This window comes from Trachemys scripta, chromosome 7, assembly GCF_013100865.1.
Source record: "Trachemys scripta elegans isolate TJP31775 chromosome 7, CAS_Tse_1.0, whole genome shotgun sequence".
Classification (NCBI taxonomy): Eukaryota; Metazoa; Chordata; order Testudines; family Emydidae; genus Trachemys; species Trachemys scripta.
In genome coordinates, this window is record NC_048304.1 from 112,359,143 (window position 1) to 112,503,321 (window position 144,179).

The 144,179-nt window shown below is 41.0% G+C and overlaps 2 protein-coding genes across 3 annotated transcripts; one reads left to right on the forward strand and one right to left on the reverse strand.

Annotated features, from left to right (window-relative positions):
• Positions 1-6,209: 6,209 nt before the first annotated feature.
• On the forward strand, positions 6,210-97,887 carry SHTN1 (shootin 1). The gene is made up of 17 exons (XM_034777327.1): positions 6,210-6,377; positions 22,139-22,191; positions 31,630-31,690; positions 36,387-36,481; positions 38,538-38,706; positions 41,396-41,493; positions 42,468-42,549; positions 46,166-46,260; positions 62,419-62,565; positions 64,393-64,546; positions 72,144-72,246; positions 75,238-75,320; positions 78,073-78,182; positions 83,919-83,972; positions 88,225-88,351; positions 89,120-89,303; positions 97,394-97,887. The coding sequence occupies exons 1-17, from the start codon at positions 6,320-6,322 to the stop codon at positions 97,614-97,616; spliced, it is 1,896 nt and encodes a 631-aa protein (XP_034633218.1). The 5' UTR covers positions 6,210-6,319; the 3' UTR covers positions 97,617-97,887.
• Positions 97,888-101,096: 3,209 nt separating this feature from the next.
• On the reverse strand, positions 101,097-135,306 carry ENO4 (enolase 4). 2 transcript variants are annotated; one of them, XM_034777478.1, is made up of 13 exons: positions 135,090-135,306; positions 129,889-130,017; positions 125,662-125,852; positions 122,462-122,607; positions 120,002-120,171; positions 119,590-119,736; positions 117,612-117,677; positions 110,687-110,854; positions 108,534-108,659; positions 105,496-105,691; positions 104,073-104,140; positions 103,389-103,506; positions 101,097-101,571 (listed from the first exon to the last, which is right to left on the reverse strand). In XM_034777478.1, exons 1-13 carry the CDS (start codon positions 135,249-135,251, stop codon positions 101,360-101,362), a joined length of 1,899 nt encoding a protein of 632 aa, XP_034633369.1. In that variant the 5' UTR covers positions 135,252-135,306; the 3' UTR covers positions 101,097-101,359. The 2 variants fall into 2 exon arrangements, with proteins under 2 accessions (XP_034633369.1, XP_034633370.1); XM_034777479.1 differs by having other exon boundaries at positions 119,590-119,721; positions 135,090-135,305.
• Positions 135,307-144,179: the final 8,873 nt, after the last annotated feature.

The window sequence follows — 144,179 nt, forward strand, 5'->3', positions numbered from 1 at the left end:
CATAGGTCCAAGTCAATAATAATAATTAGTTAATAAAGATCTAATATGGAATTATGGAAATGAAATGTTGGCCCAATTCCATAGTAACATATTAATTTTAAAAATATTTTTAATGGAGGGTTTGACTGAGTATCTTATTTCATAACATCAGGACAGAGTCTGTCTCCAGCACTGGAGGCATATAACAGCCTCTCCCCCCCCCCCCTCCCCCTCCCCCCCCCCCCCCCCCCCCCCCTCCCCCCCCCCCCCCCCCCCCCCCCCCCCCCCCCCCCCCCCCCCCCCCCCCCCCCCCCCCCCCCCCCCCCCCCCCCCCCCCCCCCCCCCCCCCCCCCCCCCNCCCCCCCCCCCCCCCCCCCCCCCCCCCCCCCCCCCCCCCCCCCCCCCCCGGGGCTGCTCTAACTTATACTGAGGACTGTCATATTAGTTTTGTGATGGTAAAAGAAAATGTAGGCTTACATTTTTAAAAGTGATTAAAAACTGATTTTGGATGCCTCAAATTTTGAGCAAGGCCTTACGAGTTGCTGAGCATCTGCAGATGCCTTTGACTTCGGACTGAAGTTGTGAGTGCTCAACATCTGAAAACCAGTCCACACATCGGTTAATAAAACCAAATAGAGGGAAGGGGACTTTGATTCTTTACAATGAGTGTGTAGTTTGGATTCAGGGATTCCAGCAGCTTGCAGTTGTTTTTTTGAAGGAAATATATATTAAATGTTTGAGAGGGAGGTTTACACTGTATTGTAAAATACGTTTGTAAAGTCTTACTCATTGATGTACATAGGGTTATTTTTAGTCTGTTGTTAGAAATTGTGAATGAAACGTTTAAATATGAGTCTATCCTTAAACAATGAAATTCCCCAAAGGAGGATTAAGGCTTGCTTGTGCAATGGGGCGAGCACGCTGGGCATTGATCCAGTGAAGCGTGTTTTTAAACTTAAGCGCCTGAGTAGTCTCATCACCTTTCAGGATTAAGCCCTCAGTGCATGTCATGGTTGGAACACAGCCTATATTTAGAATAACACATGGGTTCCTGAGGGACTTGTACTGTGCAGGTGTCATTGGGGCTGGGCAGGCAAAGTGCAATTTTGTGGAAGCTTCTGCAAAATCTGACCAGATCAGGAGGTATGAAACCCCTGACTCTTTTGCAAGGGGCGGGGAGTAAACACTGACCCCGATAGGAGCTTTGGCAGCCAACTCCATGAGCTTCCCACCCCCCACCTATGTCATTACATCACTGGAGAGAATGTGGCTATTGATTATTTTTTGTCACCAGCACCTGCATCAATGACCTCACCATATTTCCTCACTTTAACTCCTCTGCTTCCAATCTCAAGCTCCTTGTTACTCAGCTATTATCCATCAGGCCAACCATTAAACAGGTTTCTGTTTTCTTTAAAACATTAAATAATGTTTGTGTCTTTGCATCATTTGAACTATAATATCTGTGTGTGTTGAGTTTTCACAATGACTAACATGACCAAGGGGAGGCTGGCTCCCTGAGTACGTTTCAGCTCAGCCATGGTTTTGTCCTAGAATTCCTTTTAGGGTATTGCTGAGTGGCTCCGTTTTTATTAATGCAGAGCAAGGTTGGTAGTTCAGGATAAGAAGAAGCTAGGTAAACCCCAGGAATTTGTATGCTAATCTTCTAAAACAAAATACAAAGGTTTATGGCTTTTCCTATATCATTATAAACATTTCAACATAGAGCATGCAAGTAATAGATACATAAAAGGGAAGGGAAAATCTCAGGTTTACATCAGAGTTTATTGCAATCTTAGGGGGTCCAGTTCTTTGGTGATATGTTTATTTGCATTCTGTCATTCACCCACTAACTGTTGTGTACTAGGCTAAAATAGCGTATGTTCCTTGATAAATAAGGAAGGAAAAACTGAAATGCAAGCAGTGGGGAATCCTGTTTGTTGGTGGCTGTAGCTGGGTTTATTAAATTCCTCCTGTGCAGGATAGACTGTGATTTCCTATAGAGCAGGGGTCGGCAACGTTCAGCACGCAGCTCGCCAGGGTAAGCACCCTAGTGGGCCGGGCCAGTTTATTTACCTGCTGACGTGGCAGGTTCGGCCGATCGCGGCCCCCACTCGCTGCGGTTCGCCGTCCCGGGCCAATGGGGGCGGCGGGAAGCAGCGCGGGCTGAGGGATGTGCTGGCTGCGACTTCCCGCCGCCTCCATTGGCCCGGGACGGCGAACCGTGGCCAGTGGGGGCCGCGATCGGCCGAACCTGCCGCGTCAGCAGGTAAATAAACTGGCCCGGCCCGCTAGGATGCTTACCCTGGCGAACCGCGTGCCGAACGTTGCCGACCCCTGCTTATAGAGTGATAATTCCTACTCCCAGCTCAATGAGCCTGATTTTAAGCTTACTGACATTGATGCAAATCCAGAGTAATTCCATCAGTCAGTGGAGTGAGATCAGAATTGGCCCCCCTGAATTTAATGGGAGCAGTCCTGGACTCAGTGTATTTTTAGATTTTGATGATTATGTATTGAACACATAGTTCACAATTTATGTAAAATCAGACATGTTGGATCAGGCTAATCTAAAATTTGCAGTGAAGTTAGTATATTCTGTTCTGTTCACTTTATTTACAGTTTTAATAGTCAGTTGCTTATCTTTCTTGCACTCCAGTTGCAGTCATGTCCTTAGTGGGCTTGAGCATGGTGGTGATTGAATCAGCTACTCAGTCATCTTTCCTGTACTCTGCATCTCGTACAGTATCAGATGTTACCTCATTTTGTAAATGAAGGGATCAAAACAATACCTGCCTATATCACACTGGAGTTTAGAGAACTTCACATACACAAAGAACAAATATGAATGTTCAAAGGTAGAAAAAAACTCACTGCAAGTATAAGTTCATGCAGATCTTCTGCTTTCTTTCCAGAACTGGGCATTAGAATGATCAAGAATTAGCTATGAGATAGGAAGTGGAGAAATACACAGTAGATGTTTGATGTGCATGTGAACAAACTGAACATTTCACTGCAAGAGATCCTACAAGACTGGGAAGAGAGGACAAGAGAATGAAGAAGTAGGGAGGAGGAAGAAACACTGAACAGGTCTTTGTAGTTTACTCTTATGAGTTGGTTTTTCATTTGTTTCTTACTGTGGATATCTTTATCTAATTGCACCTGCTATGTTGTGAGCATATTTTGTGTAATGACATGTATGCCTTTGTAAATTATGGGTATACTTGAGGAAGGGAAAGGGAGATGCAATTGATTGGTCAATGTGAGAATAAAGTTTAAATTGCTAGCTATGTCCCTAGTTTAATAGATATTCCTGGAGTGAACACAGAGCTATAATTCACTTGAGAGGCTTTGCTGATACCATGAACCACAGGACTGCAGCTCCAGCAGTTTATGACTGGCAGTTGGTCTCTAAGAGTAAGTTCAACCTTATATTCACTCTTGGGGTGTGTGTTATGCATTGTATATACTGCATTAACTTCTGTATTTTACTTTGAAAGTTTAACACTTCAGTCAGTAAATGTTTGGTTTCTAAACTAACCAAGGTCAGTGGAAAAAGGTAGACCGGCTCAACCAACCTGCAGAAATTCGGTTATCTTAAACATTGGGTGACATGAAAATGACAGGATAAGCTGGGGTATTTTAATTACCTTAGGGCTCAATTGTACCCTTTAAGGCATGCGTCTACTTTGGGGGCAGGGCAGAAGCATGCTATCCCATGAGGAGACACTATGCTTTAGGAAAGAACAGAGATGGGCCTGAACCAAAATCCTTGATCCAAACATCCTTCCAAGTTGGGGGGAAGTTTTGAATACTAGGAGGAATGACCTGCAGCTGCTCCTCCTGGCCACCATGTGTACCAGTGATGCACCTTTCCTGCTTGTTTTACCTATCTCCTCCTACCTTGCCAAGCTTCATGGCTCAGCTTTGTGTCCTCTTCCCATCACTGTACAGGGGAAGGTGCATTGATGATAAATGGAAGTTTGTTATATGCAAATATGTAAATTAGCTCATTAAATGTATACAGAATGGCACACAGACAACTGCACTGTGGACTGGCATGGAAAGAGTTTCCTTCCTGCCCCTTTCTGGCATAAGAGTAGGCTTGGAAAGGTTAGATTTTTATAGGTAAATGTCAGTAAATGTCTATTTCACCACACACACAAACCAATGGGAAAATATTTCCAATAATAATAATTGAAATCTTCAGATAGGCAGCATTTTTCTTACTTTTCTGAGTACTTATTGGCATCAAAATCCAATTATTTAGATTTTTGTATTAAGCTTCTCACAATATATAATAGTAAAGACAGGCATGATTTGTTGATTTAAGGATATTTACTTGGTATATTTTGACATGTGATATGAAAAGTTTGTGTTTTAATGGTTATAAATAGGGCCCTACCAAATTCACGGTCCATTTTGGTCAGTTTCACGGTCATAGGATTTTAAAAGTAGTAAATTTCATGATTTCAGCTATTTAAAGCTGAAATGTCATGGTGTTGTAATTGTAGGGGTCTTGACCCAAAAAGGAACAGGGGGGGAGGCGTTGCAAGGTTACTGTGGGGTGGAGGTTGCGCTACTGCTACCCTTACTTCTGTGCTGCTGCTGGAGGCAGTGCTGCCTTCAGAGTAGGGCAGATAGAGAGCGGCGGCTGCTGGCTGGGAGCCCAGCTCTGAAGGCAGAGCCGCCGCCAGCAGCAGCACAGAAGTAGGCTTGGCATGGTATGGTATTGCCACCCTTACTTCTGCGCTGCTGCCTGCAGAGCTGGGCCCTCAGTCAGCAGCCACCACTCTTGAGCTGCCCAGCTCTGAAGGCAGCAGTGCAGAAGTATGGGTGGCATGGTATCGTATTGCCACCCTTACTTCTGTGCTGCTGCTGGCGGGGCGCTGCCTTCAGAATTGGGCGCCCAGCTCTGAGTGCAGTGCAGAAGTAATGGTGGCAATACTGTAACCCCTCCCTAAAATAACCTTGTGACCCCCCCTGTAACTCCCTTTTGGGCAGGACCCCCAATTTGAGAAACGCTGGTCTCCCCTGTGAAATCTGTATAGTATAGGGTAAAAGCACAGAAAAAAACAGATCTCCTGGGGGAGGGATGAGATTTCATGGTCTGTGATGCATTTTTCATGGCTGTGAATTTGGTAGGGCCCTAGTTATAAAGCTTTAACTTTTTGAATCTCAACATCTACTGTCACTAAATAATTGTCCATCCACCCCCATAATTTCCGACAACTGTGAAAATGTAAATGGATAAAAATAGGGAAAATGCTTAAAAATAAACAGTGATATGTGTCAATTATAGAAAATAAAAAGCAAATTCTTCTAAACGTACCTAAGAGCAAACATGTGCTTCCCATGACCGTGCTATTGTGAGCAGTAACTGCCCTGGGGCGATAATTATTAAGGGTACATTTAGATTCTTTATGACACTTGCATGTTTCTTTAATAAAAATCAAAATGCTAAAGCCTATTCTTTTATATTGCTCTTGACTTCAACTAATCTCTACCTCACATCCGCCCCAACATGTTACTTTTACACTGCCCAAGAGTACACTGAACCTGCCCGTCTCCTTCCCCCACCTGTGCCTCCCACATGCCATGTCTTCCTCCTGTACCCCCATCTGCTCTGAGTCTGTCCTAAGGCAGGACATGCTTGTGCTTAAAGCACTGGATCTGGGGGAGCTGAGTGCAGTTCCTACCTCGGCCTTAGACCCTTGAGCAACTCGCTTCACCTCTGTGCCTCAGTTCCTGGTCTGTAAAACAGGGATAATACTTCCTTTCTCCCACCCTCTGGTCTATTTGGATTGCAAACTCTTTGGGGGGCAAGGGCTGTCTCATTATATAGCCCTAGCGAGACCAGGCCTCAGGGCAGTTTCTGATGGGTGGCAGGAGCATATCCTCCCACCAGCCACCCTTGCTGGCCTCACCCCTTTGCTCCCCCCGCTCTCCTGCTTCCCTAGCCGTGCCTCCTTATTTCCCCACTGTGCTCCTTGTCTTGGGCCTCATCCCCCTGCAGCTCCCGGGGCACTGGGGGCTCAGCGCCTGGAAGGGCAGCAGCAGCCGGTGTGTACACCCCTCGCACATGCTCACTGGGCCCGCGGCGGCGCTCTGAGCATGTGCAGGAGGAGGCCGGGCCGCCAGCGCCGCTGCTCCGGGGCTGTGTCTGGCGCGCCCTCCCGCCCAGGTCCCTCCCAGGTGAGGCTGCGCTGGGCGGGGCGGGGTGAGGTGCGGAGCGGGCGGGCGCGCGCAGAGCCCCCGTCCTTCCCGCGTGCCTGGCAGTGCCGCGGCCCCAGCCTCTTTGCATCCCCCCGGCCAGCTCCGGGCGCAGCCGGCCGGCGGCATGAGCGGGTCGGAGGAGGAGAAGCAGCTGGAGCGTCTCACCAGCCTGAAAGCGCAAGGTAAGGCAGCGGCGGCCGCGGGCTGGGAGATGATCGGCTGCTGCCTTGGGCTCCGTGGCGGGGTCAGGCAGGCGATAGAACAATTGCACCAGCGGAGCCCACGTGCAGCGGGACATTTCATTTCATTTCCCTCCCCGCTCACCCCCCGCGGTTGCAAACGGGGATTGGCATTAAAGAAGCGGAGCAGGCGAGGCGGTGCCAAGTGGGGCCAGGCGCTGGAGCAGCTCCTGGCGCACTGATGTGTGACTCAGCCTCAGAAGAAGGGTGGGGAGAAAGGCACTGCTGCAAACGAATTACCCTGGGCATCAGCTTCACGTCTCAACCGTGGAGCTAATAAAGGGGCCCGTAAGGGAGCGATTTCAACCAGGGTAGTCATTGGAGGGCCTAACTTTGAGGCCTGTTTTATTCTCCTAACAATTGAGATTTTCGCTTGATCCCCATTCTCTCTCTCTCTGTCAACTCCCTGTGATGGCTTGTATAGTTCTAATAGCTAATCTCTTCCCTATTCACGGCATATAAATCACCTTTCAGCACCCACCTATTTTTGCTTGGTTGGTTGTTGTAGCTAGGTCAGCAGTTGGCATCGGAATAATAGATGTGGGCTGATTTGGGTTGATGGGATAATGAAATATTTTAAGATTGTACATAGGTTAACCTATCGCTTTCTTCCTCCCAGCAAGTGAAAAATAATCATGTACAACAAACCCAGTATCAAATGCCCAAATACATTTCCTAAAATGGACCCCAGTGAACCCCAGACATATCTTCCAAAAGAAGGCTCATTAGGCAAAATCTTTCTGTGCAGAAATGCTGTTTGTTTCTTGAGGTAAGAATCCAGCTACCCAACCATCTTCTAAGGGAAGCTAAAACCATACAGTTCCTTGCCATTTTTGAACTAACTTCCAGAGTCACTTGTCCCCCTGAGCAAGGTTAAAGTACTGAACAGATAATGACAACTAAAAGTTCATTCGCTGCATGAGAATTATAATCCACTCTTGATCTGGGTGCAAACCTCACACTGAGATCAGTGTGTGTTCTCTTCTGCCTTGAATGGCATAGAGTCCCAGGTTAAATTTAAAATGGAATTTGGCCCTTGTTACCAAATGAGTTTGATACCCCTGCTTTAGTTTCTATCCTCTGCTTTTCATAAAGGCATCCAGGGCTTCAGCTCTGTAGATGTTGAGGTCTCTTGAATGCATATTGTCACAGTTCAGAGCAACTACACCTGTATTTCCCCTCAGTCATACAACAAGGGCACTCGCTCTCAGTCTTCCAACTCCTCAGCTATTGTCCTCCAAGGTGGAGACCCACATGGCTCTCCCTGCCACCCAGGTATTTCCAGGCTTCATAGTTCCTGCCTTCACCGTTTTATTCCCAACACAGACAGGTTGCCTAAGGACACCTGCTTGCTTTCTCTTGGTTAATAGATGTAATTGCTACAGTTTTAAACTGCCACATAGCGCTTCCTAGGCAAGCCTACTTTATTTTTAAGGTAAAAAAGCATTACAGAGAAAACATTAAAAACAACAAAAGAAACTACATGCATTCTAATGAGCTTACCAGAGTCCACCCCAACCCTATGGATTCTAGCAGGAGCAGTCCTTCAAATCCCCCTCCAAGGGGATACATTGTGATTACAAATTCATCACAGTTTCAATTTAGAACAAGCTTATGGGACCTCAGTAGGCCCACTACTTCCAACCCTACCATAAGGATTGGGGCCCTCTGTGGACCAGGGATCCCGTCCCTTTGTTGAACCAGGAAGAAGGCTGTGAGCAAGTTTAAAACCAGGTTGGTTTTAAAAAAACAAAACCATTCTTTGTCTCTTGGCCCTTGGGGAACCTAGTTTGAACAAGTATGATGCAATTTTCTCTTCTCTTGAGAGGGAATGGTGTAGATCTGGTGATTGGCATGGGTGCTTACATTGTGTATGAATTTACCCCCTCTCTTCCACTCTACAGCAGAAGCTTTGATGGATCCTTAACCAAAATTCAGCTGAATTTTTTTGAGCATCAGCTCTAAGACTTCAGATAGTTTTAGAAGTGGTTTGTTTTTGTTTTTTTAATTTCCCAGTAACTAACCCAACTGCTGGATCTGCTGCTGCTTGAACTTGTATTCTAGCCTGTGAACAAGTTCAATAAGTGTTCATTCGTGATTCTTAAATGGACACATTTCTGTAATTCAGCACCAAATATACAAATTCAGATAGTTATTCAAAACAACTAGTCCTCACAGCTGTCCATCGGCACCGTCGGTTCCAAAATACCAACAATCGCTGAAATGACTACGCATTTGGAGTATTCCTCACAGGCACTTGGGGGGAAATCCTGGTCTTAGGCTATGGCTACACTGGCGCTTTACAGCGCTGCAACTTTCTCGCTCAGGGGTGTGAAAAAACTCATGCGGCAGCGCTTTGAAATTTTGAGTGTAGCCATGGCCTTACTGAACTCGGTTGGAATAGGGCCAGGATTTCACCCATGATGTCTAAGGATCTCGGGCTGGACTACCATAACACTGTTAAACATTTAATGGAGCTTATGGCACTCCAGGAAATAGGTTGTGGAAAAGATATCATGGCTCAAGTATGTGCTGCCCTAGATGCACATCTGTTCTTGAAATGAGACACTGTCACATGCAGATGAAGAGCAATATTTTATCATAAATTATATTCATTTGTCTTTAAATGTGGGAGTTTTACTATGCTACTACAAAACCTAAGAACAAAAGAAATATTGCCACGCTTATGCGAGTTTGGGATTTTCTTAAAAGGAAAAAATATTCCAATGGAAAATATTTTTAAACATTTATTCCCTTGTAGTTTACATCTGACATATTCCAGCATTTTACTAGGACATGGGCCTGTAAAGTTCTACTGACATGTCAAAGTTCTGGGAAATGCCAAAGGTGAATAACCTAAATAATAAAATTGTAAAAGAGTTCATTATAAATAAAATAAAAAAGTATTGTTAAACAGATAACTAAACTTACTTCCTTTTTATATAAAGTTTTAATCTAACACTGTCCCATTAATATTGCAGATAAGAGAAAAGGGGAAACCATTTTAGACATTTATGACTTTTCTCAGATGATCGAGATAAGCTGGCTTTAGGGACACTCAGGAACTGCAGGCAACATGTAACTAGAATAAATATTTTGAAATCTTACCAACACTTTATATAGGAGTGGGTAATGGTATTTCTTCAAACATAATGCTGCTAGCACAGGGGTCTGATTTCATTATAGGTTAGAGATACAAATTTGGTCAAAAGTCCTCTCTTCAGTTAAACAGCGGTGAATGGTGTCAGATTGCTATCTCTTGTAGGACTTCTGAAGAGTCTCCTGTGGATTTGAAAGGGTGGAAAACATTCAGCAAACCCTCCCCATTCGTGCCCCATGATAATGAGCCTCCACCAGAATGTTTTTTTTTTCCCCCAACGGCATGAAAATCTTACCAGATGTGTGAACTAACGGGATAACTAAACTGACCATCTTGGTTGGTAAAGCTGGGACACAGAGACACTGGAGCTGTTTTTATGCAAGCTATGTTTCCCTCTCACCAGCAGGGGATAGCTGGTGAATTTTTCAAGCTCTCTGTATTTCAGCTGGGATACTTGATACTGACCATTCTTTGACTTGCTCTGTTGCCGAGTACATAAAGCGTGAACGTCTTAGAGCAGTGGTTTTTAACCTTTTTGAATTTGCGGATCCCTAAAAAATTTCGAACGGAGGTGTGGATCCCTTTGGAAATCTTAGACCTAGCCTGCACACGCCCAGGTTGAAAATCACTGTTTTATGGTGGTGATAACCTTTCACAGACCCCTTAGACATAAGTCCGCAGACCCCACCTAGAAAACAACAGCCTTAGAGAAACATGATCTCAATCTAGATAACTCTCTGGATGTAGAGTGTTCTCACAAGTTTGAGCCTGTAAAGAACTTAAGTGATTTGAATAGGTATAGAAGGGTCTGGTATAAATGTAAAAACGTAGATTCATAGGGTATCTCTACACTGCAGTTAGACACCCGTGGCTGGCCCATGCCAGCTGACTCGGGCTCAGGGGCTGTTTAATTGCAGTCTAGATGTTTGGGCTTGGACTGCAGCCCAAGCTCTGGGACCTTCCCACCTTGCAGGGTCCTAGAGCCAGAGCCTGAATGTCTACACTGGAATTAGACTAGGGTAACCATATTTTAAGTGTCCAAAAAGAGGATACTCCACGAGGCCCTGGTCCTGCCCCAACTCCGCCCCTGCCCTGCCCCAACTCCGCCCCTTCTCCAAAGTCCCCGCTCCAACTCCTCCCCCTCCCTTGAACGCTTCGCCCCCCTGCTCCGTCCCCTCCCCTGCTTCCCGCGAACATTTGATTCGCAGGAAGCCTGAACCAGGCAGGCAGCAGGTAAGCTGGGGCTAGGGCTAGGGTTTGGGGGGGGGGATGCGAGGAGGCGCAGCCCATTCCGGCCCCCCCAGCCGAGCGGCTCCCTCCGGTGGCCGGCCCCGGCCAAGAGGCTCTGGTCCCAGCAGCTCCGGCCGGCTCGGCTCGGGCCCCGGTTCAGTCCGAGCAGCCCTGGCCCTGGGCGAGCGGCGGCGGCCGAGCAGCCCTGGTCCCAGCGGCTCTGGCTGGCTTGTCTCGGGCCCCGGTTCCGGCCGAGCACCCACCAGCCCTAGCGGCTCCGGCTCCGGCCCCAGCGGCTCCAGCCCAGACCCAAACCCCACGACCTCTCCCTCCCTATTTTCCTGGACATGTCCGACTTTTTGGCAATTGCCCCTGGACAGGGATTTGAGGACCAAAAAGCCGGACATGTCCGGGAAAATCCGGACGTATGGTAACCCTAATTAAACAGCGTGTTACCCTGAGCCCCGCAAGCCTGAGGGCCAGCTGTGGGTTTGTAATTGCAATGTAGACATATCCATAGATTCTAAAGCCAGAAGGGACCGTTGTGGCCATCTCGTCTGAACTGCTGTGTAACGTAGGGCTTCCCTGAATTAATTCCTATTTGAACGGGAGCATATTTTTTTAGAAAAACATCCAGTCTTGTTTTAAAAGTTGCTTGTAACGGAGAATACCCCACGATCCCTGGTCAATTGTTCCAATGGTTAATTACCCTCACTTCTTAAAAATGTGCACTTTATTTCAGGGATTTGGAGCTGTGCTCAGACTCTGCTCCAGCTCCAGGCAAAAACCTGCAGCTCCGGAGCTGCTCTGCGCTCCAGCTCCGGGCTTCGCTCCAAAGCCCTGCTTTATTTCTAGTCTGAATTTGTCTAGTTCAACTTACAACAAGATCCAATTGCTGGATCTTTGTCTGTGAGACTGAATGGTCCACTTATTAAGTTTCTGTTTCCACCTCTAGGTACTTATAGGCTGTGATTGAGTGACCCTTTAACCACTTTGTTAAACTAAATAGATTGAGCTTCCTGAGTCTTTCATTATAAGGCATGTTTTCTGATCCTTTGATCGTTCTTATATCTCTTCTCTGAACCCTCCAATTTATCAACATCCATTTTTTATTCTGGCCATCAGAACTAGACACAGTATTCCCATACGATACTCCTGAGGGAATTCTGCACCAAAAATTAAAAATAATGCACACAATATTTTAATATTCTGCAAAAGTCTGCACATTTTATTTGTCAAAAAATAAATGTGGCTCCAACATGGGAGTGAGGAGCACAAACCATTGGCTGCATTAAGGAGATCACCCTGAAGCCCCCACCTTCCCCAGTACAGGGACTCAACAGTGAGGCTGCATATAACCCTGGCACAGTGCAAGGGCTGGGCCTACTCCAGAAACACCCCGGGGCCCTGCCCCTCTGTGCCAGGTGCACCAGTGTGGGTGGGCAAACTCAGCCCAGGAGGATCGAAGTGTGGAGGGGCTTAGTGTGGGGGGATCCAGGTGTAGGGTGAAAGGTTTCTGTGCTCATTGGGAGTTCCGGGTGCAGGGGCGTTGGGACTCTGATGGGGATCCAGGTGAAGGTGTTTGGGGCTCAGCAGGGGGGATCTGGGTGTGGGGAAATAGAGCTTGGTGGGGGGTGGGTGAGAATTGGGGGGGGGGGGGGGGCCGGGGGGGGGGGGGTCCGGGGGCAGCGGGTGGGGGGTGGGGGGGGGGGGGGGGTCTAGGTGTGGGCGAATAGGGCTTGTCAGGTGAGGGTTTGATGGGCTGCTTAATAGAAGAGCCCCAGGTGTTGCTGAGGGGATGCTGCATGCCAAGCTCCCACTCCTCCTCATGATTCCCCTATCCTCTTTTCTTCTCCATCCCCCTGCCCTCACTCCCACATTCCTCTCCCCCTACCCAGTTCCACCACCCTTTCTCTCATTTGCCCAGTCTCCCTTACCCAGCCCCACCACTCACACTCACTGTTACACAGAAAACAGGAAGGCTCCCAGGACACAGAAGGGGAGCACAACTGGCACTAAGACCTAGAGGTGGTGTTCCGCTGTAGACACTCAGCGGTGGGAGTAGGGTGACCAGATGTCCCAATTTTATAGGGACAGTCCCGATATTTGGGGCTTTGTCTTATATAGATGTCTATTATCCCCCACCCTTTGTCCTGATTTTTCACACTTTCTGTCTGGTCACCCTAGGGGAGACGCGGTCTCTTTCAGGTGGGCAGCTCTGTGCTTGCAGAAATGGAGGTGGGGGGGGAGTGGCAGATAACTCCGTGTGCCCCCCCCATGCTTCGCCTCTGTTGGGGGAAGCAATCCCTCCCATCCCCAACTGCACCCATGGTTGTCCCGTCCCCCCCTTCCTTCCCCCACATCGCTTCCCTTTCATTTTCTGCAAGGAAGCACAGGAATTCTGCAGGGAGGCTATTTTCTGCGGGCACGCAGTCCCACAGAATCTCCCAGGAGTAATAGGAGTCACATCAGTGCCAAATATGGAGGTAATATGACCTTTTCTTGGATGTTCCTCTGTTGATACATCCATGGATCATATTAGCCCTCTTCTCCTCTCCTCTCTCCCCCCCCCGCCCCATACATGGAGCTCATGTTCAGATGATTATATACCATGACTCCCAAGTCTTTTTCAGAGTCATTGCTATATATGTTACCCAGGTATACCATAATTGATATTTCAGAAAATTCTCCAAAACCGCAGCTCCATTAAATGGCATTCAACGTTCCTATGAAAGCAGATAGTTGGACTACAATTTGCAGAAGAAACTGTCTATTCTAGTAATTTTAGGTACCATACCAAACTGGGTTAGCCAGTGCATCATAATAGTGCTTTATCACTTGATCAAAAGATGGGTTTGGGTTAGCTTTGGCTCCATTAGCACTACTGTTACTTTGCCATCAAAGTTAAAGGGATAACAGTGTAGGCGAACACTTAAAATACCAAGGGTTATTGCCCGCTGGATGAAAACAGCCTCAGAGTACCATTAAGTCTCTTGCTGACCTTGCAAACTGTTGTAGTTAACCTCTATCTTCACTATCTCATCTTAAATATCAGTTTATATTGCACGCTTTTCTTCATCTGTCTGATAAGTCTTAGCTAATACCATACTTGCCAATAGTATGATTCATGAAATACCAATTTACAACTGTCACTTCTCTTGTCCCAGCTGTCAGTGTGTCCGGATAGTTCTGAATATGTCCAAAAATTATCTGTTAAAAAAAATTATCCCAGGTAACTTTGAACAGAGCAGGACCATACACTTCCCAAAGAACTGACTCTGTACTAGCCCAGTGGGATTATCTTTCAGTAGTACCATAAACATATGCCACTTGCAAACTCTTAATGCAACCTGACAAATTCATTATCATCCTTGGTAGAGGACATATCTCTGAGTCTATGATACTGTATCATATCAAGGTGACGTGGCTGTTGGGCAGTTTCTTTTCCATATTGACCATTGCAAAACTTGTTATAATCATGCCCCTGCTTAAGCAGACCTTCCATGTGGTTGCCATTCACCAGTTCAAATCCTGCATGAAAGTCTTCTGTGTTTATTGTACTTTAACAAATTCTCTCATTTCAATTTCAGTCATTAATGACGTCTGGTTTTCAAGAACACGCAAAGATAAAGCTTTCTGTACAGTCTTAATGATTAGGCTTTATAATGTAATGGTGCACAATTTACTTCTCAGTGCGGAGAACTGTGAGACTGCAGGATGCTAATTTGGGCCCTGATTCTGCAAACACTTTGCACATACATACACAGGTGCTTAACTTCATTCGTACGTAAAGTTGAGTATCTGCAGGTTCTGTGCCATAGTCTGCGTGTCTGTGTTTATATACATGTAGTTTTAGATGCATGCATACATGTTTTTAGAAGCACTTGAGACTCGAGGTGATGTTAATGCTTATTTTTCTGGTGATGACTTGGCTTCTAAATTGTACTCTCATCCATAATGCGCTAATCTCATTAGATACAGTATTTCACGGTTCTCTTTACACATAGGGTTGCAGAGGATCCTCTTTAATTTGTTATTCTGACAGTTTTCTTCCCTATCTTCTATTCTGACAGGTTTGAGTAGATTTTTTTCATTATCCTTTTAAGATCAGGAGCCAGTGGTGCTGTATCTGTGCAGGAAAAGCTACTGCCTGATGCACCATCACCTCTTTTTGAGGTGAAATCTGCAGAGATATCACCACTGGAGAGAGTAACAATCAATCTCTGGTGTACTAAGAGGTGGGAAAATATCCGAGATTCATTGAGAAATGGATAGATTGGATGAAAAATCTACTCACATGTGAACCAAATATGTTTGAGGATTTTGATCATTTTATTTTGTAATGAAGCAAATTCATCGAGGAGTCAGAAGTTTCCTCGTTCTGTTCTTGGAACCCATAATTCTATAGATTGTGTGTTGATTTTTTTTTTTTTTTTTTTTTTTTGGTCGCATGTAGGGTAATCTCAGACTTTTGCAGAGGTTGGTCTATTATCTACTAGCAGACTGACCATTCTTTCTAGCTGAAGCAGCTAACCATATGGTGAGGCCCACAAACGGACAAAAAGCAGTGTGTTTCTAATCATTTTTTTGTCTACAGAAATGTCCTCTAACTGGTTGGGCTGTGTGTTGTACCCTCCTGTGGTATAAACCATAGGATAGGTCAGGACTCCAAGAAACTCCACAAGGTAAACCAGCATGGAAGCTCCCAATTAAATCTCCTCTCAGAGGACGGTTTATGGGGCCAATGGCAGAGGCCTCCCAGCCTCATGGATCCTGGAGATCTGTACAGAATGGACGATCAAGTCCTGTGGATGATTGGCATCTTTATAGTGTATTCTCTGTGTTGTTTTTTCTCCTTTCCCCTGCAAAAGTGTGACTGCTACATGAGTTTTGCTTATATTGCTGCCCACTGTGCACTTACACAAATCTACCCACCCTGCAAGAGCGCACATGGGGAGCATAACATGGTTTTTTGTGGCAGTACTAAGTGTGAATCCATTGGGCTATCTACGGCTCCAATGGGGTCCACACCTACTCACCCTTAACTGAAATCCTTTTAGGTGTTGACTCTGTGGAGTTTGGAAGAGAAGAGGGAACATAAAGTAGAGCCTCTGTTATCCTCCTTTTATGCCCTAACAGCGACTAACAGTTCTTATCTTTGCTATACTTGTTTTACTATGGTGGGGTACTATTGTTTGAGAAATGTGCTGTGGAACAGACCCAGTATGATTCTTGGATCTAATCTCCTGCTTTCCAGGCTTGCAGGAATTGCAAGCACAACACCACTACCCCCATAGGGCAGGTCTGCACATAAAACTTCTACTGCTTAAGTAATGTTGGGTAAGCGTGTGATTTATTTATTTAAAGATCATTTCTATACCAGCAAAGGTGCTAGTGTAGACACATTTATACTGGTGAGACTCAGTCTTTTGCCAATGTAGCTTATTTCATTCAGAGAACCAGTATAAGCTATATTGGCAAAAGCACTCTTGCCAGTATATGCTGGATCTGCTGCAAACCTTTTTGGGTGTAGATTAGATATTCATCTAGAGGAGCAGATGATGGACTGAGCTTTCCTTTCCTTGACAGCTTTATTTACCATCTGATTAAATGACCATTTCAACCTAGTAACTCTGATTAAGTGGAATCCTTGGTTGATTTGACATGGAAGAACACTCAGCCATATTCTGTGGAGGTCATTTGAACCTCTTTAAAATAAAAATACAAAAACGTACACGAATATAACATTGAGGTTACTTGAATGTTTCCACGCTGGGAAATGTGAAACATTAGACTTGCAAACATTTTAGCGTGTGATTTTAGTTGGAGTAGGTACTGCCACCTCTTGTTAATGTTGCCCAACACTTTCCATTGCAAGACCCTGGTTTTGGTTGCTTATTACTTTGTAAAGCCTAATTTTCCATACCTGGTATCTGCCTTAGGGTGAATTTTTGGAAAGTTTCAGCAAAAACTGTTCAGTCATTTCTCACAATGAAGTAAGGGAAAAATATGATTTGCCCATTTAAAAAAAACAACAACCCACAACAGTTTCATTTTAAAGCTGTAGTGCCTGCATGCTTTGGAACAAAAACTTGAAATTTGGCAGGGTAGGGTGGTGCAGTGAGTCTGGTTTCAGAGATGTGCTTTTCTTGCTGTCTCGCTGAAAATCCACCTGAATGTGGCCAACTAATGAGACTCCGAAAATTGCAGTTCACGCATGGTCAGTAGAGACTTGTTGGAATTGACGGGTAGAGTCACTGAAGATTTCATTGGTACTGAGTGTTCTTCATCCTGGGGCGCCAGGGACTGAGAAGAACTCTTCCTGCAATTGCTCCTTCCATTCATCCGGGACTGATGTGGTGCCAGGCACAGGAACTGAGGGAGACTTTGTCTCCTGTGCTCCTGTTGCATCCCATACTAGCACACAGGCTGAAAGGAGGAAACAGTCTGATTTGAAGTCAGAATCAGGGTTGCCAACTTTCTAATCACAAAAAACAGAACACCCTTGTCCCGCCCTCTGCCCCTCCCCTTCTCTGAGGCCCCACCCCTGCTCACTCCATCCCCCCCTCGCTCCGTTGCTCGCTCTCCCCCACCTTACTCACTCATTTTCACTGGAGTGGGGCAGGGGGTTGGGGTGCGGGAGGGGGTGAGTGCTCCAGTTGGGGGTGCAGGCTTTGGGTTGGGGCTGGGGATGAGGGGTTTGGGGTGTAGGAGGAGCCTGGGGTGTGGGGCCAAGGGCTCCAGGTTTTTGGAGGAGGCTCCAGGCTGTGGGAGAGGATACAGGCTCTGGGCTGGAGGTGTGGGCTCTTGGGTGGGGCCAGAAATGAGGGGTTCCTGGTGCGAGAGGGGAGCTCTGGGTTGGTGCAGGGGGGGCTCTGTCTCCATCTGGGGTGTGGGCTTTGGGATGGGGCCAGGGATGAGGGGCTTGGAGTGCAGGAGGGGGCTCTAGGCTGGGGCCGAGGGGTACGGAATGCGGGAGGGGGTTTTGAGCTGGGGCATAGGGTTGGGGCGTGGGAGGAGGTTCAGGGCTGGGGCAAGGGATTGGGGCACGGGGCAGAGTGCGGGCGCCAGGTGACACTTATTTTGGGTAGCTTCCCGGAAGCGTCGACATCTCCCTCTCGCTCCCTATCACAGGACTGGGAGCCAGGAACTCTTGAAAGGCTCAGATACCACAATGATGGATATAGTAGAACTTTAATAGGCTAGAATAAAATCCTGGATCTGCCACTGACTAACTGTGAAGGTTTGGGCAAATCACTTCACCATTCTGTTTCTGTTCTCCATCTATAATCTGTTCTCTGCCTGCCTATCATTAATATCTGTACAGGACTTTAAACAAAGTGCTACATAAGTATATGGTACTATTATTAATTGTCATGTGTTTACCCAGTACATTGTTGAATTATAAGAAGATGATTATCAGTCACACGTGGAATTTTAGAGTTAAGTGAATCTTGTAGACATCTGATCCTGGCTAACTTGAGTTAGGGATGCCACTGAACTTTGTTTGGTATCCAAGTGCATACAGTATGGACTTTATACGTGACACTTCAAAAACAAAAACCTGCATGAAGGCTCCACAAGAAAAAGGTTGTTGCATCTTTCATCGGATACTTGTTAAGGTTCACCCTCGTTCCACTCTAACCAAGAATCTGATTCACAGCATAGATGCACTTTTTAAAAAACTTTTGTGAAGTCACTTCTAAAGAAAGCTTGTACTGTTGAACTACTTTAGGGAAGAGGTTTATTAAGAATGCTTCACCTAAAGATTCCGTAAAAGGGGCCTATATGTGTCCTCTGGAAGCTGTCATCCATATAATGATAACAGAGATCTTAATATGAAACAAGGTTCTTCTGAGTCCATGTCAGGTGTATTCAAACAGGGAAAAGGGGTCAACTTCTTGACAATAAAAGATCCTGGCCTGACAGTTCTCGATTGATTGATTTTGTGTATGGGGCTAACAAAACAGTAAGATGGAACGCATTAGGAATTCCAGGCTTAAAACTGGTTTGTGTATCCAGTCATTTTAAGTCCTACGTACCTAGTTTGCATTATCCTTAAATATACCTAGAAACCGTTAGCATTTTCCAAACAGCTATACCTACTAAGACAACAAGAACCTTAATTTTCACATCTGTGGCTGGGGTCTACTGAGATTACAAACCTCTTCTTTCATGGGCATAAAGCAAACCCAGAAATTTCTTATAAAGAGAATATTAGCTAGTGGCAATTAATTTTTAAATTCCCTAAGAGAGAACTTAATTTTATTGCTCTGTTTTCTCTGTGTGTATATTTTTCCCATATAGTTTCCTTATCTGTCAGATCTGCAGATATCTGGTGAGTTAGCATGTGGTTTGTGGTCACGTTTTCAGCGGTTTTGTTGTGCTTTTCTCCTTGAAAGCCCTGGGTGGCTCTGTACAGACACTGTGGTTTTGGGGTAGCCATTGTTTGCAGCCAAGCAAAGGTGTGAGGGTGAGAACTTCCGTTAGGAAATGGAGGTAGATTCATTGTTCTAATAGCCCAGAGCATTCGTTTTCGCCACAGGTTCTCATCAGCTGCTCGTGTAAATGGCTAACAAAGAGTGTGTCTACATTGCAGTTGGCAGGTGTGATTGCAGTGTGTGTACGCATACCTGAACTAGCTTTGGGTGAGCTAGCTTGCTAAAAATAACAGTGTAGCCACAGTGGCACAGACTAGTTGTCGGAGTACGTAACCTGCACAGGATTGTACTTGGGTGGCTAGCCCGTGTAGCTGCCTGAACTATTGTGGCTACTAGTTTTTAATGGGTTAGCTAGATCAGTGCTAGCTTGTGTTTGTGCACACGAGCTGCAGTGGCACTCCTGCCTGCAGTGTAGACATAGCTTAAGCTACTTTTAAGGAGACCAGCATCCTTGAATTACCTTTTACAGTTGACATGGCCAATCAGCTCTTACTGATTCCAATTAGCTAATCTGCAGACACAGAGAGGCAAGATGGTCCAGTCTCTAGGGCCCTGGCCTAGAACTTGAGAGACCTGGATTCAGTTCTTTGCTCTGCCACAGACTTCCTGTGTGACCTTGGGCAAGTCTCTGTGCCTCAGTTACCCATCTGTAAAATGGGGATAATAGCATTTCCCTACCTCACTGGAATGTTATAAAGATAGAAACATTAAAAAGAATTGATAAGTGCTTAGATAAGACAGTAGTGGGGACAGAGGGTATATACATACCTTAGATAGAAAAACACTCTTGCAGACTGCCAACAAGTTTACCATCTTGGGCTTGTTTACAAGGGATAGTTGCATCAATTTAACTTAAATTGGTTTTTAAACCAGTTTAGTTAAACTGGTGCAAAAAGTGGTGTGGACACCCTTATTTTGTTTTCAAGACCATTCCTAATTGACATAGGCTACGTCTTCACTATGGGGGGTGGGTGGGGCGGGTTGATTTAAGATAGGCAAATTTAGCTATGCAAATAGCATAGCTGAATTCGATGCATCCGAGCTGATTTACCCTGCTGTGAGGACGGCAGCAAATCGATCTCCGCAGCTCTCCCGTCGATGGCGCTTATTCCTACCTGCGCTGGTAGAGTACAAGCATCGATTCGGGGATCGATTGTCGCGTCCCGACGAGAGATTGATTTCTACCCACCGATTCAGGCGGGTAGTGAAGACGTAGCCCAACGCAAACTGAAATAAATCTGGTTTAAACAGACACACACAGCCTTTTGCCCCAGATTAACTATATCAGTTTAAAAATATCACCTTAAGTTAAACCAGTGCCACTTTCTTGTAAAGACAAAAAGAAAAGATAGTGACAGATACTGAGTGGTTAAGTGGGTAAGATGGGAACAATGGCTAGAATAATCAAATACTCTGGTTGCTGTGTTTTAATGATGCGTCTCTCGAGAGTTACACCATATTTTTTTTTTAGTATTCTTTAATTTATTTCCACAAGGTGTCCACAGTACCTCAGAAGACAGATAAATTGCACACGGTCCCTGTCCTGAAGACCAAAATATGTAATGTCACATATGACACAATGAAGGGACAACAAAACTGTGGGGTGGGAATAGGTCAAAGAAGACAATGGTCATTGCATTGAGGTTAAGCAACTATTCAGCAAAGTTGTGTGCACAGCAGGTTGAGCAAACAAATGTTGTTTATAAATAGATGTATAAATCAAAGGCTTTTTACAATAAAATGGAAGCTGGAATTCCTAGTTCTCCAGTAATGTACTACCATCATGATTGGGATGGAAGGATGGTCCAGTGGTTTGAGCTCTCTCTTGAGACTCTGAAGACCAGGTTCCATGCCCACCCTCTTCACTGACTTCCTGTGTGACCCTGGGAAACTCACTAAGGGTCAGATTTTTAAAGGTATTTGTGTCCAACTCCCAATTTAAATCAATGGAAGTTAGGCTCTCCCTGACTCCATTCCCCATCTGTGAAATGTGGCTAATAGAACTTCCCTACCTCAAAGGAGTGAAGATAAATACATTAAAGATTGTGAGGTACTCAGAGATTACAGTAATGGGAGCCATAAAAGTATCTTGGATAGGATGATTCATGAGACACCAGCACTAAAACAATATCTGATCCATAATCTGTTCTAATTTGGATTTAAAACCATGAATCCCTGTCACTATGATTCTGTCTGACTCCCTGTTGGTTGAAGAAGTTGATTGATTTTTAGGACACATCTTCTTCTGCAGACACTCCACAGATTCCTGAAGTCTAAAGAGATGCTCTAGTTCAACCACACATTATTGGGTTTAAGGCAGGAGTTATTAGGTAAAATTCTCCGGCCTGTGTAACCTAGGAGGTTAGATTTCAGGGGTGGCCAACCTGAGCCTGAGAAGGAGCCAGAATTTACCAATGAACATTTCCAAAGAGCCACAGTAATATGTTAGCAGCCCCTCATGAATCCCCTCCCCCATCGCTCCCAGAGCCTCCTGCCCACCGGCAACGCCTCACCCTCCCTCCCTGCACCTCCCGATCAGCTGTTTTGTGGCATGCAGGAGGCTCTGGGGGGTGGACGGGGAGAAGCGAGGGCATGGCAGGCTCAGAGGAGGGGGCGGGAAGGGGTGGAGTGGGGCAGGGCCTGTGGCAGAGCCAGGGGTTGAGCAGTGAGCACCCCCAGGCACATTGGAAAGTTGGCGCCTGTAGCTCCAGCTCGGAGTTTGTGCCTGTACAAGGAGCCGCATATTAACTTCTGAAGAGTCGCATGTGGCTTCGGAGCCACAGGTTGGCCACCCCTGGATTAGATAACCGTGATAGCTTTAAAATGAATGAATATGAAAGTCAATGGGATTTCTGTGGATGGAGCAGCTATGGAATCAGGCCATGAGTGTACTACTAAAATATGTTAATCTTGTTTTTAATTCTTTTTTGTAGCTGTTGGTGAATATGAAGATCTTAGAGCAGCAAACAACAAAAAGAAAGAGGAGGTTTGTACTCTGCAATATGTTTCCTTAACACCTAATGTACTAGATATTGGAAGTCTTTGTTTGTCTACTGACTTCAGCTGAGTCAAAGTATATCGAGGGGAATTTTGTTGTCTGTTGTAGCAGCTGAAGGCTAACTGTACGCTAGAGGTGAAGAATAACATACAGCGATGTGTATGATTGTTGTGAGACAAACATGTGCCTCAAGGATGTAGGAAGATCTTTCTTGGCCTTATGCCTCCAATACCTGAATTGTAGATTTAAATCCCAACAATCACACAGCCAAGCCTTGTCTACATTAGAAAATTAAGTACGTTTTTAACATTGGGTGCAGCAGCACCCAGTGTAAAAGTGGTTTAAATATGAATGTAGACCAAGTAAATCGTTCAAAAGTATCTGCTTCTCCTAGGTCTGAATCTCATTTGTCAGAACAGTTTATGAAATGCATATTATTAAAAAAAAAATCTAAAAATATATTGTAAATGTAGGAATGCAATTAAAAAAAAAAAGCCTTTGAAATCAGTCACCCCTCCAGATTTTTAATTCATTTTACTGGAATTAAAGATTATAGATGAGCCTGATCCTATAGCCTTGATGAAGGTGAAACTCCCCTGGACTTCATATGGACAAGTCAGAACTGCAGGATTGGACTTCTTAAAGTAAGAAGTAAAGCAATGGAGGACTCAGAATAATTGGAAATCCCCAGGTGACTCAGGGATTTAGCCACGCTACTTCCACTGAGATCAGTTGAGGGTTCTGCGGCCTTTCAATGGAAATTGTTAGTTGCTAAATCACCTAGTTGGTTTCAAAATCTCAGCCAGTGACTCTGGGAGTGCAGCAAGTTTGCTGCTCAGGCTCTGAACGTCCTCCTCCCTAGACTTCAGATCCCTGAGCTCCAGCCCAAGCCACAGCTGTTTTTAGAGTGTTAGGGCAAGCCCCACTACCCAAAATGTGTCAGCCCGGGCCGGGAGGCTCTGTGCTTGGCCTGTGTAGACCAACCTCGCACTGGGCTAATGGGGCCTGACTAATCACTGTGGAGCCTGGAGACCACGACCCCTTACCCCTGCTACGCATGGTCCAGGTGGAAGGGACAGATAAAAGGAGGCAGCCCAGCTCAGTCTGGGCTGGCTAAGGAGGAGGGACGTGTGCTTCAAGCTTCTGCAGAGGTGCCTGTGACTCTCCAAGTGGTGGGAAATCGTGAACCTGGACTACGTGTGGATGAACAGCCGACTGCGGGGTGGGGGGACCTGATTAGTTAAAATGAAGTGGAGTGTGGTGCTGTGTTTGCCATTCAGTACATGTACCATGTAAATGAGGAAGTAGTTTTATTGTGGATATCTGCAATAAAAGAAAGTGTGGGAAGTAGCTGCGGGGGAGGCGGGGGAGTGGGGAGAGTGTGGGCAAACAGTGAAAGTTCTCAGTGGTTTGAGCATTGGCCTGCTAAACCCAGGGTTGTGAGTTCAAACCTAGAGGAGGCCATTTAAGGATCTGGGGCAAAAATCTGTCTGGGCTTTGGTCCTGCTTTGAGCAGGGGGTTGGACTAGATGATCTCCTGAGGTCCCTTCCAACCCTGATATTCTATGATTCTGTATCTGCCTTCATAGAGCTTCCAGCAGGACTGATCAACATTTTTTATCAAAGCTTTCCTCCTTCCCTTCCCCCCCAATAAAATGAAACTTTTTGCAAAAAAAATAAATATAATTATTCAGAATTGCCCCAAAAAGTAAAAATTAATTTGGTTTTTGATGACTTTTTTTGCCTAGCTCTAGTGCTGAGCATTGTGGTCCTGATTCTGCAAAACACCTAAACACATTTAACTTTATTTTAACGGGGCTGCTTATATGCTTAAAGTTATGCTTGTGCTTATGTTCTTTGCAGGATAAAGGTAAAAATGCTCCGGACTTTGCCGCATCAAGCTCTTAGCGAGAAGGGAGAAAGCAGGGTCCAGTGCAGAGGTTCTCAACCTTTTTAATAGCATGTTGGAGGAGGGGGCTCAGAAGGAGCCCACCTATGCCACAATAACTGGTTTTCTGCAGATAAAAGCCAGGGCCAGTGTTAGGGGGTAGCAAGCAGGGCAATTGCCAGGGGCCCCACATCACAGGGGTCCCTGCAAAGCTACATTGCTCAAGCTTCAGCCCCGTGTGGCGGGACTCAGGGCCCCAGGCTTCAGCCCCATGCAGTGGGGTTTTGGCTTTCTGCCTGGGCCCCAGCTAGTCTAATGCTGGCTCTGCTTGGAGGCCCTCCTGAAACCTGCTCGCTGCCCCCCAGGGGACCCCAGACCCGTGGTTGAGAACCACTGGTCCAGTGGACCGGGCATAGAACTTGAAGTCAGGAGTTCTGATTGCTGTTCTTTGCTGTGACATTCTCTCACTGTGACCTTGAGAAAGTTGCTTCACCCCTCTGCATCTCTGCCCATTTGTAGAACGGAGATAATGACAGATAACTACTTTGCTTTGAGACCTGCATGTGGAAAGCACTATATAAAAGCTAGGTAGTAGTGTATGTGCTTCTACCACAGTTTATTGGCCATTTTCCCTAAATGAAGATGTACATTTTTTGTGAATATGGAAGATGCCATGCTAGATATTTTTCTTTCTTGGAAAAAGGAAATTAGTATATTTTAGAAATTCAAGTAGAGTTCATCACACAACAAACAGCTATGTTCAAAAGTAACCTGAAAAGAAAAATGAAAACTAGATCTGTGCCCTTTGTACTTCTTTAATATAGAAAGAAGGCCTGAAAGACTTTTGTTTTGTGTTAAGGTTCTTTCCTGCTTGGTTTTATATTGGAAATTAAGGTCTTGTCTATCCTGTTTTACCCTGGAAGATTCTATGAAGAGCTAGATCATGACGTTGGAGACACCAGGGAAAACCTGATTGAGAGAGGAAGTGGTTTTAAATCAGGCTATTTAAAACACTTTTTGGCTAACATTTTAAAACTCAAGCACCCAAGTAATAGGAGAAAAGATATCTTAGTCAAAAATTCAACAATTCCCCCTCTCCCATCCTATTAAGGTGTGAGGAAGTACACAATGAGCATTGAGATCTCCAGTGAGTTATCCAGCAAAATAACACTGACATTCCTAATATTTTAAGGTAAAATCAAATAATCCGTCCCCCCACTTCTTCCTCAAAAAAATTCCTTTCCAGCCTGGTTTACACCTCTTAATGGAGTAAAAAAGGCACAGCCCTGATTATTTTCCTTTGTTGGTCACCTTTTTATTTAAAAAACAAAACCAAAATAGAATTAAAGATGTCAAGATAATTTAACAGTCAACCTAATTCCCCCTCCATAGATACTTAATATGCAGCACTGAAGCATTCAAAGTCAGGGAATGAATAAATATTTATGAATACTTGCTATAGATAATCATACAGGAACTACTTTTGTGCATCAGCATGGGCAGCTTTTTGTCACCCTGCCAGTAGAAAAGGGAACAAGACAGATACCTTTCAAGAAACAGTATATGTAATACAGTATCTCTGATACTGTTTGGTATTGTTAATTTCCCTTTCCTTGCATGGCTTTCACAGAGCAGGGATTGTTAATTTGGAGTACTTTAAATTTCAATAAAACCTTTTTTTAAAAGGGGAAACTGTATGTTTTCATTGTGTTTGCTGTATATATGCAGTTTCTTTGAGACCAAATGGCACATGGTACTGTAGTGGGAAAAGGAAAGTAATTACTTGGCTGTTTGAAAATGAATCTCCTATTAGCAACCGTCTGTCTAGAAACAAAGAAGAAGGATCCCTATGTTGATGGCATCCTTCTCTTTCTCTTTACTTTGAATGTGGCAAATGCAATGTGATTCCTTCTTGGACAATACTTAATTTTTAATTTGATATTTTCACTAAAATTGTAACATTTTAAAGTTCTTGATAAAATGACCATGTCAAGAAAAAGGAATTTTTGGCTAAGCAGTGGAAGTGGCTTAATTCACTGTACAATGACTAAGTAAACTTTGATGCATCCAGACATCTAGGATAAATAAACTCCCATGATTATTTAGATGAGTTAAAATGTATTAAGCCATTCTATCTAATACTTGGCTCGGAAAGACTGTTCTCTTGTTTTAAGTGAAAAATAAGTAGTCTTTTCTCACCTAGGGCCTGATCTTGCACCATTGCAGTTAATGGGAGCTTTGCCATTGATGTTAGTGGGTGCAGGATCAGACCCATAGCTGGATAACTGAGCCAGTTGCAAGGATCTAGGGGTGAAATTCTGGCTTCATTCAAACCAATGCAAAATTCCTACTGACATCAGTGCGGCTCAGATTTCACCCTAGGGCTCCAGACTTCCAGTGTGGTTTGCCTGGTGGGCTCATGTGTCCATGCAGCGTCTCATTTAAGTCAGTGGAGCTCGACGCGGGTGCAGGCAACCACTTAAACTCGTCACATTGCAGGATCAGAGTGTAGAATAGGCAATGACAGTTTTTGTGCTATACTGATTCACGATGCTGGTCAATTTTGAAGTCTTCCATCCCTCTCCCAACATGTCCAATACTATACTGCATGGGTAGCTTCAGTGTTCATGTATTTCCTCTTGTAAGAAGTCAGCTACATTAGAAATGATCTTTTCTTTAAAAATGGAATGCTGGCTGGCAGATTCCATGGCTACCAGCTAGGAGTACTGAAATTTTAGAAAAACAGAAGGCCTTTGACCTTCCACAGCTCTAGACTTGCAGGCAGCTAGAGGATCTGCTAATTGCTACTGAAGAATTGCTTAGTAATTTGAATTACCAGAAGGCAGAAATCTAAACTTTAGTACTAGTTAGTTGCCAAGTCTCTCGAGCATGATCCTTACATGTACCAGCTCTTGAAAAATCAAGTCCTGGAGAGAAATTAATATAAAACTAATTCAGTAAACTGAACTAAAAGGATCTAGTTCTTAAAAATATCAACGGATTTCTGTTTGCTTGCTAAGAAATTCAGATTGAGTTGTTAAGTGACAATTATAAAATAACATAATAATAATCTGTTGCATTACTTAATAAAAAACCCAAGTAAGGACACTATAAATATTACGCTACTGACATCATAAACACAGCTGTCTTAAATTCATATTTTATCACAGCAAAGAAGCCTTACCTCTGACCCATGGATGTTGGTGATTTCTTACGTACCCATTTTTGATTTTGGTATATCTAAACATTTCTCTTTTAAAGACTACTGCTAAATGGGAATTATTAGTTAATACTGACAGCAGAAGATTTGATAAAGTACTTACAATTACTGTTTCACAAGAAAGTTTTATATGTATTTTAAATCAACGACACACTTTTCAAATGAATGGTTATGCTATGTACATGTGTTCTTGCATTTGATGCCGATCAGTGTGATTATTGATGTGAACATGAAGTATATATTTTTAAAGTTTCTCTTTCAACAGGATTATTTATTGTGTTTTATATTTTGCTAACACTGGAGAAAGAATAATGGTTTTGGGAGCAACTGGCAGTTCTAGATTTGATGTCCTTAACTATTCATTTTCTTCTTTTAAATGCAAGGTTGATTGGTTTGTTTAAATTGTGATAAGCAACTGCATTGTTATCATTTATTAATATTAATTGTTTCTTGAGCTGAAAATGTTGTTTTCTGAGATGTCCATGTTTATTTTCAACTTTTATTTCTACTTTTTGTATAAGTAAAAGAAGACTCTTTTTTTTCTCATTTTAAGAAATGGGATGGACTGATCTTCATTGAACTTACTATGGAGTTTGACTAGGGGAGGGATCGGATGGAGGGTCTTCCTCTGTAGATCTGATTGCACGGTTGAAGTCAGTGTGCTCGCTGCTGCCCTCACTGAAATCAATGGCAAAACCCCCTGTCTTTGTCTTGAGACATAACAGCAGCAAATGAAATTGTGTGAGAAAATTATGACTTAGAATGGAAATTGTTTGGAAAGTTAGAAGCCAAGCCTGTAGGCCCTAAACCTGCAAACACACATGAATAACTGTGCATGTGAGTAATCACGTTGCCTTCAATCAGACTACTCGTGTGCATAAGTGTTTGCCTTAGTCATGTAATTAATCCTTATTCATGTGAGTAGTCCTAAAGAGGCTTCAGCGGGGACTGCTTGTGCAAAGACAACCCATGTGAGTAAAGATCTGGAGGACTGGGTCATTAACTTTCCTTGTTGTTACATTATCTTAAAATGTTTTACTAGGAGATTTGGAGGGTGTTTTATCTAGTGGTTAGGGCCAGGGACAGCATTGGGTTTTCTGGGTCCTATTCTTCACGGGCAGTGATTCAAGATGACCCTGGGCAGGTCACCAAGGATCCAAACCAGTGCCCATTGAACTCGCTGGAAAAACTCCCACTGATTTCATTGGGCTTCAGATCAGGCTCTTAATCTCTTTGCATATTTACAACTCCAATAATAATGCTTACCCACTTCCCTGGATGTTGTGAGGCTGAAAGCTTGTGAAGCGCTTTGAGATTCTTGGGTGAGGTGTGGTGGCTCAGTACACCACGTCATTGCTCTAATCCAGGGATCGGCAACCTTTCAGAAGTGGTGTGCCGAGTCTTCATTTAATCACTCTAATTTAAGGTTTCATGTGCCAGTCACAAATGTTAACGTTTTCAGAAGGTCTCTTTCTCTAAGTCTATAATATATAACTAAACTATTGTTTCTGAGTAGCAGCCGTGTTAGTCTGTATCCGCAAAAAGAACAGGAGTACTTGTGGCACCTTAGAGACTAACAAATTTATTAGCGCATAAGCTTTCGTGGGCTACAGCCCACTTCTTCGGAGGCATATAGAGTGGAGTAAATAAAGTTTTTAAAATGTTTAAGAAGCTTTATTTAAAATGAAATTAAAATGCAGAGTACCCCCGGACCGGTGGCCAGGACCCAGGCAGTGTGAGTGCCCCTGAAAATCAGCTTAAGTGCTGCCTTCGGCACGCATGCCATAGATTGCCTACCCCTGCTCTATAGTACCAAGCATTAGCTGGAAGTGGATCACAGAGAATCCCTTTTCAAGATAGCGGTGATCTCCAGTGGCAAGTGAAACAACAATTTTAAGTGCGTAATTTTTATATCTTATTTTGCGTTTCCCCACCTCCCTTGTGCAGGCCCCTCTCCTAGCAGTGAGGTAGGACAGAGGCTTCCTGCTGGGAAAACTGAGAGGGAGAGGAGGAAGCAACAAGACCTTCATTTAATTCCTAGTAAATGGAAACTGAGGTGTCGCTCTGCTTTCCCCTCCCTTCCTTTCTTTTTTGGGGAAAAGATTCAGTCGTTATATATAAAAAGACAGAAGGTACTGAGACAGCGCTTCATTCAGCCTTTTCCCCCTGGCTGTTTCTCCCTCTTTAGTGCTTTGGAGCTGGTTGTATCCCTCCTCCCAGCAGTTACAGTAAGAAGCTCTCAGTCCCATCCAGCTCCCTGCAAATCACTACAGCTTTCTTTCTCCATCCCCTTCCTCCCTTCCCTACACTCCTCAGCAGCAGCCGACCCTGCCGCAACAGGTGTCTGATCCTCTCCCCACTTTGCAGCTGCTCACACTCCCTTCACCTCACACGTTGAGATAGGCCAAGGGTTCTCAAACTGGGGGTTGGGACCCCTCAGGGGGTCACAAGGTTATTACATGGGGGGCCGTGAGCTGTCAGCCTCCATCCCAAACCCCGCTTTGCCTCCAGCATTTATTATGATGTTAAATATATAAAAAAGTGTTTTTAATGTATGGGGGCGGGGGTGTCACACTCAGAGACTTACTGTGTGAAAGGGGTCACCAGTACAAAAGTCTGAGAACCCCTGAGATAGGCAGTCACTTGCTCAGTGCAGCTTCTCTTCCTCATGTTTTCCATAGGATGCCCCCAAAGTGGCTTCTGCAGCTTCTGCTGAGGCCTGGCTTCCAGCTGCGGTGGAGACATCCTCTGTGGCACCCCCTTCTGCTGAAGAGCAGGTCCTGTCTGAGGGCCTGATCCAAAACCCATTGGAGTCAATGGAAAGATTCCAGTTGACTTTGACTGACTTTGGATCAGGCCCTTTGTTGCTGTGGGCCCCTCGCCTAGTTGTCTGGAAGTGGGGCCCCTAGTGGGCAAACTGAAAATAGAAACATAAATATAACGATTTTTTTTCTTTTAAAAATCAAACACTGTTTAACCTGTCATGAACTTCTGAAATGTTGAAAGTATAATCTGGAAATATAGTTACACTGTGAGGATACTGATCTGGTGGATCCCTTCCATCTCTAGTTATTGTGGTCCTATATAGCTACATGTGAGAGAATTTACTTACACTGGGCATTAGAGAGAGAAGGTGGGTGGGTAATATTTTTATTGGACCGACTTCTGTTGGTGAGAGAAATAAGCTTTTGATCTTACACAGAGCTCTTCTTCAGACCCGGGAATAAGAAGAGCTCTGTGTAAGCTCGAAAGCTTGTCTCTCTCTTCAACAGGAGTTGGTCCAATAAAAAATATTACTCATCTATCTTGTGTCTCTAATATGCTGGGATCAGGACAGCTACAAGAACACTGCCTACTTACATGAGTATGTAAGGTATGTTATGTGGAAAAAATCTCATGACGTTCTATTTTTCTGTAATGGTGTCATTGTTCCCCATAAAGTCATGTGTTTTCTATGATTTGGATGATCACTTACAGTATGTGTCATGTGAGCTATATTCATTATTTCTTGGAATTATATCTATTATATGGAGTTGTGAAAGCTGTAGAGGCAAGTTACCAATTAAGTGTTCATTTTATTCTTCTCCTTTGAAAAAGCCTTTCCATCATAAGAATGACACTGAGAACACCGACACCTCTTTTGCTCTAAAACTTTCGCAACCCCTATTTCTATACACACCCCCACAAAGACACCCCCCTCACACACCAATCCTAAACACAGTTTTGATCCCAAAAAGGGAGAGGTGCCAGAGACTTTATGTAGTGCACTATGGACTTCACCATTGCGGTTGAGTTTACACGGAAGGCACTCAGATACTGTGGTGATAGGCAGCAGTATAAACCCCCAAGATACAGATATTCTATATATATTTGTATAGAAATGTAGGACACTGTGCAAAACAGCAGTTGGCGTCTCTGATAAATATAATGTATATCTCACATGCCATTAATGTTACTTCTATTATTGTAAAATGTATGATAGAATTTACTAACATCTGGACCGGTCAATGTGACACTTCTAAAATTGCAGACTAGCTGTGTTTGTTTCAATAACAGTACACTAGTAACAAAACTGATTGAACTCGAGGTTTTTTTTGTCAGCTGTGATTTGAAACATCTTGGACAACAACTTTTAAATACAGATACTCCACAGATCTTGGGGGACTGAGGGCAAAAAGACTATTGCTTTATAGGTTCATATACATTATCTCTCCTTACCCTCTTCCCTATGGCTTTACATGAATATTGTACAGATTTTTAATTATATGACCATGTTCACAGCTTTACTTGAATTCCTGTTTTCTCTTCCCCTATACAGTGCGACAAAATTAAACAAGAGCGTGATGAGGCAGTCAAAAAACTTGAAGAGTTTCAAAAAAGTAAGTAGGCATTTGAATGGAAATGTTAATACTTAGAGTAAGAGCTCAAAAGATAGTAGCCAAATTCTGCTTTGTCTCCTCAGCTGAGTTATGCTGGAATTATACACATGTAAACTGAATAGCTATTATACCCATGTAAATTGAGTAGCTGGAGTTTTTTGGTGGGAGTCAAGCTGCTAAAAGAAAAGAAATTACCGATGTCCCTTGGTAATTTTTATAGCAAGTCATATTTTATTCTGTGAAAAATGTCAAGATCAGTTTTACACTTTTATGGTAATGGTTCTATTGACACTGTATGGTGTCTGGAAGTAACAAAGCACAGCTAATGGGAGTGTAAGTATCCTAGTGGAATAGCTTCTCATAAGGGACCATTACAATGGGATTTTGGTCTGTTATGTCTGGTTTGTGTCAGTGCATGATGACCATTAGAAATACAGGACATGGAAAGCACACATAAAAATATACAGTGTGAGACTAAGTTAATTTAATTTTTTTTTGGTAATTGTTGACAAATACCATTATAGAAAATGAACCTAAAAAATGGTAACTTTTACTATCCTCAAATGATCTTGTATAATTGCTCCATAAGGCAAGGATATTCTTAAATAAGAAATCTAATCCCTGTGGAAAAAAACGCAGCCTGTTTGGGTTTTTGTTATGATACTGTGAATACCAGAATGTGACAAAAATGTCAAGTAGTTAAGGCTTAAAATTCAAAGTAATATTTGATGTAAAATTTTATAGGTTTCCTTTATCTTCCTTTCACGTTTTTAAAGAACATACCTTGTAAACATAGTGATAAAATGCCAAGAATATTAGGATTTTAAGGCAATAATAGAGCCCATTATTTAAATGACAATATAAAAGGCAATTATATTGATGAAGAGCTACACCGGCTTTGTGTCTGTGAATAAACTTGGCCTGTACTCAGCTTCTATTTGTTCTCCTGGCATAAACACATATTGTGTGTGATTCCAGTTTAATGGGGCCCCGTTTGTATGCCAAGCAGCTGCATTTTAGGCCCTATTGCGTGATTTCATAGCTCTCTGAAAATTGGTTCTATTCAGCACAAGAGATAGAAGGTGGTGGTGGGGGGGAAAGCTTCAACACACAATCATTTCTTTTCAATTGGAGCCAGCAAGGTTGATGACAACATGACCATTGTGTTATAATGATAAGACCACTAAGGATCTGTACCTCTCATCAAGGCTTTCACACAACAGCAGATACAATTTAATTCACTGCTCTGTCAGCAGTGCTGATACCATTATGCCGTCTGTCTCCACAGTTATAATCACTGTCCTCCGAGAAATGCAGTTGAAATGATCTTGAGCAGTCAAAGAAACTCTCAATTAAGGCTGCCACTTCCAATGTGTCAGATTGTGTCTTATGCACTTGGTACAATTTTCACTTCCAATCCTGTTTATTTACAATGTCTACCAGTAATTACGCTTAACGTGTCATTTAGTGAGGGTGCCCCTGCCAAGGAGATTGTTGGGTGCTGCCGTACCATTGAGTGGGAGTTTCTCGCAGTCAATGCCATCAGCAGCTTTTAGTCCCTGATGGGATGCAGTAGTAATGTTGATAATGCAAGTATCGTGCTCATCAAGTCATAATTAGATGCCACTCAAATGTGCCACTTGTAATAACAGTGTTGATTCATGTTTTCTCGGTGACTGCAACTACTAATTAGTTAAGTGGTTTTTGGCTGGCCTGCATTTGCTGCAGATTATTATTACCTCTGAAAAAACGTCAAGGTTAGAGATGTTTCTGACCACTTAGTGCTGCTTTATGAATTTTAATATTAACATAATAAGAACTTTGGGCAGATTTAGGAAGTAATATATTTTTGTATTTAATTTGGAAAGAATTTTTTTCCTGAGTTTAATCATAATTGCAGATTAATTAAGCTTAAGTGAACCAAGAGTAATCTCTAGTTGTATTATGTGACCTGGTCCTGGGTTCCTAACTTTAACTAGTTTTGCATGCAGGATTTGAGATAAGGTTCTTTCCCTCTTGGTGGATATATACAGTATAATATATCCATCTGTCCTCAATTTCTGAGTTTATGATGCAACGGCAACAAAAGGAAAAGCACCAATAGTCAATTTCTTAAGTTTTCCTCTTTAAAATATATTTCTCCAGTGAAGGGCAGCACCTTTGCTCCATACCAAGAGTGTAGTCTTTCTGTTAAGCGAGCATAACTGGCCACAGAAAGATCACCCCAGCCCATAAGATTCCACAATGATCAAGGAACTCCCATGTTCCTCTTCTCTCTACTGCCAGTTTAGGGGACATGGTCTGAGGATAGATAGAGGTTGTTGGCCAGGATTCCTCAATGTTTTGCAAATATCCAGCTGTTCTTTTGGTCTTTTCAGGCTGTTTATGGCCAGCAGAAATTAGAGCAGACTAGGGGCTACTTTAAGGCTTTATCTACATTGGAAACTGAACAACAAAAGTTTTGTCTGTTCAGGGGTGTGAAAATACCACTCCCACGAATGACAAAAGTTTTGCAGTCGAAAAGCGCCGTTGTGAACAGCGCATTGTCTGCAGGCGTGCTCTCCTGCCTGCCGCCCGTTGGGAGTGGAAGCTTTTTGTCAGAAGGAGAGCTCTCTCCTGCCGACAAACAGCAGCTACACCGCGTGCCTTTTAGCGGCACAGCTGTAGTAGCACAGCTGTGTTGTTAAAAGGTGCGTAGTGTGAACAAAGCCTTATTTATGCTGGAGGCCTAACACTGCACATAGTGGTCCCAGAATCAGGAACGTCAAGGTGAGTGTTTTATGTCACTTTGGCCCAACTTGCATGGCCTGCCTTTCAACTGTAGCCAAAGACTTGCCCCATAATCTCTAAGTTATTTTTAACTTCAAAACATAACATTTTCTTGTATTATTGACTAAATAGCATTAGCAAAAGTACATTTGTAAAATAATGGTAAAACTTCTCAACTGACAGCACTTTAGGAAGATAGCAAACTATTTCATCTGTGTTGTGCCCATCAATGTGGTGTCTGGGCACTAGTAGTGTCTGTTCCCATTTTTTTTTTATATCTTTGTCTAATGAACTACATGGTCTGAAAATATTTTTCCAGTAACAATTCCCAAGCTTGTTTCGGGGGAAGAAATATATCTATTTCTTTAGTGTATGAAGCTGTTAAGTTTTTAACTCTATATCTTCCTGGCGATTAAATAATACAAATGAATTTTTCAGTTTTCCTCTCTTCAAGCTAAATTCTGCTACCCTTATTGACGTTGTGTAGTATCATAGTCTGTAAATAGTCCTAGTTCCATATTAAAGTCTTGATTCTGCAGTTGACTCCATGCAAGGAAAGCAATCTGCCACCACAGAATCAGCTGCAGAATGAGGGCCCCAGGACACCGAGGGTGTCAGAATCTAGCCTCAGAGAAAAGATGGTGCAGTGGTTAAGATTCTAACCTGAGGACTCGAGAGACCCAGATTCAATTCCCTATTCTGCCACAGACTTCCTGTGTGACCTTGGGCAAGTCACTTAGAGGAGGAGATTTTTCAAGCCATAAATGGTGTCTGGTGCATAACGCTCACTGAAAGTCAATGCGCGTTAGGCACCTAACTGCCATCTGTGCTTTGAAAATCCCCTTTTAGTCCCTCTGTGCCTCAGTTCCCCCTCTGTAAAATGGGGATAATAGTACTTCCCTGTTTTATGGGGGTTTGAGGATAAATACATGTAAACATTGTGAGGTGCTCAAATTGCCTATTTCACAATCACTCTGACATGATCTCAAAAGTTCTAATGTGGATATTTCTGTTGTGTATTACTATCTGATCATCACTGTATCTTATTTAGGCCCCAGTCCCACAAAAGGATCCATGTGAGTGTTGGGGTCTGCCTATGTGTTGTAGCAGGTCTGGGAGCACAGGTTGTAAAGTCTTTAGTTTATGTTAGTACAGTGCCAGGCACAGAGAGAACTCAAGCCATAAATAATAATTAAAATACAAAAACCTTTGTCATTGCATTGTTCCAGTTGCACAGTTTAAATTACAAATAAAGTCAGGAAATGCCCAAGTTTAAGTTTCAACAGCAGTATTAACTAAGCTGTGTGGCATGCCCATTCTGTGGCTTTTATGATATAGTGTTCAGCCAACAACAGAATCCTACATTATGCCTGGAATGGTCTCCATGAAGTCAGTGAGCCCACTTGTGGAGTAAGGTACTACTCCATGTGAGTCCCCTGTGTTCTGAAGGAACTCACACTTTGGAGCAGAGACTCTCTCTCCCTCTCCCCCCTCTTCCCCCCCCGGCTTCTTTTATTTGTGTAGCACCTAGCATGATGGGGTTCTGGTCCAACTAGAGCTCCTGCGTGCTACTACAATACAATTAATAAATGATGATCATTGTCAAAATTGTCCCTTCTGGCCTTAAAAACCTGTCAATTTATGACTTGCTTTTAGCTATCTGAAACTTCTGTAATTATAATTTTGCTAGCATGGTTAATAATATTCTGATTGTTGCTTACAAAGTATATCTCTCGTTCTGTTTTCATAACCTTTCCTCTCTACATGCATTCGTATGGGCTGTGCTTTTCTGAGTTTGCAAAACCATTTTAAAACGTTATTGATGTGGAAGACGGTGTAGTCATAATCATGGGATGAGTATCAGTTACTGTAAAAAAATTAGTCAGCTTTTTCAGCTTTGTAAGAAACACATTTTCCCATTTTCTAGTTTCTCACATGGTTATCGAGGAAGTAAATTGTATGCAGAACCACCTTGAAATCGAAAAGACGTGCCGTGAAAGTGCTGAAGCTTTGGCTTCTAAGGTGAGAACAATTAATACAATTGTTCAGTTATATCTGTATTCTGATTTCATGATCTCATTCTGAACGAAGGGGGTGGGGTGTGTGTCTCTCTGTTGTGTCACACTTTGAGATATGAAATAGCTGTTTGCCTTCTTTGAGATATGAAATAGCTTTAAGATAGTAAAAACTATAATTCATATGTGAAACACTGTAAAATGTATTTGTTGTTTTGATGGAAGGTGCCGTCCTTTTAGAAGTGTCTATTTAGTTATGCTTTTGGAATAGCAAGCAAGAAACCAGTAATTCATGGAGCATTACTTTTTATAGTCCATTTTATGTGTGTTTGGGCTAAATGGTAAACAAGTTTAAAACTATCCCACATGTGACATAAAGGAATATGGGCATCTCAGTATCTGAATCAAATGAAAAAGTCGGCCAAAGCATTACATTTCAGGTGATTGTTCATGAAAGCTAACCGAGGGCAGGCAAAAGGTGACCTCCAGTGCTCTGTTGATTGCATCTAGTCTGATGAATTTACCAAGTGTGTAATTTTCTATATTCCATCTCATCAGAAGTACATTATTATTAAAGAATGTTTTTATCTCTGTATTATGTATTTTTGGTTGTGCAAAATGCATCTGAGCCACTTCATCAGAAAATGGATTACAGCAATTTTGAACCAAATTTCATTAGCAATGCCAGCTGTTTTTTTTTGCCTGCCCAGAGTACTACTTCGGATGTGGCAGAAATCACACCAACAAGAAATCTCTTTAATTTAGATGCATTAGCAATGTACTTTCCAGAGGAATTTACTTAATTGTTTGCATAATGACACGGTATTAGAATTCATAAGGTAGTCAATCAGCATATAAGAAAAGTAATTTATGTATGTAACTTTCCTCTCCTCTGTTCATTATTTGTAACATACATAGTGACACACCTGGGTGGTTAAAAGACTTGCATTGTCCTGTAGGTCTGATGTGCTTGTTAGTATGAGCAGACTAAAACGTGCAAGATTCCTCTTGCTTCCTTTATTTCAGTCTTTGGAAGTGAGATGTGTTTGAAGAGGCTTTGTACTCAAGCAAATCTCCCATTTTTATGGAAGGGAGTTTTGCCTAGGTAAAGAATTCAGGATCAGTTCCCCAGTACAGTAACGGTAGGGTATCCCTTCTAATCAAAGGAGGAAGTATGGTCACTGGCTGCATTTTTCAGATTGTATAGGCCAGGGTGCATTGCGTGTCGTTGCGGGCAGATCTGGACCTGATCTCTGTGGGGGCAGAGAGGGGTGCTTAGATGTTGGCACATGGGCATGCAAACATTGCACACCCCTTGTGCACTGTGGAGCTTAGCGTTGGGGGGCTATGTGCGTGCAGGCAGAATACAGATGTGGAGCAACCAAGGAAAGGCTGGGAGGGAGACGGAAGAATCATTTGCTATCTGGATCCTCCAGTTCTTCCTGCCAGCACCAACTCGCTCCATGGTAGGAGTGCATTTAAGCTCCCTCATTGTTCTTTCCCAGACATGCATCTGCTTAGCATCCAACCCAACTACTGGGGATGGGCATTGGCCTGTGGTTATGACCCATAGTGTATTCGATTATTTAAATTCTGTGATATGGCTGTCTTTTTACATATATTGAACCTATGTTGTTAACTCTCTGGCATCAAAATAATTAGAAGTTAATTATGACTTCTTTAGGATTAGCACTTTTATTAATGCCAATGTATGATGAAGGACAGGAGCTGAGGCAGCTATCACAATATATAGGATTAAAGTAAGCATGCTAATTAATTGATTTGAGGCTATCTAGGATATTCACTAACCAGGAGTACCAGAGAGAAACATTTCCTATATGAAGTAAGAAATGGGCCTGACTGAATCATAATGTCCGATCCAAACCACTTCAAAGTAGTAGAGGGCCAAACTTCATGGTTTGGGCCCCTCTTTAGTGTTAGGTGCTATGTTTTAAAGTAATAAAATTTTGTCTTCCTTGCTGCTGATTGTTAAATCTTCTGGTTAAAATAGAGAAGAAAAAGAATATACGTAGCTACATACTGTGTTTATCTTTACTTTTCAGTTGAACAAAGAAAATAAGACCCTGAAAAGAATTAGCATGTTGTATATGGCTAAACTGGGGCCAGATATCATTACAGAAGAAATTAACATTGATGACGATGATTCATCCACAGAAACTGAAGGTAGCTCGGGTTCGTGCAACTCGGTGCATTGTCAACAGCAAATGAAAGGTGAGTTCTGCTTTTGAATAGACCGCATTATGCAGGATAACTGTTACCATATCAAACATACATACTGTAGAACAAGTTACAATGCAATGATGGAGTAGTCCTACACTCAGGTGAGAGCTTTCAGTGTTGTTGACTCAACAAAAATAAACATTTGCATTAGTCTAGTAACAGCGATATGTCCGTCACTTGTTACTTTTTACATACACAGAAAGACTGAGGGCAGGGTCACCTATGGCATTATTTCAGCTGCTGTTTGTGTAAAGTTTCCTCAGTAGGCATATAAGGCAGTGTTCCTTGCCAGCTTTCATTTGGTATCTCTAGATTTCCTTCCATGAAAACCCTGTGTCCATCTAACTTTGCGTGAGGCACTACCAAAATAAATGGGTTAAACAGCGACTTTTGCACTGGGACAAACAGCAAAGCTTGAGGGTCACAAAGGGTGTTTATCCCAGAGAACTCTATTTTATTAGTAAGTTTCTTAGTTCCCTTTTCTTTTTTTGCAAGCAGTCCCTACTGGAATAAGAGCTTCTCTCCCAGCCTGATTCTGCATAAGCTTGTGTTGATTATGATGGCATGGCTTCTAACAAAGGGCATGTATGGATTTCCCCAATTCAGCATTATGAGACAAGTTAAAATGCTCCCTTTTTAAAAGAACCTCTACTCTTTCTAATCGCAATAGCTGTAATCCTACTACTTACAGAGTGTTTTATGGTTCTGAGCTTTAATCGTGTTAATTGCTCTCAGTTTAACTTGTGTGACCTCACTTAATTACTATACTGCTGCAGCCTATGCTAGTGAAGAAAGAGTCTGGATGTAAAGATCAGACACTGTGCAGACATGAACTAGATAATTGTCAAAACACTCCCGTGTAGTAGGGAAGTATGATTCTCCCCATTTTACCAACGAGAAAGCTGAGGCACAGAGCAGTTAAATGCTTTGTCTAACACTGCACAGCGAATCACTGTCGGAACTGGGATCAAACGCCAGAGTTCCTAGTACTTCCCCTCGGAGAAAGAAGCCAAGGATCCTGTTGGAGGTTGAGAAGAGAGGGAGCAGGGAAAGGTCTGGTTGGGTACTGAGAAGGGTACTAAGGAAGTTGAGGAGAAAATAACTGAAAGGTCAAAGGTTCAGATAAGCATGTGCACAGTGAGGGTGGAGGGAAAGGGAGGGATGCATTGTATCTCTTGTCATTGTTGAAGACCACATTTCCTTGTATAATAGCGTCTGTTTTCCAGGAGTTAGAATAGCTGGTTTCTATTCCCTGCTCTGTCACTGACTCACTGTGAGGTCTTGGGCAAGTTACAACCTCCCTGTGCCTCAGACTTTCCTTCTGCACAGTAGAAGGATAATAAATAATCCTGCCTATCTCACATGGGTGCTGGGAGTCTTCCTTAACATTTGTTAAATGTTTGTGATTTTTGAATGGAAGTGCAAAGTATTTTAGCAATGGTATAATAGTCACTGTAGTAGGAGGGGTTGTATTGTCCCACTGGCTGGAGGGAGATCACGTTTGTTTAAGCAGGGAGATCTTTGCTGATTTGCTCCAAAAACAACACACGGAAAACACCCCCAATCCTTGCCAATGTACTTGCCCAGCCACTTGCATGGAAAGTTCCCCAGGTGCCCATCCCAGAGAGAGCAGGGTGGAGGCTGCTATTCAGACAAAAAGAAAAAGTTTGAAAAGCCCAATATTTCCAGGGATTTTAAATAATTTTAATCGCTGCTCCCAATATGCAATATCCAGTATGTCCAGCAACCATCTCTGCCCAGTCTGCAATTGACTAGGAATAGATGTTGAAGCTAATGGTTTGGTATTCAAAGAGCAGCAGCACTATGAAAAATGGAAGGCAGGTGGGGAATCAGAGGGTTTGGTGAGAACTAATAGAACCAGTAAGTCTGTATCTTTGTGTCTCCTTATTTTTTAGTGTTAAGCAACAATTTTAAACTAAGCCCTTATGCTCCCAATAAGAAGTGATTGTAATCAAATGTTTTCTTCCATTGTAATTTAATTATCAAAATATGAAGTAAATTAAGAAATAAATTCCGAGGAGAAAATTACTAGAATTAGCTCTTCTATCAGTTAAAAGGTTATATGCTGACTCACTTCAAATAATGTCACAAGGGTTATAAATTGGCAGCTATTCAGGAGTATTTCTTCACAGAAAACCTCCCAAAGTATTAAGTGCCTGTTGTTTGTTTATATCTTATTGTGACAAGAAAGAGATCATGATCCGAAAGGAATTCAAGTGCATTAATTTGTTTTACAGGCAGCCTCTAAAAATATTTTTCTGTTGCCACATGGCCTCATCTTGTGAGGTGCTGAGCGTCTCCTGAGGGGACTGAGGGTCTTCAGCATCTGGCAGCATTGCACCCATAATAGCATATTGCTTTGCAGAAAGAGTTTTCAGCAGAAGGCAATAAAAACAAAGACACAAGAACTGGACAAGGGAGATTACCTTGGTAGAGCAAATCTGAAACTGTAGCCACGTTGCAGATCTGTTGTATGACACCTAAGAGAAGCATGTGTCTGTGTATGTATTTATGGAACCTAGGCTATGACTAATATTTTGTCTTTGCAGCCCAGTGTGTTTCATGCTCGGCTGTATCCACATAATTGTTGGATTCCCCACCCCACCCCCTCGAGTATAAGATGAAAAATATTTTTTTTTTTCCCCTCCTGAAAATGTAGAGCTGCGAGATCAAATTATATCTGTTCAGGAGCAAAAGAAGACCTTGGCCATTGAACTGGAAAACCTGAGGCGCAAACTTGTAGAAGTAATTGAAGAAGTATGTATTGTAGCATGGAAGGCGAGACCATTAGTGTGCATTCAGTACCTTTTGTATGTAGTGTTGGTTGAAAACTGTCAGTTGTGAAGTTAATTGAATACTATCTAATCGGAGGGTTCACCAACCTTGTTGTACTATGGACCACTTCGTAAGAGACAGGTCCTTTCATTGACCACCTTAATGTATCCCCCAACTCCCAAATTATTTGATTTTGTGTGGATGTCCAGGAAGGGCTTTGTGGACCAAGGATTGTTATTCTCTGGTCTAAACTGTGGTGTTGTCTGCGTTGGATCTTGCCCTGATTTTTAGCCATCAGCAGTCACTCACCAATGTAACTAGACAGGCAAAGGGGCTGTTTTGAGCCGATGGCATATAGAACTAAACCAGTTTCAAACTGGGGTAAGCTATGTACTGATGCAAATCACAACTTATAATCATTTGTCCTGTCTGCCCTACACCTGCATTCAATATTCCAAGCAACAGCTCTTGGACAATAAACAGAGACATCCTCTCTCTCCCCTTGTCTCTCCCCCCCGACCCCAAATTGCATAACTAGCTTGCCTGTGTTAAAATTCAGTCAATAGTGGGTAAGCGAATAACTTTTTAATCTTTTACCTTGGAATCTGTCAGGATAAAGACAATGTAGAAGTACAGATATGTTGAATTTGCTGCTGTAATTGGTGTGTGTCATGAAAGTGGGCAATGCAATCTTCAAAAGACCAATTTGGTTCTGCAGTACTTCATAACGTTTGAAAACAATATTATCTCGAGGAGAGAAATATCAATGAGTCAGGTGGGGAACTCCCTTAAACCCCTTTGAAAATTACTTTCGGCTTCAGATTGTAAGCCCTCCAGTCAGAAATCAACTATTTAAAGTAAATCTGCATGTAAAATAAGATGCAATAATATATTATGTTGTTAATTAGATTCTCACTAATTTATTATTAATCTGTGTCTCATTTATACCCTTCTAGGTAAATAAAGTAAAGGAAGAAAAAACTGTTCTGACAGCAGAAGTTCATGAACAAAGGAAACTATTGGAAAAATGTAACCGAGGTGCGTGTTCTCAATATTGTTTTTTCACCATCTTCCTCCCTTGCTACTTTATCGCCAGATAATCTGCAGAGCTTTTTCTTAAATTGTGTTGTAATTTATCTTCTTAGTGACTGAAGTGACATTCGGGCCATGTTGTGCTAGGCACTGTGTAAACACGTAGGAGACAGTCCTTTCTCTAAAAAATCTCATTCTTTAAATAGTCAAGACAGGTGAAAGGTGTGAGTGATGGGGAACCAAGGCACAGAGAGGTTTAAGTGAATTTACCCAGGTTTTCAGAGGGAGTCTGTGGCAGAGGTGGAAATTAAACCCAGATCTCCTGAGTCCCATTTTGTTGTCTTAACCACAAGGACCAACCTTCCTCTTAACTTAGGAACTTAATTTTAAATATCTACAATTCCTGATGCATTGCAGTTTTACATTCAAAACAGCACACACAAGGGCTACACCCATCAATATTCAAAGTGAGCGATCTTCCCCACTCATACACCATTTCCTGTTTGAAGTCTTCTCCAAATCATTCCCCCACAATCATTCTCCACCAACTCCCATGGGAAAACAGGTAGGTAGGTCCTGCAGCACCCCCCCCCCAAAATCTTCTGACTCAGGCTACTACACACAAAGGAGCACAGTCTTCTCACAGAATGTTCTTTGACAAGCTCTGTCCTTTTACACCGAAAGGGACTATTAATTTGAATCCATCAGCTGGCGAGTGTCACACTGACAGACAGATGTGGTCTCTCAAGTAGTGGGGATTCCAGACAATTTATGATGTCATAGGAAGATGTACACAGGATCAGCGTAGTCTGTCCCCTTCTACAGTGTTGTGAAATTCGGGATTCTGCTGTTGGCTTGAATATTTAGCAGGAAATGCTTGTATTTGTTGTTGTTTTGTGAATCCCACAGGCTGTTATTGAGCACAGGGAAAGAGTTTGCAGAAACATCAGTGGGCTTTCTGGAAGCTTTCATAGATCATGTAAGAACAATAGAACGATGGAACAAATTGCCTAGGGAAGTCATGGAAGCTCCTTCACTAGAGGTTTTCAAAAAGAGGCTGGATAGCCATTTGTCTTGGTGGTTTAGTCACAATAAATCCTGCATCTTGGCAGGGGCGTTAGACTAGATGACCCTTGTGTTCCCTTGTAACCCTGTGGTTCTGTGATTCTATGTATTTCCTCACTTTCACTTGCAATTCCATTGCTCGAGCATCCGAGAACGTGAAGGCAGCACTTTGAGGACTCTAGAGGTACGTCTACATGGCAAGCAGAAACACACAACAGCGAGTCTAAGAGCCCAGGCCTACAGACTTGGGCTTGTGGGACTCAAATTACAGTCCTAAAAATAACTGTATAGACGTTCCAGTCCAAGCTTGAATGTCTAGACAGCTCTTTTTAACGCTGTAGCATGAGCCCCATATCCCTGAGTCTGTAGTCTTGGGCTCTGAGACTCGCTGTTGCAGGTTCCTGCTTGCCATGTAGAAGAACCCTAAAAGCATCATCAGCGTGATAGACTGTGCCAAGGAAGTGTCTGCTGGCATGATGTGATGGATGAAAGCAGGAGCTCTTCTTAACGCCTTCTACAATGTTTTGTTGAAATATCTTCATGTGCTTGAGCAGAAGGGCAATCCATCTGCCTAGATCCAACGGAGTAGGCTAATACCAGACCAGTGTCTAGTATAGCAATATATTTGTTATTTGAGTGGTGATGCACATAGTAGAAATGCCCTACCACCTAGAAGATAGGATACATAGGCAGACAAAATTACTTGACCATACACTGATCCCTCTGTCCTTTGTGTGAGCTAGCAGAGCGCTGGAGCTTACCGATTTGCTAGTTCTCATACACTCTATTCCTGTTAGCTCTTGTATACCATGCAGCTCTGTTGCAGAGTTCTGTAGATGCAGAAGGAATAAATTATTCTGGCCAGGATTGGTGAATTATCGTAAATTTTTTCTAATTGTTTTGTTCAAGAATTTTCTTTTTTAAATGTAATTTGAGAATCAGTTGGATTTTAGCAGCCTATAATCCATGTCACAAAGTACCACTGACAGTGCTTTGCTTTAGACATAGTTAAGCTTGTCTCCAAAGAGGCAGGGGATTTACCGAGGGTGGTGTTTGAAATAGTATGTCATTACTCTGAAAACCAGTCCTTAGTCAGTTAGAGCTGAAGTGCATTGAGAGAGCAATGTGTGCAAGTAGTCATTAAGAGACTTTTTTTAAGGGTTTATTGATATTACTCACAGGTCAGGATTGAGGTGTATGGGCAGAACAATATGAGGAAGTTTGCACAATGCCTGGCCTCACTATGGCTATTTTTTTTAGCCAGCAATATCAGTCTCACTTGCATAACCATTGTTTTAATACGTTACACTCAATAGTACTGATATTACCTTCTTGTTGCAATCTCATTGGTCTCTGATGTAAAGAGACCCCTTGATACAGAGCCACTAATCTCTGGTAGCCAAATGTGAGTTTCCTGGAAATGCGTGCTGCTTTACAAAATATGCAACAATCGTTTATGGATTGAGTATTACGCGTATAGGGCTAGATGGTGGAGCATGCTGACACAGGGGAATAGGACCCCATTTACATCCTTGTGCTTGTTACAGGGTTACTTTAGTCCAGGTATGACAGAGTAAGTACTATTGTGCACTTGCTTATTCCTTCCTGTAATACGTGGGTGGCGGAATGGGCAGAGCCTCATCTTATCCCTTGCTCACTGGTATGCAACAACACTGAAATAACAATCTTTATCTAGAAATATTGCAACATCGTTACCAGAGAAAAAGAGGAAGAGGTAGGAGTATGGAGAGAAGCAAAACATGGGCTGATTTTTTTCTGAGCTTAACAGCCTCATGGAAAATAGGAATGAAATTTAAGCCAGAGATCTTTCTTTTTAACTAGCCACAGTGGTGGGTGCCATTATTAAAAGCCTAGATGGATGGATAAAGGTGTTGGGGGAATAGCATATTTGGTAGGTCTTAATACATGAATAAGTATTGTTGGAAATTTTATGGGAGGAAAAGTTAATTTAGAGAATTTGATATGGTATATAGTCAACTTCGCACCGTGTACTGCCAGCCTTACAGGACATGAGAAAAATAATAGAAATAATGTCCTTTTTTTATGTTTATATAACAAGAAATATCCCAAAGTACTTTCCAAACATTACAAACTTGGGATGTGTATGTACACATGGGGAGCATATGCACCCGTACATAAATTATAAGTAAATTGTATGTATCATTTCACCCACCATTGAAAGGTAGCCATCTCTGGGTGGAGTTTAACTACGTAGCAGTCCATAGCAACACTACACAACAGTTTAGGACCAGAAGGAAATAATGCAGTATCTAATAGTTCAATGATTACGCATATAAAGAGGAAGTCTAGGGAAGAAAAGGAGGGCAAAACAAAATCAGAATAGTATAGGTGGTTGGAAATGAATGTAGAAATATGGACATATAGAACTACACATTTTTATATTCTTTGTAAGTAATCAAAATATATTGAGCAATGTTGTCCCATTGCCTGATAAAACAAACTGTATATTTGTTAATTTCTTTGCTAGCTCGTTTTTATTCAGCTTTGTCTGTTTTTGTTTTTGTTTTTTAAATAGTGTCTGTACTGGCAGTGGGAGAATATGAAGAACTCCAGGAAAACTTTGAGTTGGAAAAGAATTTACGGAAGAAAGCGGAGTCATTTGCACAAGAGGTGGGTAGATCAACAGAAATCCTGCAGATGAAGGAATTCCATAAAATATGGGTCTTGTAAAATACAAAGAGGTGAGAACAGGTTTTGATGGTTTTATGGCTAAAGCAGACTGGAGCCCAGACCTCTTACAGACCATTTCTATGGCCTTGAGCAAGTCACTTAACCTTTGTCCATCAGTTTCCCCACCTGTAAAATTGGTCTAACAATACCTACTTCACAGGTATGTTTAAGGAATAATTCTACAATGTTCATAAGACACTTTAGGATCATTACTTGGTAAGTGCCTTAGAAGTGCAAACTATAATACATTTTACCAATGCAATTTATTAATATAAATGTAACATTTCCCTCTATTTCATTTTTTAATTTTGCTATTAAATTTGAGATGGCTCAGACAGTCATAACATGAGAATTTATATTCCCAGAATATCGGCTTAATGTTGCAAGGACGACTTTCTTTTTTCACTCTGGCTTGGAGTGGAATACTTTTACTCGCAAAATATATGAACCCAGCCAAAGAAATATGACACTGCACAATATTCAGATATATGCAAATATGTCTGCAGTTCAGAATATGTCTTCAGAGAAGACCCAGTGTTGGTGAAGATTTCAAACAATCATCTCTGCGGGGGAGAGGCATAAATAGATTTCAGTGTTGTGAAAATACAAAGAAGAAAATGAGCTTTGAGAGAACATTATGAAATGTCTGTGATAACTGTCCCAATACCCTCTTGGTCAGTGGGTTTCAACCTGTGGTTGGACGGCCCCTGGGGGTCTGCAGACTCTAATATTTCCAAAAGGATCCACACCTCCATTTGAAATTTTTTAGGGGTCTGCAAATGAAAAAAGGTTGAAAACTACTGTTCTAGGTGGCAGTATTGTTCACCATGGGAATTCTGATAAACTCTAGCACAATCTTGCCAATCCCAAGCACTGAAAAGTCGTGAGATTGGCTTAAAACTCATGCAGTTTAAAAAAATAATGTTCTTCTTTGCGTCCTGGTTTTTGAGCTTTAGGGTACACATGGGTTATGTTATCAAGCATTTTCTCCATAACTATGTAGGCTAGAAAACTGTTTTTTTAATAGAAGCTGAGATTCTCAAATAATCATGTGACTCTGGAACCCAGGGTTTTAAGGAGAACACCAAATATTGCAAGACTCATAGTAAAATAAGAGTTGGCAAAACAGCAGTGTTGTGAACGGTAGAAGTATGTTAGGTCTGATTTGAAATGTCCATTCAATTTTGAACACCTGGGTGCAGGCAGGCAAATAGAATGTGCTTTCCTGGGCACTAAATTTCTTTTGGGCAACTGGCTGGCTTTTTATTTTCTTTTAACCAAGTCTTTCAAGAAATCTCTGCTTGATAACTCCTGCGCATCTAACTACACCCACTATGCTAGTGATCATATTGTGTGGTAAGGGTATTTTTTGACTGGGAGATTACGGAAGCGAATGGATGTGTTTATTGGATGCAGTGTTTGCCAACTACACCTTTGTCTTGGTCTGGATATTCATAATGCTTCATAGATGAAGAGAGTCATAGAAAAAGTTGTTTCTTCAAAAAAAAAAAAACCTCCAAATCCCCCAGGCTTTGTTGATCTGAGAGCCCTAGGTAGGCTATGAATGAACTTTAAAGAACTGGGAACTCTTTAGGGGAAGAAGACACTGTGAGTATAGCCCAAAACCACACAGTGCTATGCTTTGTCATTCTGCTGCTGGTCATTGGGCCATATACAGAGGTTGATGAGCCTGCTACGGCCTTGGCAAGCTCAGTAGGTGGAGGCACATGCTTTTAGAACGAGAGGTACCAGGTTCAGTCTCCCATCCCAACAGCCCAGAAGCCAAGAGAAGGTCTCTGCTGACAGCATGACGCTTATAAGGCTTTCCAGCTCCAAAACTAGTGTGCATTGCTGCTGCACGCACAGCAAATCACTGCTTCTAGTTCCTGTTCAGCCTTGTATTTGAACAATTGGCCCAGCTATTCATTAGTACAAATATTCAAGGAGAAAGATAAGAGTTTCAAAGACAAGAGTGTATAGGGCCAGACGTTAAAGGGTAGTTAGGTACCTTAAGACACAGATGGGTGTCTAGTGGGATTTTCAAAAGCATCTAGGCATTTAACTCCCAATGATTTCAAAGCTGTAACAATTGACTTCAGTTTAGGATCTGTCCCATTGACTTCAATGGGACTGCTTCTCTGAATCAGCAGCACTCATGTATTTAAGGCTTTGCAGGATTGGACCATCTAGATTGAAATGAATGACCTATGGTTCCTTTGAAAACTGTATCAAAAAAAGACTAGTGGAGGCAACAGAAATAGAGTAAGAATACGTCGAAGGAGGCCAGCATTTGCCAGAGAAGATTCCAGTGTTTATTTGTCTGGAGGTGGTTGGTCTGGTTTTGGTTTTGGTTTTTTTCCCCCCCATATATTTATAAATAAAATCGTCAAATACAGGCATCTGCCATCTTCTGATACACATCACAATCAGCTCAACAAGCACACTGCCCCTTTTGCATTCCTATGCATCATATCCACACTGAAAATAGAAAAGTGAGAACAGGATGACCGTGAACCACTCTAAAAAGAAAAGCCTTCATTAGACAGCTGGCAGGTTATCAAGTGTCATTGGCTATACATTTTTTTTTTCCAGAGAATTACAACCTGTTGCCAAGCACAATCCTAATGAATATGTCAACAAGAACAATAACATGCTGTGCTAGATCTGCAACACATCATTCTCCAGGAAAGATGTCTTACGCTGTTACTCTAATTTAAAAAAATATATAAATAAAATTCTGCTCCCAATAATCCCAGAAACTGTGGAACAATGTTTCAACTACTTAAACTAGTAAAGAATAGTAACAGTAAGGACGTGTCTACATGGAGACTTTGTGCGCAGCAAGGTGGGGTGTGAATCTACAGCGCTCTACCTTGCCATGTGCTAACTGGCCATGTGGACCCTGCTACTGTGCAGTAAACGTTCCATGATGTACTTTAGCTTTACTGCTCTTTTGAAATGGAAAGCACCCTGGCTTGCCGTGCACTGAGGCCCAAATTTTTAAAGGTATTTAGTAGGGTTGTCAAGTGATTAAAAAATTAATTGTGATTAATCACACTGTTAATAATAGAATACCACTTATTTAAGTATTTTGGGATGTTTTCTACATTTTCAAATATTGATTTCAATTATAACACAGAATACAAAGTGTACAGTGCTCATTTTATTTTTGATTACAAATATTTGCACCGTAAAAAACAAAAGAAATTGTATTTTTCAGTTCACCTAGTACAAGTATGGTAGTGCAACCTCTTTATCATGAAAGTTGAACTTACAAATGTAGAATTATGTACAAAAAATAACTGCATTCAAAAATAAAACAATGTAAAACTTTAGAGCCTAAAAGTCCACTCAGTCCTATTTCTTGTTCAGCCAATCACTCGGACAAACAAGTTTGTTTATATTTGCAGGAGTGTTGCCTGCTTCTTGTTCGCTATGTCACCTGAAAGTGAGAACTGGTGTTCTCAGGGCACTGTTGTAGCCAGCATCACAAGATATTTACATGCCAGATGCGCTGAAGATTCATATGTCCCTTCATGCTTCAGCCTCTGTTCCAGAGGGCATGCGTCCATGCAGATGACGGGTTCCGCTCTATAACAATCCAAAGCAGTGCGGACTGACGCATGTTCATTTTCATCATCTGAGTCAGATGCCACCAGCAGAAGGTTGATTTTCTTTTTTGATAGTTTGTGTTTTGTAGTTTCTGCATCAGAGTGTTGATCTTTTAAGACTTCTGAAAGCATGCGCCACACCTCATCCCTCTCCGATTTTGGAAGGCACTTCAGATTCTTAAACCTTGGATCGAGTGCTGTATTTATCCTTAGAAATCTCACATTGGTACCCTCTTTGCATTTTGTCAAATCTGCAGCGAAAGTGTTCTTAAAATGAACATGTGCTGAGTCATCATCCAAGACTACTATAACATGAAATATATGGCAGAATGCAGATAAAATAGAGCCAGAGACCTACAATTTTCCCCCCAGGAGTTCAGTCACAAATTTAATTAACGGATTATTTTTTTAACAAGCGTCATCAGCATGAAAGCATGTCCTCTGGAATGATGGTCGACAAATGAAGGGGTATACGAATGTTTAGCATATCTGGCATGTAAATACCTTGCAATGCCAGCTACAAAAGTCCCATGCAAACACCTGTTCTTACTTTCAGGTGACATTGTGAACAAGAAACGGGCAGCATTATCTCCTGTAAATATAAACAAACTTCTTTGTCTGAACGAGAAGTAGGACTGAGTGGACTTGTATGCTCTAAAGTTTTGCATTGTTTTGGTTTTGAGTGCAGTTATGTAATAAAAAAAAATCTACATTTGTAAGTTGCACTTTCACAGTAAAGAGATTGCACTACAGTACTTGTATGAGGTGAGTTGAAAAATACTATTTCAATTGGTATTCTATTGTTTAACAATGAGATTAAAATGGCGATTAATCGCGATTAATTTTTTGAGTTAATCGCGTGAGTTAATTGCGTTTAATCGACAGCCCTAGTATTTAGGCATTACTGCGCTCACTGTTGCAAGGCCTACCTGGCTTGAAAGTCTAAATCTCATTTTCAAAAGGATTTAGGTAGCTAGGAGCCCGAATCCCATTGACAGTCCGGACCTGTGTCTCTGTGTGGACACGCCCATAGTCTTGAACCTCTGCGCAGAGTTATGTTTCAGTCAGGTACAGTTCAGTTGCTAAGCCCTTAATTATTTGATTAATGCGTTTGTAACCAAAGCAGATTTAGATTTACGTGATACAGAAGAGAGTGCTTGTACATGAACCAATACCAACTAGAGTAAATCTAGCAGCCTCCCGCAAATGACAGGAATGACCAGTCAAAAGAGAAATAAAAATCATTCACTGAACAGAACAAAAATCATTCTTTCTTATATGACCCTCAGCACACACCCTTCCCACCACAAAAGCCTAGGGAAAGAGATGGTCTTTGAAGCATACTCTTAGGGTCTATTTGGACCAAGAAGGGGAGAATTTTCCAAAGTCCTGAGGCTCTTGAACAACATCTTGCTAGCTGACCCTCTTCTTTTAAAATCAAGGGACACGGAGCTTGAATGCTTCCACTGGTCACAACTGTGGAAGTATGGCAAGGTGAGATGGGCAGTCTCAGGTAGGAGCCTGTCTGGCCATTTATGGCCAGTTGAAGTCAATGGGAATCTTTCCATTGGGTTATTTTTTTTTTCTTTTTTTTTTTTTAGGAGTTTTGAATCAGGGCCTAATAATATTTTATAAATCAAAAACCATACCTGAAACTCCACTTCTGTGTATTCAAAACAAAAGCAGTTACAGATGTGGAAACTGAAGTGAATTATTGTCTCTCTCTATATAATAAAAATATTTACTTCTAAATGTCTTGCTCTATATACTTTGTTCTTAGGATAGTTTAACTTACTCATCACACTTACTACAGGTAAATGGCAGCAATTTTTCTCCTCCTTTAAGTCTCCTGGGACTATACAATTGCTGCTGTTTTATTACCATTTCCCCCCATTTTGCCTGCCATTATGTCCATATAATTTTTATATCCTGAAAACCAACATATAGGATTACTAAGGATCACCTTTCATACCCTACATTTTGCTAAGTCTTTTGCACTTCTTACCACTGCTTTAGCTTTCCCTTCGGAAGTGCAGCATAGTTATTTACTTCTGAATACTGGATGATGCAGAGATTGTTGTCTCTGTCAGAGATAAGCCATTTGTATCTACAGAGCTAGGATATTTGTCAAAATGTACAGGGACACTGTCTGGTATTATGGACCCAGAATTTTAAACTGAATGAAAAAAGGCAAAACAGAACCTACAGAACTGAAATATTTTCTTATATGAAAAAATTATATGTAAGCTATGTTTTAGTATAGATTCAAATTTTGCCCTGCAAAGTTGTTACCCAAATGTTGCAGTATTGTGCCAGTGCACCGGAACATAAAAGTGAAATTGACTGTAGAAACTGGCATAAAAGTGTAAGTAATTACTTTTTTTACTTTACTGAATTCTGACAACGAAGAAAGACTAAGCAAAGAAAACAAGTGGCAAAAAGTAATGTATATGTATAAATTCTTTTCCCTCTTAAAAGGGGGACTATCATCTTAAAATCACTCCTTTATTAATTTTTAATCTGTTGTTAGAAATAACACCTCAGATTATTTTGTTTTTTCAGTTTGATTTACGTTATGCATTTGACAGCATAACCTACTGGTCAGTGTGTGTTGCATCTCCTCCTTTGAGACCAACCCATAGAGCAGTGTTTCTCAAACTGGAGTCGCCGCTTGTGTAGGAAAAGCCCCTGGCGGGCCGAGCTGGTTTGTTTACCTGCTGCGTCCACAGGTCTGGCTGATCGTGGCTCCCACTGGCCACAGTTTGCTGATCTGGGCCAATGGGAGCTGCTGGAAGCAGCGCAGGCTGAGGGATGTACTGGCTGCCGCTTCCAGCAGCTCCCATTGGCCTGCAGTGATGAACCGCGGCCAGTGGGAGCCGCGATTGGCCGGACCTGCGGACGCGGCAGGTAAACAAACCGGCCCGGCCTGCCAAGGGCTTTCCCTACACAAGCAGCGACACCAGTTTCAGAAACACTGCCATAGAGGATATGGGTCTGTCACAGCTCTCATGTGGCGAGCCTGACTCTTTAGCTCAAGTGCTATACTTAAGCTTTTCAGCACTAGAGGTCCCTTGTTTAATCCCTGGTGTGCAAGCCAAGATAGCAGCAATTAGTATGAAGTTCATTTTACTGTTTCCCCTGTATATTCTGTTTCCCCAGTTGTTAGTTTTGGTCTTTCATGAGCAGCAGGGGAGAGAAAAACATGTTAAAATATTGGAAAATATGATTATAAAATCAGCATTTTTAGAGGGACTCAGGGACAGGAGTATTTGAAACTACTTTTAATAATTTTGACATCGATTTCTAGCTGGTATCCCTTTAATAATCTGAGGTGGTGCTAAATGCACAGACCAGGACCCTGCAGTCACATCCATGTAAGCAGATCCTTGCAATTATGTGAAGCTAAGTGGGGCTTCATGTGGACACAAGAATCCATTCACACAGCTGACTGCAGGATTGGGGTCGTAAAAGAAATGTGTTTAACAAAATATGATTTTTAACCCATTGGTTGGATATGATTTTGTAATGATTGCATTATGTTAGCTCTGGCATTTTGGGAAGAGGCCGAGTGGGGGTGGGGCTTTAGGGGAAGAGCCGAGCAGGAGCGGGGTCTAGGGGCAGAGTGCGGGCAGGGCCTTGGGAGGAAGAGGCCGAGTGGGGGTGGGGTGAAGCGGCAGGCGGGGTGAAGCGACCAGTGGGGCCTCGGGGCACAGCAGGGGGCAGGGCCCCAGTTCGGGTGCTGGGGCCCACAAAAGATTAATCCGACCCTGTGGGTGTTGAGGACCCCCTATTTTTTTCGGTGGCCCCAGAGCACCTACGGAGTCAGCGCCTATGCCAGAAATATCTTTTGGGATGTCTTGAAGCGCTCTGATGTCTCATTTTGTCAGTCAGGTGGGTTTTTTCTTTATAACTGTAGAATATGTGATAAAAATTTTGCTAAATGGAATAGAACTTGCTTTGAGTATATCAGGAACATACAGGCCAGTGGAGCGAGTGTTCATTCTGATGAACAGTATTTGGAGTGAGTGTAGATGCTGTCAAAGCCATTCTTTTGCTCAAAGTTAACATTAACCACACTTGTTCAGAGCTTCATGATAAATTTATTCAGAACTCTGTTACTGGAAATAAGCCACCACTCTGAGTAATATGCATGTGTCACTGTTGAGTAATGACCTGCCAATAGTAATGCCAGCACATACGCTTTATCATAGTGCACTTCTGTCTTTTGTATGACTATTTTGTGAGCCAAGAAATATTGTCCTGGCTTTTTATTTTGACAATAGAGGCCCTTTACCTAGAGGGTGGGTGGGTCAGTCTGTCTGTCTGTCTATCTATCTAATCTAGATTGAACACCTGCAGCGCCTCTTAATTTCAGTGGGAGCTATTCATGTCCAGTAGGTGCAGGATAGGGCCCGCCCATTCAAATCAAACCCTTCCCTGCATGGTTATGCATCTCCCAGGTGACACTCTGAGGGTACCATTACTACTGAGATAGCAGGAGTCAGGAAACCGTGCAGACAGCTGGAATACGGTGCATTTATGTGTGATGCTCCTTATGCCCCTTGTCTTTGCTATAAGTGATGAGGATCTGCCACTGAAGTGCAGGCAGTTGGGAGGGGAATATGAGAGCTAGGTGCAGGTGAGAGAGAGCGAGCGCACACACATAAGAATGAGAACACTTGAAAATCCAAGCTTTTGATTAAAAAAAAAAAAAAATCCAGTGCAGCTTTAATTATAGTCGTTCTGCTAGCACCACCATAATATGTATTTAATTAATCAAAAATGATGTAACTTCAAACATTAGAATTCATTCTCTTTAGAGGTTCTAAAGAAACTGAGTAAATATTGTCAGCTGTGGTGAGGAAGGGGGGAGAAAGGAAAAGGGTTTAAAGTGAGTCATCCTTTGTAAAAGCTACAAGAATCTGAATAAAAGAACTAAATAAATGGGGGGGGGGGGGGGAAAGGGAGGGGGGATGGATGAGGGAATAGAAAATCTGTATCCACCTGAATAAGCCAGGGCTGTTAACCTAAGGATCTTGGCAAGCATAATCAAAATGCTAGTGTCATGTTTTAAGAGACATTTTAAGATTTATCAGTTTTTTGTGAAATGCTATACAAGAAAACAAAGGCACATAGAGGGGATCTTGAAGGCCACAGCAATAATGTAGAGGCTAGACCTGAAAAGCAATATTCCGCAAAGGAAAGAAAACTGTGTTAGGTACCATAAACACAAATGAAAAGGAAGATATGACAGTGCTGGAAAGCGGGAGGGGTGTAGGAAGCAGAGCTTAGGAGCTTGATGCTACAATCGCATTTGCTTAATAAAATATATAATATTAAAGATTTATTAAGCACGTATCTTGCCTTGCAATGATACTTGTAAAGTACTTGTAGACACTTTGTTAGCATCTCTCATTGGCTCCTATGCAAGACCTGCACCTGAAATTACTTTTGAAACCTTGCTGAAAGAAACAGGCTTCTGTAAATGTTTACAGTGAGCAGCAGAATGGTTTGGATTATATATTTTTATATTTTAAGAGGCCAACCTAGGCTTTACCCAGAGGTAAATTCACATTTTATAGTCCCCTTTTTAATATAGGTTTTAAAAAAACCCTGTATCATGCCTTGCCTGCAGCTTGCTTTAATTTTCCTCTCAATCCCTGACCATTACAGATGCATTTTAAGTGTGTATATACAGTACAATGTGTCTGTATCTATACATCAACTGTACAGTACAGTGTCTGTATTTAACTTTGTTACCTTCAGGATGCCCCTTCTCATTATGGGGCCCTGTGAAAGTGCTTGGTTGGCACGTTATTTAATCCAGGATTGAACCTTCCTATATAAAAAGGACAGATGCTGTTATTATTTTTGTGACTCTTAAGAAGGACTGTCATAATTGCTACAAAGGATGATGACCTGTGCCCCTCATGAGATTGCATGCAATTGAGTCAGAGATCTGAGTGTGTTGAGCTGCACAAGAACTCTTGTTTAGAGCCATTAATAGCATTTGAGTCATTTATAATGACCATGTGGCATGTCTGCAAGTGGATACCGTTAAGACCTGTGCTCCTGGAAAGACTTTTCTGTTATGCGTACCTGCATCTATGTATTACCAAGGACAGTTTAACAAAAGCTGCTATGTAATAATTAGGCTTGGCAGAATCAAACTTTAATTTTTGATGGATAATATCTGTTTATTTTTAAGCATTTTTTTTATTTAAATGTTCACCATTGCAGGGAATAATGGGGGGAGTCAGACAAGAATTATTTAATGACAGTAGATGTTGAGATTCAAAAAGTCAAAGCTTTGTAACTGTTAAAACACAAATTGTCAACATATCATGTCAAACTATAGAAAGTAAATATCCTTACATCAAACTTTAATAATTTTTCCAGCAGCATTTTTCTTTGTCTGTAAATTTTGGTTATCTACTGAGGAAATATTTGTATGTGTATATGACAAAATCGACATTTACCCGATAAGGTAATCCTACTAAGTCTAGTAACAATAATTAATTCACTGCCTAGCTGGTTGAACTGAAAATAATTGAAACAGGAGGGATATGTTTAGGCCTTAGACCCTGGGCTTGAATCTTGCCACCTTTAGAGCATGATACAAGACTAATCTCTCTCATCAATCTTTCATCTAAGAACAAAGTTGTGAAATGGCCACAGCTGTGTGCGCTAGGAAGTGTACCACCTAGATCTGAGTCCTCTGAAGTCAGCCATTTAATCTGTTGGGAAGAGGGTTAAGAGATTTGCTCCTCTTCCAGGAAGCATCTGATCTGTTTCTAAATGGATTCAGTGGCATCCGAATACAACAAGGCTGGGTGCTTTAGGAATATATAGAATAATATAATCCATTCTATATGATGCTAAAATGGGAAAATGTTAACTGGAGAACATAAATAAGTAGCAGTAAGAGATTCTCTTTTTTGGGACTTGTGGGCGATGATGCATTATCCTATAGATGTAAGATAATTGATATGACTTGGTGATGAATTTCTCATACTGAGAAGACTGTAAGGATGTGTAATGGAGCACGCACCTCCAAGTGACCAGGAGTGGTACCACAGTCCTTTTCTCGCCCCTAGTGTCCCTTGCAGGCTGCCAGCCAACCTTGGGAGGCCTTCAGTAGCTTGGCCCTCTGGCCAAGTCGCAATGTCTGAGTGAACCCCTTCTCCTGGGGTATTAAAGAGTCCAATACATAAATAAACCATCTCTCTGCCCTTGCTAGGGTCTTCAGCCCCAATTTGGGGACCTTTAAATGCAGCCCCTTGTTCGGAATATCAAATAAGCCCTGTCCCCTTCTTGAGGTCTACACCACTTTACCTATGGTAGCTAGGGAAAGTCAGGCCTGCCCAGTATTCCAGGTTCCAACCCAGGGACTGTATACACAGTAGCTCACATGCTGCTCAACTTCAGTCCTTCACTGCTATTTCCTAGGGCCTCTTCCTACTGGGACCCTTTATCCCTAGCCCTATCTCAGGTCCTTCTCTCCCAGCTAGGTAAGCTTAGCCAGCCATAAATTCTGACTATCAGGCTCCTTTGGCCAGAGAGGAGTACCCTTCTTCACTCCACTGGGCCCAGCCAAGAGTTGACCTGCTGAGGCTTTGCAGCTCCTTTTATCTGAGCCTGCTGGGCTCTGATTAGCTGTTGTTAGCCCTTGGCGTAGCAGGTCTCTCTAGTTTCCAAGATGGATGCTCCAGTGAGGCTTCTCTAGGCAGGCCTGGAGGACTTACCTTTCCTGCTCTTTTCCTCCCACCCTTCAGCTTCCTGGGGTGGGATGTGGCAGAGCAGTGGGGTCTCCAGTAAGGGGCCATGAAGGCCTGGTACACCCCGTCACAGTGTGATGCTGTGTTTTTGTGGGTGCTACCGTTCTGGTAAGGATTCAGCCATCTGCAGCTTAAAATGCAATCTCTGAATGACTGCTCAGGGAAAAGTATGCAATGGGCAAGGAACAAGGCAGTAAATTTAGTTGAACTAACTACAACTGCTGCCTTGTTCTCGGTGAATTAGGCCACTTTCCTTTGACCCATAGAATTAATAAATGCAGCACTTGGCACTTTGTATAGAACGTATCCTCTTAAAAAGGTTGTACAGGTTGAACCTCTCTAGTCCAGCACCCTGGGGACCTGACCGATGCCGAACCAGAGAATTTTCTGAACCACAGGAGGTCAATATTGTAGCGAGCGGGTCTCTTTTTATTTTTATCTCGCCGAGGCGAATAAACGGAACAACACTTGCAATACCGCCTAGCCAAGGCTTACCAGCTCTCTTCATAACAAAGTGTTGTTGCACAATTTTACTGTATTGGCACAAGGAAATAAGTAGATAAAGCATGAAAAACATAAAATGAAATCATGCCGGACCACGGATGTTGCCGGACCAGAGAGTGCTATACTAGAGATGTTCAACCTGTACAACTATTAACTAATTAATAAAATACCACCAAATTTGATACTGTCCTTAACAAAGTACAAAATTAATATAATCCTTTAAAAAATGAACCACAAAATAATAAAATGTTATGAACAACTAGACAACACAAGCAAAACTGTGACCAGCTCTATGTGCAAGTTGTAATTTAGCCTATAATGAAGGGGGTCATTTACTGGAACATTCTGAAAATTGTGCCAATATTTAATATTCTGAATGTGTACATATGTAGGGAAACACATGGCTTTAAAGTGTTTTTCTTTATCTTGCTGAGCTGCAGCGTGGGGGGTTAGTTTTGAAAGTCTCCTAATTGGAATCTGGATGTTACCTAGATGAGGATCAAAGTTCTCAGCATTACATTTTAACTCTTCTAAACAAGAAGAATTCCCTCTTCAAATTTGGCATCCACATAAAAATTAAGTGCACAGGATGCAGAATTGTGTAAGGGTTAGAGGATGGGGAGTTGAAACACCTGTGAGGAAATCCTGGTCCCATTGAAGTCTATGGCAAAATCCCATTGATTCTTGTCTCAACTCTGCCACTGGATTGGTGCTTGAGCTTGGCCAAGTTGCAGACATTCGGTCCCACAAATTCTCCATCTATAAAATAGGAATAATGAGACTTAGCGTCCTCTCTAAAATATTTAGAGATCTTGGATGAGGTGCCCTTTATTGTTCTCTTTAAGCCTTCTTTAGCTGTAGTAGTAGTTTCAGTAGATTCCCCCTAGCGCTGGCTTATGCTTCGCGTGTTGATTGGGATGTTCTGCAGATAATTGTCTCACAGGTGGTAAAGTCAGAACTAATCGATCAGCTAGTTAAATCCCACCACAGATCAAATAATCCCTTCAAGTAGTTCTTTTGCCCTGTCAACAAACACTTTGTTTGATATTTTGGTGCTACATGCAGGTTTCTGTGCTGCTGAAATGTGTTTTAATTAGATGGTCCTGGAAATTTAATTTTTATATATAATAAAAACTGTCTTTTATTTAGTGCAGATAAACTGACCTCCCAAGTGAGAGTATAATCATATTTTACCCTCTCATTCTGTTTCACTCAGTATTTTCAGTCCTGTCCTGTTTTGTTTCCTTAACTTAGGGCCTGATCTGGCAAATACTTAAGCATAGGTATAATATTTTAAATCGGTGGGACTAATATATCCTTTATTTTCCATAATATATGACCCAGAATAACACCTCAATGGAGTCAGTAGGGATCTGTGTGGCCAGATCACTGGGTCCATGCAGATCCTCACTGAAGTCAGTGGGGTGCTACGTAGGTGCCAGGGTGGAGCTCGTTGCCCTATCAGGGTCAAAGATCCCTTCCACTGTCAGGTAATGAGAATCTGTAGACATTAAATGCTATATGTCTTTACCTTGCTCTCCTAGGCAGACAATAGATTTTATACTCTGGTGAGGAGTGCTCTAGAAATACCTGTAAGCAGTATAAATTATTACTCTTCAAAGATGGGTTTTCTAGATGAGGAGATTAAATACATAAAACAAGTATACGTAATATAATGGGCTACCAAGAAATCCTGCCAAACATTCAAAATTTTGGATGGGCAGCCAGCTTTAAATCTGAATTTCTTCTTTGCTTTTGGTCAGTTTGTGGCACAGTTTTAGTATTGTTTAATGGGTCTTTTTAACATATATTTGTAGGACAATACGGCCCCTGATCATGTTTCAGTGTGCAGAAGGGAATGCAAAGTGGCTGTGCATTCCCTAGTCAGAAATACAGCCATCTGCCCATCTTAGTGTTTTGTACAGCACCCATCACTGTAGTATATAAGTACTTCACAGGACAATTAGTTCCATGTAGTGAGGTTTCTAGAGGAACTCTCTGATCCATTTGCTGCACTGTGCTCTCTGCTTTCTTCTTTTCTAAAGGAAGGTGAAGAGGACCAGGATTTGTATTGAAAGGCTGGGGTAAGGCTGACTTAAACCTAATCCTGGCCCACTACTCAGTAAGTCACTATGAGGAAGATAAACCATTACTTTGCTTCAGAGAAGAGTCACTGCAGTTGTTGCAGGATGTTAACTTCTGCTGTGTTGTGGTCCCACAACAGTCCCTGTTTTTATATAAGTGGAGGACTGGAGTCTGTAGTCATAGTTTTCTCTTCATTGGGTGCTTTCAGTTCTTTAGGGCCTTTCCCACTGCATAGCTCTACCCAATGAGGTGTTCTTTGATGGCTTTTTTTTAATATTAAGGCCACATCTCTGTTTTTGCTCTCGGTTTGCATTTGAGTCATCTAGACTTCATCAAAAGTTAGGGCTAGTCTACACTAGAATCGCTACAGTGTGCAGCTGTACTAATCAGCTGTGCTGCTAAAGCATGTCTGGTGAAGACGCTCTGTGCTGACAGGAGAGCGCTCTCCCGCTGACTTAATAAAACTACCTCTGCAAGAGGCAGTAGCTATGTTGGTGGGAGAAGTTCTCCTGCCGACATAGCGCTGTCCACACTGGCGCTTAGGTCGGTGTAACTTACGTCGCTCAAGGGGGTGGCTTATTCACACCCCTGAGTGATGTAAGTTATACCAAAGTAAGTGGGAGTGTAGATAAGGCCTTTAAGTTCAGTAAGATCAGTAGATGTCCCTTTTTATTATCAACCTCATAATAATACATTATATAGCCCAACTGAGTGCTGGATAGAAACTTGCTACAAAACTCAGCTACATAAATAAATACAGAGACATCTGATTGCATTTCTTTTTTTTTTTAATAATATACTGTAAAGTCCAATAATAGTGGATTGGAAGAAATAGTTCGTCAGAATGTTGTGCTAGTAATTTTGGCCAGAAAATAAGCAGTGAGGGAAACTGTCAAGATTTCATGGAGCTTTGCATTTATAATAATTTTGGGTCATAAATCATTCTGCTGAACAATGGATCAATTTTTCAGCAATTTGGGGACAATCACGGTACTCAGGGTGTGTTTTTCATAAATGATCGAAAGTGTCTCCCACAGGATAAACACTGGCTGTGCAAAACCCAGCATTCTCATCAGAAATCTCCTCTCCTAGTTACACTTGTCATTTCTGCTACAAAGATCAGGTTCTCTTTGGGCCAATCCTGGATTCCTTGCACACCCAACCCCCTACTGACTTCAGGCACAGCCCCATGTTATTGGCAGCATAGAGCTGCAGGGGTAGCTCCTTGGGTAATTTTATTGCAAGAAAGAAGAATTCTCCCTGGAGCTCTACAGCAGACAAAGGGAAGTACCCTCTATATTTGATCAGCGCAAAGGCCTGAGCAATCCCTTTCGAGGGCCCAGTGACCTATTTAAAAGGCCTGGTAGTGACACCCACCTGATTATTTCCCCCCACATCCTCCAAACCAAAAGTATCAACATTTGGGAAAGGGAAAGAAGTAGACAGTCCAAAATTAAAATGGGAACAATGGCTTTAAAGACAAGTTGTTGAGAGTATCTCTGAGCCCCATTTGTACTAGCCTAAAATCACACTAAAACTCACCACCTTCTGTGTAGAGTAGGTATGGTGACTGATTACATAGACTTGGGGTGAAATTCACCTCCCCACTGTGTTTCTCTCTCTTTTTTACACACACCCCACCCCACCCAGTAAATGGGCCTTGTGTTGGGAACTAGGCAAGTGTTTGGGGGATAAAATCTATCACCTGACACTTAGATTGGGCATGAGCCTCTCTATGGTCACTGTTACAGACCCCATGCTCTTTGGCTCCTATCCCAGTGACTGAATTTCTCATCTAGTGAAGAACTGACTGTGTAAGAGCTTGCATACCAAGTGAACTTTAATCTCTTAAGAGAATACTAATTTAAAGCATCTATGAGCTTTAATTTATGAGTGTTGCAAACACACACAATTTTAATAATAAATGACATAGTTCTCTTAACAAGGAGGCACTTTAGGCACTTAGCTATTGTAAACTTCCTCTCTGCTCCTCACCCCCGAGTTTCTTAACCAATGCTAGAGGATTCACTATGTTTATTATTATTATTAATCTGGTTCCAGTTAAGATGGGAGACTTGACTTAACCATTCAGTTTTTTTGGGGGGTGTTGTTTTTGACAGATGTATATTGAACAAAACAAGTTGAAACGACAAAGTCATCTGCTACTGCAAAATTCTGCTCCTGATCAGCAGCTTATGAAAGCTTTAGATGACAATGCCAAGTTGACCCAAACACTGGAAGAAGAGAGACATCAACACCAGCAAAAGGTAGTGTAAGATTTTTCACCTACTATAGGATTTTAGATAGCTTCTCAAAACTCCTATTAATTGCCATTTATTAAATGTGCCCAGCACAGTTAAATGCAGAGATCTGGTCCCTCCCCTATCCCCTGTCTCTTTGGGTCATTGATAGGGTTTGAACACACAATCTTCAGCACTTACGCCCTGATTCAGAAAGCATCTCTCTTCAAGAAAGCAAGTAAGCTAAGCATGTGCTTACTTTAAGCATGTGCATGTACTTAAAATTACCGGTATGTCCTGAATAGGGATGAAGTTAAAGATGTTCTTTCCTGAATCAGGTCTTGAAAGCATGCTCCTTTAACACTGGAGGTAAAGGAATGACTCTACTAGCTGGTAGCCGTAGTAGGCACTTAACTCTTCTGTGAACCAGCCACTGGACGCTGATAAAGGCATGTGCTAGTATGGATTACCAAAGCACTAGGACACTCAATGGATGATAAGTTTGAGTGTTGCTTTTTAAATTAATAGGGGTGATATGATGTCACATTGACGTGCGTTAATATTGATGTGCCTTGGGGAAAGCAGTGATTTTCAGGAAGGATTTAAATGAAGAGAAGGCAGGATCCAGGCATCCTGCAATGGGAAGGTGGTTCCTGGTTCCAGAGATGCAGGAAAATGAGAGCAGTAGAAGGAAGTATAAATCCCACAATATCGGGGAACTATAGAAAAAGATAGAAATTATACAAAATGCTGTGAATATGGGTGCCGTGGAAAACCCCAGCGTTATGAAAGGCATGAGGAAGATGACATCTCTGAAGTAAGACTATGTAAGTATGGTATCTGTGGATCTATGACCATTTCCACCAGCTGAGGATCTGCACCTATAAATCGCTTTAGTTTCCAGTGTGTGTATACCATAAGGCGGTGGTCCCCAAACCTTTTTGTCCATGCCCCCTTCCCCGGAAGCCACAGTGGAGTTGGAGCCACAGTCAGGAGTGGGGCTGGTGCTGCAGCTGGGGCCTCGGCTGGGATTGGGGCTGCAGTCGTGGCTGGGAGCAGAACTAGGGCTGGGAGCTGCGGGTTACAGCTGGAATCGGAGCCAGGAGCCGGTGGCCAATGCCAGGGCCGGATCTGGGGGTGGGAACTGAACGTGGGGGCAGAGCAGGGCTGGGTAGTGCTCCCTCCTCACCCCCCCCCCCGGGGTCTGGCCTGGGCCCTGCCGTGCCCCCCTGAATATTCCTCTATGCCCCCTACCCCACAGTTTGGGGACCACTGCCATAGGGTAATGCTCAGTAGTTGTACTTTCACATGTACAGTAAAGCCAAAGATACATTCACTTAATATATTTATTTAAAAACATACTTGAGGTGTAATAGCCGGCTTACAGAAAATCTCTGATTTTTTTGTAAACTAGACCAAATTGTATGTATATAATAGCTATGGAAGTGATTGCTTCAACATACTTGAATGCTGCCACTCAATCTGATGTCATTCTGTAGTTCATCCATTGACAACTGCATGAACTACGGAAGGAGTGAGTTTAAATTATAACCTTTTAAACAGAAGCAGTTAACTAAAAAAAAAAAAAAAACACATTAGTGTTTGCTTCAGATGAGGAAACTGTGTTCAAATAAGATGATTAAATCTCTAAAGAAAAAAAGTTTTTGTGGCTCTCTTTCAAAAATGTTTGCTTAAAAAGACTTCTCATGTATATTACTGCAGTTGACAGTGTTTCTGCCAATCTCATATTCTTAAGGCCTACAGTGTCTGATAGATGGCCCCGCTATTTATCAAGGCAAAAGACAGAATGAGCATTTATTTTTTTATTGTAACAAAAATGTTTGCCACCCTCAGGTTAAAGAATTAGAAGAGAAGCTAGAAAATGAAGCACTACATAAGGAGATCAGTTGTCTGCAGCAGCAGCTGGGACTTCTGGAAGAAGATAAAAAGGAGTTGGAACTAAAGTGGCAGAACTCTGAAGAAAAAGTTAAAAACCTAAAGCATTCAGGTAAAATCACTTAAATTAAATTAAGTTTAGAAGTGAAATTCTCTCAAGTGTTACTGGTGCAGACCTAATAGAATTATACATGATACTTTTGAGACAAAGCCATGAACTTCTGTGCATAATTTGTGTTTCACAGTATGAAGTTCAGTGACTCAACTCAACATAATGTCTAGAATCTATTCAGTAGAAAAATCTTTTAAAATTTTGTGGCATTGCAATGAGGCGTACAAACTTCACTGGAGAACAAGGGGTTAAGGAACAGCTCTGGTCCCAGGCAGCCCTGTCCAGCCACACTTGCAGGGCCTGCACAAACTGGAGGCAGGGGCTTTAAAAAGGGAAGCAAAGCAGCTCAGAGGCAGGGGGCAGTGGAAGGAAGCAGACAGCTGCTCTGAGGGAGCCCAGGAACTCATTGCAGACCTGACAACGCAGACCTCTGCAAACCTATAAAGGAGAGTCAGGTGACTGAGTGTGCAGGTCAGCGACTTCTCTGATTTACTGTGGGAAGCTAAAGGAGGCTTGCTTAGGAGATGGCCTGGGGGGCAGCTGTGTAGCACTGCAAGGTAGAGTGTAACTGCCCGCCATAGGGCCCTGGGCCAGAGCAGTGGAGGGGGTGGGCCTTGGTTACCATACCCACTTCAAGAGGATATTACATTTACAAGAGCATTCACCTGGGTTGAGAACCCAGCTGGAAAAGACCTTGACTGTTCAAGGGCCTAGACCCCAAGTCCCCATATTAAAGGGAAGGACTGGAAATTCTTGGAGAGATGGGGGAGGCACTGAAGGACGGGAATGTGTTTTCAAGAGGGAGATGGCCTGCACCCTCCTGCTTGACCACTAAGCAGCATGGTCGGTGGTTGTTCACCTTCCACGGGCATATAAAATTAAATCTCTAGGTAACTCCGAGTGTACAATAAGTAAAGATTCGATGCAGTGTTTACATGTGAAAGGATAATCCTTTTAAGTTCAGCTGTAACTTGTATCTTTCATTGACTCAAAAGACATAAATAAATAGAACATGACCGTTCTGTTAATTCTTTCACAGAGATACACACACAATACACCATGGCTTATCATGTAGCACCCCTATTGTACAGATGATGAGGAGGGGAAGTTCATGTTTCCTTATGTGGAAAACTTCCATATATGGAATTTTATCAAGCAACTTAGGAAATCACACAAGAATTTACTCTTGATCTGGCAGTTATCAGTGAATTTGTAGGAATGATTTAGCCCTTCAGACTGAGTTGTGAGAAAACAACTCCTGCTGAAGTGAGGTTTTTTCCCCCCATATTATAGGCTCTTCTGATACTGACATTTAAAAGGTAAATACTGTATTCAGAGCTTGGCACAGGGAATTAACCACACGACTCCTGTGGGTTTTAATGGCTGAAATCCATGGGAATTGTGTGTCTAATTCCCTGTGCATCATGCTAAATATTTATCCCCTTACTATCTGACTGAAAAAATTGTCTGACTTTCTGACTATTTGTCCAGTTCATAGGCTAAACTAAAGCCTCCAGAACACTGACAAAAATCACTTACAGTACGTACCGTATGGAACAACTACTGTAATTTAGTTATCAAAGTCTTATATGCTAGAATGGTGCCTGACCAGCTTACAGCATCATGCCTATTAAATGCTAAAAACTGTAATTTAACTCTCTTTATTTAAAATTGCCATTTCATAATAAATTCAAAATATAGTTAGCAGCTGGTGAACTACTGTTTAACTCTCCAAACACAGCTGGAATGTGTAGATGGAAAATGTCAGAGAGAAAAAGCATACCAATGTGGTGGTGTGAGCTTCTGGAAAAAATATTTTACAATTTTGTGTGTGTCAGATTAATCATAGACGCATAGAATTTAGCTGGAAAGACATATTAGATCATGCAGTCCATCTCACAATCAATGTGGGATTGTTAGATGCTCGCTTACCAGGATGATAAGCACACATAAGCAGATAAAATTACCTAGAATATATTTTCTTAGGGCTTGCTTTTTCAGTCTATTTTTAAAAGTCCCAGGTAACATGGTTGTCATGGTATTTTCCTGATAGCCATCCTAAATTTGGTGTGTGATTAAGTTTAAAAAACAGAAAACTAAATAATTCCTTTCCATCCTTTGGTTTTACATCTGTCATATCATTATATTCCATTATCTCCCCTCTGAGTCACTGGTTAGCCAAGGTGCACATATTTAGATAGTTTAGTTTTTCCATAAATTTTGAACTTCGTGATCATTGTTTTTGCTCTTCCTTAAAGAATTAAATTAAAGTTCTAAGATGCTGAGAATTGAACACCTGAGTAAGTTTCCCATCGTTAGAGCATGTCTTTGAGAGTGGGGAAATTGAAAGTTGATCCCAGGCTTCCACCAGATTCTGATTCTGGCACAGTTTGTTTCATGTGCAATGTGGATAGAAGGCAGCCAGATGTCCAAAACATGTGAGATACACATGGAAATACCATTATTTTCTACAGGGGATTGTGTGTGCCTGTCATATGTAATGCTATGAAAATGTAACCCAGGCTGTCATTATTATACTGACACTAATAAGGTCATTCTGGTTATTGTTGGGTAGGCATTTTCACTATAAGTCAGATCAGATACTCAACACAATTAATTAAAATGAACAACAATGGGGGAAGGAATGCAAGCCAAAATAGGGAAAGATCAGGTTAAGGATATTTAGATAAGTTAGAAGTACTCAAGTTGGCAGGGCCTGATGAAATTCATCAGGGTACTTAAGGAACTAGCTGAAGCAATCTTGGAACTGATAGCATTTGTCTTTGAGAACTTGTGAAGGACAAGTGAGGTCCATGAAGACAGGAGAAGGGCAAACATAGTACCTATCTTTAAAAAGAGGAGCTGGGGAATTATTGACTAGTCAGCTGAACTTTGATATTTGGAAAGACACTGGAATAAATTATTAAGCAATTCTTTTGTAAGCATCTGGAGGATAAAAGGGTTATAAGGAATAGCCAACATAGATTTGTCAATAACAAATGATGCCAAACCAACCTAATTTCTTTCTTTGACAGAGTTACTGGCCTAGTGAGTAGGGGGGAAGCAGTAGATGTGATATATCTTGATTGTAGTAAGGCTTCTAACAAAGTCTGTGATGGCATTTTCATAAGCAAACTAGGGAGGTGTAGTCTAGATAAAATTATTATAAGGTGAGTGTAAAACTTTTTGAAAGACCCTACTCAGAGTAGTTATCAATGGTTCACTGCCAAACTGGGAGGATGTATCTAGTGGAGTTTCTCAGGGATCAGTCCTGGATTTGGTATTTTTCAAGATTTTCATTAATGACTTGAATAATGAGGTGGATAGTGTGCTTATAAAATGTTCAGATGACACCAAGCTGGAGGGGGTAGCAAGCATGTTAAAGGACAGGATAAGAATTTAAAAAGACCTTGATAAATTGGAGAATTGGTCTGAAGTTAACAAGATAAAATTCAATAAATACAACTGCAAAGAACTTCACTTAGGAAGGAAAAATCAAATGCCAAAATACAAAATGGGGAATAACTGGCCAGGTGGTATTATTGCTGACAAGGATCTGGGCGTTATGGTGGATCACAAATTTTATATCAGTCAACAATATGCTGCAGCTGTGAAAAATGGTATTGTTATTCTGGAGCATATTAGCAGGAATGTCGTATATAAGACATGGGAGATAATTGTCCTGCTCTACTCAGCACAGGTGAGCCTCAGCTGGAGTACCATGTCCAGGTCTGCATGCCACACTTTAGGAAAGAGGTGGCCAAATTGGAGAGAGTCCAGAGGAGAGCAACAAAAATGATAAAAAGTTTATAAAACTTGACCTATGAGGAAAGGTTAAAAAAACGTGAGCCTGTTTAGTCTTGAGAAAAGAAGACTGGGTGGGAGGAGGACTGATAAGTCTGCAAATATGTTAAGGGCTATTATAAAGAGGATGGTGTGATGGGTTCGGTCACAGAGACCCCCTTGAGACTGTCACTGACGTGCGGAGTCTACCTCTGAGCCCATTTTCTCTGCCAGTTTGGGCCTCCAGAACCCTGTCTTGTTGAGCCAGATATGCTAATCTGCTGCAGCACAGACCAAGGGTCTGAACCATGCCCCCAAAGCTGCAGACTTAACTGAAAACGACTTAGCAAGTGCTCCTGTCTCTAGCACCCAGCTCTCAATGGGATCCAAACCCCAAATAAATCCGTTTTACTCTATATAAAGTTTATACAGGGTAAACTCATAAATTGTCCGCCCTGTATAACACTGATAGAGAGATATGCACAGCAGTTTGCTCCCCCAGGTATTAATCATTTACTCTGGGTTATTTAATAAGCAAAACATGACTTTATTAAGTATAAAAAGTAGGATTTAAGTGGTTCCAAGTAATAACAGATAGAACAAAGTAAGTTACTAAGCAAAATAAAACAAAACACGCAAGTCTAAGCCTAATACAGTTAAGAAACTGAATACAGGTAAATCTCACTCTCAGAGATGTTCCAATAAGCTTCTTTCACAGACTAGACTCCTTTTAGTCTGGGCCCAATCCTTTCCCCGGTACAATCCTTGTTAGTTCCAGCTCAAGTGGTAACTAGGGGATTTCTCATGACTGGCAGCCCCCTTTGTTCTGTTCCACCCCCTTTTATAGCTTTGGCACAAGGTGGGAATCTTTTGTGTCTCTGGGTCCGCACCCCTCCTTCTACATGGAAAAGCATGAGGTTTAAGATGGATTCCAGTACCAGGTGACATGGTCACCTGTCCTGTGAGACTCCAAGCCTTCATTCTTCCTGGCCTGACTCACAGGAAGGCTTGCAAATAAAAACAGACCCATTTACAACCAATTGTCCTAGTTGATGACTCCTAGTTTGAGCCATCAAGATTCCAAACCACCATTAATGGCCCACACTTTACATAATTACAATAGGACTTCAGAGTTATTTCATATTTCTAGTATCGGATACAAGAACAAAACATTTTTACAAATAGGATGACCACACTCAGTAGATTATAAGCTTTGTAATGATACCTTACAAGAGACCTTTGTCATGAAGCATGTTCCAGTTACATTATATTCACACTCATCACATGGACTATAAGGTGGATAGAAAGCTGGCTAGATTGTCGGGCTCAACGGGTAGTGATCAACGGCTCCATGTCTAGTTGGCAGCCGGTTCAAGTGGAGTGCCCTAAGGGTCGGTCCTGGGGCCGGTTTTGTTCAATATCTTCATTAATGATCTGGAGGATGGCACGGACTGCACTCTCAGCAAGTTTGCAGATGACACTAAACTGGGAGGAGTGGTAGATACGCTGGAGGGTAGGGATAGGATACAGAGGGACCTAGACAAATTAGAGGATTGTGCCAAAAGAAACCTGATGAGGTTCAACAAGGACAAGTGCAGAGTCCTGCACTTAGGATGGAAGAATCCCATTCACTGTTACAGACTAGGGACCGAGTGGCTAGGCAGCAGTTTTGCAGAAAAGGACCTAGGGGTTACAGTGGACGAGAAGCTGGATATGAGTCAACAGTGTGCCCCTCTTGCCAAGAAGGCTAATGGCATTTTGGGCTGTATAAGTAGGGGCATTGCCAGCAGATCGAGGGACGTGATCATTCCCCTCTATTCGACATTGGTGAGGCCCCACCTGGAGTTACTGTGTCCAGTTTTGGGCCCCACACTACAAGAAGGATGTGGAAAAATTGGAAAGAGTCCAGCGGAGGGCAACAAAAATGATTAGGGGGCTGGAGCACATGAGTTATGAGGAGAGGCTGAGGGAACTGGGATTGTTTAGTCTGCAGAAGAGAAGAATGAGCGGGGATTTGATAGCTGCTTTCAACTACCTGAAAGGGGGTTCCAAAGAGGATGGATCTAGACTGTTCTCAGTGGTACCAGATGACAGAACAAGGAGTAATGGTCTCAAGTTGCAGTGGGGGAGGTTTAGGGTTGGATATTAGGAAAAACTTTATCACTAAGAGTGTGGTGAAGCACTGGAATGGGTTACCTAGGAAGGTGGTGGAATCTCCTTCCTTGGAGGTTTTTAAGGTCAGGCTTGACAAAGCCCTGGCAGGATGATTTAGTTGGGATTAGGTCCTGCTTTGAGCAGGGGGTTGGACTAGATGACCTCCTGAGGTCCCTTCCAACCCTGATATTCTATGATTCTGTGATTAGCATATTTGTATAAAATCATATGGAGTGCAGCGTCACAGACGGTGATCAATTGTTCTCCATATCCACTGAAGATAGAACAAGAAGTAATGGGCTTAATTGTCAGAAAGGGAAATTTAGGTTAGATATTAGGAAAAGGGTATATGTAAGGGTAGTTAAGCACTGGAATAAGCTTCAAAGGGATGTTGTGGAATCCCCGTCATTGGAGAATTTTAGGAACAGTTGGACAAACACCTGTCAGGCATGGTCTAGATATACTTGGTCCTGCCATGGAGTAGGAGTCTGGATTTGATGACTTCTTGAGGTCCTTTCCAGTCCTTTATATTGCTATGATTCTATGGGGAACCCATAAGTCAAGCTCCGATTAAAAAAAGCCCTTAAAACATGCTGAAATCCATCCCTGTTCCGGCCAAAATGCTTTCCTGAATCAGAGGCTCAAGCCCAGGCTTACCTGGAGATACATGAGTAGTCCTGTTGAAGTCATTTGAATAGTCTTTAGTGTTGTTTGATGTGGTGAATATTGCATATGATTTTCAGTAAAGATATTCAGGTGCTGTTCTGTATGATAGTAGGTTCTTTACGAATGACTATACGGAGATTATTTAAACTTCACATCACTCATTTACATAAAGCACAAAGTAGATTTGAATGTGCATTCACCGTACTCCTTTTCCCATTTACATATTTTATTATTAAAAAGGGCACTATCTACATAAGAATCTCAGATAGGTTTTTAAAGCCACGTGAGGAATTTAAATTAAAATGTAATTAATAGGAATTGAAGATCCACTTTGGAAGTCCCACCCCATCCATCTGTCTGAAATTCCCTCTATACTTAGAAACAGCTGCTAAGATTTCCTGTAACTAAATGACATTAGAGAAAAATATATTTTTTCACTGTTTCCCCTTTGTACTGGGGTAGCTTCCCCCATTGATTGTGTAGATCTCTCACATAGCAACAGAACAAAAAAAACATGTTTTAAAGAACATGACTGTAAACCTGAAAAAAATTATCAAAGCGACGCATGGTAAAGAGTAGAAACTGAAATGATTTTTTTTTTTTAAATTGACTAGATTTCCAGTTGATGTGATGTCCCTTTCACAACTAGGAAATGTAGCAGTCACTCTGGTTTCTCCTCAAGGCTCCAATCATTGTGTATGAAGAGTTTAATATTATGCAGCTAGGCATTCAATTCTCAGAAGTTGCCTTGATTGTAGAAATTGTATGCAGCTAGATCAGTGTTCTTGGTGAAGATGAGTGCAAAAACTACCACTGACCCAGTGTGATAGCACATCAGCCATTGAGAAGTACTGCCATTTTGCTTTTGAATGAATTGGTGGCTTTCTTTACAGGCAGAACTTCTGTTTAGGACTCTGGTTTCAAATCATCCAGTAGCAGATGGGGAAACGCTTTTCCTGAGAACTCATTCTGCTTTTCTGTTGCTCTCATGCAGTTGATGAACTCCAGAAACGAATACACAGGTCAGAGAATCCAGCACCGCCACCTCCGCCCCCACCGCCACCTCCGCTTCCTCCCCCTCCTCCCAATCCAATTCGGTAAGTGCTGTAAGTCAAGATATTTGGAAACTGTTTTTCCTTAGGCAGTGGTGTAGGCTGAGCAGTTTTGAACTCAAGCAGACTGAGCAGTGATAAACCAACTTTCTTTAGCTGTTCTGGACTTCTTTTCTTCCTCTCAACCGGCTGGACATCTTGTCTCCCATATTTGGCTGACAAGCTAGACACATTGACCAGTCCCAATTAGTGTTCGTCCTCCAAGAAGTACTCAAGTTCAGTGGCCTGTTTAGACCGTGATTTTTGGGGAAGGAGGGATACCTCTTTGATCTGAATTTGGAAGGTTGTTCTTCCTGTTATCTGATAGCTGTAGTTATATGTGACCTAGAGAAGTGCTTATCTGAATCACTGCTGTTGGGGTACCCTCTGCAAGCAAAAGGGCTGGGTTTGGTACGTCTGCCTCTCCATCCAGTGTGGATGATGGAAATAGCTAAATCTGTGGGATCCCAGGTTTTAGGTAGGATAATCAGCCTTCTAAGCATCCAACAGATTGGACAAGATTTTCATAGTGACACCCAAATCCCACTGAAATTTACTGACAGGTGAGGCACCAAATCCAGCAAAGCACTGAACTGCATGATCTTTAAGAGCTTGAAGAGTCCTACATTAAGACTATTCACATGCTTAAAGTTAAGTATGTGCTCCTGTGCTTTGCTGGCTTGCTCAACTCACCTGTGAAAATCTCAGTCTAGATGCCTACAATTAGACACCTAAGTGGCTTGATTTTCCAAAACTGCGGAGCACTTGCCATCTGCCAGTGAAGTCATACTTCAGACACATTTTTGAAAATCTTGGCCTTTGCTTTTTGTGTTAATAGATTGTTTAAAAATGAAATTTTCTGTCATACTGCACTAGATGTAACATGCAAATCTTGTTAAGTTATTGGAATAATGTACAAAAATTCCAATGATTAGCAATGAAAATTCAACCCTGTTCTGTCATTGTTTAGCTGATTCTGTAAAATATATTTCTGAACACCCATATTTGGACTCTTCCTGCTTTTACCTTTCATTAGCTCATGTGACTTGCTTAATTATTTTACACAATCCAACCACTTTATTCACTTCCACTACAGTTATATACACATTTGAATAGAATGATTAGTATGTAAATTCCTCCCATGTCACAAACAAAACTGCACCTCTTGAAAGACAAATTCCATAGGTAATCAGGGTGCCAAAAGTAGCTAACGCAGAGTAACTTTTACATGTGATCTGACGCTCAGATGAAGGAATTTCGGGAGTGCGGAGTAAATGTCATACACAGCTACATTTTCAGGCTATATTTTATGGATTGCTTTAAAAATTAGGAGTTAAATACATCATTATTTTAGGACAGGTTTCTGAATCTTTAGTTCAGTTCTTTTCTTTTCAATAAGGTGTAATTATTTGAGATGGTATAGAAAATTTCAAGCCTAGACCTTGGAATTGATGATGAGAGAAACACTGAAGTGTGTCCTAACATTGGAAGTAGCTAAATTGTGACATAAAGAGATTATTTTTCAAGGCTATGAACAATTAAACAAGATGAAATAGACTGCAATCATTCCTAAGTGTATCATCTCTGGAGTACTGTCTGTAGAACCAAAAGAACTTGCATATTATGTAACAGCACAGATTGCCAGAAAAAAAAATCTGTAATGACTAATGGGGCAGTAAGTGGGGTTTTTTCAGAAGTTTATTTTTAATTATATTAAATGATACATACATACACACACGCTACAGCTGCCATGACAGGTAGTTCAAAGAAAGACAGCAATAATAATGTAAATATTAGTAGAATATTCATCATCAACTTACGAGTATTGAAAGATAAATGGGTATTTCAAAACTTGACATGAACCAGATGTAAATTATTTTACCTTAATAAGGAATCAATATTATTTAATGAAATTGTATTTCTTTGTACGGCAGTCTCCTTGATTGGAAAAAAATGTTATTCTGAAGTATTCTTGGGATATGTTCTTGTAGTATATGAGGAATAGACAGATAAACTTTAGCCATAGAAGATTATGTAGAAGTGTAAACATCTCTACAGTGTTTTTGATAAAAGGGTACATTGCCAAGTTCAAAGACACGATTTTAAAAGCAAAATTCCCTCTGTGTTACTAATAACTGAAATTAAAACTGAAAGAGTATTAAAGAGAGAATTTTCTCTGAATTGTATAGGGTGGCTGTTTCCTTTTCGCATTTCTCTTTCAACTTAGACAATGAATATAGACTGGTCAGTTTCACATTTTGTTTCTGATCAGTTTCTGGTTTTTCACTTTTAGGTTTTCATGTGTTAGCATAATGGTGAAGTGCTTGTTTTGCAAACACTACAAAGGAATGTTTTATGTTTTTTCTAATCCATTGAATTAAACACTTCTGTTGGTCATAAGTTTTGTAAACCTTTATTTTAAAAATAACCCCTACATTCTGGGGGCATACTTAGCCTGAAGGTATCTATTTCACAGTGCATATCATGGTGAGGTTTTTTATTTATTTATTTTGAACACAACACATAGGCTCTGCTTTTTCTTTTGATCTGGTAAACGTAGGCCAACAAATATTCATTGAAAAATGAGGGAGTGATATGATCACCCTCTAGCAATGTCCTCTGGAGAATAATGCTTGACATTAATATGTGCAATCCGTCATTTTTTGTTGTTGTGCGGGAGGGCTTTAATTTGTTACGTGTCACAATGCCATGTTACCTTTTAATACTCAGATCTTAAGTGTTTTGCATGATGCCCGACAACAATACAAGAAAAGTAAATAATATCTTTGTATTTGTAGGGGTGCTTCACCTCTGTCTCTTCATGGAAATGATTAACGCCTCTTTTGTAAATAGGAGAATTATAAATCAGTGAAGCAAGCGTTCAATGCTGGCTCCTTTTGCAATATATGACATATGTTCAGGGTCAATGCTAAAAGTACAGATGTTGCTCATAAGAGAAAGCAGTGTGACTATCTTCATTTTAATTGTCCTGAAAAGGTCCCTTATGTCCATGATTCGTAAGAGGTCTCATCTTAGCAGCACTGTGAGCAAAAAAGAAAGAGCTCCTCAGCAAGAATCAGGTATGGCTCATCCTATTTCAAGCCGTGTGGATCACTTGTTAGAAAATTCAAACAATATTTGTGTGAAATTAAAAAAATTAAAAGGTAGTTTTCAACAACCCACCCATTTTGGAAGCATTCACCTCTGGCACCAGTTTTAATGCAAAACAGGTTAGTAAAGACTAATAATTGTTACTATCTGTTCGTAGTAATAGGATAGTAGCACATGGAGGACCAAATGTGCTAGGTGCTGTGCATATACATAGTAAGAGATTGTGTCTGCCTTGAAGAACATACATTATAAGGCCCCAGTCCTGTAAACAGTTACACCCAAACTTAATTTTATGCAGGTGAGTAGTCCCATTAATCCTTGTGCACATAAAGAAAGCACATAGATAATTATTTGCGGGATCGTTACTGCTTGTGTGGCCTAAATAGACAAGACAGAGTGGGGAAAAAGGAAGTATTATTCTTCCCGTTTTACAGATGGGGTAACCGAGGAACAGAGCCTTTAAGTGATTTGGCCAAGGTCACACAGGAAGTGTATGGATGTTAGCTGTTTACCAGCCCGTGAAAAATGAGATTGGTGATCTCGGTCCAGATACTACCGTAGTAGAGAAATTACCTTGTAGCTGTATATCTTATAAAGAGCTAATCTTCTTTTCCAGTAACTGTTCAATAATGCTAGACCTATGTTGTCTTCATTTATCATGATTTTTTTAACTTCAAGCATTTTAGATGCTTTGATTATACCTTTTCATTGATTGTTACCAGCTGTGATTGCAGGAAATACTGTGAATAGTACACCCCATTCTTCCATTATTTATTAGTAAACTTTTTAACAGTTCTGATCTTTCTTCAATCACACATAAATTGCTTCTTCCTTTAATGGCTGAGTGCTCATAAAAAAGAATAAAAAAGGTCTCTCTCACTCTGGTTACTATATCTAACTTCAGGCTTCTTTTGACCCTTGTTAAGGACTTACGAGTGGTTCCTATTCCTCACAGCCAATTAAGCTTTTACATTTGAAACAGACTGTTTGGGAAATTAAAACCTGGCATTAAATTGATATACAGTACAGGAACGGCCCTTCTGTGGATCTTCAGTGTTACCAGGAGAGAGGGTCTACTTAAAATTCCTGTTATATTAGGCACTACAGCAGATTTTAATAGTGTTGACCGTATTTCTCCATCTGTCTCTCTTTATTAGTTGGCCTTTTTTGTATGGTGCAGTTATTACATGGTTTTAGTCATGTCTTCTAGTGCATCGATATGTTAGTATGAAAAGCTCACCTTTATCAGGTAGGACTTTCAGTTTTACTTGAACATTTCACAGGTCTGAGCCAGGTCTGCTGTTGGGTCTCTTGGAAGCCAGATCCCTTGGTGGTATTGAGGTTTTTCATTTTTATATCAATGCCACGTTGTTTAGTTCTACTTTTTTTTCTTTTAAGACTTTTGGGCATGGATTCACAAGATTTTAAGCACACCTGTAACTTCTAGCACATTGAGTAGCCCCATTGCTTAAAGTTAAACATGTGTTTAAGTACCTTGCTGAATTGGGGCCTTGATACTGCCTCATCTGTAAGCATCATTGACTTGACCATTTTGACCAACTCTAATGAAGCCAATGGGATTGTTTCCATTTACAGTGTTTTAAGTGAGAGCAGAATCTGACCTCCCGATTTAACCAGGGTTGCTAATTTCTTGGGGTCTGAAGACCTGCATCTCCAACTGTTCAGGATCAGCCCCCGGTTCCAGATCTGAATTTATATACTGCACTATCTTTTTCTTCTGTTGGTACAGCACCTAGAACCATGGGTCCTGGCCCATGACTGAGGCTCTTAGGTGCTATGATCATACAAATAATAAATACTAATGATCTGACGGTAACAGGATGGAAAGGTTGAGGGCCAGATCATCAACTTGTGTAAACGGTCATAGTTCAGTTGAAGGCAGTGGGGCGGTAACAATGTACAGCAACTCAGGAACTGTCCATAGGATCCTGCATATGATTGTGAGGTTCCTGAGTCACCCTAAATCCAGGTGCTACAACTCTGTAAAAAGATACAAAGTAGATTCTTCTGACTTCTGTTAGCATGTGGATCATGTTATCTCCATCTGGACATACCTTAAAGTGATGTAAGGGGTGCCTCTCTGGGGTAAGGGGAGCTAAGGGCTGGGACAGAGGAGGTCCTGTTTGAAAACCCCATGAACAGCTAAGATTTGAGTTTAAAAAAAGGCTTATGTTTAAATTTAATTCTCATTTACATTAATAATACCGCCAAACTGAGGAAGGATGCAAGTTTGTATTCTATATAGTGTGTATATATTCCACCTGCTCTCGCTGACATGAGGAATTTTTTCAGTTATACAGCTATCTGCATTGCACGTTAATCGTTGCTTGATCATTGATTTTCGTGACTAAATTACTAACTATATTTATAACTCGCAGCATGTGGTGAATGTTACTTATTTTTATAATGTATCCCTTTAAAATGAGTGTTTTCTTTGTTTCTTCCTAATACACCTCTACCTCGATATAACGCTGTTCGTGGGAGCCAAAAAATCTTACCGCGTTATAGGTGAAACCATGTTATATCGAACTTGCTTTGATCCACTGGAGTGTGCAGCGCCGCCCCCCCCCCCCCCCCCCCCCCCCCGGAGCACTGCTTTACTGCATTATATCCGAATTTGTGTTAGGTCGGGTGGCATTATATCGAGGTAGCGGTGTATCTTGTATCTTTAACTTGACACTATCTATACCTTATGAACAGGGGAAGAAGTAAGAGACCTGAAGAGACAAGCAGTTGAAGAAATGATGGATAGAATTAAAAAGGGAGTTCACCTAAGGCCAGTTAATCAGTCAAGCAGACCTAAGTCCAAGGTTTGGAATACTTAAACATTGGTTTCTTTGTGTGTTTAGTCTTACACTGGGGGAAGTTAGAACAATATTAGCCTGGTACTGTAATGTGTGCTGAAAACAAATGAAATGTACCATAATACATTTATCAGAGCACAATTTTTTTTTCTTTTACTTTGCTTGTTGTTTGACCAGAATAAGGTAAAGTAGTGGGTTTAACTGTTGGACTATAAACCAGTCAGCCTAAAAAATTGAAGGAGGAGAAAATAATTGAGAGAAGGTACAAAAATAAGGCAGTGATTCCAAAACAAGATGTAATTTTAAAAGGTAAATCTGAAAGAGCTATTATTGAATCACAGAAATTAGAGATGGAATGGCTGCTTTGTCATTTCATTCATCTCCCTGCCAGTGTAAGATTTTCTCTGACAGTTTGTTCTCCAGAGTTTTGTCTAGTGCAATTTTAAATGACTCAAGCAATGGCTCAATTCCTTAGGAAGTCAGTCTAACAGACCTCAAGTTTATGATCTCCCTCCGCCCCACTTCCGATAGTCTTCAAATGTTGTTATCACTTGCTGTGCCTCCCTCTATGCCCGGGTGTACACATGTACACACTCAAGCCTGAGTTTTCAAAAGTGACTAGTGATTTTTGTGTGCCTCAGTTTCTAGGTTCCTGAATTGAGCACTGAAAATCATGAGTCACTTTTGAATATAGAGGCCTTAGTCATCATGTAGTCCATCTATAAATATTGCACTATTTTTGTCTTCATGTTATTCCTCCAGCCCTTAAATCATTTTTGTTGATCCTCCTTGAACTTTCTCCAAATTCACAATGTCTTTTTGGTATTTGAAGTATCCAGAAAGGTCTTGGGTGCATTTGTCTTGATACAGATTGAAACTAAAAGAGAGCACCTTCTCAAGCCTAACAGTACAATAGAGGCTACTCTTTTAGAAATCCTAAGCAAATGTAACAGTGAGGAAACTGAACAAAAATAACAATCTGAAAAGGAATGTGATTGGGTTATGTAAAGGAAATGTTCCAAAAGACTTGATCCTTAAACAACACAGACTAGTGTACTTTCCATCTCATCAGTATTTCTTTTCTTTCCCCTTATGCAAGACACAGCAGTAATCTGTGAACCTGTCTGCAGCAAAGAGTTTAATGTCTGCATAAATGCTTGAAATAGCCTATACGCAAAAGTAAAATAATGGGATAGTGGTTTTCAAATGTTTATATTTAAGCTAAGTAAATCTTCTCTTGATTAAAGTAGCAATTATCTTAAGAAAATAAATGAAAAGTTAGCCCTGTGTCAAAAAGTAAAACTTTTTCACTACCGTGAAAGAGTTTGATCCTAGAAATGCTGAGAGTCTTGCCAGCTCTTTTGATTTTTGTCACAGTTCATGTGATTCTTGGTGTTTTTTCATAAAGCTACAGCTCCTGGAGTCATGTGATTACGTGAGAGACTGATGTTTTGTTTTGGTATTTTTTAGAAAGTACATTTCTAATCCTTGTGGTCCTTATGGAGGTGAGCTTGAAAATATAATCCCAAATGAAACGGAGAAGCTCAGAAACTAGATAACAAATACAATGCATCCAAGATGCCTCAGAATTTTTAAGCCAAACATTTTAAAAAGATCTCTCAATTTTTTTTTTATTTTTTTTTTTTAAGACCTTACTCGTGATTTTTGAATAATTGGGTTGACAGTTCTGCGCTTACACAAACGAGTAACTTGGAACGCAGTGGGACTACTAATGTGAGAAGGTCTTCGTGACCATAAGTGTTTGCAGGATGATCAGACCTCAGAGTGTTCATTAAGGTAAAGGCACAGATCCTTCAGGTTATTACTACAGCCTTAGCTCGGAGAGTCTTCTGGTGACATCAGAATTCCAGCTTTCATGAAAAGAAATTATATTTCTAGTCTTCATGTTGTAAAGAAAAAAATGGAAGCATGAGCTAGGTGTAACCAATACAGTGATGTCTGAGGGCACAGGAGCTGTTAGAGCCTCAAAGGAAGCTGTCTGAGCCCATATCCATCGCCAATGCAAATCAAGCCCCCTGCTTGGCTGCAGTCCTGCTGCCCCTTTGTGGGGTTTGAGGGACCCTGTGACACTTTCCTCAGGGCACCCAGAACTATAAGCCACTATGTTACCCCTCTGCCTCAACAAGGGAGAGCTTTGTTTGAGCTTAGACTGTGTGTCAGTTCCGTGCCATGCCACTCTGCCGGCCTCACAAACAAACCCCTTGATACGCTGCCAGGCTAATACTTGCCTTGCTGGTAACAATCGGTGAACGTCAGTTCCGCAGGTCCCCAGAGACCTGTCTTTACAGTGTCCTGTCCCTCTCACTGGATGCTCACAGTCAAGTTTGCTGCCTCCAAAGACACAGTGCACACACTAGCCTGTTAGGCTAGCTGAGGACTCTTTACTTCAATATAACAGCACTCAGATGGTTAATAGTAAAACAAAGAATACATTTATTAACAGAGAACAGAGATTTAAGTGATACTTAGCAAGAGAAAGAAGAGACAGGTATGGTTACAAACAAAACACACTTTCTAGTGGCTAAATCTTAATCTTAGCAAGTTACAATCTTTGCCTAAGCATAATGACAGGTTTCAAAGTAGCAGCTGTGTTAGTCTGTATCCTCAAAAAGAACAGGAGTCCTTGTGACACCTTAGAGACTAACAAATTTATTTCAGCATAAGCTTTTGTGGGTTACAGCCCACTTCTTCGGATGCATAACAAATAAATTTGTTAGTCTCTAAGGTGCCACAAGGACTCCTGTTCTTTTTGCCTAAGCAGTTTTCTTAGTCACATCAGGTTACCAGCATCTCCAGCCCTCCAGGTCAGAGGATCCAACATTCATAGACTCAGAAGGGGATGTCCCCTTTGTCCCCTATGAGGTGGATAACTAAAATGTCTGTTTGCTCCTCTTTATATTTTCCTGCCTCAAGAGCTAGGAAGGCTTGCTGGGAGTTTAGACTCTGTGCCCCAGAGTGTTTATAAGCTGTTTCCTCTGCGGCTTATTAGCTTGATTCCTTTGTTTACCTTCTATGTAAATATACTTTCATAATCTTCTGCCTGTAATCAAGCCAGTGAGACAGGTAAATCCACAGCCCTTTTTCTAGGGCCGGCATGATTTATGCATTGCCTCTAAAACACATTTTAAGAACATATTCCCAGCATACATACATAACTCTTTGCCCATAATTCATACATATCTCATGCAATGTATTCCTGACCAGCACATCACCAGTTTACATATGATACCTTACAAGATATCTTTTGGATACATATTATGACTGTCAAGCTGTCTGGAGTCAACCTCAGGGCAGACTGTCAAGAAACAAGACAAAAATCCCAAATTGGTAGTGAGTCCTATACGTAGATTTCACCAACCAAGTAACAAGTGTTAATTCTTCAAGCACTATAGCAGCCTAACAATGCAGTCACAGAAAGTCCCCTTGGGTACTCTGGTCTATCTTGCCACCCAAGCAAACTTGCCTTTGTGATAGATGGTCCCTTACACCAAAAATCACAATATTCAGGTTACTACCAGTCCCAAAGGACCAGTCACTTACCCCAAGTCAATTGCATCTTAGACCTCGCACCAAAGACAACGCTTGTAGCCAATCCTATAATAAACTAACTAAAGATTTATTAACAAAGAAAAAAAGATATGAGTTATTTACAAGGTTAAAGCAGGTAAACATAATGAGTTACAGTTTTAGGTTCCAGAACATCATAGAAGCTGCTGCAATATGCAAGCTTTCTATGTCCATTAGAGATAACCCAAGCATAGCAGCTTGGGGCTCCCTTTCCATCTCCAAATTCCAAGCAGCATAGTGATACAGTTCCTTCTGGTCAGGGATTTTTATTTCCTGCCCCCAGAGTTCAAACTCATGGGACAAGTATTTGCCCCTGTCTCCTCTTCACGGTGTGTATGGAGCAATCAGCAAAGTCTTTATTTCACAATGGCTCATTTGGTTTCAGTGGGGCTTCTTGTGTGGGGGACCAGCACTTTACATTAATTAATGTTCCTTTCTTCTTTGGTTAGTTACCCAGTTACGGAGATGTATAATGCGAACACTCAATATAACTTTATACCATGGGGTACAGATGTTATAAGTGAGATCAATACATGCAGTATCCTATGAGCATTGCATAAAGTCTAAACACGTCCTTATAAACTTATCTGTTTTAATAATGCTAATACACAGGTGAGCCAGACTGGTTTCCAGCTATGCAATTGGCAGTGTTCACTGAGACCTAGGGGCTTTGGCATGAGCTGGCACCTGGTCTGCCAGAGTCACAGTGACAACCGAGGTGATGTCAGGGCTGATGAGAGTTACAGTATAGTGAGCCCTCTGCCAGACTTGTATGTAGAGGTGTGCCTGGGGCCCTGCATTGCCTTCATTCAGCACTGGCTGACTGCCCTCTAACTTCTGTTGACTTCAAGGGAACTAAAGACACTTGGGCTGAAATACTGTAGATGAACCTTAATACCTCAGGCAATAAGTGCAAGCAAGATAGAGTGCAGCTGGATAGCAGTTGGATCTGTTGTTCCATTTTTCTCCCTGCAGGGTGGGTAGGCAGGGGCAGTATTTGTTAACTGTAACTAACTCGTTTTCACGGTCACCCGTCCCTTGCACACACTAATATAATGACACAAAGGGATTCACATTCATTAAAATGTGTCGTTTGGCTAAGGGGGTTAAAATAATTAAGGTAGTCAGATTTATGCACCTTGAAAGGAAAAGAGCAGAAATTAGTATCCTAGAGAACCTTATGAATATTTATTGTAAAAAAAAATTGAAGAACCAAACCCTAACACTCAGAAATATTTCAAGGGGTAGATCTACTCAGTTAATAGACCCTAACTGCTGATTTTGTTCTGCTGTGTCTGAATGAAAGCTGCCATTGTACTGCTGCTTCCCAGCAGGCCTGATCCTAAGAAAAGCAGGGAACCTGCATCTTCCAATGAGTGCACTGGGCCCAATCCTGCACGGTGCTGAGCACCATCCACTCCCATAATGGCACCCAACGTTGTTGCCAGGGCATCATGAGACAGCCTGGAAAAGGGTGGGGACATTGCAAGTGGCTGTAGAGGGAAGGTTCTATGATGATGTGGCACTGGTTTGACAAAAGCAATAGTCTGTCTTAATATGAACAGTATGGGGCAGAGGGTGGAGCAAGAAGACTCCCCCTTTGTTGCCATTCACAGAAGCTGTCTCTAAATTCCCGTGTTCCCTTCTCCCCACCCCAATGGGAGGAGGATTCTGAGATGGGAAAGAAGGCTGCCCCTCCCCAGTTCCCTTCCACATCTGTCCTGCCTCTAGTGGTGTGGGAGAGGTGGGGACGCCACTAAAAGTAGGGAATCAAGGAGAGCAGTAGTAAAAAGGGGACTTTATTTGAACTCCCTGCTTCTGTTGCATTCATTTTTATTTAATGTTTTTATGCTAAAATGTTAATATTCAAATTTACTAAAGTATACTCGCTACAATTCAAGTTATTTAATTTTCTCCTTAATTCCTAGTTAATATCTTTCCAAGCATGGAATATTTTCGGAAATACTAGCAATTTTAAATGTCCCACTTTGAGGGGTGGTGAGTTAATAAATTTACATAGGCCTTGCCAACAAACCCATTGCAGATTCGTGTGGTGTTTGTCCTAAAATACCATACCAAACAAGCACACACATCTTGCACAGTCAGTATTTGCAGAATCAGATTTCATGATGTGTCTGTTTTGTTTAATTACAGCCGGAAGAACCAAAAGCCTCTGATAGTGCAGTGAAGGAACTCAAGGGAATACTGGTAAGAACACATGTTGTTTACATTCTGTTGTTCTCTTTTCGCGTGAGATGAGAGGACATTTTGAGGCCGGATGGATAGATATAAATAGTCAGAGAGAGATTTCTCTAACTCCCTCTTTCTTGATATCTGAATAGATATAGATATCTAAAGACCTAGAACTCTCTTATCTTTCTATCTGTATTTATTTATATAAATATATACAAATTTATATATATAGTTACATATATGTATTTGATTGTCACTACATAAAGCAGTTATATTTGATATTTTGCTCATCTATAACAAAATGCGCTCAGTTTATTTCTGTTTTGTAATGTACTTACACTGTACATGTTCAGTAGCTGCTTCTCCTGAATAGGTGCTTAAATTGTATTGAATAAGAGTCAAATCAGCATAGCTTCTCCTACTTGGCTTCTCTAGTCCTGAGAGTTAAAAGTTGAGGTGTAACTTCAGCACATGCATAGAGTGAAGTCCTATCCTCGTTGAAGCCATTGGGAGTTTTGCAATAGATTTCAGTGAGCCCAGGGTTTTATCCATAATTTGTTAATATTATTGCACACATGCTTAATAGGCAATGTTGCAGTTCCTAACAATCAATGCTAGGATTTACATAACCTTTATTAATATATACTGTAGTATTGTACAGCAATGGTCCAAAATACTACAGCTGACAGCATTGCTACTGCAGTGTTAGGGGCCATTACTATGGTATTTTAAAACAAGGAACAATATTTTATGCCACCATCTTTGGCTTACCTGGTTACTCTCTCTTCTAGTCCAGGAGATTTTGAGTTTAAGCCCCCTAGTGTGATGTGCTGAGAAAGGGGAGTTTGCAGCAAGGGTGGCAATCTTGGGGTAGCATTAAACTGGAGATAGTTCTGTCATCTTTGGCAGAAATTATTCTTTAGTTGTAAGTTAAAGATCCAATGGCACCTTTGTGAAGAGACTGGAGGATCACCCTGATGTCCTGGCTAGCATTCCGCTAGGAGCTAACTTCTGTTGTCCAAGGCTGCAAGTGAGCTATTGCAGCGTACATAATGGCTGTTTCATTTGCTGTCAAGGGCTGCTTCTTCATGACTGAACTCAGTGTGTCCTTTGCCATTGATTTCAACCTGAACAAGAGGAGACCCATGATCGCTGTGCTATCAGTATCTAGCTCAATGCTTTTTGTAACTCTTCGGGATATTTAGAGTATGAGAGGTGTTATATAAACTAAATTCTAGTCTATTCTTGAGACTAATCATTATGCACAGTCAGATGACAAACATGGGGGTGGGTACTGAAGAAATAAATACTTACAAGTTTGTTGTTACTGTGCTAATTGTGCATTACATGCAGACCTCCATATAATTGTTATAAACACATTTATATTCATTCTGTAAATTGCAGAGTTCAAGGAAAGCAACTCAGTTCTTTGGTTTACTTTTAGGTCTGTAACGTTAGTACAGTGCTGAGGACTATTACTCATTAATAATGCCCCAGCTCAGTTAATTTCGGAATAGTTACAAAGTAAAATATTTTAACTTATTGAGGGACAAGCTGTTTTGATGGAGTCCTGGAAGTAGTGCTGCCTCTGTGACTTATAAGCTGCTGTTTGCTTTTGCAATCTAATACCCCCATTCATGAGTGTACATGTACAACACTGTATCTTGTATCTCTTCACTGATTACTCTCTGAAGAAATATACCACTTCTGGAGACCAAACTTTTCCTGGCAGCCATGACAATAAGTAACAATTGTTCATGCCTGTCGTGGAACTCTGTAGGAAGGCAATACCATATCAGAAAATAGCGCCAAGGGAGCAGTTGATCCATAGAAGAGAGTGAATAGGACTGAGCTGAAGATACCAGTTGTGTGCTGTCTCAAAACAGCGAGCAACCAACTCAAGGTCCATAAGCTCAACTGGTTAGCAATGAGTTGCACAATGCAGGGCCTAGAAACAGCTGATGTTGGTCATGTTGTCCCAGAGATCAGAGCCAGGTAACTCCACATTCAGAATATTCCCTTGTGGACTCCCACAAGACTGTCTGCCCACGTCTCTCTGAAAGGATACATGATGCCTTTTGGGAGTAATTGTGAGACACTATGAAGTTATCAACTTCAGTGAGAATCTCATGACCGTGCGAGACCAGGCTTGTCTGACAACAGGTCCAAGACTTTGCATTCATACAGGAGGATATCTGTATGACCACAGGTCTCAGGGTCTTTGTACACTCACTCTTTTGGCCTGGCTTTTTCACAGACACAACTAGAATTAGCAAAGGAGGGAGAAGCAAGAGGAGGAACAAAAGGAGGTGAAGACAAGCTGGAGGAAAAAGAGAAAAGGAATTTGGAGGAGAAGAGAAGAAGGAAATGGGGGAGGGAGAGAGTACCCCAGACTCCATCAGAAGGAAGTAGGGAAAAAATTAAGGCCATTGCCATTGATTAATTTCTTTTTAACTTGGTGGGAGGCATTGAGATACTACAGTGAGAGTGGTGTAGTTATAAACATCTGGAAAGAATACATGTAACCTTATTTCTTGTCACATGTGTGTAATATTACAAGGAATGAGCTGGATTGCAGTGTTTTAATAATAATTTTTGACAACTAATACTCACTTAATAACACAGTTCAACAGTGAATAAATGCATAGTGCTGCTTTCATGCAAATGAGCTTCACATCCTCGTGGGTAAACCTAGTGTATTAAATGATTTCTCACAACTCCCCTTGAGCATATCCACCACTTCTGAGAATCAGGCCCATGTACCATACAAAAGATTCTGTCCGTAAGGAGGTTGTTGGGGTGCTGGTTTGGTTTTTTTGTTTTTATTTAAATATTAGTCCTGAGATTTTTTGACACAGCCTTTTTGATCTAGCCTGATCTGAGCTGGGATACACCACTTGAAAACATGCTGTGTGGGTCTCTAGATGTGTTTTTTGCAGCTGCCAGCTAGCAAACAGGCTTTACAAGGGTCACAAACAATGGTGAGGCTCAGAGAGAGACAGCAATAAATACACGTCCCAAATTTTGAGCTCCATTTATAAACATTTAGGGCAATTTTACAGTCAATTTGGTATTTGACAAGGTGGCAGTGAACTCCAGCCAGACTGGAGGAGCATGCTGAGCATGGTTTGTGCCAGTTAAAATTCCAGTGGCAGCATTTTTAGAGGTTTCAGCTTTGGAAGACTTTTTTTCTTAGGAGGGCTGTAAAATAAGACCCTGCCTTTTGGCCTAAGCCAGAGGCTACAAAAGTGTTAGTTTCCGTATAAGGCAGCGATGACGTTGGTCTGCATTCTGTGCATGCTAAAAGGAAGCAGTAACCAGAGATCTGATACTGCCACCAAAAGACACAGCCAGGCCTATGGAAATACTTGAGTTTTTGGTGGGCACTGAAGGACTTGTGAGATCAGCACGAGCATAGTGGGTATTTCTTTTTGTAAATTAAATGAACCTGCTATAAGCTTGGATAGTAGGGCAGTTTAGCATGCTGATTTGTAAGACACTGTGTGTCACCTGGGAGTGAACTTCATTTAGAAAAGGTTGCATACTGTAATAGTCAATTAAATGTGGTTCTTTGGCTTTTAGCTAATAGAGAAGGTTTGTTACTAACAAGATATTCCTCTTGTAAAATCTTGTTAAGATTCTCACAGCTTTTACATGGGAGTATTTTGGTATTTCTGTAAATAGTTGAGTTTGTTCCAGTAATGATACTTAGCATTTACATAGCGCTTTAGAAATACTCCACCAGATTTACCCACTCAGAGCTAGCCTGACTCCTTGCTACAGAGTGGGATTCACTAGGAAAGGGCATTGTTAGCTTGAGGTCAGGGCTTCATGGAGTCTGTTCAGGGGATGTGCTAAATTACCTAGACATAATCTCTCCCTGGCCAGTACTACCACCTTTTTGGCCAGCCCAGGTCTTCCTGCAGGCTTCCCCACAGATGGAATTTTCCACTGCCAGGGGCCTCCTCCTGAGCTGATTATGGGCCAGTGAGTCTCTCAAACTCTCTGTAATCATGGTTCTCCCCATTTTACTGATAGGTAAATTGAGGTAGAAAGGTTAAGTGACCTGCCCAGTGTCCCAGAGGGGCTCTGTGATAGTATTAGAATCAGGAGTTCCTGGTTCAGAGTGCTGACCAAGCAGAACTGTTACTTAATCTAAAATGATAACACTTACCATCTCCAATACCCGTTTCACTTGTTTGACCTTATCTACTGTTTTGGAAGGGCCTGTGTTCTGATGACCTTCTATGAATATTTCTTATTACAGGAAACACTCAACAAATCCACCAGTTCAAGAAGCTTAAAATCTCTTGAAACAGACCCAGACAGCAATGAAACTGAGTTAGAAAGAATTTTACGGCGCAGGAAGGTGACAGCCGAGCAAGACAGCAGTAGTAAGTTGTCCTTCATAGTCCTACTGTTGAGTTTTATAGAACTTGTGTTAAAGCTATTTAAACGCCAAATTACTCTGTCTTTAAGACCTTTCCAGGTTCACCCAGTGTTATTTGGGAGAGCTCTAATTGCTTCCCAACTGATCCACTTCCCCTTAATAGCTGCACTCTGCCATCACGATTTTCTCTAGTATAAGTGTGTCTCAGTGCTCTCCGCCCACCCTTGTAAACCTTCTGCTCCCAAGCTCAGGCAGCATTACTGAAGCCCTTGGACTGACTTTGCTGCTTTGTGCTTCCCACAAAGGTGTGTTTCATAAACTAATGTAAAATAGGGGAATGATGGCTTACAACCGCCATCTTGAATTCACTCTCTCCAAAGAACAAGTATTTGCGGCAGCTTTTAATGGTTTTAAAGCTTTGTTCAAATATCCTTTTATAGCAGAAAAGAGAAACATTAACACCTTCAATATACTCACCAGTCCACGCTTCTCAGCTGAGTGAATTCAGACAGCAGCTGAGGTTCTGTAGTTCCTATGGGACCCTTCTAAATCCTAGGCTTGGCTGCATTGAGCCATGGCATTTTGACACTGTAGAGAGAAAGAGGCTGATTCTAAATGGAATGCATTTCAACACTTTCCATGAACTAGAAGCTACTCTTTAAGGAACCGATTTGACCTACCTAACTGACTGGAATTACATTGAGCTGATCTGTGATTCAATACCCATGACAAGCAGGGGTAACAAAAATGCTAAACTCTGTTTGGATTGTAGGTCCGGCTGGAGTCTTGGCCACATCAGAATCCAAATCCATGCCAGTGTTAGGTTCAGAATCCAGTACAGCACAAACAGCATTGAACAAGAAAACTCTGGAGGCAGAATTCAGCTCCAAAACACCTGAGTCAGGCGAAGGGTCTCTTCAAATGAAAGGAAGCGCAAGTTCTAAGGTTACATTTCAGTAAGTAATGCTATATATGGACATCCGGTCATATGTTAATGCCAAACCTATTTCACTGGTGTATATTTATGCCATTTACATCACTTTGTTAATCAGGAAAATGTGCAATATGTAACTGCCCATACAAGTTATCTCTCAGTCCCACTTGGAGATTGAACTCTCCATTATAACAAGGCTCTTCTCACCCTAGAGTCAGTGAATGTACTGCCCAGAGATATTCAGGATCTCTTGCTACAAAGATAGTGGGACTTTTTGAGGAATAGCAAAATGTTTCACTTGAGGTATTTTCCCCATTCTCAATAAAGAAGAGGGGATACATGTGGGCAGTGTATTCTTGGTTTTAAAAAACAAACAGCCAGTTTGTAAATCCAACATTAGTATCCAATAAACCTGACCAACTGAAAAGTGTTTGTTTTGGTTTTTGCCCCCAATGGACCAAAAGGAATGCACATTTTCACAATCTCAGAATAACTTTTACCAGCAGGAAATGGAAATGTCGAACTATCCGGAAGTCACAGGATTTAGATGCTGAAAGAAAATGTAGAATGAGATACTATTTTGGCACAACAGACAGAGGATTCTTTTGGTACAACAGATTGAAGCTTCAAAGTGCCATTTAAGCATCAAAGAGTTAATCCTGCTTCAGAAATATACATTTCAGACGGATCCGGTTGAGGATCAGTTTGTTTTATAACAATGCAAACCTCTTTTTGAAATTAGTCTGCAGGTTTGCTTTAGTTCTCTTGCCAGGATGTTTGTCAGGTAGTCTGTCAGGTAGTCTGTCACTTAAAGAAAAAGGAAATAGGTGAGACAAATCAGATCAGCAGAATATTATAATCATGGTTAATTAAACCTCTGATTTCCTGTTCCATCAGTAGAAAAAGAACACCTATTCTCGTAGGTCTCCATTGCTTAGTTCAAAGGGGAGAATCGGGACAAATGAACTGGAAATTCAATTCAGATATATTTTTTGTGAACTGGTATTTGCTTTATTCTCTTGTTGGTGCTTTTATCTCTCTCTCTCTCTCTCTCTCTCTCTCTTTGGTTTTTGTTTTGTTTTTTTATTTAATGAAAGGCCTTATATCCTTTTTGTGCCTTATAGTTTTATTTAATCCTGATTGAATTTTAAAAGTAAATTTCCCTCTCCAATCAGGTGTCTTCCTCCACTGAATTATATTCAATAAAAGTCCTTAACAGAAATATGATCTATACTTACTCTTTATCTTTCTGATTTCAATGTGTTTAAGAGTTAATTTGACCTCAACAGTGTAGCTGTATTTTTTTTTTTTTTTAACCAATACCCTGATACAGAGTCAATTCAGTAGAGGTGAGTTAGTTTCTGAGAAACACTGCATTGTTAGTCTATAGATTTTTACCATTTTGAACAGATAATCTTAATCAGAAAATTCTGTGACTCTTACCACCTTTTGTCTACCTTTTATTCCACCAAACTAAGTGGAAATTACATTTGCAAGAAAGGAAATGAAATAATTGCAGGCCCAAGGTCTTGCAGAATGCGTGGTGAATTGACAGTGAAAAGGATCTTGTGTTGACAGTCACAGTTGTTACATGCTATAAAAGCATATGTGAAGCTTAATTTATTTTGCAGCTTGCCTATTCTGTGGGAACCTAAAAGACACATTTAATTTTAATCTATCTGTTAATGCACCAATACAAATGCTGTGGGCCAGGTTCTCTAGTGAGGTATGCGCCAGGTTCTCTAGTGAGGTATGCTGTTCCATTGGTGTAAACTGGCCTAAGCTACTGTCAAGGAGGATCCTCCAATGGAATACAGATAGTGTAGGGACTCTTGTGCTGTTCCCCCTTCATGCTGCGTGGGCCGAGGGATGTGCTGGCCGCCACTTCCCACAGCCCCCATTGGCCTGGAACAGTGAACTGCGGCCAGTGGGAGCTACGATTGGCTGAACCTGCAGACGCTACAGGTAAACAAACTGTCCCGGCCCACCAGCGAATTTCCCTCATGGGCCACGTGCCAAAGGTTGTCGATCCCTGCTCTAGGTCCTAATGTATGTTGCTTTGGAAGGAGGACTGAAGTCAGGGCAAAATCATTTTGCTGAACACAGCTGACAACTTGACACTGTAATTAAGCAGCATCCTAGACTTACTTCCTGGTTAACCAGGCTGGTAAGAAACAAACAACACTCTGCTTTGACCAGACACCTAAGCAAGAGGTACAAGCAAATTATCAACTGTCACTGTCCTCCTTCCCGCCCAAGATAAGGGACTTTATCCATCTCCTTACCATTTACATTTCTTTAAACACTGACAAAGGTTTGACCTTTATTATTGTTTTCAGTGTTTTGTCAGACCACCTACAGTGCACCCTGCCATGCAAGAGTACAGGTTCCCTAATTACAGGAACTCTTCCTGTATAATCTGTTTTTCTTTGGTTTGCTCTAACTTTAAATGTAAAGATCTATAGCATCCCTATCGAAAAATCATGTAAACAGTCCTGCATGATGTATTGCTTTTTGCTTCATTGTCCGAGTGGTACTTAAAGAATGTTAGCTAATATTAAAGGCCCAATTCTGCAACCTCTACTTGTACTGAGTAGCTTTAACTCATGTGAGTAGTTCCATTGCAGAAGGGGATCATGCAATCAGGGAAGGCCCAACCTTGTAATCCAAACACATGAATAATTTACTGACACTAGTAGACTCATGCCTCACTGAACTCAATGAGAGTTTTGCCATTGACTTCAGTGCGGCCAAAATTTCACTCATTGGCTTAAATGGAACTAAACACATGAATAAAGTTACTTGTGTATAAGTGCTTACAAGATAGTGACTTAAAATAAAGTAATTGGAGTACTCCTATATATGTAAGCGCTCCACAGTCTGAGCCAGGATTCTAGAACTAGATCTCACGTGAGTAGATGCAAGTCAGTTCTAAAACATCCCTGTAAACAGACAGACTAACTGCTCATATTTCAGAATTTGGAAAAATTAGTTCAGAGGACAGTGCTTTGTTTTTGACTATCAGTTCAGTGATTTCAATACAACAGGTTAACAAAGTGAAGGCTAGAAGCTGTTAATAAGCTGGTTTGGAATCGGGGTTGAGGCGGGGGAGGCAAAGGAAGGAATGGGTCACAAACAGAAATTGAGGGCCTTAGCTCAACTTTAAGACGACTCCCCACACAACTGTCCTCCCAAACATTTATCCCAGCAGGAGTCTAATTTAATGGCAATTCCTCAAGAGAGACTAGTTAATGTTTTGTTCGGTTGGAAGCCAAGGGAGTTCCCATGGCTCCTGTGGTGTGTACATACAGAAAGGAAAGGTGTGCCTCTCTCTTCCTTTTTTTTTTTTTTTTCCACTTAGTAAACATTTGTTTCCAGGCAGTAGATGACTCAGTTAACAGAATGAACCACACAGAGGGGAAGGCTTAATCTGATGATTTTATACAATTAAAGGATTTGTTCTCCTTCTCTCAGCTGTAATCTTAGTACCACTGAATTGTCTACTGACACTGCAGGAAACAGCTCGGCCTCAGCGAGACACAACTACAAAGGTTTTCCGTGTGCAGGTTGAACATGGACAATTAAGCTTGAACAACAAAATGAGGAGGACAATGGGATGTTCTGGAAGTTGAGAATCTTCTTATTTTTAACAACTAGTTTTAAAAGTAGCTGACATAGATTCTCTGTGTGTGTGTGTGTATATATGTGTGTGTGTGTGTGTGTGTGTATATATGTATTTGTATGTATGTATAAAAAATACCCTAAATTACAGTGCTGACACTGAAACAATATTCAAAACCATTCTGTTTCACTGACTTTCACTGATTATTCAAGTACATGCTACAACAGCATAAAAGTGACAATGGTTTTTAGGTGGTTTGAAAATCCAGCCCACTGACTATGGAGTATTTCTAAAAATTCAGTTCTGTTGAGCATTAAATTCCTTGTAGCTAACTACTACCTGTCTAGGCTTAAGAAAGAACTTCCAACATGGGCAAGGTATTCTGTGATTGTCTGTTAGAAGATTTCTTTCTCCTGGTATTGGCAACTGTCAAAGATAGGAAAAAGGAATAGCTGGACCACTCTTCTAATCCACTGTGGCAATTTCTACATTCCTGAAACTCACATTTGAAAAGAACTAGAGTGTAAAGAAGATTTTGTGAAAATTCATTATCTCTATGTACTAATATAATGGGTGTTTGCCTTTAGTCCTTTGCATTTTATTCACTTCTCTGCTACAGATTCTGAAATGTTCTCATATGCATTTCTGCAGCACTTGCTATGCTCACACTTTATGGATGAATTTACTCGCCAGCTGATGTCTGCCACACCTCCGTAGACAGCTACAGTGGGCCTGTGCTTCCCTAAATAGCCTGGTGCAGAAGGGGGTCACTAGGTCGGGAGACAGGTTACTGATCTGGCTTAGGGAGTTGTAAAGGGCACATAGGTTGGAGTAGTAGCCCCTGGAAAGTTGCATTGTAGCCTTGTGACCTGCCTGTGGATTGAGGGAGATAAATGTCACACACACTGACCCCCTGTTCAATTCTGTGCATAAAGCCCATTTACTTAAGTTTTGTAGTAGAGGAGTGAATTTCACCTTAGTTTCTGGGAGAGGTTGTAGGGAAGTTTTTCTTAGTAAACAAAGAAATGACAAACCAAGTCTCTGAGACAAGCTCTGTGTAGCTGGAAATCTTCTCTCTTTCACTAACAGAAATTGGTCCAATAAAACATATTGCCTCACCCAGCTTGTCTCTCAGGCCTGACACGGCTACAACAATACTCAAAACCGAACCAGAGTCACAGTTTTGGTTTCTAGGTAGTGTAAGCTGTAGTGGTCCCACAATATGATGGTAATCTAGTCCACAACTATCATAAAGCTTCACACCATATTTAGTTTTGCATGAGGATAACACACTTTTCAGGGGATTTTGCTTCAATACGGTAAATTAATAGGGAAATCCTGAAATCATAGTTAGTGTAGAATTGTGTTAATGTCATCAAAATGTGGGATCAAAACATGAATGTTTCAACGGTGTGTTTTCATTCTCTTAATGTTCTCCTTTTGGGCTTGTGCTTTTGCAAATGATCAAGACTCTGTCCAGACATGTATTTAGAAGTCTTTGGCTTTTAATATCTATAACAAAATGATATAATTAACAGAAAACCAGATTTAAATCATCTTAAAGTTACAGTGCAAACCAGTGACAAAAAGGAAAATCCACATCAGAGCTGACAGAACTGGTCCTCAGTTTGTCCTGTTATTCTGCAGCTGCCCCCAAGGTCAGAATCATTGCAAAAGCCGTAGTGGCACTAGTTCTCAGATGGACTGTCAGTCATAACTCTTTGTTTTACTGCTTTTGTTGGCTTGTGTCACGGTGTTAATGTGGGTATTTTTATGTTAAAATTACAAGCACTCCTGCTCGAAACTGCAGGGGAGCTGACATATTAGACTGTCAGTTATATTACTGTTTATCATGTAAAAATGTATTTAGGTTTCATATAATAGATTAGAAACATTTAGTCGCTTTGAAAAATGTAATATGTGTGGATTTAAGCACTATTATTATGTAAATATGAACTCAGAGAATATTTCCGTCTTCAACACACATTTGCACAACTAATAATTTGAATTTGACATCCAAAATAAAATTCTGAATGGAAAGATGGAAAGAAGCTTTGTATAGAGCTGGAAGTAAATATCTCAGTTGGTTGGATTTGTAGTAATATATTTTTTTTAAAAAGACAGTTAACCATATTATGCACTAATTGCTCTCCTAAGCTTTATTTCTGGCAATAAAAGTTGGTGTGGTTTGTTTTTTTGGACAAAGCATGGAATTTTCTTCGCTTTTTTAAAATGAGTTTATATTTACTCTTGGGCTGAAACTTTATCATGTCCAATTTCAGTTCTATTTGAACTGTTAAGAGTGAGATATATAAATGGGATTTATAATTTAAACAGTAACACTCCCTAGCAGCAGTCCTGACAAACTGGTGTAGCTGTGTAAAGGATTTGACGAAGGAAATACTAGTAAAATGAACTGTGAATAGTCATTCTTCTTTTACACTAGAAAATATAACACTGGACTTAATCACTGGATTTCTCCATTAAACTATTTTATATCGACAGATTTAAATCTTTCACTTTTCTGTCCTTGAAGGTGGTAAATATGATTGCAGTTTTATCCATTTTTATTGTAAGTGAAACAGACTTCAGAGTGTTTGGCTGCGCATCAGTTGTTGGATGGCTGCCACACACTAATGCAGGCTCCCTGCTGTGAGCCCAGTGAAGAATTATACTTTGATTCACCAGATTGTATTAAATAGTCCAGCTGTTGAGATTTGAAAGATAGTTACCTCCGAAGTGAAATAAAAATGAACGTGGCATTTATGGCTTTGACGATTTTTATAGTGTTGGGCAATCAGCTTTTCAGAGGTAGCACTTTCTAAAATAACCCTCTTGTAGTTACACTGCTCTGAAAAGTTTCATTCACTATAATGTTCAAAATATCCCACCTTGTATTTTCAGCAAAAATAAGCTAGTGAGGCATCATTTGCATAAAATAAGCATTATTTTCCTTGTTAATTTTGTGTGTTTTGACTGTATTCAAGTGAGTCTGCAACTGTATCTATTAGTGCCAATTTCAGAATTAATTAACTTGTACTGAAGCTCTTATGTTAGACATGATGCTTGTGAAGGTCGCTTGAACGTGGAATTTCACTAAATACAAACAACGATGTGCCGTTTGAAATGTAGATGCAAAACATTTGTCTCTTGCGTAAAACAGATGAGAAATTTCACTCTTAGGGTATGGAATACAAACCTTCAGTGCAACTTGCCATTTCTGTGACTTCACTTGCATCAGTTCAGGTTGCAGAATTTACTACCTCCCTGTCAGTCAGGTAGGAGCCCGTGAAATCTCATCACTTGAGTTTCAGTTGCTGAACCAGGTGCCCCCTCTCCCTGTTGTCTTTCTGTCTCAGACAGAACGGTCACATGAGAGGGCAGCTCATAAGAGATGGAACCATCACATTAATTTCTTTTCCTTTAGTAGATTCTAGTTTTTTCCTTTCAATACTCAAGTTCCCTTACTGGCAGCTCCAGGCAAGCATGTGCAGCTGAACCCAGTGGTCATGTGTAGTTAGCTCTTCCATGAGAGCAGAGTCACCAACTTGGTGGTGAATCTAGGGCTTATCTACATTTGGGATTTTTGCACTGATGTAATTCATCTGCCCATGCTTACCTAGTCACAAGGATGTAGCTGCCCCAAGTAGACCCCTTCCGTAGTCTCGTTTAGGCTAAGTCATACCAGTGCTAGCCCTATTCAACACCGGTGCAGTTTATCTACATTAGGGGTTTGCACGCATGTAACTTCACTAGTACAAAACTCCCTAAAGTAGGCAAGTCCTTACAGTTTGCTTCGTGGTGATCTCCCTAGGCAGGCACCCACAAATATTCTTCTTTCTGTGGGGATCTCCCCACAGCAAATTATCAGAGTATAAGCCTATCTCAAAAAGTGTAGAATCTGGGCCTATTACCCTCTGCATGTTAGTGAATCTCAAGGCTGGATTTTCAAAAGTACTCTACATTGAGAATGATGCAGAGTGGTGAGCACAATTTGAAAATCTGACCATCTAGGTCTGCCTCTCTAGCATGTGGCAGAGTTTAGGACATCAGAGGCTGTGTTCATCCTCTTCAAGGGTGCAGAATGCAGATGTGGGACAAGAAGCCAGGTTCTCCCTACTTCGCCACAGGATTATGGTGTGAAAATCCTGAGTTTTATTTAATGCCACCTCCCTGGCTGACATGTAGAACCTAAAACCTGGGGTCCAGCTATGAGCTGGTGTAGAGAGATCACAGAAAAGAGTGTGTCACTTAGAAAAGCCCTTGTTTGCTGCTGTATAACTTAATTTTTCCTAGTTTACTACTTAAATTCATAGTGTTTTTAGTATATTAACTGATTATTATACTTGTGTGTCATTGTCTGTACAATGTAACTGTCTTGGTCATCCATGCTGTTAATAATTTAAATACATTTCTGCTCACTTTTGTTCCAAAAATGTGACAAAGAAACCTTTTATCTGTGTATTTATTTATTCTACTTTTCTTCCCAGGTCACCTAGTTACGTGGGATTTGCAAGAAAAGCTATTAGCAGTGAAAATCAAACGGAATCCATTGTAGTTTTAGATCCTGTTTCCGCCAGTGAAGCACAAACCAAAGACCAGATGCCTGAAAAAATCATAAATCAACACAAGATGAAAGAAGAAAAAAATAAACAATTATATAAAGAAACTAGTGTTGATAAAGCAAAAGAGTCAGACAGCTCTAACTGCTAATTATTATGCTAAAAGGCTGAGACTTTTGGAAGTCCTTCTCAGTAAGTGTAAATTGCTTAAGTGAATTGGCAAGGGGTATATTCTGCACTCAGAACTATATTCAGTAATAGCTTACTGAAATGGCCTATTGTATGCAGTTTTGGTATATGCATTAGTAGGTTACATAACTATATACAACTCAAAATCCCTTTTTGTTTTGGCCTCGTATATGTATTTTCCTAGATAATAGGTTACTCACAATATTGTTTCTTAATTTTATCAAAAAAATCTTTTTTGTGTGTGTGTGTGTGTGTGTGTGTGTGTGTGTGTGTTAACTGGATACTTTGTAAAGGCCAATAAGGGACTGATCCAAAGACCACTGAAGTCAGCGGAAAGGCCTCCCCTCGATTTCAGTGGGCTTTGGATCAGGCCCTAAGTAGGTAATCACAGAAAAGTACCTTTCCTCATTTAGACTGGGTAATATCAATAAAAATCAGTTTTAGAGACACTGCCTTAAAAATGTTTTGATACCTATTTAATACAGGGCTTCTACTGATCTCCTTCTCACTAACATCTCCACACAGGCTATTTTAAATCATTTTAAAGCACAAACGTGAAACAGTCTCTCCAGTAAACGGTTGACACGAGCAGGGAAAACAGGCAGTGCAGTTTGCCAGTTTGGTACCAGTTTTGGTAACTGTTTCTAAATTTAGATTGTTAAACTGATGCTTCCTTAGCCTTTGGGAATTGAAACTCTGTTAAGATCTGATCCCACTTCCATTGAAATCAATGGAAAGACTCCTATTGATTTCAGTGGAGTGAGGTCCTCAATATAGAGTGTGATAGGAAAATAATGAACAAGGCCCAATCCTGAAAACCTGTGCCTATGTGGACATTTCCACTCACCCTTTACTAGATCACAGTGTGACAGTCCATTCCTGCACATCATTACACATGTAAATAATCCTTATGCATACGAGTCCATTGTAGTCTGGCTTAATGAGCCAACTCATGGTCCTGAGCCAACTCCCGCTGAAGTAAATGTAAATCCTTTTGAGTTGAAGATGAAGGACGGGCCTGTGGTTAATGCACTGGGTCGGGACTCAGGAAATCTGGATTCTGTTCCCAGTTTACTAACACAGTTTACTATATGTTGTGGAGCAAATCACTTAATTTTTCTGTGCCTCAGTGCCCCGTCTTGTTCTCCCAACTTTTGTCCATCTTGTCTGTTTAGATTGTAAGCTCTTCAGGGCACGGACAGCACCCAACACAGTGGCGATCTGGAGTTGGTTGGAGCCTCTAGGGGCTACTGTAATAAATAATAAATTTTACCAGACTTCTTTGAGTAAATGTATACAGGATTGGGGCTCTCTGTCAATTTTGCAATTGATCTGCACTCAGAACTCCCATTGACTTCAAGAGCAGGTCCAATATTACTAATACACAAACATACAACGTGATCTTTGTAAGCCTTATACTGTGGTGGCATGAGTTGTGTTATCATGTGAGTACCACATTTTATCACAGCCCTTCTTTCCAATGAAGATAGAGCCACAGGTATATAACTTACTCTTCACTACCAATCCCCATTCCTTAGACGTTTTTAAAAATCAGCACAATATTTCACTCTACTTGTCTACTACATTGAACAAACAAAATGTAATCAGGGATTTATTTTTTAATTTAAACTGAAGATTGGTGTTACTGATGTTGAGTGGTAATATACTTGAATGCACTATTAGATTTTTTTTTTTTTTAATGCCCATTAGAAACAGTGATAGTATTTTAACTATTGAAAAGGATGAATGTGTTCAGTTTGTTAGCTTGGCTTTGCATGGAGCTGTCTGGTGTTTCTCTTTTAGAAAGAAAATGGTAGTGATGAATGTGGTAGTTGTGCCTTTTTATTTTATTTTTTTTGGCATGTTTGCTAAGCAAATCTTGGGGTTGATCTAATTAGTCAACTAAATGTATTTCCTAACTTTGGGGAAATTTGTCATTTTATTGTATATCTACATTTCTGTGGGTTTTTTAGTAGTTGATTTTACACTTAGGTATCTGCTTACACTGAATTTAAAATGTAAAATTTTATAAATGTATTTTTCCTCAAATTATTACTACTGCTGTATATGTTAACTGCAAGCTGTCCTAAACCAGAAGTTTTTTAAAAAAATATTTCTTTTATGTAAACTATTTCTGTTACACTGATATAAATTATTTATCTTTTCACTGTTGCTTATTAAAAATCTTACTGACAGTTTCCCAGACACTGTGAAGTCTTGTTGTTGTTATTCCTTACTTGAAAATGGGGTAACCTCTTCTACCTGTGCAAAGTGCAGCTCTTTTTATCTACACTTGGGTTTTACACTGATGTCAATTACTAGAATCAGGGCAAAATTCCAGATGTACACCAGGCTGAAGAGAGGTGTTGAGGATGTGTTGTGTGATGAAATAGCATAACAGTCAAGTTTTTTTGTTTTTATAAAGTGTTTGCTTATTACTTGTCCATAGTTTGTTGTTCTATATAAAGCTTAGGCATCATTTTAAAATCAATAGACAGTTATTGTTTAAAATAAATATAGTTATGCAGAGTTTAGAGAAAATAATGCTATTAAAACATTCAGTACTCCAAAATCTTGTTTTAGAGATGATGGGTAAGATTTTCAAAAACTTCTCACTACTGACCTAACTCTGTTTTTACTGAAGTCAATGGGAGCAGAGATAGGTCAGTGTGGAGCTGTTTTTGAAAATCCCACACAAAGTATCTTCAGATAAGTGTTATGGAATATCTAAAATAAGAAATGACTTACTCTGTAGGATTATTTTGTGTTACAAATTTACACTGGCTAAAAATATATACAAAGAAATATAAACACCTATTTTAGTAGTGCAGTGTCTTATAGCAGAATTATAGAGACAGGGTGAGTGAAGTAATAGCTTTTATTGTATCAACTTCTGTTGGTAAGAGACAAGCTTTTGAGCTTACACAGAGCTGCTCTTGTTCTGGGAAAGGTGTCACAGCTAAATACAAGGTGGAGAATTAGAGACTAATAAAACATGCGCAAGTACAAAAACTATCAAAACAGGATGAGTTTGAATGAAAACAAAGTACCGGTAATCACTGAACTTCAGGCATTTAAAAATAGTTTATTGTAAGTGAGATGTAACAGGGTAGAATTAATGGCAATCAAACAACTCAAGTTTGATTCACTGAGGGTACATCTACACTACAGCGGGGAGTCGATTTAAGATACGCAAATTCAGCTACGTGAATAGCGTAGCTGAATTCGACGTATTACAGCCGACTTACCCCGTTGTGAGGACGGCGGCAAAATCGACTTCTGCCGCTTTTTGTCGGCGGCGCTTACTACCACCTCCGCTGGTGGAGTTAGAGCGCCGATTCGGGGATCGATTGTCGCGTCCCGACGGGATGCGATAAATCGATCCCCGAGAGGTCGATTTCTACCCGCCGATTCAGGCGGGTAGTATAGACCAGGCCTGAGAATTCACTAGAGCTCTCGCCTTATTGCATCTGCACGAGGGGGAAATCCTTGCAACCATGTGGAAACTTAACTATGGTTACATACAAGCCCAAGATTCCCTCGTCACAGATCTAATGGCATCATCAGAACCTAAAACTCCAAATTTAGGGTCCAATCCTATGTGGTGCTGAGCACCTTCAACTCCTCTTAACTTTAATGAGAGCTGAGGACGCTCAGCACCTTGATGGACTAGACCTTTGATATCACCTTAGTGCCAAACAGTCATTAAGGAAATATTGATGGGTCCATCTTGGTAGCCTCGTTGAGATGCAGTGTACTACCATGTAAGGAATCAGGATTTTGGACCTGGGCCAGCAGAGGTTGAGAATGCTGTGAAGGCCATGGGTCCTGCTCTGTGGGAGGGAGTGCGTCGGGAAGTTCTTCTGCTGTTTGTGCCTCTTCAGCAAAATCAACAAATTCATGGTTTTCTCCTGAACCTGCAATGGAAAAAAAGTTTCTTGATTGTTCTAAACAAATTTGCAGACACTACACTAGATTTAAAAAATATAATCCCAAATGATGCATGTATTATGTTTAATTTACGTAAGTACACAGTTTTAATATGAATGAAAATTCACTACCTCCCTTGGGTCTGATCTGCAACTGACAGAGCAGCTAGGCCAGATTCTTAAAGGTATTAAGGTGCCTACAGATGCTGATAGGTGCTTAATGGGATTTTCAAAAGTGGCAGGGCACCTAACTCCCAGATGCCTTGGCACTTTTGAAAATCCCACTAGACACCTATCTGCATCTTTAGGTGCCTAAATACTTTCAGCAATCTGGCCCTTAAGAGTCTAACATCACCCGTACACTGTTGGTTGCAGGATCAGAACCTTGGTCTATAACAGCCTGAGTTGGTTAATCTTCAGGGCACAGTGATAGGTCCATCCCTTCTCCCTGATCTATGTGAGGTGAATGCGGATTTTGTTACTGGGGTTTGTTACTGCTAGAACAGTGTTATCTGCAGGAAACTGCTGAAGTTTATGAGGTATATTTTTAAACATTTGTCAATGCTTGGTATCTTTTGTTTAGTGTACTAAAGTACTGTGTACTAAAATACTGATGAACCAGTTAAGTTCATACCGCTGTAGTTATCTGCCCCATCACTTGAAATGCACATAAGAAAGGTTGTGCTGCACATGCATGTTCAGCTAAGTCCCTTTCCTAGTAAAAGGGACATGGTGAACTTATATTTGGGCTATTATATTACTATATTTCTGTTAGTTGTTATAGTTTTTACATATGTGTAAAGTAAACTGATTTCATTGATTTTTTTTTTTTCATAGTCCCAGCCAAGACCAATGCAAAACATGGTGGTGGTAGGGAAAGTAAGTAGTATATATTTTTTGAATAATCTGAAGTGTTGTTAATAATAGGTAAACGTTTTATTTACCTCCAAAAAATAAATTGGCTGTGTTCCTTTAGCTGCCTCACCCTCTGAATTGAACATAAGGAAGGCTATTACACTTGTAAAGAACATGTAGAGTACATGGTTGCTGTCAGTTATACAGAGTTAGTGTAAGTATAAAAGAATGAAAATAATCACATGCTACACGTGAATATAAAGTTGTGTGAAAAAAAATTGAGATATTAGTCAAGAAATAATACACTATCAAAGGGTTAAAGATTTTGGACTTTTACTCTCTCACTTACACAGGTAAAAATCAGGAGTGACTCCACTGAAGTTAGTGAAGTTATACCAGCATAAAACCGGTGTGAGAGAAGATGCAGGCCATGTCATGCATCCTGGTACCTATAAGGAGCACAGCTAAGGTTGCACATGCATCCTTAACATTAGCATTTCCTGACTTTTGAGTGCTTATTCATGCAACCTGAACTTTTTCAACATCGTTTTTGTAAAGAATATTACTGTGAAATGGGTTGTAAACTGAAGCTTTGGTTGCGACACATCTGCTTTTGGCTAAAATTTTCTGTGAGGAGAAACCTTAATTTAATTTAATTTTTATCTTATTTTTGCCAACATGGGCTTGAAGATTCTAACCAATTAATTCTGCTGAAAAATGTGATGTAGGCTACTCCTCAAGAAGGGGACTATTTTAACATTCAGGTAAACAGATAATCCATTAGGACAACAATATACGTTGTGGCAAGTGCCATCCTAGTTTTTTGTCATTGCTTATTTATAGTCTTTTCATTCCTTTTCCCTCCCATGGAGCAGTTTCAATCATTCCTCCTGCAATCTTTGTTCTCTTATTCATTGCAAGCTGAAAACAAGTAAGAAAGAAGCTCATACGCAGTGTTCTATTCTTGGCCAGTTCTTCCTCTATAGCAAGAAGGCGGTTGTATTTGGTCACCCTTTCTCCACGGGAAAGACCTCCCAACTTGATAAACCTGGCACCCAGGCCAACAGCCTTAGGACAAAAAAGTGCATATTTTAAAATTCCACGATTTAGCAATGAAGTCACTTTCTTCCTAGTTATTTAACTTGGTGTCCTAAAGTAAACCCTACTCACAATAATACTTCTCATCTCTCTATGTGGGAATAAAACCTTCCTTTAATTAAAGATGTAGTTGGAGTTGCACACTAATTAGTGTCAATAAGAAATGAAATTTTATTTGCAAATGCAATGTCAATACAAAGAGACTAACTATCAGAGCTAAGATGTACTATGCAAGATTGTTGTTACTACTCGGGTATAATTTCAATAATTCATTTACATTTTTACAAACTAATGCAAGCAAATAGATAATACACACTTTTAAGTATGTTCTCTTTATCCTGCTTTGGCAATTTTCTTGCTTTAAAAAAAAAAAGTTCAAAGATTAACTCTCTGTAAAAGGTGACTTTCTAAGGAAAAAAAACCTTTTAATAGATTATATGCCTTTCTCAAACACAGACAGCCTTTCTCCTAAATACCAGTTCATGATAAAAGCAATGGTTTAGCAATTCTGCAACTGAACAGCTTTCAATACATACCAGATCTACAAGGCTATCATCAGAAGATTCTCCAGCTGGACTTCCTAATATGGCAATATGTCTTTGACCTATATAATAAGAGTTTTTAGCCTTCATTAGTAAATATTTTATATATTTCACAAAAATTTAGATTTCACTTTTTATACATTAAGTCCTTTGGCTCGCTCTGAGGTTAAATACAAATAGGGGAAAGATGGAGTAAATGTCCTTCTGATAGAAAAGTACATATTAATATCAGTTTAATTGTTGCAATATAATACCTGTCTGCATTTTTATTATTTCTCCTTTTACCTTGTTAAATCTACACCTCTACCCTGATATAACGCTGTCCTCAGGAGCCAAAAAATCTTACCGCATTATAGGTGAAACCGCATTATATCGAACTTTCTTTGATCCGCCGGAGTGCGCAGCCTCGCCCCCCGGAGCACTGCTTTACCGCGTTATATCCGATTTCGTGTTATATCGGATCGCGTTATATCGGGGTAGAAGTGTATTTCCTTTCAGCCTGGCTAAGGTGACACCTAACATCTGTGCTCTAATTCTTATAACTACTACGGGCTAAGTTGATCATTCTGGCAATGTATTTCAGATGGTAGAATGGGGGTTCTAGGTACTGTATTCTAATTCTAAATGTATTCTCTAGCATAGCAGAAGTGATTCCTCTTCACTATGAAAAGCAGCCCTCCCACCTGGTATGATTTAAATCCTAAAGCTCACTATTCATTGATTTTTGACATGGTGGTTTTTCATTTTGTTTTATTTTAGGGAGGAGGGGAACAGTTAGATATATAAAAATGCATCCATCATAAAGTCTGTGGGAACATATAAAGAACAAAATAAGATATTGACAAATGTAACTCCCCATAAGTATTACGTCCAGTAACAACCAAGGGTCAATAACAGAGAATCATTAATTTATCTGTCTAGATTACATTTGTGGACCAATCTGGTTTTGTTTGTTTGTTACAGGCAACATTTCAGCTTCCTCCCGTTCAGCTTTTGTTTGTTTGTTTGTTTTTGTTTTTCAGTTCTGGTGTCCGAATATATAAAGTTTAGTCATAGCTTGAAAATACATACACATTCCAGACATGCACAGTATCACTCAGGTTTCAGAGTAGCAGCCGTGTTAGTCCGTATCCGCAAAAAGAACAGGAGTACTTGTGGCACCTTAGAGACTAACACTCAGGTACATTTGAAGCACTGGAACATATTATAAGGATTCCTTAAATATTTTCAGAATATATGAACTCCTAAATATATTTGGCAATCAAGCCATGAGTTTTAATTTCTTTTAACAAGCACGTCCTAAACTGTCAACTGCTGTATTTAAATGTGAAATATTACATATTTATAGATTGCATAAGTGTAGCTGTCTTATCTATTCATTATAGGGTTTTGAAATTCAGAGTTTTCCACTACTCACCATCTAGAAGTCGGGTAAGTTCTGTGAGGTCAGATATCTTGGTTTGATTTGTATATTTTATTATAAGACCACTGCATTTTGGTACGTTTATATTTTGATCCTCCACAAGTTTAGAAATACTTTTGGCTGCATCTTCTGCAATCAAATAACATCTGGAACCAACAGTATTACATATATTGCTCCATTGCTGGCCATCCTGGGTAAACAGTAAAGTAAATGATTAGTTGTTTAAAGGACAAATTTAGGAAAACAATAAAAAAAAAAAATGTTGAGGGGTGAAAATAAGGTGGGGAGGGGGGGCATAGGGAACACCACGCGTGAAATCGTTACCTCACTAAAGTTGATGGCAAAACAGCCATTGACTTCAGTGGGACCAGGATTTTGCCCCAGGGCTATCATTCACACAGAGAAATTATTTTTATTAGCAGACACAAATCAAATATATCACTGGCATTTTGTTTGGCTGTAGGGATTTTGCTTAAGGCAAGAAGAGAGCTAGTCACAGGTAAAAAGCATCAGCTAATATATTACTGTGAAATGAACTGAATGTAGGAGTCTGCTACCCGGATTACTCTCCTGCAGACTTGGTTAAAAGAAAACTAATGGAATATAAAATAGTTCCCAGTCACTTGATCCAATATAAAATATGGCTAAATAGCTAGAAATTATTTATTTTAAAATCCCTATCTCATTTAAATCTGAAATAGTGGAACAAGAAGTAGCCATATAATCAGCCTGATGACATGTATCAAGGCAGGAAGATAAGAGCTGCAGTCATACTCAGAGAGAACAGCAAATAAAGTTTGCCTTTTTTCTGTTCACAAATTATCTGTGAATAGATTGTAAAATTCTCAGATGTATTTGAGATTTGTGAATTTCCTCAGTTCATAATTCTTGCTCTACCAATCACACATACAGAATCTGTATCTGAATTAGAAATTTGCACTATGTAGGGCTCCAATTCAGCAAAGCATTTAAGCACATGCTTAAGTCACACTAAAGTTAATGGCACTTAAGCACATGCCTAAAGTTAAGCACTCACTAAAGTGTTTTGCTGTATAAGAATGGATGGATGAAATGGGTCCAGATTAGTGATATTTCTAAAATGCTCAATGTTTGTGGCAAAGCTGTGTTGTGAATAAGCTTTGTCATTTGTTTTTGTTAAATACTGAACTATTTTAAGCTGCCCCATATTCAATTTTTGATATTCTGCAGATTTTTATATTGAAAGCACATAACTTCATCACAGCAGCTGTCAGGGGAAGTTGGAAGTTTGGGCAGCTAAGGAACAATCTGGGCTTCTGGCACCTTGGGAAGGGTGTGAATCAGTTTAGAACTGTGAGAGAAGCAAAGCTAGCTATACATTTCTGCTAGGATGATCAGCAATGAAATTGTTTTAAACTTTCATATTTAAATGGTCACCTTTAGGTTTCAGAGTTAACAACTCATTGAGATGAATGGGGCAGTTCACTCCTCTCAGAGCTATTGTTTCAGGCTATGAGCAGATTCAGGCAGACAACATTGCATTGGTTTACCCTTGGTTCACATTTTAAAGGTTTTCTTCATAAGCATGAAGGCTAGAAAGATGCATTGTTTTTAAATGGAAGAACAGGAGTACTTGTGGCACCTTAGAGACTAACAAATTTATTAGAGCATAAGCTTTCGTGGACTACAGCCCACTTCTTCGGATGCATATAGAATGGAACATATAATGAGGAGATATATATACACACATACAGAGTGTATATATATCTCCTCATTATATGTTCCATTCTATATGCATCCGAAGAAGTGGGCTGTAGTCCACGAAAGCTTATGCTCTAATAAATTTGTTAGTCTCTAAGGTGCCACAAGTACTCCTGTTCTTCTTTTTGCGGATACAGACTAACACGGCTGTTACTCTGAAACTTGTTTTTAAATGAAAGCTTAGGGATTTGGTGCACAATTCTTCTCCAAGGGATAGATTCCACTTTAAATGATGTGGCTGCAGAACTGTGGAAAATATATTTACATGCCTATAGTTGGGCTTTTGTCTTTTTGAAATATGGCAAACCTAAATATTAACATAATTGGAAACAATGATAAAACCACTGATATTTAAATTTATAAAATCTGTCCCTTTCATCCATATACATACATCTTAATATCATATTTAATATTGTTCTACTTAATTATGATTTATTCATTGGCCACATCCATATATCTCTTCTAATTTTGATTTTATTGGTAGTTAAATCTAATGTTAATATACTCATAGAACCACAAAGAATGAACTCCACTCCTTTTAATTCTGTTGAGCAGCACTGTCAAATATAGGTTTATATTGCAGTATGAGTGTAAATGTTGGTGCGATAGTATCATAGCAAGTTATTTCATTACTAAATGATTCTTAGGAATGTACAGCTATGTCTAAATCTTTTTCCTGCTGCACAAGTAGTTTTTCACTTTTGCAATGCTTCTAAAATACTATATGAGCACCCAAGAAAGGATGTGTAATTAAAATGACAGTGGCTTAGCAAGTGGAATCTGCCAGAACTTCATTTTCATTTAATTCTTTAAAATGCATTATGTATTGTATATCTGCATTATGCTCACACTAATCAAGATTAATTTCTGTCAAGTGTCATGTCAAATGTATATAAAGTAAGGGCCATTATCACCAATTAGTGGACATGTGAATAAAGTCTGACATCAATTTTCATTGTGTGTGTCTCCAAGAGGGTGAAAAATGCCACTTTTTCCTCATGGTTTTAATTTTTGGTAAGCACATGCAGGCTCAGTGAAATTCCTCATATGGTTCCTGATGGGTACACAAGGCCTATGCAAAGAGCTAACATATGGCCTATGCATCACATATGTACAACTTAAGCTCTCAGAATAGGGATGAAGTAAGATATAGGTGGTGTATAAATGGTGTACTGGCCCTCTGGATAGGAGTGAATTTCACCCACGAGTGTTTATGTATGGCTTCTTATTTCCTTTAGAAAATATATTTCCCAGAGCATAATCTAAAAGCTTTCAAAATATCTCTGTCTTACCTCTTTCCTCAGGGGATCTATTAATGCAATAATAGAGGGGTATTTATTAATTAGGTCCACATACATATCGACCATTTCATCAGGACTCTTGAGTGTTCCAGTCAGTACTTCATATTTTCCTTTGGTCTAAAAACATAAGTTAAATGTGTAAAAGATAAAAATGGTAGCAATTTTGTGGTAAACAATTTCCACTGCAATCATGCATATCCAGTGGCCACACAACCCTCCGGAGGTGAGTGCAGGGTACACGGCCCTTATTTCAGTCCAGAGACCATTAGCTATTTACTGAGGCTTTGCGTGAGGTGGATGGAGTTTACCTCATGCTATTTTTAGACCTCTGCATGTCCTAGGCAGTGTTGCCAACTCTCGTGATTTTATTATGAGCTTCACACTATTTGGCATTTTTCTGAAAGCCTCTGCTGCTGAATAAAGACACTGCACAAAAACTTCTGGGTTGGTTTTTTTTTTTTTTTTTGGTGAAAAAAGTTTCTAGCCCTAATGGGTACAGAAAAAAGCTTGAAAACGTGAAATGAGTGCACTCTAAAGGCTCAGAAACCAGAGGGCAAAGAAAAAGAATAAAATATATTGTTTTTATGCCATACTTATGATTTGTGAGACCTGACTCATGATTTTGGCACACCTGAGGTTGGAAATACTGTCTAGGTAGTGGTAAAATTAATGGCAGAATGCCAAACTACAGGAGACGTTTTAGCTTTCATCACTTTCACACACCATTAATGTTATGACCGTTCCTGTTGTTTAATCGTTTAAGGTTCTGTTCATTTTAAAATAGGATTTCTGGGTGTGCCAAATTGACCTCGGCACAGTTTCTGTTACACACCACAAGCGTCTTATAAAATGTCTGATATTAAAGATGAAGGGCTTCTGTCATTGACAGCAAAACATTAAAAAACTCATTAAATACTAAGCCAGACAGAACAGGTATTTGAGTACATCTACGCTGCAAGAAAAACAAAGAGCCTGCAGCAACCTGTTCACAGGGCTTGTGCTAAAAATAGCAGGGAAGACATTCCTGCTCAGGCTGGAGCCTGGTTTTGAGACTCATCCCCATCACTGGGTCTCGGAGCGCAGGCTTCAGCCCCAGCAGGAACACCTAGACTGCTATTTTTAGCCCTGTAGCACGAGCCCACATCTGAGGCTCGCTGCTGCAAGTGTTTTTTTGTTTTTGTTTTTACAGAGTAGATTGTACCCTACACCTTGATGTGTGTATAGTCTTAAAGCATAACAGGTGGTGTACAATAAAATGTGGAGTCGGGGGTGGGGCGAGGAGAATAGTGTGAATGGATTACAGCAGGAATCCATTACTTTGCAGAATATGAAGATATTTAGACATTTAAAGGCAAGGGACGGGGCATGGAATCTAGGCATATAATCTGCACATTGGTATGACTGAAGGCTCTTTTGGAAACTTGGACTCACATCCAGTTTAGATCATAAGTGAAATAAATTTGGCTTGCTCCATTTAACTAGTAGTGAATATTTATCCATTAAAGCATTGCTACAGTTGACAAGGATTGATCAGAAAAGTCTCAAACAAAGAAAAATAGGAGTAATGCTGGCTGGCACAACTAGCCTTTCAGTGTTTAAATTCTAAAGGCCATATCCTGAATAATGGGCCACCCCCACATGAAAAGGGATGGATGACTTAGCCACAACTGTCCCAAGTGTATCTAAAGCGAGCCACAGCTGCTACACCAGGTCATAGGGAGGAATAGCTGCTATGGCCCAGTGTGTTTTGCTCCACGCAAGGTTTTATTCCCGGGTACCCATTCTGTTAGTAGGTATGGGTATGTCTCATCACACTAGCTGTCCCTTGTTCTCCATGTTCATGTGCAGTGTCACTACAGAGCTATGCTGCATAGTATACACGGGGATGAGACAGCTGAGTGGTCTCCCTGAAGCTTGCTTCCCTCCACTCACCCATAACATTTTCTGCTGTCTTGGGTGGTGCACACCACCGGGGGCTACATATTCAAAGCCTCCTGTATCAGGGCAGGGGACTTATCTTTGTTGTGTGTTTGTACACTGCCTAACACAATGTGGTTGTGATACCTATGTGCTACTGCAAAATAAGTAAGAAACAATACGCAATCACTTTAAAATCAGTAAAAGAGATATTAAAAATAACTTACATAGTCCATCAATTCATGAGCCGCACAGTTTATTGCTAAATGTACATCTATTCCTAGTTCCAGACCTAGATTCCTGCAAGCTGTTTGCAGTAAGATCAGAGGTTGTTCTAGACTATCGCACCCTGTTATTAAGCACCCCAAATGGGATATTCTCTTTGAAACTGATGGCTGGAAATAAAACAGAAAAAATGTCTGTATTAACATATATGTAGCTATAGGACAGTAGGATTTCAGTCAACCTCAGCTCAGAAAAATATAACGTTCTCCTCTCACAACTGATACAGACAACCTTATGGACAATACCCGATATAAGGAGAGGTTACCAAAAGCTGGTCCATGGAAGGAAGGCTAGTCTGTGGAACTATGGCTGGTCCCAGGGTTCTGGCTCACCTGTTTCCAGCTACTATAGTTCATTAAAAGACCACCAAAATACCATAAAAGCTCTCTTAATATTGCCTTTCCACATAAGCAAATTTTGTAATTGCCAAAAGTCTGTTACGAAATTACACTTGGAAGTTGGTCTGCACATCTGTGATTGCCTTGTGGATCTCCTCCCTCCACCCTCCAATCTCCATTAAGAAGTGGGGCATGCTATGAAAAAGTTTTCCTTGCTGTAGATTATGCCTTTTCCACACAACTGTTTCCTTGTTCCTTCCAACTGTCATTGAAATTTTAAACTCACTTCCCACTCAGTAATCCTTGTCCGTTACCCCAATGTGACACCATTGGAACATTCAAGAAGCAGTACAGCTCTTTCAAGCCCTCATGAGGAAACAAAATGTTGCAGGAAATATAGCTATGTTATGGTCTTTATCGTGTTGAACATCAGGCAAAATGTTTCTGATGTGGGAATATACTAGCCATAAGCAGATTTGTACTAAATAAAGTGTCTCAGCTTTGCTTTGGTGCTTAATCAGCTACAAAAGTTGTGTTGCTTTATAAACTCTACTACTATGAATGTTATGTAATAAACGAGTGTTGTAGCTGTGTTAGTCCCAGGATATTAGAGAGACAAGATGGGTCAGGTAATATCTTTTATTGGACCAACCTCTGTTGGTGAGACAGACAAGCTTTCGAGCTTAGATAGAGCTCTCCTTCAGAGACCTCATGGGACTATGTCTATGTAATAAATTATTCTCTCTTAACAGGTATATGAACTTCAGGCTCCCCCAGCTCTACCTTGATGTAGAGCCTTTGTACTACAAATTCATTTGTGAGTGCTCTGTCTCACAATGGAACATGGACTCCTTCATGTGCAGTAGCCCATGCTTGTCAGCAGGTTACAGCGCATACTACTGAATATACTAGCAAGTATAGCTGAAATCTTAGACTGGTAAACTGATGCTACCACCTAAACAGATTGAGCACAGCTGATCTGAAAAACTATAATAGCTGTAGACCTGGGATTCTAAAGAATGACATAATGAAGTTGCCAAGGTAACTCAGCAGAACTGGGTTCTGTTGAGGAAGAAGTTAGTTGGAAGGTGACACAGTGTCTCTGCCTAAACTCAAGAGATCTTGAAGGAGTAAGACCCATAAGAAGGAGCAGAAGACTAGCTACAGAGACTGAGTTGGGGACCTTCTATCAAATATAAAATTTGGAAAGATGGGTACAGTTCAGATTACTGTGAGATAGGGAGTCTTGTACCGGGATGGAAGAAGTGAAAAGGCAATTTATTTCATAGTTATCTAGATAGAGCATTAAGATCAGAAAATGATCCTGCAATGGATAGTGCATGAGTGAAGCAGTCCACCTGAATGCTATCATATTCCCAGCTTAAGGCTTAAGTTTGTATTTTCATATGATTTCTCTAAATTGTTTCTTTTCAATTTCTTTATTTTTGCTTCCTCCTGAGGCCTGGTCTACACCTAAAACTTAGGTTGACCTAGCTATGTTGCTAAGAGAAGTAGTTAAACTGACCTAAGCCCCAGTACAGCTACCGCTAAGGTTACGTCTACGCTGCAATTAGACACCCGCAGTTGGTCTGTGTCATCTGATTTGGGCTCGCAGGGATTGGGCTTGCAGGGCTGTTTAATTGCGGTGTAGATGTTCAGGCTTGGGCTGGAGCCTGAGTTCTCAGACACTTCGACTGTCCAAGCCCAAACATCTACACTGCAGTTACACAGTCCCTTAGCCTGAGCCCTGCAAGCCTGAGTCAGCTGACGCAGGCCAGCCACTGGGTTTTAACTGCAGTACAAACATACCCTAAGTTTATGGAAAAATTATTCCATCAACCTAGCTACAACCGCTTGAGAGGATGGATTAACTACAGTGACAGGAGAAAATGTCACTGTAACAAGTGTCTATAGTACTATGGGGCTACCACAGTACAGCTGCAGTGCCGAAGCTGTGCTCTTGTACCATCTGTAGCATAGCCAAGCCCTTTGACATCCGTCTCTTATTTCATCCTTGTGAACTGTTTAAGTAAAGCAAAAAAGTAGTCTAAAATTCATCTGCCCTGGAAAACAGACTATGTTTGAACCAGGATGTAACAGGGACTGAGTCTTGAACTGCTATAGGTTAAATGAGTGCCTGCTAGCATTGTGTTATATACAGACACACAGAAACAAAACACAGAAGTCCCTTATATGGATGATTTAAATTACTAAAAAAATAAAATGTGCTTTTTAATAAAATAGTATATTGACATTTCATGCATTATGGGGATTTATATACTGCACAGCCAACTCTTAAAATACCATTTTATCAACCTCTTCAGGCTAAAAAAGAATGAAACTAAAACACTCTTCTATATTAAGCAAAAGCCCCAAAACTTCAGTATAACAATCCTCACCCCAAAATCCATTTCTGTTTTAATAGCTATGATTTTAATTGTTTATAATACCTAAATAGACGCTTGACAATACAATTTTCTACTACTTTCAGAGGGGTCTGGTAAATCAAAGGTAGAGTGGTTTCCCAGGTAGTTGTGCTGCCAGGGATAGGAAGCAACACACAGGGACAATCCTTACATGCAGTTGTCTCAAGGATCTATGTAGTGAGAGGGTCATGCTCTTTGCCTCCTCACTGGCCTCCCAAATCCCTCCCCTATGCATATGATGCATCAGGGTCTCCATGTGATGAACCACGTGGAGTACCCCCTCATGGGTTTTTGGGGGGGCGAGGGGGCAGTGTTAGCTAATAGAATCCAAAAAACACTTCCTATTAGATTATACAAAATGTGTCCTATCTGGAATTTAGAAGTCTTGACTTTGACCTTTTAAAAAGGCCACTGTCAATGAACATTTTATAACGTAGAATGTTTGGGCTTCCTGTTGTTCATAATAATCCTCTGGAAGCTTAAAACTAAAATCTGTTTTCTTACCAGAGCTTTTTTCACTGCACTACGCGCACTGCCTTTTTTACTGTCTGTTAGCTGAGGGCTGGACTGTTGGCATTGAAGAAAAAGCAATGAAGCAGTTTTGTTTGGGAAAATCCAAGAATTACATAATTATTTCAGGGAGAGAAAAGAGAAAAAAAAAGAGTTGATCAACTTTGATCTCATAACATTAAGTGTACTCCTTTAGGTTAGAAAACATTAGTTTGGAAAACACAGAAGAGGAGTATTCTGTGTACAGTACAAAGTAACAATATTGTTTTATTACCACACAATAACTCATCTCCAAATGTTCATTTCAATGAAGAATGTGCATTGCTGCTTTTTCCAGAGAATTTTCACTTTCTGTGCCAACTGCATATGTGCTCCCAAAAGTGTGGATCTGGACTGACTATGCACATGAAGAATAACTAGGGCCCCAATCCTGCAAAAATGTATGCACACACTTAACTTTACATACTTTATCAATAATCCTACTGACTTCAGTAGAACTATTTTGTGTGTAAAGTTAAACGTGTCTTTGCAGGATCAGGGTCATTTCTTTTACATTGTACTTATGCTGGAATGTGGTTCCTTCTTATTGCAGTTTTTCTTGTAAGGATAATGGAATAGCTGCTTATCTCGTGTTTGTGAAAATGTTGTATTCTACATTTCTGATTAAAGTTCAATGTCACCAAACGGGTTTGTTTGTGTGTGTGTGTCAGAGTGTGTGTGAGAGAGAAATGGCAAAAGACATTGTTAACGCACTTAAGGTTGCCTGGCTCATGCCCTTCCAGAATGTCGAGTGCAGTGAAACTAAAACTTCTGAAAACCAGGAAATACAGAGTTAAGATAAATGCCCCCTAGAGCTGGCAATAACCACTGGAAATTATCTGCATGCACTCCAGGTGCATTCACTGTGTAGTGTAGCTGTACTAAATGGTGGAGGAATACAATGGAGTAGCTTGGAAGAGCTGTGATTCTGATATGAAGAGATCTGGGTCTGAGTCCCCTCATGTATATTATCAAAGGAGAGAGGTTTATGGGTACCTTGAGGTTCCAATCAGCACCATTTCAATACAGAATTGTGTAGGTTGTGTCAGTAGCAGGGCACTGGGGTCTTCTTGCCATGGGTATTGACAGTAGAAAGGTGAGATATGAAAAAATTCTGTGGGTTTAATGTTGGATAGGGGAAAGAATAGGTTTAGGTGGTATCTTATGTGCAAGTGTGAAGAAGTTGTAAAAGGGTGTGAAGCGGTTGTTAAATTTGACAAGTGTAATACTCTCTTAGGGGAGTAGGCTGTGTGTTTGAACATAGGGCAAGTCCAGGTAGCACTTGGGAGTGTGTATTATGGGCACCACTCAGAGAGAGTAGAGTTAAGGCTGCATGAGCATTTACCTGAACTCTTATTTCCTGGCTTTCAGATGTTTGAGTTTTGCTGAATTCAATGTTCTGGAAGTGCACGAGATATCATCAGGCAACCTTTACTCTGTGTTAATGAATTTTATTGCCATTTTCTAATTTTTTTTAAACAAAGAGAAATGTTTGTTGGTAGATGTTTGGGTTCATTCAGACAGTTGTAGTTTTCACCTAGGTTTGTAACGGACATGCTTCTGTGGCTAGGTAATAATTAAAAAAAACTAGTTTTATATAGTGCTTTTCATCAGTAGACCTCAAAGAACTTTACGTCATTATCCCCATTTCACAGATGGGAAATTGAGACACTGAGCGGTGAAGTGACTTGCCCACCGTCTCCCAGCAGGCCAGTGGCAGAGCTAATAATAATCCCAGTCCAGTAGTCTTCCCACTAGGTCACATGGTTGCAATGTGATTCCTCATAGCTCCTCCCCCATTCTATACATTTTATTGTTGTGGAATAGGGATAATGTTGTGCTTTGAAACGTTTGCAATGTGTAGTTGCTACCAGGGCCGGTCATAGAAAACTCATCCATGGTCTATGTCCCCAAACCTTGGCAGTTTTAATGCATGGTGGTTACAATAATTTTAAAAGTTTGAGAGACTGGTGTGTCTCACTCCTTTTCCACCCTTTATCCCACCATTCCTCACAACATATAGCCCCTCCACCAACATTTCCAGCTTCCCATCCCATCCCATTAAGCCATTAGTTGGCACTTCAGAAGCCAGAAGTTGCTCCTTGCTATCTCCTGCTCTGTGCTGCTGCATGCACATATCACAGGCAGCAGCTTACTGGAAGGTGGCACACCACCTTAGTTATATAGCCCAAGCTGCACTGAGCTAGGCCCCTCACTCCCATTACTCATCCCAAGCTGGGACTCTGCCCCTGTTTCAATCAGGCTTCCCCAGCCATGCCCCAAGTCCACCCAATCCTCCTCCAAACCGGGCTCCCTCCACCACACACTCTGGCTAGCCCTTCCCATCCCCACCCACTCCACACAGAGGTGAGGTGTATCTTAACTACTCATTTTCTGGATTTTAGGGAGAGGGGCTCAGACACCCAAAGATGAGCAAGGTCCCCCAGATCCCAGAATACACAGCCAGCAATGGTGTAGAGCTGAGGTGCAGAACTCCACCATAGTCCAACATGTACGCAGAAGGGCTGACAAGCCCCCAATTCCCTAAACCCCAAACTTCCTCTGCTACCCCTCATATTCTCCAAACCCTCCTGTATTTTCCCTTCCCACCCTCCCAGTTCCGACCCTCTCCTCTTTAGTTGAGCCCCCAAGCCCTCTTCCCTTCCCTCCACCCATTTCCATTTATCTCCCCTCCCCATAATACCCCCATCCCTCACTGCAGACCCAACCCTCTCTTCCCTTGTTACCACTTACTCTTGCACCCGTCACCCCTTCCCTCCCAGCACTCTCATGTGTAATTTATTTTCTTTTCAAAAATTGTTACAGCACCTTCTGAGTACTCTGCTACACTTAGATTACATATCTCAAAAAACACTCTTGACAGAGGCAGATTTTTCACAACTGTTTACAGCTCATTCTTAGATTTCTGCCTAGGGTCGATTTTAAACTTCAAAATTGCTAGAATCTGTGAACTTCATAAAATACTATTTTTTGTTTTTACTTTTCTGGGGTCTATATCTCAGAAAACCTTTGTTAAATGGTTCCAAATTTGGATCACTGACCTTACCTCACCACCCCATTAAGCAAACCAAATTTCAAGGCAATCTAAGTACCCTACAGTTTTTAGGGCACTTAGAACAATCAAGCTTTAAACTGAAAGCTGGCCTTAATCTTAACTATAGTAGAGCTACTCCTCTGCTATAATGTGTGTATAATATGTGGATGTGTGAAATAAATGCATTTACTATATTGTGCCTAGGGTGAGCAGAGAGCAAGTGTGAAAAATTAGGACACTTTTTTTTTGTGGGGCGGGGGGTAGTTGCGTAAATAAGACAAAGCCCCTAATATCAGGGTTGATAATATCAGGACGTCTGGTCACCCTAATGCCACAAAGCTGATAGAAATGTGATACAAGGCCCGCTTTTCAATATACACTGGTGACTGATACCAATGTCAAATAATAAATCTTATGTTCAGTATTAGAGAGGCCATATGAAGCATATCAACAGTATTAACTCCACAAGTTATTAAATTAGGATTAGTTTGTATCTTACCCCTTTGCCTACAGGATCCAGCAATTTCATCATTTGTTTCTGAATCTCCAGAAGCCTTTCAATACCCTTTAAATTAAATAACAATAGTCATCCAAAACAGAATTATTATTTTGCATTAAGAATGTAAATAAAAACATGAGAAAAAAATTTTATTTAAAAAAAACATAGATCCTAATGCACACATTCCAGTGCAAATTTTTATTCTGTAGGTCTGATTAGCACCCACAAAAATCACAAACTATCCATGGCCTTCTGATTTGGTCAAGCTTCTCCAATGTTAGAGGGCCAGTAGCAGTGGAGCTAGGACCGATGATTCCTTGTCTTGCTGAATGGGAGTAGGCAGAACCCTAAGAAGAACCCTACTTGAATTAACAACCAGCAGACACATTGGTCTGCCCCCCTTAAGATCTAAGAGGAGGGGAAAAGCTAGATGACTGCCCCAAAACTCAAAAAGTGATGCAGGCACCAGGAAAGGCGGCTACCTGACTATGCACCACCCCCATATAACTTCAGCTAAGCGCATGTGCTGAGAGAGAGAGTCCCCAGTGGATAGGATCACAAGCTTGTTGGGGTGATGGTATGCAGGGATCAAATATCATCTGTATATCTGCCCATGCCTACTAATCAGCACTTCCCTAGATCTATCTATGTATGGGCTTGTCTATACAGGGATACTCTGGTAAATTAAAGTAGATTAGTTAAACTGCATGAAACCCCTGGGTGGATGCTAATTATTCAGAATTAAAATGGTCTTAATTTGCTTTAGAGTAATTCACTTTCTGAATCAAAGTGTCCACCCAGGATTTTAATACAGTTTAACTAGCCTACCTTAAATTCACACTTTTAGTTAATTTGGATTAATTTTTCTGAGTGTCTTTTTGTAGACAAGCCCTATGAGATTAGCATCTAAGCACTTCAGAAACACTTATGTATTTATCTTCCACAACTCTGAAGTAGGAAAGTACTGTGATCTCCATTTTACAAGCAAGGAATGGAGGCACAAAGAGGTTAAACTCGCAGAGGAAGGCTGTGGCAGTCAGAAAACAAACCCCAATCTTGAGTCATAGTCTACTGCTTAACCACAAGACCATCCTTCCTCTTCAACTGAATAAAGAAAAGATTAACCTTCCTCCTTCATAAATCCTATGCCTTCATATTCTGTTAATCATGCCTAAAACAGGTGCACTGGTGGAGGCAGAGGTCACAGTTGATAACATAACTACACAGAGGGCACACTATGCTTGCTACTGCATGTTGTAGCAAAAAATCTCTTGTTGCGCCCCCCTCAAGTACCCAGGAGGCATTATGTCTTTGAAAGGCATGTCTCTAACTCCATCAATAGGCTATGGTGACAATTATAAACAACAAGAGTAACGCTCAGCTACTTTGTTCAGGTCATTGGCATACAAAACAGAAAGTACAGCTTTAATGTAGGCATCTTGTGCAGATATAATGCCACATACTGTTAAGCAAATAAGGTGTTGACCCAGCCTGCCCTTATCCACCCTTCCTGCCCTTTAATGGGTTTCTGTTCTTCTTTGCTTTCCCTTCTACATCATTTCATTTTAAGAACAATTTGTTGGTAAAGATTTTTGTATCTTATTGTGTACTTTTCTTGGAGTCATCCTTTAACTGTGTGCTATGCACTGAATGATATGATTTATTACCTATGAATGGCAAGTTTCATTTTATACAAGCCTATTATATGCTCCCATTTTATTACAAAACTCTGCTGCTGCTTTTAATTGAATTGATTCCTGTGATCCACTAGACACACATACTTTATATTTGGAGATCTGCAATATAAAACATTCCATATTCTAACTATTCAGTTCCGCAATAACATTTTGTTAAAGGAACTTTGCCCTCTCCCATAAACAGAAATAAATAATCACTTTCTCAGGACTGTATCTAAAAGATATGAGGTCAATAAATTATGATGTCATAAACTTCAAGTGAAAATAGTAGCATACAGTACTTGTTTAACTGTTAACTCTGTGGGTGGTATGAGCATCACTTCTTTCATTAACTTCAGTTTTCCAGATGATGATTTTCCACAGCTCAACAGAGTGACCATTGGTAGTGGCACAGTCAACTCCTTAGGCAAATCCTGAAATTGAGAAAGCTATGTGAAAATAAGACTGTTTAACTCTTATTGTTTAACCAAGCGTTTTCTTGTTTATTTTCACTACAGACCTGATCCAAAGCCCAATGAAGTGAGTGGAAAGATTCCCTCCATTGACCTTAATGAGTTTTGGATGTCATATAAGGAGTCCTCTGACAATGGACATCAAACTATACAGCTTTTCACTGAACATTCCTGAAGTACACAACTCTGGAACAGTGACTACAGCTGAGACAAAATGAAAAAAATATATATTGACAATTACCTGATCATGTTTCATCAATGCAAGATGTAAGTACAAAGGTGTGTTGTTAATGGTGGCACCAGTTTTAGCAACAGCAAGTGATAATCCTCCAATGGCTATGCTGCCACAGAGCACAGGTTCAATAGGTTCCGTGGGTGAGATTGGTTTCTCTGCAACAGAACTCTTCTTCCCTAATGTGATTAAGAATATTTACTAAATGTTTTCTCAGTTTAAAATTCAGTTGTGTACCTACAATATCAGCATCCTACAAATAAGTAAAATATTGCCATTTAAATGTTATGCATATTAACTGACGTACTAATACGATCTTAAGTATTAATTTTATGTTTATTTCAATTAATCGATTCATTTTTTGTTGTATCTTGCAGCTCTCATCACTTGGGATTATCTTGATCTCCAACTGCACAATGCATTCCACCTCCTTTCTGATTTTAAATCCGTCCTCAAAATTCACTTCCTTCAGCTAGCTTTTAACCACTGATCTCTATATCTTATCTTTTACTCTTCTCTGTATTTAGATGTAATAATCTGATCTTTCAAGCTCCATACACAAAGCATGTTTTGCATGTTCTTTGTTTGTTGTAAATCTCATCCCTCCCTTCCTTTCTTGTTCTCATCATTTTCTGCATGTATCTAGTTTACATTATAAGCTCATTGAGACAAAGTGCCCCTTCTGTTTTCTGCTAAGCAACATTAAGAAGAAGAATATAGCACCCTTAAGCCATGACCTGAAGAGACCAGATTTTCAAGTGTTCAACACCCACAATTTGGGCTAAATTTTTCAAAAGTGCTCAGCATCCAATGTATCTCCTTTGAAAATCTTATCATTTATTTTGGTTCCTAAATACATGCTCTTTTGAAAATCTGACCCTTCATACAAGAATCACAGAGCAATTTTCAGTAACAAAATACAAATGCAACAGAGTACATTTATAGTATTGTAAGTGAAGATTCACCAAAATAGGACCTGAACTACATTTACAGCATGTGATAGATTCTACACCACTTATACCCACAGGGTAAAGAGTAGCACAAATAGGGACGCAGTAAGTGAATGATCAAAAACTAAAGCAAAAAGTTGTTTTGTTCTCCAAAGTTTCTTTGTAGGAAATTGTCTTTTGTGCCACATGCAACCAGACAGAGTACATTCTAAAACCAGCTAACGGCAGTTGAGTATCTGCTACTGCTTCACTGTGAAAAGTAACAGAGGGTCCTGTGGCACCTTTAAGACTAACAGAAAGACTAAAGGTGCCACAGGACCCTCTGTTACTTTTTACAGATTCAGACTAACACGGCTACCCCTCTGATGCTTCACTGTGAGTCAGTAACCATACCCACTGACTTCTAATAGCCAAAACTGTCTTAAGTGTAAATTTTTCAATTTTTACATTCAGCAAGAAATCAATTATAACTATTGAAACTAAATAGTCAATGACAGTTGGGTATCAAAACCCACTAAAACTACTGTGTGAAGCAAAAGATGACACCTGAGGATGGACAATGATAACTGTGGATAGCATATCTAATAATCTAAGTTGAAAAGTAGATGTATATTTGCATTAATGTGCATATCTATAAAACAATATCAAGAAATTACACTGATCTTACAAGATAAGTAAGAAGACACTAACAAGATAAACATGATGAGGCATCATTAGCAGCAGAGGTGATGTCTCACTCTCCAATTCCACAGAAAGAAGATAATAGAAAGGAGGCCCCTTCTCTGAGGAAGGCAGCATGTAAGTACTTTTGCTCCTTACTTTTGCCCATATATTTATTACCTTCGGTCTCTACCACCCATTTTCCTTTGCTCATACCACTTTTTCTCCTCCCTCCCCGTCGTCATCTTTATTCTTTCTGCTTTTCCTCTCCACACTGCCTCACTGTCTGATTCCCTCTCTTTGCAGACCCCTCCCTTTTCCTCTGTATTCTCAGTTTGCCTTCTTACCTCCATTCATCCCCCTTTCTTCATTCCGTTTCTGTGTTCCCCAATATCTCTTCTCTTCCCCCATTGTTTCTTCTCCCCATCTTCATTCCACTCGCATTTTCCTGTTTATTCCTATGGTTCCCACTTCCTCCCCCATCATTTTCATTCACATCCTCCTCCATTCTCATTCCCAGGATGAAGAGTGGACCCCTCCTCCCCCACCTGGCTAGGCCAATCATGACCTGGAAAGCGGCTCCGTTTTACTATCCCATGTGGCTGACTGAGCCTGCTTTGTTCTCTTCTCCCCCGGCCCCAAGCTTTGCAGTGGAGATGACTTATTCTCATTGCTGACTGGTGCTCTGGGAGAGAGGAACTGCAGCTAGTGGCCAAGAGGGTGGTCTGGGATACAGTTACAAAAGCACTGTAGAGAAGCACTGCTACCCTTCAGTGCCCATGGGGAGGTACAGAAGGTATGCTAGCATCTTTATTGATTACTATCTTGCAAGAAATATTAGAAGAAAATCAACTAAAACCTAATTTGACTCCTTTTTTTTTGCCAGATGGTGTTACAGCTGATACAGCTGGAATATATGCAGGTGCAGAAATTACTGCTTCTTGTTCTTCCTTTTCAATTGCCTTTCTTTCTTTTTCTTCTTCTACCTTCTTTGCAAAGTATTCACTGATGGGAAAAGAAAAGGCATATGATTAGTTGCTGTCAAGGATGATTCCCCACTCTGGCACTTCGAGTGCAGAAGGTGGGGGCCCACAAGGATTCTAAAAATTAATACTGGCGACTCCAGGCTTGTATTAAACTCCCAAGGTTACAGCTTCTCTCTGACCTTGAATGGGTATTGCTGCCACCATCCAAATGCAAAAAAAAAAGCCTTTTGAGAACACAGAAAGGTGCACTTGGGAATTACTTCCTGTGGGGTACCCTCAAGCACTTTCACACCCCACTCCAGGGAAGAGCTGAGAAAGAAAAACAAAGGAAATCAGCTGTTGCCACCAGCTAATTAAACAACATGCACAAATCTCGTAGGGACACAAAAATCCAATCCTGTTCTTAAAAAAGGTAAATTTTATTAAAAACAAAAATAAAGAAAATACATCTGGAACTTAGGGGTTTTGCTAGATCAAAAAAAAAAAAAAAAACAATTACAAAGATTAAGCATCAAGATAGCTCTCTTGAGGGTCAGCTTAAAGGTTACAAGAAAAACAAAAGCACCTGGGGTTAGCACAGAGGAGTCAATAAGAAATAAAACAAATAAACCTAATCGCATCTTCCTAGACCGTCCCTGACTTATTTACATATCTGGAGCTTCAGATAAACAATCTCTAGGTATGATCTGATGGTTTTTCATACCTGGCTTAAAGTTTCCTACATCATAGTTCAGCCCGGTTCCTGCTCTGTGCCTCCTCTTTCCGGAGAACAACAACAAATAGACGAAGGGAAAGTTTTTCCCAATTTTAAAAAGTTCTAGCCCTCCCATTGGCTCTTTTGGTCAGGTACTCGTTCCCTTTTTTTTTACCTATAGGCTTTTTTAACCCTTTACAGGTAAAGCAGGTAGAGAACAGCTACCAAGAGGGATTTTATAGCTAACTGGCTGGGTTTCCATAAAAGGAAGCTACTCTCCCCCTTCATTTATCACAATTGCTTAAGAATATTATTAGGTAAATGAGGAGCAGGCATGGGCTAGTGGGAAAAGCACATGCTGGGAGATGAAGTAAGATCTATTCATGGTTCTGCTGGTGACTCCTCGTGTGAATCTGGGAAAGTCAATAAACTTCTTTGTGTCTCAATCTAGCCATCTCTAAAATAGGTTTAATAATACACATCACAAAGGGATGTTATAAGGCTTAATAGATATGTACTTTGAAAACTTTGGACAGAAGTAACAGAAGGGCAAAGTATACATATTCGAATGAGGGTGGCAATGCTGTTTAGTTTAAACCTAATTTTTCAGCTATTTCATAGCCTATTGAATTGAAACTCAGAGGAGATGGCTTAGTGGTCTAAACAACCAGCTTGAAGTGCAAAACCACCTTCAAACCCAGCAAGGTTGACTCATCTCTTTATCCTTCCAAGGTAAATAATGTGAGCTCTATACGGAGAAGACCCTCAAAAGGAAGACTTATTTGCTTTGCATGGATATTAAAAATCCCATGGCACTTACCCAAAGTGTCAGAATTTGGCTTAATTTGCTTATCCAAAAGGTAATCTTTCTCTAGAGTTGAGCTCTGGTTATATGGCTGCTGCTTTAGAAGTGGCTGCATTTTAGCTGTTTGTATACAATGGAAGCAACATATAGAGTGAAATTCACCCCAGTGCAGTGGGAATAAGGCCATATAAGTGGTAAATCAATGTTTTGTTCAGGCCTCCATCAATTAGATGAATTTCATCCATAGTGAAGCTTCACTCCACTAAGCATGTTCCACACAGCTAATTTTCTTGGAATGCAACAGTTTATACGTGTTAGGTATATGAGGTACTCCATTCCAACAGGTAGAAAGGAAGCCCTGGCTCCCAGTCTTCCTGCAGCTGCTCCTGTTAGAAGGCTGATCCCTTCCAAGAGGTAGCTGCCAGTAAGTCTTACAACTGCAGAGGATGAGGAGAAGTCATACCACCATTCCCAGAGTGAAGAGCAGTCAATCTTTAGCCAGATAGGCCCTCTCCTCTTACAGTGAGACTCCATTCATAAAGAAGGGTTTTGTTGAAGGAAAAAAAATTCAGTTTATAGTATGATTTGGGATGAAAAATGTTATATATTGTACATGAAAAATAGTATTAGACAATTCCCAAGACAAACTTTTTTTTTTAAACTGTTCAACTAAATCTGCAGGAGGGTTTGATGCTAGAAAAATCAAAACACCTTTTGGGACACTTCAGGTTAGCCTATATTTTTTTCTTACGAAAGACCAGAAACATGTGTTATAAATGGAAAAATATTACTATTCTCCACTGCTTCATAATTTCTCTAAAATTAGAAGAAGTTTGTTTGGAAAAATGGAAATGAACTTGATTACAGAATAGGTATTTTCCGAGGAAGCATAAAACAGAAATCAGAAACTTAAAACAGAAACAAAAGGAGGTTGATAATGATCCCAAGGTAAGAGCCTTAGATAGCCTCTCAGAGTGGTCTACTTTGAAAGAGTACTGCATCAAAACCAGAGACTTGTAAATACACTATGTGGGAAATTAATCTCAGTGCTGAGGGCTCAGGGAAGGCCTTTCACACCACTTATGTCCTGCAGGACACTAGAGGCAGTGGCCGAGCTGCTGGCTGAGTAAGATTCCAACCAAAGCTCCATGAGCTGCTGAGGGAAAGACCACTGGATCTGTACTACCGCATACTGAAATCAATGGAAAGACTCCCACTGACTTCAGTGGGCACTGGATCAGTTCCTTACATGGATCCAATGTGGGGACTGTGGCTGATATTCCAGGTCATGTCCAAAAGCAGGGTGTGTGTGTATTGGAGGTGTATTCCTAACTCCCATCTTTGTATTCTGCACAATGCTGGTTTATCTGGATTTTGTGCAGACTGGGATGAACTTCACATTATATAAATATACAGCACTGGAAATAATATCTAGAAATATTGTGTGGAAAGAATTAGGAATAACATTAGAAAAAATACTGAGATTTTGCACAAATTATTTATTTACAATACAATTATTTGCAATAATTTGTTTTACTACAGTAAAAATCAGTGAAATAATATGCAAGACCTACCCAAGCAGCTCATCAACTTTACACTGGTCAGCAGGTTGCAGGTCTCTGAGCATTTCATTCAGTGATCCATTTATCCATTCCAGGGCTCTATTAATAGAGTCATTTCTTTCTTTCTCATCAGCATCAATTGCTTCAGGTGAAGCATTTTCAAGGATTTCAGAGTGAGAAGAGACCACAATGGAACAAATGCTCTGCAAAATGAGTGTGAAAAGCTTACAGACTCTTCCATTTCTAACTTTGAAATGTCACTTTAAAAGATTAAAATGATATAGACTTATACATATCCCCTCTCCCCAGCAACTTAATTGATCCCGTAATTCAGGCTTTTTCTTGGTTTCTCGTACGTCTGCACTTACAGCTTTCCATCTAATATTCTCAAACCATTTATGAATATTACTTATGTGTTAATTCTCCTGTCACATAATTTTTACACTCATTTTATAGGATGGTAAAGTAAGGTTCAGATTGAGTTAGTGACTGGCCCTGAGCCTGCAGATCTGATCAATGCCAACAGAACTTACACCTACATGGTGTCTCAGTCCAATCCCAATTCAGTGAGGCTTTGCATGGAGATAGGGATCAGATTGCAGAATCTGGACCTAAAACAGTGACAGCACCAGGAATAGAACCCAGGAGTCCTAGTTTGTGTTTTAACCACTAGAATGCTATTTTCACTGTAAGACAAGGTGGGTGAGGTAATATCTTTTATTGAACAAACTTCTTTTGGCAAGAGAGACAAGCATTCAAGCTTACTCAAAGCTCTTCAGGTCTGCTGAAGTGTGAACGTCTCTGTGTAAGTTAGTGTTTTTCCAGATCTTTCAGCAATAGAAATTCTTTACAAATATTACTGACAATAGATTGCCAAATGTACAAAACAAAATTAAAAAAAAGATGACTATAGGTAACTTTAAAAAAAAAATTCAAAACCTTGCATCCATTTCCTCTTCTGAAATAAGCATCTGCCAAAATAAGTTTCAGAAGTGTTGTTTACCTGGCAATATTATAGGAAGATGTGCCTATAAATTACATTAACAACTGAGGGTGAACAAGTATAAATGCTGGTGAATCATGGTTAAGGATACAATTCTGTCACAGAGGTAATGGATTCTGTGACTTTCTGGGACCTAGAGCAGCTATCAGCCCTGGAGCCACTGGAACAGTGGCCCCAGAATAGCTGGCAGTTGGCCAGCCCCAGGCTTGCTGGAACAGTGGTCCCCGGCCCACTGGAGCAGCAGCTGGGATTGGATCAGCCCCTGTGGGGCTGGATCAGCAGTGGCCAGCCCCTGCCGCAGGAGCAGCAGCAGGGTTGTGAGCAGAGGAAAGCCCCGGCGCCACTGTTTGTCACTCTCTATCCACCCGGGTATTTTTAGTAAAAGTCAGGGACAGGTCGTGGGCTTCCACGAATTTTTGTTTATTGCCCACAACCTGTCCCTGACTTTTACTAAAAATACCCGTGACAGAATCTTAACCTTAATCATGATACAAGAGCTGTCTATTGTTGCAGTCAAAAGTGTCATATAATGACAATGTGACCTTTAAAATGAACTCCATTTTGATCAGTGACTAACTACTGTGCATCCTTTACAGATTTCCTAAGGATGATTGCATTAAGGATCAAAGAGTCCTGTGGCACCTTATAGACTAACAGATATATTGGAGCATAAGCTTTCATGGGTGGATACCCACTTCGTCAGACACATGCATCTGACGAAGTGGGTATTCACCCACAAAAATTTATGCTCCAATACATCTGTTAGTCTATAAGATGCCACAGGACTCTTTCTTGCTTTTTACACATCCAGACTAACACGGCTACCCCGCTGATACTCTGCATTAAGGATGTTAGACAAAATGAACCTTAAATACTTTTCAAACTGGATTAAAAAAAATATTGTCTCCTTTTCTGAGCATTTTCAATGAAGTACAGTAACTCCTCACTTTAAGTCGTCCCGGTTAACATTGTTTCGTTGTTACATTGCTGATCAATTAGGGAACATGTTTATTTAAAGTTGTGCAATGCTCCACTCTTATGTTGTTTGGCTGCCTGCTTTCTCCACAGCTGGCAACCTCCCTACGCCCCCCCCTCCCCTCCCCACAGCACCTCCTGCCCGCCGGCAGACCCCGTGGATCAGTGCCTTCCCCTGCCTCCTGCCCACAGCAATCAGCTGGATTGCGGCGTTTTGGGGGCAGGGGGGAGGAGCAAGTACTCGGCACCCAGGCTCCCCCTCCCTCCCCGTCTCCCGAACGAACGCCGCAAGCTAGCTGATTGCCCCGGGCAGGAGGCGGGGGGGGAGGGAGGGGGAGCCTGCGCCAAGTCCTCGCTCCTCCCTCCTGCCTCCTAAATGCAAGCCAGCTGATTGCCCCAGGCAGGAAGGAGGGGGGAGGAGCGAGGACTCGGTGCGCCTCCCCCCTCCCTCCCCTGCCTCCTGCCCGTGGCAATCAGCTGGCTTGCAGCGTTTAGAAGTGGGGGGAGGAGTGTGGGAAGTAAAGGGGGAGGAGGTGGTGGGGGAGAAGAGGCAGGTCAAGGATGGGGGCTTGGGGGAAGGGGAGGAGTGGGTGGGCTGAGGGTTGAGGCCCCTTCCTCCCCCCGGTGCTTACAGAGTAGGGGAAGCTGCTGCTGCGCAACGTGCTTCTCCTAGCCTACAGCACCTTCAGCCTCCTTGCGTGCCTCATCTCCAGTGCCTGTGGGCTGTGCCTGTGTGGGGTAAGGCAGGGGCACCTCCCAACTATAGTACAGTATCTGTATTAAATTACTTGTTTAAAATGTATATAATGCCTTTTGTCTGGCAAATTTTTTTCCCCCTGGAACCTAATCCCCCCTATTTACATTAATTCTTATGGGGAAATTGGATTCGCTTAACATTGTTTCACTTAAAGTCGCATTTTTCAGGAACATAACTACAACGTTAAGTGAGGAGTTACTGTAAATCATAGCTCTACTTCTAGGAGAGTGTAAACAGCTACCATCTGTAGTGAAGTAGAGAGACAAGGTGGGTGACGTAATATCTTTTATTGGACCAACTTCTCTTGGTGAGAGAGACAAGCTTTTAAACTTACATAGAGCTTTTCTTCAGTTCAAGGAGTATCACAGCTATATATAAGGTGAATCAGGTTGTTTAGCATAACTAGTTAACACATGTTTCAATGGACCATTCAAGGTGAAGGGTCTATTACCATACCTCCATTCATTGGGGGTTGGGAAGGGGTAAAAAAAAAAAGTAGCTTGGGGGTAGCGGGTTGTTAGTGGGATATAGATTGTTGTAATAAGCCATAAATCCAGTGTCTCTATTCAGCCATCGATGGAAAAACCCTGGATGCTAATGTGGAATAATGCTAATGTGAGGGGAACTCAGCACTATTCTTGAATTTCTGGAACACACAACAATATTTTGAATGGAGTGAAACGTACATTTCCCTAAACTTGCAGGGTGAAAACCTGTTCATTCACATGAACTGTGTTAATACTAGACTGCATGCTTTTTTTCTGAAATACAGTTGTGCAATAGGAATAGAAAGATATGTAGCTCAAAACATATGAATGAAAATAAATGTACAGTAAAAAACACGCAGAGCTATCTCCAAGAACAGGGACAGCCCTGATCCTGCAAACACATATATGTATATTTTTAAGCACATGAGTAATTCTGTTGACTTCCGTGGGGCTACTGAGGAGGACAGGAGCCTCCTCTAGCATATTACCAGTGTAAGAAGACTGAGAAAGGTGCCACTGAGACATTTTAAAGAAAGAAAAGCAAGACACAGAACTCCAAAACTCATGTTCTGTAGGGGGGATGAGTTAAATTAGGGTCCAAGTCTGAGAAATGCTAAAAGCTATCTCCTGTCGCCATTGGAGTCAAGAGGAGTTTTTGCTTATGGTTACTACGGCAGTATAACAGGGCAAGGACCAGGGTACAATTATATGACAAACAACAACATACATAAATGTAATATCAGATGTGGGTTACAAATTAAAATATAAACAAAGCATTATTATTCCAAAAACAGTAAATACTGTATAATAGTCAGGGGTAGTGCAATGTAGTTAATTTTCACCAGAGTTTTGGTACTTCTGACTTACAAAAGTAATTAATTCAGGAACTTGATCCACATTTAACTCCTCCATTTTGTCTCATTAATTAAAATGACCCATCATTAACAATGGTGGAGATGAGCATCTCTCTGTAATGTCCTGTTAGGATATGTAACAAAATAAGATGTAGCTCATACCTTCTCATGGTTTTTAACTGTGCAAAATATTTCCACTTCTAATGTTGGTCGACCAACTCCATCAAGGACCTTCCTTCCAATTAATTTGCATATTACTGGAGGTTTTGAAAATGTAGAGAAGTAGTTCGCCTTGAAAAAGAGAGAGAGTTTGATTAAAAATATCAATTTCTGTGTAAATAAGTCTTTCATTTTATGTTAGTATTAAATCCATCATTGGGTAAATCTATTTTTGTGTCTTGATATTCATCAGGATACTTTAGTATTCTTACTCCTATACTGTGTGCTTAAGAGCCAGCCACTCTAGAACCTGGGCTTATACTTTCTGCTGGCAATCTACATAGCACTCTTCATTTCTATTCAAGTTCATATCGTGACAGGTATTACAGCCCCATGCCATATATCTGGGGACTATTGTATTAATTTATTAATGGTTTATGTATGATTGTGTCCTACTTCATGGGGGAGGGTTACCACAGCTCCTCCAGAAATTTAAAAACAGTCAGGGCTGACTACTCCTAGGATTATATGCAACTCCAAGACATACCATACCCTGGGGTGGTTTGCATATACTGCTTTAGGCTGAGTTTTCCAGAGACTAGGAAATAAAGAAAGGGCTTTTGGTATCAAAGAATGAGTTTGAATTCACCTGTGACCTCCTTTTGATTCAGCAAATGGACAGGACCATAGATCCTAGGGGGACACCAACCCTGGAGGGAAGGGTTGGAAGAGTGTTGACCTATCTGGGCCCCCTAAGACGGATGGATGATTTCTGGTATGTTTATTAATAAGCATATCAGAACTTTCATTGTTTTTTATGTTTTCTCTGTGATGCTTTTACCCTAAGAATAAATGTGCTCTGCTGAGAAAAAGCTGCATGGTAACTTGTAATTAGGCTTGGCAGGATTCAGTTTTAATCAATAACAGTCAGTAAACATCCATTTCAGCTGACACACTGCAGTCGACTGAAAAAATATCAGTTGGTACCAGATGGGGCATCTGTAGGGATCTGGTGTCGCTGGCCCTGCAGCAATGCAGGGAGCCCTCTGCAACCCTGCTGTCATGGGAGTGAGTAAGCTGGTGTCAGCCAGGGGGGAGGCCACTCCACTGCTGAATGCCTCCTGTGGCAGTACAGGGAGCCCTCAATAGCCCTTGTGGCACAGGAGTGCTAAGAGACTCTGTTCTGCCCTGCCAGGAACGCAGCCTCCCCCACACTTTGTGCCTGCAGGGATTGGGTGTCACCAGCCTTGCAGCTCTGTTGTCACTGTAGCGAGGGAGCAGGGCCATGACACCAGAGCTGCAGAGGGCTTCCTGCATGGCCACATGACTGGTGACACCTGATCCCTGCAGGCACAATGTGCGGGGGGATGCTGTGGTTGTCCTGGTCTAGAGAAGCAGAGACCATCAGCCAGAACTGCAAAGATGAGGATGAGCCCCCAGCTATAGGGGAGGCCATCCTGCTGCTGAACAGTTCCTGGTCAGGAACAGCTCCCACACCTCTGGCTGGTGAGTGAGTGGGTGGAGTCGGTGACGTCCAATCCCTGCAGACACGTGGAGTTGTTGTCCCAGGACATGGTGGTGGCTCTGTCCCTGGATGACAACTCTGCCTCGTGGCCCTAGTCTGGCCTGAGCTCTGCTTTCCCTCACCAGGACCCCAGCCTTCCCTGCACCTTGTGCCTGCAGGGATCCAGTGCCACTGGCCCCTCAGCTATGCAGGGAACCCTCTGCAGCTCTGCTATCATGGCTCCATTCGCTCATGCCCCAACCAAGAGTGTGGGAGCCATTCCCAGGCAAGAACTGTTCAGCAATGGGGTAGCCTCCCCGTGGCTGGGGCTCATGCTCCTCCTTACCAGCCCTGGCTGGGAGTCTCTACTCCAAGTGCAGGGGGCCAGGACAACTGAAGCTTACACCACACCTTGCACCCTCGGGTCTTTGGCCCCTCAGCTTCACAAGGACCTCCTGCATTCCCACTTTCAGCACTGCCCTAAGCTGAACACTACCCCGCACAGCTGTTAAAATAAAAAATAGTTAAATAAAAAAAATCTTAAAAATGCAAATTGATCATCAAAAAAATCTTAAATAAAAAATGAGAATCCAAAATTAGAAAAAAAATAAACATTTAGAATCATAGAATATCAGGGTTGGAAGGAACCTCAGGAGGTCATCTAGTCCAACCCCCTGCTCAAAGCAGGGCCAATTCCCAACTAAATCATCCCAGCCAGGGCTTTGTCAAGCCTGACCTTAAAAACCTCTAAGGAAGAAGATTCCACCACCTCCCTAGGTAACCCATTCCAGTGCTTCACCACCCTCCTAATGAAATTTTTTTTCCTAATATCCAACCTAAACCTCCCCAACTGCAACTTGAGACCATTACTCCTTGTTCTGTCATCAGGTACCACTGAGAACAGTCTAGATCCATCCTCTTTGGAACCCCTTTGTAACTGCTGGCAATACACTGTTCAGAGCCCTCAGAAAGAAAGCAACACACAGGTGCTGGCTATTAGACCGAATGGCTTGTTGAGGATATCACAGTGTTTGGCAGAGGGTATGCATCCTTAAAGCTCCTGGTCAGAAGGGTGTGGAACATGGGTCCCTGCCCAGAGCCAGGTGATGGCTGTAAGACTGGGCAATCCTGGAGTGGACCATGGAGGAGGAATACAGGTGCAGTTACTCCTGAAACTGACACACAAAATAAACCCCTCACTTCCTGATGGCCCACTGAGGAGTTTCTGATGTTGCAGGTGTAGGGCACTCTGACCTTGAATAAGCCATGTGAAAAAAGACTGTACCTGTCTGTCTCTAGAAAGCAGAGGGGAAAAGGCAGAGGAGAGAGCCTACTCAGGAACAACTCTGCTAAAGCCATTTGGAGGATGACTCACAGGATCTGGCCTTAAAGGAGCATTAAATATCCTGTAACACTTCTTAATGTATTAGTTAACTGGTCAAGTAAATATTAATGTACAGTACTTTGAAGATGTAAAATGTTATAGATCCCATTTAAGCTCTAAGTGTTTCTGAAAAAAACACTATCAAACAATCCTGGAGGCTCAAAAAAGCCACCCTCTTTCAAAAAGAGTTTCTGATATGCAGTGCTGTGCATACACTGTTACTGAGTGCATCATGTCTGCCACTTTTGCCTTCATTGTTGTATGCAGTGTGGCTGTAGCTGTGTTGGTCCCAGGATATTAGAGACAATGTGGGTGACATAATACCTTTTATTGAACCAACTTTTGTTGGTCTCTTGTCTATCTCACCAACAGAAGTTGGTCCAATAAAAGATATTACCTCACCCGCCTTATCACTTTTGCCTTCATAATGTAAGTTAATTAGAGGAAGAATATTTCTAAGTTTATAGAGGAAGCAAATGAGAGATCTGACTTTAAGAAAGAGGACAGAGAAAAAAGGATTGTTTGTGAATGCTTCTCTTGCCCAAGAGAAGCATTTCATCTTCTCAGCTTTTTTCAGCTGAATATGTAGATGATATCACAAGCTGACTTGGTCAAGATGCCATAGGAATCATTAGTTATTTACAGTTGAGTTCCATCTGTGTTAATATGGTAAATGCCCAAGAGGGAAAAGACAAGACAAGACTAAGAACTAAAGAGAGCTGGTCTTAGCAAAGAAGAGGAAGCATCACCAAATCCAGGGAGTGATTTGCGAGGTAGGAAGTGAACCATAACATGTGGAAACTAGAAACACCAGCGTAGCTATGGATGCAATCCTGGTGAATAGAGTGGTACACAGTGTGGAAAGCTGCAGTAAGAAGGCAGAGGTATACCTAACAAGTATCATAAAAAAAATCAACTATCACAAGCATGACAGAATTTTGTTTGATTTACCTTCTTTCTAATAAAACATAATCTAGAACAGTGGTTCTCAAACTTTTGTACAGGTGACTCCTTTCAAATAGCAAGCCTCTGAGTGCGGCTCCCCTTATGAATTAAAAACACTTTTTTATATATTTATCATTAAATGCTGGATGCAAAGCGGGGTTTGGGGTGGAGGCTGACAGCTCGCAACCCCCCATGTAATAACCTCACAACCCCCTGAGGGGTCCCGACCCCCAGTTTGAGAACCCCGATCTAGAACTAGTGGTCATACCTTATCAGGGAGATAATGAAACTTGAGGTCAACATGGAACAATGCAGTGAATAATGCCTGAGATGTAAGACTTCATTATCCTAGAGAGATTTGTGTAGGAGGAAGCACTGGAAGGCAATCTTTTTTAAAACAGCTTCTAGAGTATGGTGTTGGCCATTCCACTATTATACTGAGAGGATATTTTATTGGCCACACTAGTTCTCTGCTGCTAGCCAGAGCTTTGTTGAACAGCTGCAGGGTAAAGCTCGCCTGATTCTTGTCCATTTCACCGAGGCCCACAGGGATCAGAATACCAATAGCAGTGTGAAAACTAACCAGATTCCCTTTATCTTCATTCTTATGATGCTTGGCAGAGGTTTGCACAACAGTTGTGGCTGTGGGAGCGTCTGCCTACAGTCTCAGAAGAAAATCCTTTGCAATCTCTTGTTAGTTCAAAATTCCATCGAGCTAGCTTAACATGATTGAATAGCTCTGTTAAAGGGCCACCTAATGCTGCCATTCCAGCAGTGACAAACCCAAGCATGCAAAAACCATGCCCCACGCCTCAAACTGTGACAAATCTGTTTTAAGCTAAATAAAAGGAAGGGTAATTTTGTCCTCTGGTTTCTGGTGCAGGTAGGTAGGTAGGTCGCGTTATTAAGCTTTGCTCCACAACCAGAAGGGCTGATAACTCTTTTGGTGAGAAACTGAAATTGTCACCTAATCCCGAGAATCCAGGAGCTGAGGCTTTATGAAAAATAGCAAAGAGCTGAGCCTGGCGATAATGTGATGTGAGCCGGTACCCGTAGGCTCGAGCACCATCTCACGGGAAGGTCAGCCAGGTGGAGGCTGGAGTGCCCACTAGGTGATGCTGCAGCAGCCCAGGCCAGGAGGCGGGGTACCCCCAGGACCACCTGCCTCATCCCTCCCCCCCTGCTACAGTGGGTAAGCCTCGTTCTCACTCCCTCCCGCTGAGCAGAGGTTCTAGCCTCAACCTTACCCCGCCCACTTTCCATTTGCGCGGGGGATTATGGGATCTGTCAAGGGGGGGCGGGGAGAAGTAGTGCAGCGCCTGCGCATTAGCCCCCTCCCTCCCCGCGCACTACTTCCCCCGCGGTAGGTACCAGATGGCCGTAGAGGTCCGCAGGACGCAGGTAGAACGTGGCGTTGAGCGCCTCCTCTAGCCGTTGCGGGACCTCGTTGCTCCGATAATACTCGGCCGCCTGGTGCCTGAGTTCGGGGAGGTCCCGCCGCCGCCGCCGCTCGCGTTCCCCGCCGGGCTCCATGGGGCTGAGGAGGCTGCTGCTGCTAGGAGACGGAGCGCGTCCCCTCAGCGCCGACTTCTCGCGCGACAGCTGCCGCCGCGGCGGTTGCCTTCCGCGCGCCCTCTGGGAGGAGTCGGGGGGTCAGACCCCGCCCCCACGCTCGCCTCTCCCCGCCTCTGCCAGTGAGCTGCTGTGTGGCCCTGGGCAAGTCACCTACCGGCCCTTCAGCTTTCCCCGGGAGCCCAACGGGGATGAGGGTATTTGCTCTGCCTCATAAGTGTCCTGTGGGCTACAGTGACTAGTGCGTGGAGGTGGCTGTGTGAACAGCTGGGAATTAAGGAAGAGGATTGGACTTGCCCTGGCTATAAACTGCCACGTTGCTGGGCTTGCTGTGGTTAGAGAGTCAAATGTTTACAACTCTTCTTTTTCACGGTGGAGGGTCCGCGCTCTCTCTTAGACTCTTCCAGGGGTTGGTTTATGATCTTTAATGCTAGACACTTTCAAGCGAGTTCCCTTTTGTAGTAAAAGAGTCTTTGAACAACAAAATTGCGCAAGATTAGCATCCTGAAAGAGACACAGATTATAGCTTGTGAAATATCTAGTGAGGACAAAGCTGCTAAGTGCCCCAGTAACTTTACTTCTGCTTTTAAAAATCCTTTACATTCAATGAAAAAAGATCATTCAGGCTGTGAAATGTTTCATTTGTAGTCTACAATTTCTCACCAAAAAAACTTTCATTTTGTTGCCCGGTTCGTTGGTAATTTTGTTGAAGTAACTGAAAATGGAGACTTAAAATGCTATTAGCGGCACACTTCCTCAGTTCTAAAACCAATAGACCTTGCTCATTGTATGTTCACTTCTCTGGGGTGGGTGGTAATGAAGAAAAATCCCTACACAGTTATTTTCTTTTGCCTTTGAAATATCACAGTACTTCTCTGAGGACATAATCCCTCTTCCTATGTCTGCTTTCTCAGGGTACATCTACACTACAGCGGGGAGTCGATTTAAGATACGCAAATTCAGCTACGTGAATAGCGTAGCTGAATTCGACGTATTGCAGCCGACTTACCCCGTTGTGAGGACGGCGGCAAAATCGACTTCTGCCGCTTTTTGTCGGCGGCGCTTACTACCACCTCCGCTGATGGAGTTAGAGCGCCGATTCGGGGATCGATTGTCGCGTCCCGTTGGGACGCGATAAATCGATCCCCGAGAGGTCGATTTCTACCCGCCGATTCAGGCGGGTAGTATAGACCAGACCTCAGAAGAATCTTCTGAACCGACCCCAGGCATTCCTTAAAGGAAGTGCCATGGTGAGAGCTATTTGGATTTTCCCACTGTTACAATCTAACACATTGAAAATAAAATTCCTCAAACCAGTTTCAGATTACTAAAATGTTAATTTCTTGCCTTATGCCTTCTATAAGGCTGTAAATAAAGCATTGGTGTGATAAAGCCCCCAGTCATCTTCTGAGGCTACGTATGATTGAATGAAAGCTTTGATGAGATCTTTTTTTCCAACACTGCTGGTTAACTTTAGGGAAGCAGTGAATAGAAAGCAGTTTTAACAATTACTGGTTCTTATTGAATAACCCATTTGAAATAATAGTAAAAATTCTTTTAGAAATATTTATCACTTTAGTTTACTGATACACATCATGTTAATTTTTATTTTCTTTATTCCCTTGTAATTTCCATTAACACTGATAGTAGTTGCAGGTATGTAGTAAAAGGAGGATTTATTCTATGATCCTACCTATTATTGTGTAGTTAACTGATGAATAAAGCCATTTCATGCTATCAGTGATGCCTGTGCAACCCTATTATTGTCAGTAGGCTTGCAATGGTGTAATTAATGGGGACTCAGTAAACAGCTGTGTTAATTGAAAGGAATTCAACTCTTTCTCTTAGCTTTGTTGATTCTACCATGCTAAGAGAAGTAAAACACTTGTAAGTAAGTAAAAAACTTGTATATGTTACTAAAGTAAATAGATATGACTAAATACTGCAAGGAAAAGATCAGTTGGGGATAGAGATGTCACTTGTACAAATTTGTGCTCTGATATATGACTATGTACAAATATGTACAAATTCTCAGTAGAATTTGAGTGGTGGCATCTCATGGATGAATTCAGCCTATTCAGCCTATTGAAGCTAACTGGATTGCACACCTATAACTGGCACCTGTTACACTTTTCATTATTGTATTTCCATATATCATAGTTCTGTCTTGGTCTTCCATAATGAGAAGTTCAAAATTTTGTAATTTAAAAAATATTTTAAGGATTAAAATTACAGAAACACACATATTGCAAGTTTGCCATCAGTACTGCAGTGTGTAAAAATCCATTTACATTACAACAAAGTATATGCCTTAGTAAACATGTAAGATTAAAAAGTTCACAGACTGGATAACTTTTGTTTGAGTATGTATAGCAGTGAAGGGATGTGGTGCAATTTCTTTCTCTTAGACCATCTTCAGTGTCTAAATAATAGTCTAATAGGATCATCAGGTTTCCTCATATACATCACATAATTCAGAAGAATACCTAAAAAGATTTTTCTCTTTATATTTCAGAAACTGATTGCATCATTTACATCTTTACTGAACGCCTAATACAGATAAAGAGGATGTATGTATATATTTGTATCATAGCGAAATAATACAAATAGAAAACAATATTACAAAGCCAGAACCAGTATGCCCAAGGCAGGAGTAGCTCAGACTTTTCAAAAGATGGTTTTAGGACTAAAATATGAGAATTAGTAGCCTTTCATTTAGCATGCTCATTCTCCAAAAGATGTTTTAATAAAAGGAGTATTTTAAACCCTAATTTTGAACTGCTCTAGACCAGTGCTTCTCAAAGTCGGGCCACCGCTTGTGCAGGGAAAGCCCCTGGCGGGCTGGGCCGGTTTGTTTACCTACCATGTCCGCAGGTTCGGCCGATCGTGGCTCCCTCTGGCTGCGGTTCGCCGCTCCAGGCCAATGGGGGCTGTGGGAGGTGGTGTGGGCCGAGGGATGTACAAGCCAGGGGCTTTTCCTGAACAAGAGGCTTTGAGAACCACTGCTCTAGAGCACTGAAATCCAAAATGAAATATTCCACCAAATTGTTTAGCTCCCCATACTATGAGCAGCTTCTAAGCTTACAGAAAACTGGCCTCAAATTTCTCTAATCTATTTGTGGATTCTAATGTGTAGATTTTAATTTTCCTTAGTATACAGGTTATTGATATAGTAAGGAGCAGTTTCGGTTTATGATTTCAAGGCCTACTACAAGATTCCGTTGTACACAAGTTATGAAGGGGCTATTTATGGCGATCATGTCAAGGCCTACTTAACAGCTTCTTAGTTCAAGGATCATTGACACAATAAACCATGACTCTCTTGGCAATGTTATTGTCTGTTGAGGTAGTGCACTTGTGAGCATACACAGAGCCATATAGAATTAAAATTTAACATATAGTTAAAGATCCTTGTGAAATTTCTTATTTCAAGCATATTATTAAGATGAGAAAAGAAATAAACAGAAATGTATATCTTTATTAATCAGTTATGCTTTGTAGCAATAAGATGTTACTGTTTCAAAAATAAGAGCAAGATAGCTTTATAAGCTTGCAACCTATTCAAAGAGCATATACTAACAAAAATTTAAAAACAGAACAAAAATCCCCACAAAAACCCACAACTAAGGTGAGAGAGCTGTAGAGCAGAAACAGCGGAACATATATTTGAGTTTGTAAATGAAGGGTTTGGATGAGCTGGCCTCCCCTAAACTAATCAGATTTTTACTGGAAAAAAAATGGCTTAGAGACAGCAGATCCTTCTTTTTCAGAGCATTTTTGAAATGGAGTCCAGATTCTGATATATTCAGCAAATTTTTCACTTCTACAAGCATACGGTTCTAATTAATTACATGGAGACAGGTCCAATACGTGTAGATTTTAGGGCCAGAATGTACCACTATGATTATCCTGACCGATCTCTGGTGTGACACAGAATTTCACATAGCAATTCAAGCAGTGGAGAGGAAATATTCTTCCCTACACTTAAGTGAGCGCTATTGACCCAGTGGCTTGTCATTGAACTAAGCATACCTTTAATGAAGGAGACTTGTATGCCAGTTATCTCCATTGTAAGCTTTTGAACTGCTGACCAGTGTGACTGAACATTGAGACACAGTCACTACAGGTGAGCCAGTGACCCATATAATAGTTATAAATACCTATCCTTTATATATTGAAAATAACTAATTTTAAATTACAGCTAATTACAAGTGTGTTTTAAAGTTAATATCATAATGATAGAGAAAAATTATTAGCTCGGTATTCAGTGTCCAATCAGTGATAGGAAAACAGTTTTTATCCCTTTTTTTCCTCAAGAGAACTGAAACTTCTGGATTATGGAATTCAAAAGGAAGGTGATAATTTAATATTGTTATTTTTACACAGAATTAGTTCCTATTATTTTTCTCTTACATATATACTATATATGTATATATATATAGGTTTTTTTGGAGACAAAATGAGTAATCATGTTTTCTTTTGAAATCACGTTGTTTCCCAGGGTACATCCCTGACTTTTACAACCTTAATCACTTGGGGCATGTCTTGAACTTTTAACCTTCTTTCCTAAGCTCTGATGCTGTGAATGATGGTCTATCCTACTTGACACACAACCAGATTGTAGTTCAAAGTGGATGTCACAAACACTATGGCACCATCTGAAGCAAAAATTTGACTATCACTTTGGGATAAGCCCATAAGATCATAAAGTTAAAATGTACTGTTTTCTCCATTCCACTAATTCAGATTTCTGCAATATATATTTATCTCAATTGTCACGTAACCCCTTTTCCACTACTAATTTTCATATAACATGAATATAATTTTCAGACAGGATATGAAATTAATATTACAGTACTATAATGTGATCCTACTCATGACCTGCTATAAGTCAGATGTAAATAGCTTCCTTTAGCCTAGGGAAATACTGTACAAGTCTTGGAGCGAAGAGGTCCTGAATTATATACCCACTCCTTCCATTGTTGCCTTTAATCATGTCCTGTACTTGATAACCTTTATTAAGTGAAACCTCATAGAAGGATGGTAAATGTCATTTAACCCCTTTTAAAAAACCTAGGAGATTCCACACAAAAAGCTTTAAGTGAATGGTAAGGTTGCATTGGTGAGCAGTCAAAAGTCCGGAAATGCCAATGTTAATGCTTGTGGCACCTATATAGCTATATGCATCCGAAGAAGTGGGCTGTAGTCCACGAAAGCTTATGCTCTAATAAATTTGTTAGTCTCTAAGGTGCCACAAGTACTCCTGTTCTTCTTTTTGCGGATACAGACTAACACGGCTGTTACTCTGAAATGTTAATGCTGTGTGCCTGATTTTTAACTTTGCCTTCTTAATAAGAAACTTTGAGGGAAAATCACATGACACATAAAAAATAGTTATACTTCTACATAAATTTAAATAATGTACTCTATAAATGCAATTATGTCTGTATATTTCTTCAGTGACTGAGCTACTAACACGAATGACTGTTCAAAGGCATATCTACCTGCAAAAAAAGTCTGTTCAATGCAGAGTTCATAGGTACTGATAACATTTATTTAAAGACAGTATTAATGTGTAAATTATCTGATGGCCAAATCTTGAGTGGCGCTGAGCATGTTCAATTTCTGTTGAAATCAGTGGGATTTGCATGTCTACATCCTCTCTTAGAAGATGGCTTGAAATCTAAGATATACTGGAATGCCACAACAGTGAAATTAGCGGTGTGAGTATTACAAGATGTGCATATAAGATTTTAGAAAAAATAATTTATGATATTATTTGAGAAATAATGTGGAATTGTGTGATTATTTCTATTGCACAAAGAGTTAAGGTTGCATTTGCAACTTTAACTTTAAAGTTTCCTAATTTCTGAGTTCCTAGCAGTGGCTGACAGTCATCCCTCTGCCCCTTTCATATATAATTTCATTGAGGTGGGGAGGGAGTAACAAGTTAGCAGGTGCCTTCTCTCATTTCCTGATAAAACACTGACAATAACCAGAACTCAAGAATCAGATATATGGATAGCTGTAGTAATTTTTACTTGCTTCTGTGGATTTTAGGAAAAGTAAAACCCTGTAACTGCAGAGTAATGTGATTTTTACAGCATATTCTTTAGCGCTACATAATGACTGAAAACTGCACCAGGTGAGTGACCACAAAATATGTAATATGGCAAAATATATTTGCAGAAAAAAATTCTACTGATTATTGACCTGATGCTTTAGATTCCTAGAATGGTAAAGACATTGATATGTGTAATCTCATAACAAATTTTCATAAGGACCTGATCTTTCTGTCCTTGGGCTAGATAATGATGGAAGTTACAACGGTATAAATCTAGTGACTCTGTTGATTTCAGTGTAACAGAGATCAGAGTCTGATGCAAAGAATATATTCAGAATTTTGCCTGAGAAATGAACGCAGGGCCAAGCTTTACATTTTCAGTGGTCAGTGCTTATGTATCGTCTTAAGAACAACCATATGCAGCGCATTGAAAAGCTGTTGAAATGGAAAATATAATAATAGTACTTACAGTGATCTGCACTGCCACAGCAAAGTAACTATTTAAACTAGAGACAGGACTTCAACTTTCCAGTTCTCATTTATTATGAATATCAACAGAAAACCAGAGTGAAAAAACTTGAGAATGATGCAAAATATGTTTTGACAGGAAACCCTTTTCTTCAGTGATACAGTGCATTTGGTCAGTATTCTTTTGGGTGTATGTGGAGCAAACCAATCACGCAGTCACAGCTTCAGCCAGAAAACAATTACACTGTACTTAAAATATCCAAACATCTGTCATAATAATCACCCACACTACTTTAAACAGCAAGGAGAGAGGACATGTAATCTGTTGACTTTTCATGACCAGACTGAGAGAAGTAATAAATATACACAATTGTATTTACCGTGATAATGTCAAACCATTACGTCGAAGTGATGGTGCCAACAGTTAATGTACTATCACCCACTCCTTTAAAAAATATACAAAAGATAAAACTAGTATATTGCAACAATTGGAAAGCAACTGTATACACATTTCTTATGCTATTTACATTTTTATAGACATGCAAAGTGTTGCTATTTAATTTTAAATATAAAGGCAAACCTGGCATTTCTTCAGATGATCTATAAATTAGTTTCTTAAAGATTTAACTCTAAATTAAATTGTGCCTTTATAATACACAGCATAGCCCTGAATTAACCTCTTTCGCATTATATTGGTTTCTCTGTTTTATAATTCTTGTTTGGGTCCCCTCAGAGTATTGCCTATATTGAGGTGAAAGTAAAGGCCAGACGAGCAAGTTATATTCCCTAGCTACTGTCAGATTTTTTTGTGCTTTTGTTCCATAGAAGGTGGCTGGGCTTTTTCTTTGGTGTTTCCTCCCTGTAAAAATAATTTCAGGGGTTGCCAGAAAATGGTGTTTAAACTGCTTGCACCAGCTCAGCCAGTCATGGGAGTTCATTCAAAGGCCATATTGCTTAAGGACAAGCAAAAGTAGCAGTTGTCACCTCCACTCAAGATGTGTTACACTTATATCAAGGGATCCAGAGCCAGTCTTCCCAGTCCTTCTGTCTGTCTGCTCTCCAGACACAAGACTGAAATCAGTTGTTTGTTCTGGGAATCAGCAGACAGAATTATTTGTATGAGGGAACTGTATTCTCCACCCCTCTTCTACCAAATCCTCTTTATCTCGCCACTGCAAAGAAACAATGGTGTATTAAATTCATCCAATGAATGGCAATACTACCATTACAATGTCTTAACATCATTCATCATATTGAAGGACCAGATGTAGCTGGGATATCTAAACTCTGTTATGTATTATATATGTAATAAAGGGTATATGCACTATATTTATTTACTAGGATTTATCTGGGGATTTACTACAATTTATCCTCATCTCCAGGCAGCTCCAATTACTTAACAAAACATCGTAAACAATAGTTCAGTTTTTCCAGTATACAGGCCCACAATTTGTTTGTCAGTAGACTCCCCATTGGAGGAGAAAAAACAAGGCTCCCGCTATATCTTTTTATTGTCTACAATCCCACCACTAAGAAATCCACATCTTTCCTAAAGCCTTGCAAAAAGATGAGTTTTGTGATGTACCTGGAAAATTAACAAATTAAGGCTCCAGGGCACCAATTGTATTACTATCCTTACAATAGGAACAGTGTGAGGATAGATAAGATTTAGTGACTCCTAATAGCTACAATAAGTCTTTGGGTACGTCTGTACTTACCCGCTGGTTCGGCGGCAAGCAATCGATCTTCTGGGATTGATTTATCGCGTCCTGTCTAGACGCGATAAATCGATCCCGGAAGTGCTCGCCGTCGACGCCGCTAATCCTGCTCCGCGAGAGGAGTAGGCGGAGTCAACGGGGGAGCCTGCCTGCTGTGTGTGGACCTGCGGTAAGTACCTTTAAGTTCGAACTAAGATACTTCGACTTCAGCTACGTTATTCACATAGCTGAAGTTGCGTATCTTAGTTCGAACTGGGGGCTTAGTGTGGACCAGCCCTTTGAGTATACACTGTGGATTATGGGCCTTTCCACTGAAGTCAATAGAATTACTCTAGAATAAAACTGATGTAATGGACTGCAGGATCAGTCCCGGGATGTTTCTAGAAGTCTGAGTATCATCAACTCACCTGACCTCTTGAGTGTCTTACTAAACACTACAATTAGTATTTACATATGACACTATCCATATGACAAATTGTGGGACCATATAGTAAATTGCATTGTACTTCTGGCAGCCTCACCTGCACTCTGCCTTCTGATAAATTTCCAAAGGATTGATTCTAACATTCCAATTGTCTGAGTAGCTTCAAACAGTCATTCATTATATAGGGAATATATGGTAGTTTGGTGTCATATAAA

Bases quoted from the DNA above. Each gene is read 5' to 3' on its own strand.
- ENO4 (XM_034777478.1), bottom strand. From the start codon at position 135,251: ATGGAGCCCGGCGGGGAACGCGAGCGGCGGCGGCGGCGGGACCTCCCC. The intron at 125,853-129,888 runs GTATGAGCTACA...CTCATTTTGCAG, and splicing joins CAGTTAAAAACCATGAGAAG to AGCATTTGTTCCATTGTGGT. The intron at 103,507-104,072 runs GTATGTATTGAA...TTTTGTCCTAAG, and splicing joins ATGATAGCCTTGTAGATCTG to GCTGTTGGCCTGGGTGCCAG.
- SHTN1 (XM_034777327.1), top strand. From the start codon at position 6,320: ATGAGCGGGTCGGAGGAGGAGAAGCAGCTGGAGCGTCTCACCAGCCTG. The intron at 62,566-64,392 runs GTAGTGTAAGAT...TGCCACCCTCAG, and splicing joins GACATCAACACCAGCAAAAG to GTTAAAGAATTAGAAGAGAA. The intron at 75,321-78,072 runs GTATGGCTCATC...CCTTATGAACAG, and splicing joins AGCTCCTCAGCAAGAATCAG to GGGAAGAAGTAAGAGACCTG.